The sequence below is a fragment of the Myripristis murdjan genome, chromosome 15 (genome assembly GCF_902150065.1).
Source record: "Myripristis murdjan chromosome 15, fMyrMur1.1, whole genome shotgun sequence".
In the NCBI taxonomy this organism is placed as follows: Eukaryota; Metazoa; Chordata; class Actinopteri; order Holocentriformes; family Holocentridae; genus Myripristis; species Myripristis murdjan.
Genome location: NC_043994.1, coordinates 15,158,913 through 15,273,885, shown reverse-complemented (window position 1 = coordinate 15,273,885; position 114,973 = coordinate 15,158,913). Strand labels below are relative to the sequence as shown.

At 42.5% G+C, this 114,973-nt stretch overlaps 2 protein-coding genes across 7 annotated transcripts; one reads left to right on the top strand and one right to left on the bottom strand.

Moving 5' to 3' along the window:
* The first annotated feature begins 4,337 nt into the window (after positions 1-4,337).
* On the top strand, positions 4,338-73,643 carry LOC115372437 (transcription factor COE3). Of its 6 annotated transcripts, none has more exons than XM_030070331.1 (16): positions 4,338-4,468; positions 4,757-4,913; positions 5,211-5,274; positions 5,667-5,722; positions 7,638-7,711; positions 9,459-9,527; positions 44,776-44,857; positions 46,999-47,140; positions 51,901-52,031; positions 52,292-52,418; positions 63,498-63,586; positions 68,666-68,731; positions 68,981-69,152; positions 69,623-69,808; positions 70,254-70,343; positions 71,726-73,643. In XM_030070331.1, the coding sequence occupies exons 1-16, from the start codon at positions 4,338-4,340 to the stop codon at positions 71,755-71,757; spliced, it is 1,668 nt and encodes a 555-aa protein (XP_029926191.1). In that variant the 3' UTR covers positions 71,758-73,643. The 6 variants fall into 6 exon arrangements, with proteins under 6 accessions (XP_029926191.1, XP_029926190.1, XP_029926188.1 ...); XM_030070330.1 differs by having other exon boundaries at positions 51,898-52,031; XM_030070328.1 differs by having other exon boundaries at positions 51,898-52,031; positions 70,254-70,421.
* Positions 73,644-81,264: 7,621 nt separating this feature from the next.
* Positions 81,265-102,451, bottom strand: LOC115372617 (methylated-DNA--protein-cysteine methyltransferase). Its single transcript, XM_030070660.1, has 5 exons — positions 102,351-102,451; positions 100,095-100,243; positions 89,851-90,011; positions 85,290-85,429; positions 81,265-82,433 (listed from the first exon to the last, which is right to left on the bottom strand). The coding sequence occupies exons 2-5, from the start codon at positions 100,229-100,231 to the stop codon at positions 82,305-82,307; spliced, it is 567 nt and encodes a 188-aa protein (XP_029926520.1). The 5' UTR covers positions 100,232-100,243; positions 102,351-102,451; the 3' UTR covers positions 81,265-82,304.
* Positions 102,452-114,973: the final 12,522 nt, after the last annotated feature.

Genomic DNA, 114,973 nt, shown 5'->3' with positions numbered 1-114,973 from the left:
CTCTCCTCCATTTATTTTTATTCTTATTGTTACATTTTTTACATTTTTTTTTCTTTTCTTAAGACTTGTGTGTAAGTCTTTGGTCTGCAAATATAAACCGATATTCTCTCCTCACAAACAGTGTGATTTGAAGTAATTTGGCCTGCATTTGGGCTTTCTTGCGCGGGTGGGGTGGGGGTGTTAAATAAACCTATGTTGAGATTTAGCTATCTTGTCACTGAAGACAACAGCTGTCTCCTATCGACACAATGATCTCAACTGTAACCAATGAGGGGCGCTGTCCGTCTATCAGCAATAACGATTTGACACCAATAGCCTACATGATTGATCTTACTCGTGCATCTCTCGAGTGATTGCTGTTTTAGTCCTACTATTTAGAAAAACAGCCTGTAAACTGTGTACAAATATGATATTTAAATATGTAATATCGAATTTCTGACGTTCATTCATAGGGCCCATTATGAATCGCTTTGGGAAATTAAGTTTGTAGGCAGGCGTTCAGTGTAGATTACAGGCTACTGTCTAATCAAAACATTTTAATAAATATAGTGCACATAAATAAAACAAATTTCAAGCAAGCACAACGTTTTATTCAACCCTGTGTTTGAAGAAAAACTTGGTGTAGAATCTGAAACAACGCCACAAGTGCTGGCAATATTAAAACTAAAATGATATACTTAATATTAAATTATATTTTCTGTAAATCAAGGAGTAGTGTCTCCTGCAGATGTCCAGAAAAGAAATGATCTTGCACGTAGTTATCCCTCATGGGTTGGAGGACTTGTTGGAGAAAAAAAAAAAAAAAAAAAAAGTTCAATCACCTAATCAAATTATCACAGGTGTAAACAATGGAATAAATAATATGAGTTGATTCGCTGTAAACAAGCATAAAGAGGCTACGAGTGCCTGTTTGTGGCATATGGAATTTGGGGGAAAAAAGAAGTTCATTTAACTGCAGGCGTATATGCATTTGATAAATATTTAATCGAAAATAGATCACTCTAAAACAATTCCTTTCCGCCGAGAGCGAACTTGCATGATGGGTGCTAATAAGATTTTTTCCCCCGACTTTTTTGCCAATCAGTCCATTTTAAAACAATGCAGGTGAGCATAATGAAAGTGTTGTCCCAATAAAGTGCATGGACGGACAGCTGGGCAGCGGCCGGCTGATTGACTTTGCCTTGACATCTGGGAGGCCCGCTGGCCCCTGGCACGCGTATAGGCTGATGTCGCCATTTACATGCAAATTTAAGGAGATCATGAGGGCCTCGCCCCGTAAATTCGCACAAAAAAGAAGACGTCACCCTCAATACGGAGGAGGCTCGTCCCGTCGAGACGGGAGGTCTTGGAAGTCACCGTGTACATTTTTATTGAGAGCCACACGTCCTGAGGAGTTCGGTTTTAGGCCCAAATCTTGGGGGTCCAGTCTTTGTGGCTGCTGAATAGAAGAATAAGATAGCAGGCCTCAGTGTCCTCAACTGGTCATTAAAACCGGCATAAAGGCTGCTTTGAACGCACGGCCAAGATGCAGAGAGCACGCATAGTTTACGATTGTTTCACTTCTTGTCAACCACCACTTACCTTCTGCGTGTTGAGAAACACAGGTCTGGTTTAAGTGAGAATTGGCAAAATGTGACTAATATCCTAATTCCACGCCCGTGCAAAGTTTTCATGCATGCATTCCCTAAAACAAACAGGGGATCAACATTTCCTTTATTTTGAACGTGTGATACTAACATTTCACCTAATGATGGAGAGCGCATTTTCCACGGTGTAAGCCCACCACGCAGATGATCCCACAGAATGAGCCGAGACGGATTCAGGCTCCGCGCCTCAGTGTGTGGAGCAGCTGACTCCCTCTCTCCACGTCCAGATGGCTCCTGCACACAGATTTGCATTCATTTTCCTCTAATATCTTCTGAAATAGCGGGGCAGCTGCATTTGTTGTCAAATACGGTTTAAAACTCCCTTTCAGGACAGCATCGTTACCTACGTGACGGGTGTGGAGATCCATTTTCCCTCTCCAGTCAACAGTATCAGATCTAAGAGGATTTGTCTCAAAGTCTCCTAATTTGATAATCAGATTTAAATCGCCTTGGTGCGTGTAATCAGGGGTTAAGTTCTAATAAACGACTTGAAACTGTGTGCAAAAACCGTAGTGAGTTCTGTGCAAAAAAGATATTTGCAATCTCGATAAAACAGATAAAAAATTACAACATGTACGTCTCGGTTTGTTTCACCCAAGAGCGAAAAAAAGATAAAATATCAACAAAGAGACATCCTTGTGAGTCTTTCTTGATATTTCCCACAAATTGGAACGTACCCTTAAATGTTAAAAAAATAACATTTTCTCACCCTCATTTTGTGACTAGGCAATTTGGCAATAGATTTTGTAGAGGTGAAAGCAACAGCTTATAATTCACTTATCTTTGGCAGCAGCTATTAACCCTCAGCACCAGCTAGATAGATTGCTCAGGATATAGCACACATCTCTCTTCCTCGCACCCTCCCCTCTCTCCCTCCATCCTCTCCTCCTTTTCACCACTAATGAACCGAATTGGTTGCTTGCCCCTCTCGGACAGATTCGGACATGTAGGCTGTTGGCTCTTTAAAAATTATTAAGATGTTTCTGATTATTACTGATTTTACAGGACGTGCATGAAATAAGGAAGGGCACAAATCCATAGATTTCCTGAAGTTTTTTTTTTTTTTTTTTAATGTCACGAGACACTGTGGCTCTGATTTTTAGCCCATAAAAAAGAGGTCAAAAGATCAGATTTTTTTTTTTCTTTTAAAGAAATGACATCTCGAACTGATTGATATGGTTGGACATTAATAACATGGAGGTTAAGAATATATGTCTGATTTTAAAATTTTGGTGAAATTATCGTAAAAATCTAATTATAGATATGATGAGAAATTCCCTGCCTGGCCACACACGTCACAGAAAAAGGAAATCAACTTATGCTGAAAATTTCTAACGAAAAGTCAATTTAAATTAATTGATTTATAATCCTGCCACATCTAAACTCAGTTTTTATTGAAATATAGTTTTGATAAAAAAATAAAACATCACATCTTAGCGTTGAAAAAAATAGAATAATAAAAATATGTCAATTTTATGAAAAAAACAAACATGATCAACTATTGCTGAAATATTATTTATGGCCTATGTATGTTAGAGATGCTTTCGTTACAACAGTGAACAAACTGTTTCAACATATCAGTGTTGTGCCATATTAAAGTATTAAAGATATTTGAAGTAATATATATATATATATATATATATATATATATATATATATATATATATATATATATATATATATATAAACCAACATAATTAAACCAATTACAAAATTTGCATTCATTAGGCCACTAAAATAATTAGCTTTGACAATTTCAGAATTTTGAGTTATTGTTTTTCCCCCTTTTTTTTTTTTCCTGATTATGTGTGATGGTTACATCCCGTTGAATTTTCCATATCATTAAAAAAATCAAACTCACCACATATAGGGCCTAAGCAAGAGGAAAAGTGGAGCGAGTGAGTGTTCTCAGGTTGCTGCACTATGGGGCTGTACCCGTATAGTGGAGCGCCACTGCTTGACAGGAAGCGTCAGAGCTCCATATATGGTCAAAACCACGCCCCTTCAGCGTCATATTCTGACAGCGCCTCTCCCGTGGGTTTAGAGTTTTGGCTCCCGGGAAAGATTTCAGTCCTCGGGGAAAGAGGGCTTAGTTTTGCATGTTCCCATCCATCCTGCACGACGCGAAAGGGCCCCTTATCCACCTCTCCTGTGTACTAGGAACACCTCCACTGGTGATCAGCCTTTGCCTGTGTTTGTCTTGTGGAGAAGCAGCAGCACCTTTTCAGGAGTGGGTTTTTTATTCAACAAGAAGTCCTGAAGGTTTTGGATGCGGTGCTTCAGGGATGTGGGCACTTTGAGAGCAGCATCACCCACAAACACAAACAACTGCCATCGATTTTTCTGTGAATAGCCAAAAAAAAAAAAAAGGAAAAAAAAAAAAAAAAAAAAAAAAAAGGAAAAAAAAAAAAGAAAAACAAAGAGGAACAATAGCACCACAAAAAAAATCTTGTCTATTGAACAATTCACTTTTCCAGTCTGTGGATACCACTCTAACTAAGTACAGCACTTTGAGAATTGTTCACATCGGACGGACTGAAGAGGGAGGCAAGACCTGTGGACCGGGTTTTCCCTCGCAAGTCTGAATCGGCTCTCGCTACTTATCCTGTGAAAAAAACCCTGAAGGATAACACGCTTGGACGTTTATTTCCCTAATTTCGCAGGAGGCTCTTTTCACGCAAATTGTCCTAAATGTTTGGGATTCAGGAAACTATACCGCGGGGTGGGACGACGATGAAGGAGGAACCGCTGGGTGGACTGAACTCGGTCCGCTCCTGGATGCACACAGCTGGGGTGGTGGATGCAAACACAGCCGCCCAAAGGTACGCATGCCAAAAGCATCTGATTTTTCTCACGCATTCCCTCCTCATCATATCGACCCCTCAATCCCCTCAATACTCTGTATCAATTACGGTCTCCCAATAAATGCCCCCCCTTCGGCTTTCCATTCTTTCATTACATCAGATTACCCATTATTGTGACAAATCAAGAAATCTCCCCCGTACTCAAGCGTGCTTCTGCATCTCCAATGTTTTCATCAGCTTCTCCATCATCTAGTATCCCCGGTGTCCGGTACTTAACCGAGATGGTCTCTTGTTTTCTCCCCGCAGCGGTGTCGGCTTGGCACGGGCACATTATGAAAAGCAGCCTCCTTCCAACCTCAGAAAATCCAATTTTTTCCATTTCGTCCTGGCGCTGTATGACAGACAGGGTCAGCCCGTGGAGATCGAAAGGACAGCTTTTGTGGACTTTGTGGAGAAAGAAAAAGTAAGCCGTGTATTTAGGAATACATGCACCGCTGTTCATAATCTTCACATGTATTGAAATTATGTTCTTTGAAATGGCAGTGGGTTACTGAGGGGGAGTCACGTGTAATATTGATTTTTTTTTTGTAAATCTCAATTCGTTGATGACATTGTGGTTGTTATGAACTTAGACTGATTCTTTTATCTTTTACACATAAACTATGATTTTTTTCTCTCTCTCTCCAGCACACAGATACATGAAAGTAATGGACAGTTTTTTTTATGGATGTTGATTTTCACTAACTCTTGTCTCCTGCAGGAACCAAACAGTGAAAAAACTAACAATGGGATTCATTACAAACTACAGTTATTGTACAGCAATGGTGAGTAATTATCATAACTCTGCAAACATAAACACATACTCATATAACACATTAGTTTACCTGCATGCTTAAAATAAAATACAGCAACAACAACAATAATAATAACAACAACAACAACAGCATCAACAATAATAATAATAATACTAATAATAAAATAGTCATTACATACTAACAATATTAACAGTCAATAAATAATTAGATTGGTCTCAAAAGATTGTCAACTCTCAATACGTTTTCTGACATACTGCTACACTTAACAATATAAACTCTTTGGACTTTTGTCCTTCTCTTATTATTATATGTTATTATTTTTTTTTCTTTTTCCTTATATCAAGAACAGTTTCTAAAAATTCACATCCTAACAAGTCTTGTTGTTTTTTTTTTCTCCCCAGGCGTCAGAACAGAACAGGATCTTTACATACGGTTAATCGATTCGATGACGAAGCAGGTAAGCTGCTGTTACACTTGTTTTCATGCAGCCCAGTCCAGCCCTGCTCACATCTCCAGTCCACTTGTGCACATCTTAACACGCCGTGCAAATTGTCACCCCTTGAAATACCACACGCTTTCCAAACGTGCTTACCAAATTCACTCGTGCTACAAATAAAATCAAATTACTGCTGTAACAGGAAGAGACAGCTTCCATTTTGACTGTTTACGTTTGACTATATCATATTGCAAGACCCTAAAAGTCCTTTTTTTTTTTTTTTTTTTTTTACCCTGCAGAGGGTTAGCCCAATTCTTTAGGCTTAGTTTGTCCACATTAAATTTTAAACCGTGGTCTTGACTCTCCTGCATAGTATCAGAGGCACCACTCTAAATTGCATTTTTATTATTTGCACAACCTGGATATTTAGAATTATAAATATTAATATTTTTTCAAAGGTTCGTTTCACTCCCCTCCAAACAGGCACAATTTTGAGAGTGACTTAACCTGCAGCCTGACGCTCACAGCTCACACTTGTGTTAGGACGCCTTGTGCACATTTTAACCCAGCGCACAGATCAACAGACCCAATTACAATTGGTTAAATAAAATACGGCAGCCTTGTTTTGGCTTTTCACGTGTGTTTTGGGTATGAAACGGAGGGTTAAGGCTGAGCCATCTGAATAGAGCCGTGCAGCCTGGGCCACTGGTCACAGAGAACATTCCTGTGCGAATGATCCGAGTCAATGACGCAGAACAAGCAATTTATGGATTTCTGTTTCTACAGCTGCAAATAGCGACATAAATCAAACCAATATAGATAATCGCCTGGTGCCCCGCAAAAAAAGATACATCAGGTCAAGCAGGACAGCTTTTCACAGCGAGAACACGATGCGACCTGGTTCATATATGTCACTTTTTTAAAAGTCACACTCTCTATGGACTTGCATGCAAAAATTTATGGATGACAACAAAAGGGAAAAATAAAAGAAAGAAAAAAAGTGCGATGTATATATATATGAACACACACACACACACATTTTTTTTTTTATTATTATTTTTGTTTTCGAAATGTTCTATTTATAATGAAGTGTTTTGCTTGTTTTTACACTTGGTGCCGGTTCAGTACGAGGGAGTAAAGTGTCTATCCTTAGAATAGGAAGAAGGAGGGAGGGATCGAGGGAGGGAGAGAAGAGCGGCAGAACTGATAGCTCCACGCCATCTGTTTCAGCCAATGCTCAAAAATTACTCAACCGTACCGCCAGACACCGCTTTTTATCCACAGAAAGATCATTGTTAGCGGCTCAAAATAAACAACAGATTGCCCATTAACACTTTCCCCCAAATATCCCCAGATTATAAGCATATTGATGACACTTCTATTGGATCTCTCCTCATGAAAATCTCTCCCTCTCTTTCTCTCTCTCTCTCTCTCTCTCTCTCTCTCTTTCTCTCTCCCCCTCTGCTTATATGTGAGAGAGAACTACTGGATATTATTTACCTATGAGAAAATAATAATTATTATTGTTATTATTGCTGTGATAATTATTGTTACTATTAATATCATTATTATTATTGGTGGTAGTAGTGGCAATAGTAGCAGAAGTAGTCGTGGTAGTTGATATTGTTGCATTGTTAGTGATAGTGATGCTGGTAATATTATTCATACTACAATGGGATGATTGCAGTTATTATTTTTGCTGTATTTATTGCATAGCCTTTTGTACTTAATGAACACATCGTATTGAACTACTATCATGAGTGTTCATGCCTCAGTGTATTCTATTTAACACAAATGTGGAGAAATAGCAGGCATGTTAGTGTAACTGCCTGTGGTTCTTTCATTTTCAATTTCTAAGAATGATACGTGAGTAAGGGATGACTGTGTTTCCTCATGTGGATTAAACACTTTATTTCCATCTGATTGTCTCTCAAAGGCGATAGTTTATGAAGGCCAAGACAAGAATCCTGAAATGTGCAGAGTTCTTCTTACTCATGAAATTATGTGCAGGTAAGCATTATTTTTGTCTGCATCCATTTTGCACATACAGGCAAAAAGTCATTCTCTTCCCTCAATGAGTTTTGGCACTCATGATATGCTGCAGCACAGTGCAAACTTAGTGGACTCTCCTGTAGTAAAAGTCCTCCAGTAACCACAGAAAAGGGGCTGCTATTATTTCAAACTCTGATATCATATAAAACAACTTTGATATGAATGATCATGCCATGGACATCACAGTGAAAATGCTCAAATATCATGACAGCACACTTTTTTTTTTAATTTTAGGAAAGACCAATTGGCTGTATCATAAACAATCAATGACATAAGAACACATGTGCCATTTAATTTTTTTTTTCTTCACAAAACCCCATGCCACCATGTAGGCCCGCAAGACACAATGTGTTATCTATTAAGTTATGCATAGATATGTCATGATATCTATCAGCTTTTTTTTCCCTTTCTGCACTGAGTCAGTTCTCGGTTGATCCCACCTGTCATCAGTGATCAGCCAGCCTTTTAGCGTCATTTAACCACATAAATCTCAACCTCTCATATTCCGCTGCTATTCAACGGTGTCATTGATACTAAAAGGAAAAACGTCTTTTGTTGTTATTGTTGAGCTCAGCATGAGCTTTGTGAACATTGAATTCGGATACTGTCGGTTAACCTCTCCTTTGTTGCACCGGTGCATTGTTCAAGTTACTGGTTGGGAGCAAGTGCAGCATGAGAGCTGAGAATGATTTGTCTTTTTCCATGCATAAACTCATCACTCACGCTCAATTTATACATGCATCCATCACTTATTTGTGACACGTTGAATATGCCCGAGCTCTAGAGGTAATATTTTTTTTTGTCACAGGGGAAGTGCATTTTGCTGTAGAATAAAGAACTACTTGAACTACTGCCTATTATCAGATGAGAGGACATACATTATAGCAGCACTTCATAATAATAATAATTGCCTGACAATTTTCTTTTATTCAGTCTTATCAAACACTATTCTTAGAATTATCTTATTACTCTAATATTTGCAGCACTTATTTATAAAACTCATCTCTGTTATTACTACTACAAAGTCATGCAAATCAGACATATTTGAATAATATGTGGTTGACTAACAATCTTTTTTTTTTTTTTTTTACAAAGTCTTTATTTTTTTTTTCTTTATTTGCTGTATGGCATTAATGAATCATGTTCACCTACGTTTATGTTTTCATTTCAAATGGAGACTGGGATGATGTGTTTGTTTATTTTTGCAGTTTTGATTCAAGTCCCAATCAAAGAAGTGGAGGCAGCTAGCTATAGGCTTAGGGAGGAGTTGGTTGAAACATGTGGTGGGAGATAGATTAGTGCTTTTGAGGCCATAATTGATAAATGCCCCGCAGAAATATTGGTTGAGGGTGGCACCTTGCATCTCCCTCAGAAATAGCAGCTTGGCAATTAGAGGTAAACAAAAGCTGAAGCTGTGAAAAGTGACTCCCCTGCCTCCTGGCCCAATCCCCACTCCCCTCCCCTCCAACACTAAGCCAAACAACACAACATGTTGTTTTCACCATTTTTATCAGCAATCAGCATCAATGGAACGGATAGATTGGGAGGAAATCTCATGGCATTTTTCTTTTTTCTTTTTGCAATATCAAAAACAGCTACATGGTGGTAAATAAATATATGTGCATTTGTGTGTTAATTACTATTTTTTACTGTATTTAAAAAAAAAAAAAATGTTGTGTCTGACATGCACTGTCTATGTTCCCAGCCGATGCTGTGACAAGAAAAGCTGTGGAAACAGGAACGAGACTCCATCAGACCCTGTGATCATTGACAGGTAGGCCTACTTTGCTTGCAGCTTTTTTTTATTCTGTGTTTTGTGAGAGCAAGTGAATGAGTGAGCAAGTGAATGAGTGAGTGCGTGAACATGTGAGCATTCAAATAAGTGATTGGATGAGCAAGCAAATGTGTGAGCCAATGAACAATTGAGTTCCCTCCTGGTGTGCTAGACTGCCCAGTTGGGCTGACTTGCACCTTATAGCCCACAGTGTGGGAACTGTGGGTGATTCTGTGTGAGCGGCTGAGGGGCGTCTTTCCCAGGTACCTGTGCTCTGAGGGGCGGTCACCACCTGGATAGGGTTTGTTCAATCACAGGTGGTTCAATCACCAGAGGATCATGCTGGGAATACTGCTAATTAGCTTAGGCAACTTCACGTTTATTTGGCTGGCTTCCCTTCTTTGTTTACGGCGGTGATGCTTACACTGTCAATAGTTGTTTTTCATTGACTGTTTCCTTCTCTCAAGTTAGCTGTGAGCTAGATGTTGTTAAAGTTTCGTTTCAGAGGGGATAAACATTTTACGCCGGCTGTTTTGTTCTGAACCTTCGGGGAGGTTAGAGATGCCAGATTGATAGTATTTTCATCATATTCTAAAAACAGGGAGAATAAAATGCCCTTCTTTTAGGCGCTGACATTTGTCACATACTGTGTAACTATACATTCTGGTCTCCTCAATCACCTCTCGCTGAATATGTTTAGGCAGTTGGATGAGGAGGGGGTGGATATGGGGGTGAGGCAGGGGGTGTATTTTCAGCGTCGATCTCAATGTAACTCTCACCACGTAGTGGGGAGAGACAGCAATGCTAATGTTTGACTAGCCGGAATCACTGTTTGCTTAGTGGAGAATGCCTGGTATCTGACAGAGGGGACAACTCTCTTATTAGTAATCAAATAGGGCTGAGCAGTTGTTGCCGCCACTCCACTCCAGCGGCTTCTCATGCATCAGGAAGTAGGAGCTGGCTGCCCTGGGAGCCTGGATGGATTACCAGAGCTACTGCTGTCTGAACTCAACGCACATAGACACACACGTAGTTGCACACGGACACACACACAGACGAAGACACAAACACACAGACAGACAGACTGACAGACACCCACATGCGTGCACATACGCACACGTACGCTGCTTATGTACGTGTTTATGCTGTTGGTCATGCTCTGGAGGACTGTTTGTATTTCTTTTGACAGTCACCGTGAATCATAAAGGGGAAAAAGTACTGAGGCGTTTAAGACAATATAAGGATATATCTTCTTCTTCTTTTTTTTTTTTTTTTTTTTGCTCTATCTGTTACTAAGTGGATTACTTCATTTTTTTAGTCAGGTGCATTTGTTCGGGACAGGATGATAGCGAGCACATTAACATATAACTTGAGATGTGTACTTTGTCTAATTTCCGCTGCTCTCATGTTTGCTTTGTGTTGCTCTGCTGCCTTTTACTGCTTAGAGTTTCGCACACCATTGTTCTTCAATCTGCGGGACAAAACATGTAACATAAGTACAATAAGCAAAATGAATGCATAGAGAATTAAAGTCAAGAAGAGGGGTGGGAAAAAAAAGAGCAGGGGAAAAAAAGAAGCGGATGGATATTGTAAGCTCAACTGGCTCAGGGAGGGCTCAGATTTTCATTGTGACAAGTCTGAATAGGAGTGGAGTATCCCTTTCCTTGCACAATGAGCGGCTCTGTTGAAACACAAAAGCATATGTTCCTCATTAGACCCTCCCATTGTCTCCATGTCGTAACTATGAGCCCGTCAGCTCACCCTAACAGACCCACACAGGTTCCCAGTGACTGAAGGAGGCTTGCAGAGAGAGCCGGTTGTGAAAGGTTGCAGGGTTTAGCAAGAGTTACTGATATGACCAGCACACACTGTAAGCTTACTACGTACAACTATTTACTGCAATTACTTGACTATTCTCGCTGTGCATATGGGTAAGCTTTTAGTTAAAGCCTCCATGTTTTACAGCCGTTTCTGTTACATCTGTCATTTTCTCATGCACATCATTAGAGGCACCTGTGCTGCGGTTGCTGCTGGCAGAAACTGATTATTTCCAATTGAGTAGAACATAGTTGAGTGACATAAACCTAGAGGAGAGGTTTGATTGTTGAATCAGGCATGTCTCATCTGTCTACAATTACAGTATGAAAACCAGCTAGTACTGCCACATTTCCTAGAGAAACAGTAGCATGGCCGAACCTTAAGAAACAGATTTGGAGTGAATCATTGATGGCGTTCATTCGCTGTAACATTTTCCCAGATGGTATGAGGGGAAAGCGCACACAGCTAGCTGGCATCTAGCAAGACATTAACTGGCGTTCCCATGGATCTGGCATATCCAACGGAGTTTGGGAAACTTATCATTCCAAATGTGTCCTATTTTCCTGCGGTCAAGCCAGACATCTGTTTACCCTATTTTCTCTCAGAGTTTTGATACAGATTTTCACTCAGATTTTTGAAGAGGAAGGATTCTCTTAAAAAAAAAAAAAAAAAAAAAAAAGTTGGTTAGATATAGGCCCAACAGCTGTCACAAAGTTTCAGCACTGCTTGGTCTTTAAATATTTCAACACTTATATTTGATGCCATTGCATTATTTATATTCATTTTTGGATGAAGAAAGGCCTCATTTTTGCAGCATTTGTGTGTGTTTATATGTGTGTCGACACAAATTTCAACATCTTTTGGGAAAGCCTGCCCATCTTTTGCTGTGTAAAAGAAAAGTCTATTGTCTTTCAATAATGTGAGCATGCATTTTTTTCTTCTTCACACATCAAATCAGGGAATGAAAATACGAGACTCTGTTGGCTCTTGCATAAAACAAGAAAGACATTGATTTCATCCAGTGACTAATTATATCACTATTGCTATGACCGCAGCACTGTGCAATTAGTTATTATTTTATCTCTTCTCTATGAAACCAGCAGGAATTTAGATGTCACATCTTTTAGCTAATGTTGCCTTAAAGTAAGAGAGTGTGTGTGTGTGTGTGTGTGTGTGTGTGTGTGTGTGTGTGTGTGTGTGTGTGTTTTTCCCCAGATTGTAATTTGAGTCCTCAGAGTTATAGTGATGAGGTGCCCAATATCTGATTAGATGGTTTCCCCATTTACAGTTTACATAGTGTGCAGCCAAACATAATTCAATTTGTGATGACTCTTCTGGTCTGGTATCTGTCTTCACTCTCTTACATATTGACTTTGTCTTCTCGTGTGTGAAAGATAAGATACATTGTTCAGGCTTACACATGGATTTGTAATAAGAAAGCATATGTTGTTGAAAGAGGAGAGAAAATGACTCATTGTGCGTGTCAGGGTTCAGAGGTCGCACCTTACACTGAGAAGCAGCAGCAATTTATGCAAGGAGACCTGCAAGAGAGAGAGTGTGTGCTATCAGTGTGCATGCTGCCCATACATGAATTTTGAATTTAATGTATGTTCATACAGCTTAACATCCTGTGTCAATTTACACGGCCATTCAGAGACGGATTGTGGACCAGAGCTAAACGTGTCAGCTCCATTTATTCCAGCAGCTACGGCACTCCCTTTCACTTCCTGTCACAAAGGTCAAAGGGCGCTGACCTTTGGAGTGCAGCCCAGCCACTGAATAATTCATGACATTGACTTGTTTTTCCCCTTATTTTTTCCCTTGTCTCTTTTTTTGGTCAGCACACATGGTTGTGCTGTGGGGGGCTTTTATTCATTTAGCTCATTTATAAAGGCCTCACTGCACCTGTTTGTGTGTTAATGCAATTAAATTTTGGCCTAATGTAAATTTTGCTTAGCTTTCCGTTATGTCCCTCATTAGTAAGCCTGTATTTTCTAAATGACTTTGCGTTATCGTTCATTTATGGAACACCTACGAGGTCATTTCCCAGAGTGCACTTGACTTGTTGTCGAGTTGTTTACCAGAAACAAAAGACGGCAGCCTTAAAATGTCTCACATGTGGTTTCCCCTGCCTTCTAAGAAACAAATCGGAAAATTTGTGTGCTCCCATCTGGTTTTTGCAAAACCGTGATTACCTCCAAAAGCTGAACAAATGCCAGTATTTATAAGGTCAGCCCTTTATGTGGAAATGTGATGTAAATGAGAATCAGCGAAAGGGGACATTAAACAAAATTAAATTCATTGTCTCCTTTAATGTCATTTACATTTTTGGCTAAGCCCTGGACTGTCAAAGAGGATTTCTAAAACCATTTTAATTGCACATCAGCATTGGAAAAGAGGGCGTGTTTTCTGCGAGTCACTGTCTTGATAACCTGCAAAACAGAAGTCTGTTTATGAAATACCTAAATGACATGTTTTCACTGCATCTGCAGCGGGGCAATTAAGATGGCACACGGCAGGTAGCGTTAATCTACCACTGTGCTCCCACCATCCGTAAGCGGGAATGTAGGAACGATGCAGCTGAAGGGTCACAATAATGTTCTGTTGTTGTAATTGAGAGCTGATTGCTGCAGGTGTCCCTTCTGGATCTTTTGCGTTTTCCTGGGCTCGCACTGCTTGTCGTTTTGAGACTTTGCAGTGAAGTCGATTAAGGCAGTTGCCTTGTATAGGAAATGCAACACACTCACACCCGTACATGTACACAGACACACACACACACACACACATACCTTGTGTTAAGTATTTCCATCTTAGTATTTTATTTATGGCTGTTTTCGGTCTAATTCATGTGACAGATGTGAGTTTTTGACACCCATTGAGAAACGGGAGAATAAACCGGCCACCCCTGCCTGGGCCGACGTGATGTTTGAGTGAAGCCTGTCTCCTCCTGAGCCAGAGTAGGAAGAGCAGGAAGTGTTGAGAGCGAAAGCTGTACTTGGCAGCTCTCCGTTGGCTTGCACTTGCCGAAAAATGAAACCCAGACCCTCTCTGCAGCCCCGGAGCCAGAACCTCCTTCCCAGTGCTCCAACATCCAGGATTGGGTAATACTGTTCACTAAGCAAAACATTACCTCAAATTATTCTCGCCCTGTTTTCTATTCCCTCCTCCCTCATGTCGGTTTTATCGCAGTTTGTAAATGTCAAGACACGTACAAAGACGCACAGTATAAATGATATTTTCCAAATTATGCTCTCATGTTTGGGTTCACATGAGTGGCGGCTGAACGTAACGTGGTGCCTGGCGCTCCCAAGGGAGACCCACCTCACTAGGGTAGGATTCCCCAGTGGCATCAGCTAATGGCAAGACTTGACAACAGCAGAGAAGCCGGGGGTGTTGTGTTTTACTAGCGCTGAGCAGGGGTGATGACTTTAACATGTGTGCAGAGAAAGAAGGAGATGTTGTGTGGTGTGTGTGTGTGTGTGTGTGTGTGCGCGCGCGCGTGAGAGTGTGTGCGAGCGTGCATGTATAAGGATATGTATGTTTTGTGTGTTTGCGCGTGTGTGCGCGCACAGTGTGCTAAAGAGAGAGGTGTGCAATGCGAAAGAGTGGCGCGGGCCAACAGAGCGACGGATTCGGCTCCAGCTTGACGGCAGTGAAAGACGAAACATGGTTCCACATGTGTTGAGAAAGAGCAGTCCATCTGTCCGTGGAGACAACCCCTCCCCCCCTTCACCCCCCCCCATCCCACCCTCCCCACACCCCTTCCCCTCTTTCCCTCTCTTCCTCTCCGTCTCTTGCTCCCCCCCACCTCCTCTCCCTCTCCTCTCCCTCTCCCCCTGCACTCTTTACTCCCCTGGTTCACTGCTGACAGAAACAAGGCCAGAGCTGGGGTGATGGGATGAATGCTGGGCCAAGAGCAACACTGGCCCTTGTATATATATGAACACACACGCACACACACACACGAATACGCACGCACATACGCACACACATACGCATGCATGCTGAAGAGACAAGAGAAAAGGTTATCAGATTTTTTTGTTTTTTTGGTATGTCTTTTTTATGTGTTGCTAAAGTTTGCTGTCTTCAGTTGCATTCACCGACTTGCCAGAGCGAGTCGGCGAATGTGGATTTTAATGTGGTTTAAACCCGGCTGTGCAACAGCGCTAGTGATTTATTTTGATATTATGAAAGAAAACAATCTATTAAGATTTATTCACTTCACACTGCTGCAATGCAACCACACAGTGAAAATCTTACATTATTGAAATTAAATCTAAACTAAATAAAACATGCTACTCTTCCTCAAATATTTAACAGCTCTCCTTTATAATTAAACTCCGTAGCTGTTTTGAAGATGTTGTTTGGTTTCTTAAAGCATTAATGACGCAAGAGCTTTTTCAAACAGCTCCCGATTCTGTGAATCACATTTAGGTCACTCAGACCAGTGTTTTTTCAGCCATTTTTTCTTTTGAAAAAGGGTCTCCTTTCTTTCTCTTGGCATGTTCTCACTCCCATTCAATCCTTATTAGGTTCCCCCTAATTGTCAAACAAACTGTTGGGTCAACCTCAGTCGTATCTGGCCGTAAAACAGCACATTAGGCCCTGGTGAGGGATATATGTGGTATTTCATCGGAGACGGAGTAATGCTGGGGTTTTATGGTTAAGTACCAGTTCACGCCCACGCCATTTGTTTCGCATTAGAGTGGAGGTTTTGTAAATCAGATCAATATGTTCGCTGAGATGTGATTCCTTGTCGGGATCTCCCGAGTCGTTCTTTCCTCAAGTATTTTTCTTCGGGGACTGGTTGTCGATGCACACTCCTCCACTCCCCCTCTCTCCTCCCATCCCTCCTTTTTTCCCTACCTCCGTCAGTCCCTCCCTCCATCTCCACCTCAATCTATTTCCATTTTCTGAATGTAGCAATTTGTAGTGTGACACGGGCAAGATTAGGATGGGAAGCAGTCTGAGGATTTCATCGGACATGGTCCTGCTCCCGCTGGTGTGAGGTCACAGGACAAAGATGGGAGAATTCAGGGATAGGGTCATCAGTTACCTCGGGGAAACGAGCTGGTCTGCTGGCTGCTCTGTTGGCCCCAGGGGTGCCTGGGATGTATCGGAGGAGAAGCCCCTGAGAAAGAGCCCTGAACCAGTGTCATTTATTAAAAGTGACAAGTTATTTCTAACTATAGCTCTGTTTTTATTGTTTTACAATGCTGTCATTTGGAACAGTGCCCCTCTGTCCGGCAATCACAAACAAGTGATGAATGTACGAACTGACCTGCTTTTTACCATATACACATCCTCAATGCACTTTGGAGACATTTGTATGCTGTTAAATTATATAATGTATTTTCCTCAGGTGCTTAAATAAAAATATGTGGCTTTAATAAAGATCAAGTATATGAAGCGTCCAATGAAAATATTCCACCATTCACCAGATTTCTCCAAGACATTTGTTTAGTAAATTAATAACAGCTTACAGTATGAATCTCAGGCTGACCTCTGCATAATCAGTACCAGAAGTTACACAGAACATGACCACACTGTGGTGTGTGTGTTTGTGTGTGTGTGTGTGTGTGTGTGTGTGTGTGTGTGTGTGACAGCACAGACTCATCATCTATTTTAGCAGATGAGTTGCTTGGGCTTCTTTTCATTTTGATGTTTCTCTGTAGACTAATACGAGTCTCATGCTAATAATGGAGTATGTATTCAGTGTTTGACCAACATTGCATTAAGGGTCAGTGAGGTACTCTGCGCCCCTTCTTTTTTTTTTTTTTTTTTACAGCCTGCCCGAACTGCGTTAATGATATATGACAGAAATTTCCTTGTGCTGGTTCAGTGGCAAGAAAGGTCCTGGCTAGTCTATATCAATCCATCTGACTTATGTTCCCATGTCTTGAATTACCGCTTGATGGAAACCTGCTGCGGGCTCCTCTTGCCAATTGAAATCAGATCTCCTCCACAGCCTGGTGTGATATTGATCCATATTCAACACCCAGGCTGCCGATCGATCAGTATTGATTTACAATAAAAAACACTCCTCTGCTTGTTCAGCACCACGTTCGATACTTTAAAAGAAAAAAAAATAGAGAAGAAAAAAAAAAACAGGATTGTGCTTTTACCATGCAGTGACCAGCAGACATAAACAAATATGTGAGGAGATATTTCGGGAGTGGAGAATGAGTTTAAGTGGCAAAACCTTGACCACCCGGCGGTGAAACGTCAAGAGCAACTACAGCCGTACTGAACGATGATCCTCTCCAGCCATGTGAGACAAACCAATAAAAATGGTTTAACAGGATGACACTTCTATAAGGACTCATTTATTGAAGGAGGCGTGTCCGTTTTTGAATTAGTGGCACATCTGCACTGCAACGGGGAGCGCTAAAACTGTCATATCAAATCTGTCAGAAAATTGAAATGGAATGCTAAAAGTGCCGGATCAACCATGTGCACTTTAGCTTGATTTCTGCATGTTAACACGATGACATGACTTCCTGTGGTTTTGATATTAATTGGCCTCTCGTTCTCTCATTATCCTGCTCTCTCTCTCTCTCTCTCTCACACACACACACACACACACCCACACACCCACAGAGGGCCTCTGCCTCCCACACGGTCACTATTAGGGCCCAGTATAGTGCAGAACACACTGGAGTAGAGCAGGGCAACCCATTCAGCTCCAGTCCAGATCCACTTTTCTCCCTGTCACATCTTAGTCCTAATCTCTCGGACTTCCTCCCCTCTGCCAAATAACTGTTCCCATCCAGCAGGTCCCAGCATTGGCCGGGGCTGCCAACATCTGAAAGTTATTATCCCCAATCTCTGACATCCAGGAGTTTACAGTTATATAATGATGGGGAAAACCACATGTCCCCAGGGGCAGAGAACATTTTTGAGATGCCTCCCCATCTGTTTTGGGGGAGCTGCCCATTTTGGGCCGAACTCAGAGTGGCAGGCAGGGAGTTTTTTTTTTAATCTTTTATTTTCTACCATTGGAACAGACCAGTCTGGGAGTCATTATATGGTGTGATAAAGCAAATCCAATTGGGTCAGGTTCCCCTCCACACAGCGCTGGTGGCACCAGCTCTCCCTGCCTCAGCGCTCGTCCCTGACTGTGTAAGTGGTGGTTGTTTGTTTGTCCTGGAGAGGCTGGGTTGAGGGACTAATGCAAGCCCGGGGGCCAGCCAGGTCGGAGGCGACGGTAAACCCGAGCTGCCTGGTGTAGCAGCAGCGCTCTCTCACTGCTGCCTCGGCCTTGTTTGGACTGCAGCTCCGGTTTGCTTTCTTAGAGGGAAGCTGAGCCCCCGTAATCATTGGGCCCTTCCCTCGGGTGGGGAGCACAGCCGAGACCAGAGGGAGTGATGACATAGGTCCGCCGAGGCCTGGCCCGGTCCACCCCTGCTGCTCTTAGCATATTTATTTTCTCTTCTCATTGTATGGTTTAAGTCACACCATATTATATTCGAGCTTTTTGCACGTGCATAGGCACTCAGATGTGATGAGGTGCATGGCGTAAATCTGTAGGCTTTGTTTTTACTAATAACGCCGAGGATTAGTGTCTTGCTGACCTCAGTGTAATCTTTATTAGTCTGTTAACCATATCCTCTAGTTATGAGGCGGCCATAATTGATCTGATAGCAGTGACACAGACATGCATTGAGCGACAACAGGGGGTTAAGCCCGGGGTAAATACGAGGGGTGAAACATTTTAAAATAAACCAGGTTGCATGGTATTATTGAATTAATATGTGACAGATTATTTATGTCTTAGGCCTGGATTTAAACTTGTCTATGCTAAAGCATTCCATTACCTTAAAGATTTAGATAATTTAAGACCCCAATGTTGCCCTCTGGTCACTCTTCAAAAAAATGTTTTATTCAACATCACTACCCTGTTCTGTTTTGTTACGTTATTGAAATGGCTTGTCGATTCGAATAGAGTCAACCTGGTGGGCCAATCTCATTGTAGCCAGTGGAGAGTGAAAGCCATCTCTGCAGCATAGGCTCACCAGAACACACACAGAGATTGGACAAGGGGGGCAGAGAGAGAGAGAGAGAGTGCCTTCTCCAGATGGAGATCCCAGATATGGGGGAAAATGTCCGGGCCCTTTTCCAGGGTTTCCATAATGGGAATCTACCCCTTGCTTGCTTATTAAGTTGTGCACACAAGGAGGAGTGAGGAGAGAGATGGAGAGCAGAGGAGATAAGGGCGGGCGGAACGAGATGGACAACCCGCATGCCGTCACCTCTCTGTTGTAAGTGTCAAGCAGACCCTGTCAGAGAAATCACAGGTCATGTGGATAGATGACTGTCAAAGAACCACATTGATATGAGGGCTCTTTTTTGCCCCTTAGAGCTGCGGAGGCGCATGATAAGATTTGTTTTTGTTTTCTGTAGGAGGGGGAGAAAGTATGACGTTGGGGTCAGGAAGGTCGGCTCTGGGGGTCACAGGGTCACAGCCTTTTTGGCACCTGAGTAACCTCACATGGCTAAGCCATTTCTCAGGCTCCCTGAAATGATGGTGGGGAGTGGAGTTGGGGATGGGGGGGTTTAGGGGGTGGGCAGGAGAGTGATCTATCAGTGGCAACAGCAGACATGCAGACAGCATGGCAGTTACTGCAGCTAAACAGAGTGAGACAGATAGGCAGAAGTCTCTCATACGTAACAACGGTAGCTCTGAGAAGACAGCGCTGAGTGTTATGGATGCTTGACATTGACCTCTCATACCGAGACAGGGTATTTATCAACACCATGGCACAATACTGTATTTGTTTGTAAATTATTTAGTTCGGCAAGTGAAATGCTGCTTTCCTCACATAACACTTGCCACTCTTGTAAGATAAGAAAAATAGCTCCTTTGGTTTCTATTTCTCTTTTTTTTTTTTTTTTGTTTCCTTTCAGCTGTTTCCACCATGCTTAGAATTTAGGTGATCATATTGTGAACACTGTCAGTTCTAACAAGCCACATACTCTCCACTTTAGAAAGAGGAGGAGAAAAAAGCTCTGAAGCCTACATTTTTCTCGAAGAGAAATATTTGTGTACAGATAGGCCTGTCATTTTGTGAAACAACATTCATGATTCTTTTATTGGTGCTCAGCCATCACCCCCTCTCTTCCTCTGTGGAAAAAAGGGCTAGTCTACAAAGTGGCTTTTTGTCGTTTGAGAGAAGTAAACTTCATCAGGTCGACGGCGAGGTGTGCTTCACATGTCACTCAGTCGAGCTCTCTCCTAATGAAATGCTGCATACAGATTTCTGCCTGCGGGCTCAGGGGGATAAGACCGTGGTAACAGAATGAAACAAACCCCTTCCCATTCCTCTCAGTCACTCACACACACACACACACACACACACACATACACACGCATGCACACACACATACACACACACACACACACATGCATGCACACATTCATGCATCCATACACACACATACACACACACACTTGCTGGAGAGCATCCATGTGAGGAGATCCAAATCTGCAATTTATTCAAATATTGATATTTCTACTTGTCAGGAGAAAGGTGCCTTGAAATTTCCTCTGAGTACTCCTGTCAAAAAAATAGCAGGAAATATGTCAGATAATTCATAAATGGAGTTCAGCGCTGCAAAGTCAGTTGGGAACAGCAAAAAATATATATGCTTGTCAATGAAGAATAGGAGCAATATTACAGAGCCTGCTGCTCATTCTTCCATCATGTCAAGCAAACAGCCTTTGCAGGCCCATAAGTGTACGCTTCATAGTCTGTGTGTGTATTTGTGTATATGCATGTATATTTGTATATGTCTCTGTGTATGTACATGTGTATGTATATTTATGCATGAGAATCTGTGTGTGCTTTGGCTATGTTGTGACTCCTACTTAGATGTGTTTGTTATCTTTCTCCATCGAGACACCCCATTTCCCATCCTGGAGCAGCCAATGGGAGTGTGTCCTTTCTTGCAGAGGTCCGTAACCGGACGCTGGCCTCCATGTGGTTTGAATTAGGGCCCCCGAAGCTGTGAAGGACGCCTCGAATGACGTGAGGCACTTGCACACCAAATTCCATTCTGCTGAATGGTGGAGAAAAGAGCTCTCCGGAATCCTCCGAGATTTTTTGGCTCAGGCTCGCCAGCGATTAAAACAGGGCGGAAACCAATAACTCAATGAATCATGGGGCAACGTCCCATGAAATCTCTCGCTACTCTGTCACACCCTCATGCAAACCCAAATCAGCTCTAACTCTTTGCTGATTAGTCCCCTTTCCAAACTGAAAGAGAAAAAAATCAAACAAAATTCTTGCTCTATTCTTCAGTTCACTGAATAGAACTTTCAACAGTCGGAGCGAAAAAAAAAAGAAAAAAGAAAAAAGGCGCTCTACTCTCGCTGTTAGTTACCTCCGTTTTGACAGACAAAGTGTAGGCTTCCTGATGATGCATCGCTTGACCACGTTGTGCCAAGGCGAGACAGAAAAGGCCCCCCATATCTCCTGTGGTCATGTGATGCCATAGTTCATAGCTGTTGACGAGATGCGGTTTGGCACAGCTTGGGACCCATCTGGGAGACGCAGATACCCAGACAGGAGAGGTATTTTACAGCAATGCATCTGCGTGCTTGAAGAGCTATTTAGCATATGCTGCTATACTAGAGAATTTGCTTTGCCGTTGCCAGCTGCAGATTAGTCTTCATTTCCCAAAAATCTGACGGAACAGCTGATCCATAGTAAGACAGCTAAGAAGGCTAGCGGTGACAAAAAAATAATGTTTTTTAGTTAATACATCCTGTTATTTGCTATTTTTCTTAAACAGCACATTTTCATGTGTGATATGTTGAGCCATTCGGTTTAAATAATACAAGCTGCCCAACATGTTTTCCCTGGTTCCCCTTACATCAACAATAACAATGCCATACAGTGCGGTAATGGTAGCGGCTTGTGCTGGCTGGTTTGTTTCTGTTAGCTCCAGCAGAAGTCAAAGTCCATGCTGCTGCTCTAACTCAAGTGGCTGATGTGTTAGGCCATCTAGGGCATGGCAGGCGGTTGACAGTCCATGCAGCCTGTCTACCCACAGGACATCTCCACACAGTGTGTCCACAGTGGGGCCAGTGCTGTCATCTGGGCCCCACTATGGACCACTGCACTGCTGACAGTGAGAGGGTAAACGTTTACCACCTCAATCCCCCATTAACTCGGTGAAGGCGCTTCGATCCTCTGTGAAAATAATGATATTGATTGGAGCTTGGCTCTACAAACGAAACGGTTGCAACTAAAAGAGGGATGGGCCCTTGCATTAGAATATGGGATTTTCGAGGATAAAAGAGTGTTTGGATCTTGTTATATTTTTCCTCTCCTCCATCTCCCTCTAGCTCTCCCCCACCTCCCTCTCTCCTCTCTTTCTGCATTTTTATGTGTGTGCATGTAGTGTGAGAGCCTGTGTCTCCTAAGATTACCCTCCGCTATCCCCACAATCAAACAACAAATGACAACATCATTGCTCAGGCCTTTCAAAATACGACACAAAAAGTGGGTTGTAGCTACATTAACTTGCAACAACCCTCTAATAGACCCTTGTGGGTTTTGTATCTCTCCCCCTCTCTCCTCTCTCCTCTCTTCTCTCTACCAGGCTGTCACATATCCTCCCCCCTCACAGAGCGAGCCTCCGAGCCTCGGTGGAGATCAGGAGCTCCCTGTCGGAGGTGCTTTGTCACGTAGCCCAGGGAGCGTGGAACTCACCCAGAGCTGTTGAACAAACACAAGCACAGGGGCTGTCAATAGCAGCTCCGCAAACTAATTGCCTGTCAAATGAACCGCCCTCGTTAAGCTGCCCACACACACACACAGACGTGCGCGCACTGTGACACACATATGCTCACACACACACACACACACACACACATACTCGCATACACACACACACACACACACACACACACCGAGGCGATTTGATTCAAAGTGTAGTGATACCTTGTTAGAAGAAAAGACACACGAGTGGCACTTCTCTGTTTGCCACCTTGTTTCTGCAATCGTTACCAGCGCGTGCAGTGCAGTCACCGTGAGATTGCCTTTTTGTTATTATTAACGGAAACACAGCATTGTACAATGTAGCTGATGTAATCCAAACACATCCCACACGCCCTACACTATATCAGCTGGCGTTATTTTTCACTTTTTAAAGCCACTCATTAGATGGTAGCAGAGCTCCATACGCCAAATGTTATTGTTTTTGTGTTTGTTTTGCTTTTTTTTCTGTAGTCATTAGGCGGTAGCAGTGTAGTGCCCAGCGCCTTGTCTGGGTGCCTGTAACAGTGCTGTCGGATTGACACAGCTGGGGAGAGCAGCTTGAGGCTGCACGCTCAGGAATACACAGGGGTGTTCAAAGCCCCTCTCTGAATCCTGATCAGAGCGCTGCCCCGGCCAACTGATGGCCTATTAAATATACATGCGCAGAGGTCAGAGCTGGAGGTCCCGGCTTCCTCCCAGCCATGTGCACTTAAGCGGAAGGGCTGGGCAACAATAAAACCTCCTCTCGCTCCAGCGAGCTCTCCCCTGACACCCTCACCTCCAGTGTGTACGTCAAGTACAGTGCTCACCTAGCGCTATATTACAACCGCCTTTGTGAAAAGGCCAAATGATGCATTTTTCACATGGTTATTATATATTTATATTCAATAACACCAAAGACCACTCTTGTGTCTGTCCGTCTCTCCTTTTTTCTACTGTCATTGATAAACAGCCTCGGCTGGTACAAGCGTTCACACAGAGTCTGAAGTGAGTCTTTTCTCTGTAGTTTAGCAGAGATTGAGACAAGGAGCAAGACGGGCGAGCCCCGTAATGGCCAGTCATGATTAACATATTCACAGTGACACACTCTCTGTGTTCGTTCGTTAAGCCTGGTCTGTCTGACTAATGAAGTGGAGCGGCAGTTTATCAATTAACCCAGCACTGAGCCATTTGTGCTGGGGATAACGCGCTCTCTGGGTGTCACAGTGATCCAGTTTGGTGCCCTTTCACCTCTCCGAGTGTCCAACAAGACAGGACTCTGTGGCAATGACAGCAAGATACACATGTCCACAATTGGCGATCCACTAAACAGGATTTGAGCCTGCTGTTCACCAGCAAAAAGCAGAGGAAAGGGTGTGGATTGATTTGGTAATAGGATCATGAAAAAAGACCTCTACAAACTAACATTGGGGGTTTTCAGCATTCTCAGAGTCAGCATAGATCATAGCAAACAACTTAGTGCTGTCTCTATTAAAACAAGCCCTCCCCTGCCATTATCTTTCCCCCCACTGCTCCTTCCTCCATTTCACATTGTTTGTGTTCATTAAGACATGGGCGACCTGCCTTATCCACACATCAGACCTGCTCTCAAGAGTAATTGCGATGGTCTCGCAGAGGATAATGTGGTTTAAACTCAGTATAGCCTGTCTATTAGGAGAGACATGATGGCAACCACAAATAATAAAGAACTATTTATTCCTCTCTCTGTGACGCTAACTAGGTAACATATCAAGCCAGCCCCGCTAAGGGTCTCTCTTACTGTCAGATATGGCACCCTTCATCCATTCCCAATGGCCCTTGCCTCGACATCTCTGGTCTTCATTTTCTACATGAGCTTGGTCATAAATGCACACACACCTCATATATATTTGATAGTTAATATTTATCCTCGCTAGGGAAGTGCACTTTACATGTGGTAACATACGATTACCTGCAATTCTTATGGCAAAGAAACAAAATCGATATGGATATATAATTCATGACGGAGGGGCTATCAGTTTTTATGGCTCTCTATCCAGGCTCATTAAAGTTTTATCGTAATTGACTGCAAGCAAGAGTTTTTAAGGCATGTTTCTCCCTCACTTTCTACCTTTAATAATTAAGTAAAGTTTAATTGGTTGTATTTTGAAGCACCTAGTAGATGATAGGAGTCTCCCAAATTCAGAACCATGAATTATAGAGAGTGATATGTTATGCATTAACCTGTCAGTTTGTTCATTTGTTAAGGCAGAAAAGTATGGTCCCAACCCCCCAAATCACATTCCAAAAAATCAAATAACTCGCTGGACCCTTCAAAAAATTCCTTTTTATGTCTTTCATTGCTCTGTTAATGTAGTGACATGACGCTGTCACTCAAAATGCTCCCATCAGCCGCCAGCACCGAATCGACTCCGCTGATTGGTGGTCAACTTGTTCTCTTGAAGGGAGATTGACAGACGGAAAATTGCACTCTCAGATTTCACCCTTCATTCGTTGCAGTTGTTCTTCCACTCGTCAACTCTCCGCCATGCCTGAGACAGACAGAGGCTTTATCCATTAGCTGCTGGCTTGGCGGGTGGGTGGGCAGATTGAGGCGGGATGGAGGAGGAGATGGGGGTAGGAAGACAATCCTACATTTGAGCACTCTGAGGGAAAATCAATCATGTCATCATAAGTGAGAAGTATGGATGAATTTCATCAGCTGGTTCCTGTCCTGTTCACGCCGCTGGCTTTCTGACTGGCCTGTCCCTCTGATTGGCTTTCTCAATGACCCTTAAATCTGAAAAGGAGGATGATTTTGAAAACACTTTAATAAGAGCGATCGGACAGCAGTTTCAGTGTTATAGTTTCCCACTTTGCCCGCCGCTACACTGCAGGAAACCTCAAGTGGTTTCTCTTGACAAAGTGGTAATGGATTTACCATATGATTTTGTGCCAAACCAGCATTAGGCAATTTTGTAAGAAAATGTTTCTCAACTATTTTTCCGTCCACAGCCGATATGATGAAGTGTTACAAAGGGCAGCGGTGCTCTGCCTCTCAAAATGTATTTTATAATTTACCTCATCATTTCGCAAGGTCACAGATGAGCACTAAAAGCATCATAGATATAGGGTGTGAAGCAGTCAAAAATGGATGAAAGTGTAGACATGGAAATCAGAGAAGAGAAATTGACAGCCGTTTACAGCCCTGTTGTTGATGTGAGTGACAGAGGGAGAGAGAGAGAGAGAGAGAGAGAGAGAGAGAGAGGGAAGGAAGGAGTGAGAGGGAGAGAGAAAGAGGGAGACAGAAAAGCGGAGAGTTAAAGTGGTGATAAATTTAATGGAAAAATCAAATACAAAACAAATTCATTCCTCTCAACTTGCTGCTTGAGTCGTTCTTTTCTTGGCCTGTGCTAAGCCTTAGAATAAACTGTCACTCCTTATCGATCGCATCTGAATTGTTACCGAGATTTCTGAAAAGTAGTCTTGACACACACCCTGCGAATAGTAATCTTGGGAGATGAGAACATGCAGACTGAACAGCTAACACCCCTGACTTAAAATAAAAGAGGCTTTTCTTTGCTTCTTTTTTTCATATCCAGGCTAATACACTTTGGAGGATTGCACATTCAGTGATAAATATGTTGCACTGAAGGATGTGCCTTGTTGGATGTTAATGTCTTTGCTGATAACATGAATGAAAGGGGCCCTTGCCATTTTGTCTTGGGGAATGTTTATACACAACAACTGAGCGTGAAATGGTTGTACACGATTTGTTTGCCATTTGTGATGGAGATGACATGATCAAAAAATCAATTCACTTCACATTTGATTTCCAGCAAGCAGTTAAATGAATGCTGTCGACAGCACCCACCGAAATCCATGTATCATGGTATGGTTCATTATATTCCGATGGTGTATTAATTATGGCTATAGATAGAGAGCTCTGCTGTGAGCTGTAGCCTAGCTGCTGTGTGCCAGGGGGAGCTAGCCCGAGGAGGAAAGCTCTGCTTGTATCCACTCATCCCTCAGCTGACAGGCCTGCTCCAGGAGAAAAGGATTTCTCCGGATTGAGTGCCATTTTCTCTTCTTTAACAAGGAAATTAGTGTGTAAAGGAGATCTGTCAGGATAAAGTGCAGCTTGACTGCTGCCGCCCTCCCCTCCTCTCCGTCTTTCTTTTCGTGCCCTTCCCTCCCTTCCCCGTCCTGTAACTCTCTCTCTCTGTCTCTCTCTCTCTCCGACTGTCTCTCTCCTTCCTCTCTCTCTCACTCTCTCTCTCTCTCTCTCTTCTTTCCCTTTCTCCCCCACTCAATGGCTCCCTCAGGGGATCTTCCTTGAGCATTAGCAGAACACATCCAATGTCCCAGCTACATGATTTCATGATATGATTTGTACCGGGGATTTACAATAATCCGCAAATAAAGTTGAAAGTGAATGACTCTCAATAAGAGACGCAGACAAGCAAAACCAAACCTTTTAAGATTTTCTTTATCTTTAATGGCATGAAAAATGAATTTGCTTTGCATTAGATCACAACAATTTAGCAATAGCCTCAGCATGTTGTTTGGTCTTTGGCTTTTATGATCATGATTAATTCCTGCACAGGAACCTCAGTGATATACATAATGCATCATTCACTCATTTAAATGTTCAGTTCCTCTGCAGTTGCAGAGTGCCTGGTAGCTCATTACACATTACCCATGTGTGTCTGGGAGTTGGAGTCTGCCAGCGACTCACTTGTAGTCAAAGATACAGTATCTGCTGCTTTAGCAGGATGTCATGAATTGACAATGCGATTAAACTCACTTGTCATCCTCACCACTCCACCTTCATTCACCTCATGTTAGTCCCTTTATTTTGCCTCAACATCAGTGAGAACTAACTTTTCACCCTGAGTAGATGGACAGGGATGAGTCCCACTGGCAAATTTTAATAAGTCTGCTTCAAAGGTGTAGGGCGAGGGGAAAAAAAAAAAATCAAAACATTCTGGGTTAATTTGAAATGTACTCTGCATCTGTGATGGGAAACATCCTCACAGGTAAGTAAGGGAGACAATTAGGGAATATCCGTAAGAGTAGGAGCTGCATACTAAAAAACGCAAATCACTATTTCCCCATCTGGCCCCTACTGTGCCGAGAACTGCAGCTGAGGTCCGATTTCACCCGTCAATCACAGCCGCCTCGCTGTGGGGTGTGTGTCCTGGTGAGAGAGCCTACCCCCAAGTCATTAGCACACACAGTCAAACTGTACTGAGAACTGCCCTGCACCGCTCTGCTCTGCTCTGCGCCACGGTTTAAATATCCCCAGCCTGTGACAGGATCAGTTTAGCGATCTGTAGGATTGATCTCCTCTTTAAAGTTTTGCCTGAGGCGACTCTAATTGGGAACGAGGCTGCCTCCCACTCCCCTCTCTCCCTTAACTGTCAGTCTTGGCTTTGTTTACTGAGGACATGCCCAAACCTATTTACTCAATAATGAGGAGACGTGGTGGGGATGCTGCTGATCACATTGAGGCCCCCAGCGGGACTTCTGCATGCTGGGAAGGGCGGGAACATCATTTTAGACTTTTTGAGCTGGAGAAACTTAGCCCACACTGGTGCTATAATGTAGAGTAGTGCTTATTTTTCCTCCTTCCTGTTTTCCTATATGCCTCTCATCACTTTATTTGCAGTGCACTTGTCTTTCTTAGGGATTTTTTTTTTTTTTTTTGCCACATGAAGTAAGCTAAAACAGAACAGCATTTAGAAGACAAAGCGGATGACTAGTGTCGTTTTACACTTTGTAAAATGCCCTCCATATGTTCAAGTGGACCATTTAGTTAAATTTAAGAGAGAATGAAACCAGACTAAAAGCCCCTCCAACCATCGTCAGGTACCTTTGCCAATGCCTTCCAGTAAAGTGGACTATTCATGACTGGAGTGCTTTGGCCTATTGGGCCACTTTAGGCTCTCTTTGACTGAATACCTCAGATTCTCACTCTCATTTAGGTTGTTTTCACTGGCACTGAATGACAAAGCCGTCGGTGTGGATGGCGAGGCTATAGAGTCCATTGATGCCCATTGGGATTATGAATGATGAAGTGGAGGAGCCGCCGCTATCAGAGGGACACAACACTGCTCTTAATAGAAAAGCATTTAGAAAGGCAGTGGGGAGGAGGTGGTGGTGCAGGGGGCTTTCTGACACTCGACTGATAAGAGGCAGCTCTTCAGAGGTGGTAGTGTGTACAATGAAACACGCTGATGGGGATACAATGACACACATGTTGCGTCTGACAGGCGGTGATTTAGATGTGGGGGGAAAAAAATCCTGGACTGCAGAACAGAGAGTTTCATGACGCGATACCCTTTAGCGCAGTTGTGTGTCTCATTGGCAGACCACAAAATGATATTTTCTTTTGAGGCTCCGTGCGCGTATTCCTACTTATTGGTTTGATCTGAGGGAAAACGCATTGTCATTACTCATATCCGGCTTTGACAGACTGAAGAGGGAGAGGGAAAAGGGGAGAAAAGGAGTTAGTAGTGTAGTGGCACGGGAGTGAAAGAGAGATATGCAGAAAAGGAGGGCTGTCAGTTTGAGGAATGAGCCTGATAAGAGGAAGGGACTCGGCAGATGGGCAGAAGAAACCGGCAGCACACTTCTCAATTAAACATGTAAATACCGAAAGCAGGCAGAGACGGAGACGAGTAAAGTTAAATAAACATTGCACCGTGCTGTGATTACATGCTCAAAATGCCACCACCTTTGCCATTTTTTAGTTCCTGCAACTCAAAGAAACCCTTTAATCCAACTAAACTTCTGCTTTGACATATTATATTTCTTTTTTGATTTGAGGCAGGTAGGATTGATTGTCTCCTGTGGTTGCAGTGATTCAAACACAGTCAGAATCTACGGGAAGTTGCAAGCCCACCAGGAAATCTTGATATGAAGCTAATTGAACTATTCATCCATTGACTTTATCCTTTGCTGTAATTCCTTTATTTTAATTTTCCTTTTTTTCTCTCCTTGTAATCGTTTGTCCATCATTTTTACATAAGCACCCCCTAAGAGTACCCTGCTGTGAGCTACAGGGCGTATCTTAAATACTTCTGTAGGCTGTTTCCCCGACATAAATAACAATGAGCTTGGCATAACCACAGTACATTCTTAGGGAAGATTCACAGTTTGACATTCAGCCCAGATGCTATCGCGGAGCCTGAGTATTTAAGACCGCAGAGAAGACAGACATCTGTCACTTGTTACCTTTGAAGTGAATAAGAGAGGGACGCGGAAAAACACAGTGGACAAAAGGCCATTCTGACCACAGACCCTCAGTGTTTACAAACGGAAAGAGAGAGTGACAGGAGAAACTCAAGATGAATGGATGACTGCTGTTGATCTCTCCTCCTCATTCCGTGTGCTAAGTTATTCCGTGGCTGCTACCCCAGTGGGGGGTGCAGGGAAACAGGAAGTTGAGAGAGGCAGGCAGAGGCAGACAGAACGCCTCAAGGACTCTGGAGGAGCAGAGCACTGCAGCCTGCATGGGAAAAAAAAAAAAAAAAAACCCTCCCTAACAACTTACTGTACACTTCTCTAACCCGAGGTACCAAACATTACAAATGTGAACATAATCCACATTTTAATGAGTAGATGATGCTATATTAAGGCAATATTTGCAATAGTGTTGATTTGTAGTGTGTAACAGTGAAATAACAGTATCTATTGCCATTGCCTACTATTTATATTCTAATTTTAAACAGTTATCATAATAATGGCGGCAGTAGTAGAGTTACAGTGTATTTTGATATAATTATTAGAACAATGGTCATATTCATTTATCTTCTGTCAGGTCTCCTCAGACCTGTATCTATTTCAGGTTGCGTGTCAAGTGAGAGCAGCTATATCTGGCTGGCAATTAAGCTGGTCCTGCCTCCCCTTGATGCTTGATTAGTCCGATTGATGGAGGAGGCCATATGTGGCGGTGTCAAAACTTGGCAGCCAGACTCCATCCTCTCAAATGAGAGGCAGGCAATAAAGAGGCAGGCTGCCCAGAGTGGGTGCACGTATGCGGGGCCTGCAGCGCCACGATTCCGGCCCCCCGATACGGTGGCCTTTTCCTCTGGGGGTCTCCGGGGCGCTGACCACTGTAGCCAAGTTCTCATCGGGGCAGAGGTGGCCACCGGCTAGGGGGTGTCACTGTACCGAACCCTCTGGGGGCACAAGCTCCAGGCGAAGGGTGGTGGGGGTGTGTGTATGTGTGGGGGGTTTAGTTGGGGGTTGGGAGGTGGAGAAAGCTGAAAGCTATGGCCCCCTTCCCAATCTCGCTCGGAGACAACAAAAAGGGAATGCTTGAGAAGGGGAAGCAGCGGGAGGAGAGCACAAAGACAAAGGCGCGGGCAAGGTCAGTCTAGCTAATGGGCCTGAGCCGTAGGCTGCCTGGGGCTAGGCACACTTCTGTTCTCTCTCACACACTGGGCCTTCAAAGACCCTCCAGTCCACCCCTCTCCTTCTCGCCTCTCTTCCGTCTCTTCCTCCATCTCTTCCACTCCTCTCTTCCTCTCTTCCACTAATGACACTTCCTCCTTTCGAAAAGGTTCTGCGCAGGTGCCTTAAAAAAAAAACACACCTTTCGATCCATTGCATCAACAAATGTGAAGTTAATGAACAAACTTTTTTTTTTTTTTTTCCCTAAACAGCGATTCTTTTTCCACAATATATCTTCTTTCCGGTAATTTTCTCAAAGTGAGGAGAAGCAGAATCCTTCAGGTTTATCTGCTGTCACCAACCATCATTAGGTCCAAGGTGGGTCCCGGCAAGTGCTTGGAAGAACTGTTGGAGAGGAGGAGGAGGAGGAGGTGCAGTGTTGTTGTCAGGTTGGCTGGCTGGCGTTGCTTGGCTCCACTCGAGGGCTCCTTTAATGTGCAGCGGAGTAGAATAAGTGAGTGGCTGTGGGCACCAGCTGAGCTCACTCTCGTCTTCGCCTGGTAGCTGAGGGGTGAGCCGCTGCCACCTGACACTGGGCACACGGCTCAGGGCTCCTCTTGGCAACGTGGCACAGCACACATGTCCCCTCATTTGGATGGAGATTCAGACACAACACACAAAAGCTTTACCCCCCTAGTCCCCCCTCCTCCTCCTCCTCCTCCTCCGCCTCCCTTCCCTTGCTCACTCACTCCCTCACTCAGTCTCTCTCTTTCTCCTCCTGTTTTTTTTCTTCTCTCCCTTCTTTTAGTTTTTGACGGCATCATAATAATCTGGGTATCTTCTTGATCATGCCCCATGTTTTTTTTTTTTTCCTTTTCTTCCTCATCTTCTCGGAGACGAGTTTGAAATTGCCTGCGTCAGGACTTTGCTAATTAAAGTCATACTTTCAAAAATGCCATAATAACTGTTAATTAGCTTGATGCTATTTTCAGCATAATTTGCTAATTAGTGGAAAACCTGTACAGCGTTTCTCTCTAATTACAGTATGGCTCCGCACGGCGCATCTGTGCCTTGACTCCAAATGATACCATTACAAAGTCCCGTATTACGCATTCTCTCAAAACAGTTAATTGCCTCCACAGATAGTGAGATACTTCAGTCAGCTGATTTTTATGGTAATAAATGGACAGGCACAGACACAAGCCTCCCTGGTTCATATTTATGAAATATGAAAAAGGAAAACAACCTCTTTATGAGATGCACAGAGTTAGTTTGGAATATAATCTGGTTGGTTCTGTGATGATTTTGTGTGCTCATGCGTTGAGTTGCCGAGACTTTTAATGAAGTTTGATTTATGCCATGTTATAACCCTGTGAGCAGGCGTTATAACATTGTACATAAAGCAAAATGATAAGCTGCAGAGAATGATGGTTTTCACTGATTACTTATACAATGGTATGTGGGTAATGCCAGGGCTCTGTTGAATTTCACTTTCAGAGGGAGTTGCCATGTAAATACAAGTGGCAACATAATGTGGCCATGCCATTACTTATTACTGAGAATGTAACTACCTTGTCGCCCGCCAGTTATTTTCATGTAGTCTAGCAAGGGGAGAGAATTATGGACATGACCACAGGTTGACCCGAATACATGTGTATACTAGACACAAATTATGACTCATTAAGTGTGGTGAGGAGCGTGATTGGCATGACCTCTGACCCCGGGACGTCAGCTGTGCCCATCCTCCGCTTTGCCCTGCGTTTTGACAGCCACCAGTCTGACAGGGCTAGCATCGGCGCTGGCTAATTAATGCACCACTTCAGAGACCCTTTCATTTATGGCTTCTGAAAGGCATTATTAAATTAATTAAACCACCAAGAGTTAGTCATTATGAAATCAGGAGGTTTACATGGATGACAGCGTTTATGAATTAAACATCCCCAAAGTTCCTCGCAGGAGATACCCCGAGCTGCGTGCGGGTACCTAGCGCGACAGATGTTTGCCCCCCCTCCCTCAAGCTAACCTGTATTGCAAGCGATTTAGGTCTCATTTGGGGGTTTGAAAACTGAAAGCAGGAGAGAAAGAGGTTCAGGATAGCTAATGAGCAGAGAAAGAGAGGGGAAAAGGAGGTCACTAGCTCTGTTCATCTGTAGACAGTACAGATGGTACTGTTTTATACAATACAGCGATGGCGTACATCAATTTGTTGATCGTTAATAGATAGCTACTCTCAGATGAATTCCAGAGAGTGGGATCAGTTGTCTGTGGGTTTTAGTTGTGTTCTCCACATTTATAGCCTCCAAACATTTAGAGAGGCTGTGTGCTGTTTTTAAATCGTCACGTGATGTGAAAACTACAAATGGTTCAAGAGATAAATCCCATAAACTTGGGCTTAGCTGGAGAGCATAGGGCAGAGATGAGTAGCTCACTCAGGAGCCTCGACGATAGACTCCTTTTCATCTGCGGACTGAGATTCACAGATTATCTCAAGAGGCTCTCTATCTCTGTCCTCTTCTCTATTTCTCTTTTTCTCTTTCTCCACCCTCCCTCTCTCGCCCCTCGATTCAGGAAGTTTGCCAGCTACTGTCTTTGTTTACAATGCCAAGGGAAAATGTCAGAGCCGTTGAGAAAAATATCCTTAGAATCTTTTTTTTCATCTTCTTAATCTAACAGTTTACTGAACTTGATAAGTGTCCTATCAACATGCTAATCAAATTACTTCGGAACCAAAATTGACAGTTTTCATTAATTATACAAGATTATTCTAATTGCAATTCAAATTTATTCATTCCGAACAGAAGGTATTCAGTAATATTTTACAAAATTTGCATATTAAATGGAGGGAGTTGTGCATTATGCATGGTAATGTATGCACAGTTTCTTATTTTTAACTTCACGGCCATATGTGGTGTCGTTGTAGGAGCAGGTGAAAAGTCTAAGTGTGTTTAATTTGCTTGACAAACATTCGGCTGGAGCTTGTCAAGGGGAGTATTGTGAATGCCAATCTTTATTCCCTCTTTATTGATTACCCCAAACTCTAAACATCTGGAGGTAAATGGCACTGAGAGAGATGAACTGAATCATGGGATTAGTACCTTCAACGACTGAATCACTATCAATTACTTCAATAGCATAATTCAAGTGTACTGCATAAAAGCTACAGTACCTTGGTTTCAGCCAGGATTAATATTGCAATTTAACGTGACAATGGAAGCATGGGAATGATATGGATGGCGTCCAACTCTTTCACATTGATGTCATAAAGCTAATTCCGTTATCTAAATACGAATGTATTTAATTCCTAATTTAGGCTTTGTTTGTAAAATGAAAAGGCTCAACGCATTAGGCACATGTTTTAAAAGGTAATGGATTCTGTGAGTAAAACAACCTTATTTATTCACTGAGACGCAAAACCCCCCAATTTGCTCTTTGTTTTTATTTCCTAGAGCGGGCAGTGAAGTGCAAACAGCTTACTGGGAAGCTGTTTACTACTGTATATGACAAAGGGTGTGTGTGTGTGTGTGTGTGTGTGCGTGTGTGTGTGCGTGTGTGTGCAGTGTGTGTTTACGGGGAAGGGGAGGCTCTTCCAGCTCCACAGGCAAGGTCTTGTGTTGTAATGTAAGCGTAATAATTATCAAACAGCATCGGGGGCTCTGGGTACGGGCTTTAACAGGGGGAGAGCATGTTTGATATGTAGAATCAGCCCATAGTGCATCCATAGAGGGTGACTAAATCGCACGGTTCATGGATCACATTAGTATTGCTCTGCATCCACCCTCGCACTAAAGGTGATTTCCATTTAGACACACATTTCCACATGAAGATAAATATGACTGGAATTGTAATTTCCCTGAAGTAAATATAATACAAATACAACATAATACAGTGTCAGGCCAAGCAGGCTAATAGATTACTAGCGTGTTTTCCATTTGTATGGTAAGTGGTGAACCTAGGTGGTGGTCTGGCGAGTAACAAATTGAATGTTTAATCCATCTCAGTGCAGATTGAGGGTATCAGAAAGATCGGCAGTCATATGAGTTCTCTTGTGACTGGTAGTATATTAGATATTTTTACTCTTTAGGGGTTTGAGGAATGTTGTTGGCTTAGAAAGAGGTGCAAAGTGGTAGATAAATGCAATTTCTTATCTTTACTGAATACATCTGTTATTTTTCAAATAGGTGTTTGGAGTTGACACACAGTGTTTCCGGGCATGTGGTATAATCTGTGATGCCTGATTATTGCCTCACGCCAAGTCTTGGTGTGTTTTGGAGGATATTCATGCAATATTTTAATAGCAGTGATAAGAGCATTTTATATTATCATATTGCATTAAACACTTTGCTCTCACCACTCACATGTGGATAAGTTACTCCACTTACTTCATGGTGTTTTTTGTTTTGTTTTTTTCCATAGAGGCCTTTCCCGCCATATATTACAGACGTCTTTATGGGGAAACCATGACAAATTTGCAAACGATATGCTTCCTTAATGTTACCAAACATTCTCTAAGTACATATTTAATTCTTTAATAAATGTTTACTCTGGCATTTTGGAGAAGTGCGATTAGCCTCAACCTCTCAGCATCTCGTATAAAGTGTGACAAATTGATATTTTTATATAGCTTAATCTGTTTACTATGATGTTTATGCGAGGAATTATTACAAACTAATTAAAGAAATCACTTTGATATAATTAGTCAGATTTCAGGAAGCTCATTAGTAGTAATTTGCATGAAAAATAAGCCCTGTAGTGGTGCTTAGGCCCAGCTATTCGATCTGTGTTTTATCTGGTTACACATCAACCCCCATTGTTTGTTGTTTGAGGCTGTCTGAAGTGGCCCACAATATTTTCAGTCATTGCCCTGAGAAGCAGTGGGGTGTCTTTCAACAAATTCCTCCCCTAAAGCAAGTCAACCTGTATGTGGAAGCAGACACACGCCTCTGTGTACATAAGGCAGGAGGAGTGAGCGGCAAAACACTGTCTATTTATCTGTCAGGTTCCTGACAAAGAACTGAGCTGACAAGTAAGGGTTTCCCTCAGCAGAGCAGGGGGGCTTTATTCACCGTACTTACATGCCCAGTCTATGCCCAGAGACTCATGTTATTTGCAAATCACACTCTTTGAAAACTCACAAACGGGGCGAGACATGCCACGCTATGGGTTTGTCAGCTGCCTTCACAACAGCTAGCTATATCGCTAACAGTGTGCGGTTCGGTAAGGAAGCAGCTTTCTCTTAGCATTTGCCTTGCTGTCACTTTTTCCAACACATGCGATCTGTGTCTTCATGCTTGGGGTCTCTCCTCCCTCAGAGGGTTGCCATCTTCCCTTTGGACTGACAAATAGTACGCCCACACTCCCACTAAAATAAAAAAAGGAAAAAAAAAAAAGATATGCCGCTGGAATTACATCATGCGCTGCTGAAGTAATTGCAGAAAACCTGTGCATATATCATGCATCTATATAATTAATTAGAATTTAAAATAAAGAGCTAAATAAAGAGTGGATTGAGTGGAATATTCTATTCTTATAATCCCCCCCACTTTAGACTGAGGGGCTCAAAATGCTGGTACAAAAACAGGGTCTGTTTATTCTCTATACCATTTTCCCACCATGGACGAAATCCTTCCCTAAACATCCGGACAGAGAAGCACTTGTGTGGCGCTGATGTCACAGACCTACCTGGCCTCCCTCTCACAAAGGCTAAGGTATCATTAGCTAGGCCCACACAATGGCCATTCAACCAAGCCGCTGCACTCCTCAGGACTAGGGAACAATGTTATTTTTTGTCTCAGAATTATAAAGACAGAGTTTTGCAGGAAACCTGACAGACAAAACCCTTTAGAGGTAAATGCTCCAGGCGGCTTTTGGGTTTAATCTTTTCCCATTAGCATTTTGCCCCCCCCCGCTCCCACACACCCCCAAACCCCTTACTCCCACACAAAGACCATATTTACAGGGTCAAAAGTAAAGGCTCTGGGTCTCAGGATGTTGCTTTTCATGTAGGCCTTTACATTACACTGACATCTTTTTTTTTGGCTAATTTATTTCTTATAGGTTACATGCTGCTATGCTCATAAAAAAAGGAGATTAAGGAATTAATTAAAACCTAAAAATGCATATTTGCGCACATTTGTAAATACACAACACAGTAAAAAAAAAACAACAAAAAAAAAACAGAATACGGAGAAAAAATAAAAAATTCAACACGCTCTTACACTTGTAACCAAGCGATGTAATCCATCAAATTTGTAAGTATATTACAAATTATTAACCTATTATACAAGGGTTTATATAACATAATAGTGATATTGTCAACAGTACAACAGCTGTGCTAAGGGTTCATATGTGCTACCTTTGTGTGTGAGTGTGTTTGTGCACATGTGTGCACGTGTGCTGATGTGTGTGTGTGTGTGTGTGTGTGTGTGTGTGTGTGTGTGTATGTGTGTATGCGCACACATTCACTTATGCTTGTGTGTGTGTGTGTGTGTGTGTGTGTGTGTGTGACTCTATGTGTGTGATTCATTCCAGGGCAGTTTTAGTCCTTATAAAATATTCATTTTGGTTGTGCAGGGCCCTGTAATTGCCATCTCTCACCCTGAATTATTTATACCTCGCACAGACTGACAAAGCTTTGCCATACGGCCCCAGATGAATCAGAAAGCAGCCATCTCTGCTGCCAACAGCACTGGGCTTTCACACAAATATGGCAGCCACGTCTCTCTGCCTGGCCTCTCTTAATTTGACATTTTCTTTTTCCCCCTGCCTTTGTCCTAGGTGCACAGAAAGGTTACCTGTTAGCTTTAAGCACCGACCCGCTCTCTGTCTTTCTGTCTCTATCCCCCCTGCCTACATGACAGCCCACAGTAGGTGTGTTTTCTTTTTTTTTTTTTTCCTTTTTTTCTTTTTTTTTGGGGAGGGGGGGTGTTAATGTGGCAGCGATGTCAGAGTGGCTGCCTCATGTTTTATGATGACTGACCAGTCCTGACAGCCACTTTAGATGTATGTATTATACATTAGTAATAATATGATGTAGAAGTACACTCGCATACATTTGTGCATGCATGGACACACAGCAAAAACACTGACTCACAGGCCTACGTAACACATATGTGCGCAAATATGTACGCATGCACACGTTATTCACACACATAGTCTCACACACACACACACACACACACACACACACACACACACACAAACAACCCCCCACCGTTCTGCTGGATCCAGCATGCCTGTCAGTAAATGGTCAAAGCCCCCCTGCTGGCCTTCCCTGTACAGCTGCGTTCCTCTGCGTCTGCCTGGGTCTGATCGCTCCAAGGTGCCACAGGAGAGAGCCGGGGAGAAACGGTGCTGTATGGCTCTCATTGTAGCCTGGCTCTGGGGCCTTCCAGGCACCCCACGTCCAACACCCTAAATACTACTATTCACCCAAGCCAGTTACTCCAACATATGCTTATCTTCCATCTCACCAGTGCAGGGAGGTGCTGACTGGTATTTCCTCAAGGCCCCAAGCTCCAATGCTAACCAGCAATCAAAGCACCATATTTCTCCCCCTGTGCAAAAATAACCTGGAGATACCTTTCTCCCATCCAGCTGGTGTGCAGAGTAAATATTCTGGAGAACTGTATTGTTGATGTACGTGATTATTTTTTTTGTAATGTCAGCAACCTCGTGACCGACATTGTTGAAGCTGTCATAGTCATTATCAATAATCATCATCCAGTTTTTTACCGCGCCGGTGATGATTCGATAATATTTATGAATTCCAGTTGGGATGTAAATGATGTTGGCTCTGTAGCGGCAACCAGTGTTTGATTCATTTTTACAATAGGGCCACAGAAGACAAAACAACGCAGAATTATTTATGTTTTGTGTCTTATTATATTGTGTTCAAAGCCATGGTAGAGAAAAGCTGTATTCGGAGTAAAACAAAGAACAGCGTGCAACAGTACACAGCCTCAGCAGTATCTTGATGTGAGGGGATGGGAGAGGCAGAGGGGGAGAGCTCGGGGCTAAACATGCAGTATGTGGCGGGCTGGAGCTAAAAGCTGCATAAAGCACACAGCCCTAGTCCACCGTTAGCAAGTGATGGATAGTTAGCAGGAGCACTGAGTCTTCGTCTAATCTGTAACAGTAAACCTGTGCCGAAGCCTGAAGGGAATCAGTGGGGGCTGGCCGGGAGTGGGTTTGACGTGAAACCATTTGTGAAGACGAGCGATTCTCTTAAGTAAGAAACTAACAGTGTCCGGAGAGAGAGACAGAGAGGGAGAGAGAGAGAGAGAGAGAGAGAGAGAGCAAGACAGGAGGTGATGAGAATGAGTGAGAAAACGACAGAGGGAGAGAGAGAGAGAGAGAGAGAGAGAGTGAGAGAGAGAGAGAAGAGGCGGAAGAGGTACCATAATGAGTTCTGTAGCCATGGAGTAAATGAAGAGGGATTGACAGAGTGGGGGATCCTCAAGTGAAATAATGTCAATGCCACTCTGCCCATTAGAGAGAAAGGGGGGATGGTTGGAGAAGAGGGTAAAGAGGGATGAATGGAGGGACACAGCTACATCTGAGGGTGCAGAGGGAGCACATTAATTATTTGTGACACCCCTGCAATACACACACCACTGACAAAAATATGAAATATGAAACAACAAAATCAACTGACAATGGCGGCTCGGGGAAAGAAAAAAAAATATATATATATATAAAATAAGTAAAATAAAAAATAAACAAGCCTTGGAAATAGCCAATAAATTCTTCAAGGCATGTAGGTGGGATATTTGATGTTGAACAATAATAATCACAGTGACATCTGCCTCCCTGCTCTCGGAGGAGATGGGTAGAGCGAGCCCGCGAGTGGAAAGGGTTAATCTCCCAAACCCAATAAGGTTGGATAGTGAGGCACTTGTTCCCTGATAAAGAAGTGATAGGATCTGTGGGTCTGGTCCCTCGGCGCTTGTACAGGGGTAGAGCAAATATTGTTAATGTGCTGTGGTTTACTTCAGCTAAGGCGAGAAAAACAGCTTTGCTTGACGAGAGAAGACAGCGGCGAACCAGAATACGACAGAAATGGCCATACAGGCTCAGCTCGGCCTCCCAGGGACTTAACTGGCAGATATATCAAGCCCACTCAGTTGCATAAATAAGTGTTCAGGAAGATTAAGATCTGTAAGTGTCTCTATTTCTCGTTTTACCTGCTCCGCCTTGTCACAACAGGGATCTGAATGCAGTTCAGTGGAGTGCCTAATAACTGGAGCAGTAGGTAGGGAAGGCAGGAGGCTTGACATTAAGACCCTGGCGTTTTGGAAATCCGATACGCTATTGACCCGTGTACTACTATCTCAGCGTAGAGATCTGGTGTCAGCAGATTGTAGTCTGGTGTTGGGAGCCGTTTCTTACAGGACTCCTGTAACAGGGGCCCATTGAGTCTGGGAGGCAGCTGGGGCCTGATGGGCTGGAGCTGGGTGGTGATCGATACTCACCGCCCTGCAACGGATGACCTCACTGTCATGGCTGCCGGCTGTGGACACTGCATGCTAGTCATTAGTGCCGGGGCACCAATCAGGAGCTTAGGGTTGTCAATACCTGACTCTCACAGATACTATAGCCATCTGTCAGTGTATTGTGTAACGGCTTTAAACAAATATGGGGCATCTTGTTGTGCAATTAGAACAAGGTGTGCTTGTGTTTTTTGAGGGTGTAATTAAATAATTAAAGAAATTAGAGGATGCAAATAATTTTAAATAATTTTCCTATTTTTCTACATATTTTGGTGATACAATTTAATTAAAAAAAAAATCAGAAAAAGAATGAACAAAGAAAAAAAAAAAGAATCAGGCCGTTCAAATAGTCACACTTTGCCGTCACTGGTGGTGACGGCGGAGCCTCCTTAATAATACAGCATTATCCTTATTTGCCCTCTTCACTCAAATCAAAGGGATGGACATTTATGCATGAGTGACATCAACCCAGCAATTAAGTTGGCCACTTAAATGAGGGAAAGCTTTCCTCACCTCGCCTGTTTGTTTTTTCTTTTTCTTTTTTTTTTTTTCTATTCCCCTTCCGTTTGATGATGGGAGAGGGTGAGCTAGAATTAGGGCGATGGGTCTTCCTTTGAGTGTCAGCCTAAAATGATCAGAGTAAAGATAAGAGGGTCTAGCAGCCCTCAAATCAGTCAAAGTGCCAAAGTCGGCCTTTTTCTCCTCAATTACCGGGTCTGTGAAGCCAGGGAGTGGAAGGCGCAGAGCCTGCTGCATTACTAAAGAGACAATCTATTTCCCCTTTGACCAGAGGGAGAGAAATCATTATGGCATGATTAGTAGCTTCGGCAGTGGGCGAGCATGGAGGTACTACAGGAGAATCGTATTAATTGCCTTAGACCTAGGCATGAGCAGGATTGTTTTAACGTTGATTTGTGGACCTGTACGACTAGCTGTCGGAGATAAAAGCTGATGTCAGGTCTTAGTTATACTGGCAGTCTTCAGACATGCAGAGAGAGAGAGGCTTGATGTCAAAATGAGCTTCCATGGCTACCCCTGTAAGTCTATCTCTATATGCCTGTCTCTTTCTTCCTCTTTGTCTTTCTTCACACTTCATAGTTTTCCTCCACGCCTGCCTCCATCCCACCATCCCTCCCTCCACCTCCCCGTCCCTCAGATGGACTATACCCCACCCCTTCCCACTCTCTCTTTCTCTCTCTCCTCCAACTGATAGCTGCCTTGGCCGATTATTTCATCCAGTGCGGTCCACTGAGAGCCTCCTCTCCCGGCTTTGGAAGAGCTTTAATTAGCCATGTTAATATCCCCTTCATTGGCCTTAATATCACTCAACACCTTCCTCCATCTCAGCGGCCACCAGGGTCCCCCTGTCCTGTCAGAACAGCTGATTATTGAGAAGGATAGCTTTAATCAAACCTAATTGCAGTTCATTCTTTCTCTCTATCCCCCTTTGCCCTCCATTGCCAACATCTAATGGCAGCGACGACTTGATATCCCATTAAAAAACAATTAAACAACCTCCTTTTGTCTCCGTGTGTGCCAAAACACCAGCACAAACTTCTGTAGATATTTAAGAAGTAAAAGAGAGAGAGTAGGGCCTTGTCTTAATTGCTCTCCTTTTCACCAAGGACCAATTTGCACTGTGCTCATGGAGAATCTTAACCAACTCAAATGTAATGGATGCTATAGCACCGCCACTGCTGTGGACTATGAAAATTAAGCTTATCTTTTTAGCAGGGAAATTGTGCTTAATTGCCTTCATAACAGTAAACATAAAGGAGCTAGTTTATGATAGTGTGGGCACTCGGTTTCTTCTGTTTATTGTTTCTTAACTTTTGGTTTCACTGTAGTAGAAACAGTATGTAAAGGCATTAAAGTATCCCAGAACAGAGAGGAAACTAACTCTGAAAATAATGTGCTTCTTTTATGAAGTCAATGCATTGCCTGGGAAATGTATTCTATCTCTTTCTCTGACATAAATTGTCTGGCAATGGGTGATGCATGTGCGCACACACACACACACACACACACACACACACACACACACACTCACACACACACACACACACACACACACACACACACACACACACACACACACACTGGCCTTACCCAATCTGTATGAGAGGCGACAGACAAATAAAAGTCGTATTTCAGGTCTGCTTTCCGCAGATGTCTGCTGCTCTACATTATGACTCTTTGGGGAAATAAAAACAGGGTCAGGGAATTAGAGTACATAATGGTCATTTTGATGATCAGCCAACAGATGCAACCCGAAAACACACTGAACACAATCAAGCGAAATGCACTAATGACAAGTCAGGTTTTTTATGGCCTCACCACACACCGACAGGCAATCAGCATTCTGGCATGGGTTAAAACGTCTTTTATTGATGTCCGAGCCAAACCTCCTTGGATGTGGAGTGAAAATATTTTCTCACCTCTCCTCCCTCTCCTGGGTCCTCAGCGGAGCACAAGGTATTGGAGTCTATCGAAGAACGCTTCTAAATGACCAGTGCATGTGTTAATGTGGCCAGGGTTAGGGGGGTCATTTCAGACTCTGATTTATGGCCTGGCCAGGATCCCACTGAGCGAACGAGGAGTCTTAAGTGTTGTGAAAGCGTCCTCGCAGGCCACACAAGCCACTGTATTTAGCTGAATAAAATGGCCATGCAATCTATGGTGCAATCTATGGTAATCCAATCAGCGGTTGTGATACTGCGAGCCAAGTTGGTATTACAATAGAAACCACACTATTGCACATATAGTAATTCTAGTGAAGGGTGATGAAAAATAAACATCACTGGCTTAGTGTTCATAATGAATTGGGGAAAGCAAAGGAACAATCAGTCATGATTCTGTGGGGAGAATTTGCAAAAAAAAGTCGAGTCAATTTCATTGTTTGTTCTGTGTGGTTGTGTCAGATTTTAGACAATAGGCTACCTCTGAGACGATTTTTCTTATTGCCATTGTTGTTAATCCTCCCCTCTTTTTACTATTTCACTGTATCTACCAGAACACACCCGGGCTACGTTTGAAATACAGCTCTCGATATGAGGCGTTATCAATAAATTCCTGAGCGAGAGAGAGAGACAGACAGAGAGAGAGAGAGAGAGAGAGAGAGAGAAAGGCAGCTCACAAACTAACCAACCCCAGATCTCACTCAGACGTGACATTTGTTCAGAGACGATTAGCCAGGTTGTAATTTGTGGCATAATTGCCTCACCCACCCACTAGTGTGTGTATGGGTGTGTGTATACGTGGGTGTGTATGCGTGCGTGTCTGTGTGTGTGTGTGGCATACGGTGGTCCCAGGAGTGTCCGCCTAATTGCCTGACAGGACTATAAGTTTTGTGGCGCGCTCTCACCTTGTTAGGTCCTTTATCCCTGATGCTCTTCAAACAAGACCTGGTCACAGGTGGGCCTCATTTGCCTCCCTATTGAACAGGAGAACTTTAATTGCACAGGGGGTGTCCTGGGATTAAAGAGGTGGGTGGAATATCAAGTGACTTCCTGTATGTTAGTGGCAGATGGGTGTTGGGAAAGACCCGTGAACTCAGGTGAGGGGATGGGGTGACAAAGAGATCGCTGCTATAGATTCGGAGGGAATAATAAATATACCGTTGCATCCTATGCTGAAATCGCACACTGATGTCACAAGTGTGAGTTGTTTGTTTCCGGGCGGCTTGGATGACCGGTTTGGCGTGACTGTGTGCGCGTAATTATTCAAATGCTCTGTTAGTTTACTGTTGAACAAGTTTTCTTTAAGGCAGCAATTCTAAAAAAAAAAAAAAAAATGTTTTATTTTGTGCTCTTTTTTCAGATTCTTCCTAAAGTTCTTCCTCAAGTGCAATCAGAACTGTCTGAAGAATGCAGGGAATCCACGGGACATGCGCAGATTTCAGGTGACTGAAATCTATTTCAGACATGCTCTCTTCCTCGCTCTCTCTCTCTCTCTCTTTCGCTCTCTTCCCCTCTCTTTCTCAGTTTTTCTCACACACACATATGAATGCAATTCTATTATTGGCATTAAAGCAGGCCAAGACACAGTGAAAAGAGAGAGACAGAGATTTTGCGTCCTCTGCTCTGTGGAACACATGTACAGAATATTTATTAGGGAATACCATCTGACACAAATAAGGATATAGGATTTAAGAGGTGCTATCAATTGTGTTCCTGACAGCTTTCTGAGCCCCAGCACAGAGGGGAGGAGGATCCGACCACATGTAACAACAGTGTTAACTCAGGGTCTGTCTGGCAGCGGAAACACATGCCTACTCACACACGAACACGCACACGTGTACACATACAGACTGAGATGTGCATACGTCTGCAAGATGATACACATACACAATGTCTCTCTCTGTTCCTCTCTCGATCCCTCTCTCTCTCTCTCTCTCTCTCTCTCTCTCATATACAGGCTCACACACTCATGCTCACACACGCATTTCTCTGTGTAGCTGGTGAAAGCCATCTCAGAAATGAAAGCTGACAAAAAGCAGCTGTTTACACTAAAAGGACATGACCAGTAGGCACTTTTTTGTGGTTTCTTAACCCTCTCACTTCTAATATGTCAAGACGTTAAGCCTCGAAATTAACAATCCCCCTGTTGAGCCATTCATCCGTCCGTCCGTCCTGCGCAGACACATTCGCCAGACGCAGTCCAGCAGGTCAAGGTGAGGGAGTGAGAGTTCAGAGTGGTTTGTCCCGTCTGGCTAACGGGCAAACTGCAGGAGAGCGTCCGTCACTGCCAACTGTGTTCAGTGATAGACACATGACCCGGCATCCTCCAGGAGGAAGCCCAGACATGAAACAGTGGAGACAGGGTGTCCCCTCCTGATGTCACCACCAGCAGACCTCCTCTGCCTCCTCAAATCTTCCCTCAGGGTGAATCTGGACTGACGCATGACAGCCACCGAGGGCTTTCACCCCTCGCTTCTTTGTGCCAAAAGGAATGCAAGACAGTCACTCCTGCTAAGTTGCGGCACCTCTGAATTTGTGAAGTTGAAATGTATATCCTGCATCTAAAAGCTGGGCGAGATTTTGCATTATTGTTAGCTCTGGCATGAAGGGGATCTTTGGCGATGATCTCTTGATTGCGATCCAGCAGTTAGCATGCCATTTTTTCCCAAATAGATTTCCCAGATGCTCCACTATAGGTGTTTCTCTGGCCAAGGTTGTGTATTCTGCATGCCTTCCACTCCACTTATTACCCCCCAAAACCAGCTGGAGGCCAGAGAGGGCCCAATCCATCATCCTCAGCTTGGCCCAGCTCTGAACCTGCTCACAAGAATGGAGCTCTTTCACTTCCCCCTTCTCTCCCCTCCGCACGCCGCACGCACCCCCCCACCCTCCCCAAACCAACCAAAAAAGCGCCCCCCTAAATTCCACTGCTACACCGAGGTCACTTACCGGCGAAGCAAACCTGAGAGGGGCTCTCTGTTTCCGGCTCAGAAACACTTTGGCCATTCACACGCGGCCCACTGTTTGGAGATGTGGTAGCCAAAAAACAACAACAAAAATAAGCATTATGAAATATGGAGTGTGGCTTGGAATCTGATCCTAGTAAAATGTTTGTTGAGTGATGGGATGGAGTACGGTTCACTTGCTAATGACTCCAGTAATATTTTAAAAGGGAGGCCCTCCATCCTCAAATAGATGGACAAGCTGATCAATAATTCTGAGCTTGGGTTATGATGACAGTTGGTAGAGTGGGTAAACGGAAATGGTATTTGAGTGATTGAAAAGTCAATTAGCTGTACACAAATGCAAGACACCAGAAGCAAAAACACAATAGCTGAGAGGCAGTAATGCGATATGTCCGAAGAGAATAACCACTTCAGAAGGTTTGACAATAGTAATCAATAGCACACCGGCATGTACCTGGGTAGAATTTCTAAAATACGCCTTCCATATCTCCTCTCATAACAAATATTCAGAGTGTAAATGTGTAAAATATTATACCAAATCCGTCTGGGTTTTTTTTTTTTTTTTGTTGTCTATGTCTTACAAATTGCTGAGTGACATGTCCCACCTGTTTTTGCAGGTTGTCGTATCGACGACCGTCAATGTGGACGGCCATGTCTTGGCTGTCTCTGACAACATGTTCGTACACAACAATTCCAAGCACGGGCGAAGGGCTCGCAGACTCGACCCTTCAGAAGGTACGCCTCCTTATCTGGAGAATGGTAGGCACATTTTTACATCTTATAATTTGCTACGCTCTTTTTTTTCTCCTTATTATTTTCCTTCAGACATCCTTTTCACTCTACGATCATAGACCGAGCTGGTCCTAGTGCCTTAAAATTATTTGTTCCTTCTTCACTTTCATTTTACTTTTTAAGTTGCTTTTTTTTTTTTTTTTGCCTCCGTCATACCTATTGTTGTATGTGGACTGGAAATAATATGCATTGCTCAGTGTGTTTATCATTGTGATATCACTAATGATGATGATAATACTCCGGTACTTATCCATGATTGAAAAATGCTATACTATTTCCAGTCTTTCAATGCTAATTGCATCTACATTTGTCCTAAAAACCTATGTGAAACATGATCAAATTGCTTAAGAATTTGGCTGTGAGGTCAATTTCCTGTCATTGGGTTCTGCAGATTTAGCTGCGTGTGTGTGAGAGAGAGCTGAACAGGCAGGGGGAGGAAAGAGTAAGGGAAAAAGAGAGGAGGAGGGAAGAGCGGGGTGAGGGTGTGTGAATGTGTGTGTGGTGGGTTTTGGGTGGGGGGTGGGGGTTCTATGAGAAAAACAGAACTTACTGTTTTTCTTCCAACTGATTCCATATGATAGACTGATTGCCTGCTCAGCTAAAAGAGAGAGAAGGACCACCAAACCATGGGAAATCCAAAAAGTAAAATGCACTAAACATAACCTTATGACCCTCGTGGCCTCCCCCCGCAGATGGGAGCACACACAGCTGAAAGATTATAGGAAAAAAGGGGAGAACTGAGTAGGGCCAATTGTGCAAATTGCTTATCTTCAGATTTCAAGAGCCAATTATGGCTGGGCAAACAGTTTATATACACCACTGACTAAAACAACCTTCTCTACACATTAATGGGCATTAATGGTTCTATCACCAAAAGCAAATGTAATGTTTAATACAACAACGACTTAAAAAAAAAAAAAAAAAAAAGACTAGACAATTAATATATCTCAGTGCACTCCAGTCCTAGTGGGGGAAAAAGCTAATCTATTTGTTTTTGTCTTTATTAATGACTCCTCTACTGGAGAACAAAATCAAATAATTAAAGTCCTGCCCCGAGCACCAAAGTCATTATGTTCACTGACGTTCTGTTTGTGTGTCTCACGTTTATGACACGATAGGTGTGGATCGCCTAGCAACCAGTTTCTTAATGAGGAGAGCAATTAAAGAGGTTGAGCCCTCGCCTCCATGTTCCCCCGGTCCCATGGGACCCCCTGTGTATTGTGTGTGTGTATATGTATGTGTGTGTGGGTGCATGTGTGTGTGTGTGCATGTGTTCTTTACAGGTTACCCCAACCAATCCTTTTCTTCTCCTCTTCACCACACTCTTCAAAGCACCAGAGTGACGCCCCGTAAAGCAAGAAAGGGAAGCTATTGTCAACCGCCCAGTTGAACATGTCTTTGTCTAATAACTTTAATACACCTTCCCTTTGCCCAGCCGCGCATACTCTGATAAGTCGGAGTCTGTTTTTTTCCCCCTCCTAACTCCGTAACAAACTAATTTAACATGCATCAGCGGTGATGGCTTGCTTTGTTTGAGTCACCTTTAACAAACACTCATAGATGTGACACAGGAGAACAGGATCCTCGGTCATAAAGTGTAATTCCAGCCCTGTCCTCCATACTGCTCTGACAGCGAGCCGGCAGACAGACAGCGTGCTTTAAATTAGCAACACATTCTTCCTTGGGAGTTCACTGGGTGAGAAGCCTCAGATATGTGGCTGGCTGAGTGACTGTGCGCCTGAAACAGAGAGGCATCCTTCCTCTCTCAGCTCCATCCTATACTCACATCGACTGCCTACACTCGCATTGATCAAGAGGTGCTGCCCCCTATTGGCGCCGGGGAAGGATAGCCTGTGGATGACAGACTGAACCCCACCATGTGGCATTTTGTTCGCTTGTGTGTACTGTCACACAACAAGCATATTATGCATTCAGACACGAATGTGCTTTGTGACCGCCTGTCACTCAAACATGTATAGATTCAGGCTCAAAGGTGCATAAACATGCTCACAAATAGCCGAGTCTTTCACATACTGCATCACCCCACACACACACACACACACACACAACTCTCTCTCTCTCTCTCTCTCTCTCACACACACACACACACACACACACACACACACACACACACACACCACACACGTTCCTTAGCTCAGTTCCGCCATTATAGAGCCCCAGACAATATAGGAGACTCAGCATAGACCCTGCAGCGCCTGCCTCATTTGCATGCCAAGTGGCTGTAATGCTGTTAGGGTTTATGCAATAAAGACAAGTGAATCCAGACTGCTGGGCCTAAGAGGAAGAAAGAGAGAGAGAGAAAAGGGAGGGGGGGGGCAGAGGAGAAAGAGAGAGAGAAGGAGAGTGAGAGAGAGAGAGAGAGAGGGAAAGAGAGAGAGAGACAGACAGACAGAGAGAGAGAAAGAGAGAGAGAGAGGGAGAGAGAGAGAGTCAAAGGGAACAGATGGCCCAGGGAGAGGTAAAAGGTATAATCCCATCAGCTGCACTATCAGCCGACCATCTGGACATCCCACAGCACAATTACAACACATTTCAGCAGGCAGAACAAAGGACGGCTTCGCGGGGCCACATCAGACCTGTTTGAGTGTCTCAATACTAGAGCTGAGACCTCCTCCGCTCAGATCTTGGATCAGTTTTGACGTCCTCCACGGCTAACCTTAACTAGAGAAGAAAAGATCGGGAGTGATCACAGATCGACTGCCTGGGGTCATTGCGTAACACAGTGGCACTTTACGACAAAAAAAAAAAAAAAAAAGAAACTGTGAATAACATTTTGTTGAGGACTATATACGTTCACATACGCACATACATACCTGTAGAAAAAAAGAAAAATAAACTCAGACAGGCGACGACATTTGAAATCAGTAAATTTCTCCCGCTGTTGTGCAAAGTTTTTAGTGACTTGGTGATGTAACACACACCGGCAGCCCAGCTCTTGCCATCCTCATCCGTCCACTCCTCATGATGCCTATCATCTGCTGAGGGGGCATTGTGCGTGTCTATCATCAGATCGCCTGCGCTGACTGTGTAATCCACTTCGCCACGGTCCCCATTCAGCACATGCTCCCCTCTCTGTCTGTGCATTGAGACATATGCAAATTTTTAGGCAGAAGGGTGGACGGCTTAGGGCCTCAGTCGCTGCCTCTCCATGGGTCCTTCTGTGTGTGGGAGGGGGGCTTTGGGATTTCCGAGGTGGTGCGTCTGTGTTTATGTGTGTGCATGTGTGCGTGTGTGTGTGTGTGTGTGTGCGTGATTGTGTATGCCTGTCGTAGGTTTCAGGCTGCAGCTGCCCCCCAACAGTCACCGTCACCATCAGGCCCTCTTCTTGCCTCCTCCTCCTTCCTGCCCCCCTTCTCTCTCATCCCCAAAGTCAATTTGTTTACAGTAATTTTGAAGGGTGAATTATTTGCCGTAATCGTCCGCACTGATGAAGGTCAGGCCCTCAGAGGGGGCCCAGCATGCCCATAGAGGGTTGGTCCTCTTTCAGACGCTCCGCTTCGCAATTAAGGAAAGCAAATGTCACTCCTCCAGGCCTCACAAATGAAAATCTGTACGAGGTGATTAGCATGAAGTCAACAGCGCCTGTTAAAGTCAGATTCCCTGTAGTACCAATGTGTGTGTGTGCACTTTATGGGCAGGGAGAGAGAGCAAACATGACCTGAACAGACCCAACAGCAAGGCAAACAAAGGGAGATGTCTTGTCTGAGGTGATCCATACAACAATGGCCGACTGTGATTTACTTACTGGATGGAAAGGATAATAGAGGTTTAGAACTGAGCTTGTAAAGAAAAGGAACTTGCTGAAAGAGCTGTGCGCATTTTGAGGAATCGGAAAAACATGCACAATTCATAGTGTATTAAAAGATATTGATGGAAATAGATTAAATTTGATATTGCTATTTTATGGCTCGCTGTCATGCTATTTCTGTTGTAAACACGGTATTGTGCTGAGCACCATATTAAGGTAATGCATCAAATGACAGTGAACGTGAGGCACCAGATCACTCAAATTAGATTATAATAACAACCCAGACTGTTGATGAATGGCAGACCTATGTTGCAGAAGTCATGCCAGATGAAAAGCATTGTAATAAACAATATGAAATGGATTGAATCGATCACAAAAAGAAAGAAAAAAAAAAAAAACAACAAAATCTGAATAATTCATGAGTGCATTTCACGTTATGAAACCTGAAACTACACTCTGAGCAATGTGCCTGCATTGTACTGTATATGCAGAACAAAGGTAATGAAATAACATGAACCAGCAAAGCTTTAGCTTGTCATTTCCACTTTAACAGCCTGTATTCTTGACTCATTTAAGATGTGTTCAACTTTGAAATTTTACTGTACATGCGGGTGCATGCTTAATCAATTCTGATAGCTACATTTGCCCTGACACATAATTTGCTCCATCAAATCATTTTCCTGGCGAGCCCAGCGTTTAGCCTTTGTGAAGTGGACCATTTGAAGGGTCTGCTTAACTACACCACTCCAGCGCGCTGATAAATGATTTTGATTCTCATGCCTTAAAGGACAAATCCATCATTTTTTTCCAGGGGTAATTTCCATGATATGTCTTGGTGAGAGACATGAGGGCTGAGCGGAGAGGTGATGCAGTGATGTGTCTGTGTGGAAAGAGACATGGGCCTGAGTGTGGAAGCCAAGGTGCTGAATTTGCTCTTCTCTTTGTCTTGGATAAGCAGCCACCCCATGCATCAAGGCTATCAGTCCCAGCGAGGGATGGACCACTGGAGGAGCCACTGTCATCATCATCGGGGACAACTTCTTTGACGGCTTGCAAGTCGTGTTCGGGACCATGCTTGTATGGAGTGAGGTACGGTATAACATCTCAAATGCTGGCATATGCTATTTGGATTCAGGATCTCATTTTTCTTACACTGTGCTCAGGCTTTGACTGAAATTCAGCCAAGGTGTCAGGGATGCAGCTCCTTTATAGTTAGAAAAATCTATTTCACTCGAAAGAGCCTAAACAAAAATTTCTAGCCAGCAGCAATAACATTACAGATCTACTCCTTCTGCAGCTTGTTGTAGAAGAAAGGCTTATTATTTCATTTTGTTTCCTCTTGAATCCAGCTGATAACGCCCCACGCCATCCGAGTCCAGACCCCACCTCGGCACATCCCCGGCGTTGTGGAAGTCACGCTGTCCTACAAGTCCAAGCAGTTCTGCAAAGGTGCCCCTGGGAGATTTGTCTATACTGGTGAGTCCAAACCTTTCTCTTCCTCCCCGTCTGTTTCTCTCTCGGCAGGCTGCGGGTTCCTGTTTTGCCCCCCTCCCTCTCTTCCCTCTCGCTGGATGGAGCCCTCAGCCCTGTGTCCAGGCGCTAATAATGAACTAACCAGGGCTCTGCTTGCTGGAATGTTAAATGTGTGAGATCTGCACGGCTTGCTAAAAGGTGTTTCGCGGAGGGGCTTCTACAAGTGCAACTCGATCCCCCCCCCCACTCACCACCACCACCACCACCACCACCACCCCGACCTGCCATTATACAGGGGCGCTGCCAAGCTCTGTTAAACTCAAGCTGTCAGGATAACTCATTCTGCCAATTCTCTTTATCTACCCTGTTGTGAGATAGATAATGCTTTCTGTTAATTTGCTGATTTTTGTAAAGCAGTGTGGTTTCATTTTTTATGAATCAGATTAGAAAAGCAATATCTAGTTAACGTGCATGTGTGAGCAGATGTACGCGTGTCTGTGTGTGTGTTTGTGTGCGTGCGGCTCACGTGAATGTATGGAAGAAGGTGAATGAAAAAGTGCAAGGGAAAGCGAGAGAGAGAGAGAGTGAGAATGTGCGCGCGTGAGAGAGAGAGAGAGTGTGTCTCACACTATAAGTAAGGGATCTGATTATCTTGGCTAACAGAGGGAAGTGGTAGTCTTATCTGTCATCATTGGTGAGGAGACAGAGGTTGCGGGGGTCACAGCCTGTCTGACCTGGAAGCCTCTGTCTGTTCCAACTCTGATGGGCAGAATGAAACGGGGGGCGCGTCAAAGCACTCTCACTTCCCCCAGCACCCCGAGGCCTCCAGCACAGCCCTGGCCTTGAGCGCAGCAGAATTGCAAAGTGGGGGCTGGACCCCCCTCCTAAAACCCCCACCACGCAGACCCCTCCATCCTGGGGCAGCTGTTTCTCATCAAGGCCCCCCCCCTAACACACACACACACACACACACACACACAAACCACCCCCCCAGCCATCCGTCCCCTTCTCCTCCAACCGTGCAGTCTGGCCCAGCTCTCCTGCATTTAACCTCCCTAGCAGGAGTGGAGCAGAGGCCAACAAGGCACCGGGATAATGAAACAAGAGTGTAGTGTGCTGCGTAAGTGTATGTGTGTGTGTGTGTGTGTGTGTGTGTGTGTGTGTGTGACAAAGTGTGTGCAAGTGCGGTGTTTGGGTGTGCAACTCTGAGTGTGTGAGCGCGTGGATGTGTGGGTGTGTACATGTGTTAGTGTGCAGCCCTGAGAAGGTGTATAAGTTAAGACATTAATGGCTTCTATAGCACCCCGGTGAAAGTGCCAGGTCCCTTAAGAACAGACCCCATTAGTCACACAGGCTAAGCGGATTGGGATGATTACCATCAGGTTTTACTGGGGAAACGTGTCCCCTTCTCTCTATCTTTGTTGATTTTTTTCCCCCCCCATTCTTCCTCTCTGTCTTCCCTGGGTTCCTACTCACTTCCAGTTAGTATAAAGATACAATTACCCCGGGAGGCAACGGTGGTACAATTGATTAGTGTGGTGAATTAAAAGAGAAAGTCACCAATAGACAGGTCCGGCTCCTCCGCTCTGCTATTCCCTGTGTGGCTCACCCTGATTGTACAAGGGTCGACGCTTGAGAGAATGAAACCGTTAGAGAGAGCAGGACGCATAACGATGGAATTAGGTACCACTGATTCCATATGTACAGTAATTGCTGGGTGATAGCGTGTTAGCTACCTCTCTCAGACATTAAAATGTGAACGGGGTGATGAAGCTTATGTTGAGTGCAAAAGGAAAAAAAAAAAAAAAGACTGGCTCATGTATTTAAGAATGAAACAGCTCATTTCTTTCCTTCTGTCTTACAGCACTTGAACAAACATTACCATGAGTTCCTCAAATAGATTAGAAATGACCTCGAGTTACAATAGCAAATTACATGGGCCAAACAGGGCATGTAGTGACATGGCGCTGTCTGAAAGGCACAGAATGTTCCGGTGTTATATAGGAGAGCAACATGTGCATATCAAAGGTGTAGTTATCAAAGCGTGCGCTTCAAGCGTGACTTGAGAGCTCGCCTTGAGAGGAGTGGCTTTTTAGACCTTTTTTCATGTTGACTCTTCTTGCACCACCACCCTAATTGTGGAGATTTAACTCGCTCAATTTAAGAAATTATCACAAATTACCAAGAGTCAACATAGAGGAGACTGCAGTCGATTCGAACAGCAGAGGGACACGTCCTTACTCGGGTTAGTACCCTGGAACAGCTCCAAAACTCACAATCCATTCTCAGAAAGAGAGCACCCTGTAGTGTATATCAAATAATCCTGTAGGCATTGACTATATTGAATGTTTAAAACACTAATGAGACACACAGACACACTATATAAAACTTCAGCGGACCGTAGTTTACAGACTGCTTCAAGGAGCCTGTATCTTTACTTTAATTGGCACATTTTTAAAGGAATGACATGGTAGCTATTTTGTGATACAGTCTATACCTTTTACCTTCCAACAAAGTGTTGTCCCCGGGAGCTTGCATGTCCTCTGTCTAATCCATGTATTGGTTATCCATTGGTCAGGACAGCTGGTAGAACCAACTGTCAGCAAGGTTGCAGAAAATCAAAAGGAGAAAGTCCTAGCAGTACCTGAGTCGATACTTTATTATACTTTACACTTTATAAAGCACAAAGACTACATGCTTGTTTGATCAGGCACTTTTTATACAAAAAGCCTCCATTTGCACCCTAATTTGTGGTATTCTAACCTTTTTACCGCATACTTACAGTACTCTATGAAAGAGTAAATCATAAATAAAAACTTTGACCATGCAATTTATCCAATTTAAGTGCCTAATTGCATCAGAGCTTTTGGTTTTCTATCTTGGCCAAGTTTCCATGAGAGCTCCCCTCCTGGGGCAACGATGCAGGCCCTTGGTAATATGGTTCTGCTAGCAGTCCTAACACACTCAGACACTATTTATCCTAATCAGTGACATCCATATAACCAGGATTGCTTAAAATGAACCCCTTCCGCGCCCCAGAAAACGCACATTTACCGGGACCCCATTTGTCATGGGTAAATTGAGGGTCAGTAAACTTCGCCTGTATCCTCTAGTGGGGATCCGGGACATGCATCATAACGTTAGGAGAGAATGATTGGCGAAGGCGAGCTGTCACACATTTGTCAGGGGGAAGGGAACATTATTTGCTAATTTCCCAAGCTGGGCACTGACAGGGTGCTTCGTCTTCAGACCTTTGGTGACCAGCATGGCTTCTCAGCTATTAGTACAAGTCAAGTGTTTTTTTCTTTTTTTTTCTTCCCTCTGTAAAGCGACAGTAACAAGAGCCATTCGTTCGACCTCACAGGATCGCAGCACACTGGGTGAAGGATTTTGGATGGAGCAGATGCCCCATACAGTGAGCTGCTCTTGCCAGGCCTTAGTTGAGGCCAGACAGCCTTGAGGGCTGATGGATCACAAACTTTCCTTGTCAAGGTGACGCTATCGACTCCACTGCACCAAAATCTGACAAAATGGGTATGAGGCAGTCATTCATCAACATAAGGACAAAGGGGTCATGTGTGCTTCACTCAATACTGGTGGAGATCAAGAAATGTCAGCCCTGTAAGGGGTGGAAAAGGAAGATGTTGAGAGTGCAAAAGTAAGGTCTCTTTTTGAATTTAAGTGTAATCAACTCTCTACTTCACCATATTAATGTAAATGTGTGTATTAATGTGTGTGTGTATCTATCTATCTATCTATCTATATAGATATATAAATATAGATAGATATATGTACACACACATATGTTGTTTCTATGTCTCATACAACCAGCATATAAAGCAGATTTCCACAGTAATATTGAACTGCCGTCCTCCCTGCCCAGCAAAGCACAGATATAAATAGCGATATCCAGTCCTCAAATCCAAAATTAAACATGCTTCCTGTTCCACTCTTAGAAAGAAGAAAAAAATGTTATGTAGTCTTTGACCACAAAAAAAAAAAAAAAAAAAAAAATGTAAACAAACACAGACATCTTTATCGGAGCACATCAGATTGGGTCCTGTGCTCTTCAGCCTGTGTATCGGACCTAGCCTTACGTCCCCTCTCCGCCCTGCCGTCAAGCAGCACTTTGAAGTCCCAGACTCTGAGGCTGATCAGATGGAGAGCTTCCTTTTCATTTCCTGTCCTGCAGGGTTGGGTTTGGTACAAGAGTGGCTGCTGGTCAGTGATGGGGTGTGACCTACAGCAAAGATATGCTATAATCAAAGGCATTCAAGGAGGTATGTAAACAGATCAGCCTTGGAGGAGGACTTAAAAACACACATCAAACACGGCTATAAAAGGCCCAAAGACCATACTGTATATTTGAAATCCGTTTTATTGGCAATATACCATACTAACATTTTACCCGAGTACTGCTGTGCAGATTTGTGATAATTCACCCTACAGGATAAGCCACTCCAACAAGCACGGCTAAAATTTACAAATGTCATTGCCACAGTCAGGTGGGTTGTAACCAGTTGGCACAACAGTTTTAGCATGTGTCAAAGCATGTTATCCTAGCCACATCCCCATACCGGCCTGTCTCATTACGACTCTGGTATTTAACACTAGCTCCACAGGAGTGGAGTAGACACACGTTGCCAAGTTAGATGGGCTTGGTTTGAAGGCCTTGTGAGCTTGTGTGGAGCGCGACAAGGTTCCACGGAGGAAGGTCCTTGTGTCCAATTAGAGGGCTGATGTGACACGTGCTCGAACTCCCCCACTGTCAGGCAGCTTGTCAGGTAGGCTTTGAGAAGCACACTGTGGCATTATTCCACTGCGTGTTATCAGCAAGTGACCTGTGAAATACAGCTCCAGGAAATTGATTGAAATAAGTACTTGCAGTTGAGCATGTATTTTACCCATTATGCCTCTCCGTGAAATGTATTGTGGGTATCTTTCAAGAGAAAAATGAAAGTATGGGTGTGTGTTTTTTTTTTTTTTTTTTTCCTGTAAGGATGGTATTCATTGATTTAATTTTAATTGGACCCACTTTTTGTCCCACAGTATTGTTAGAGGTCTGTTTTATAATGGCTCTTTAAATGGATTGTCCTCACTAAGTCACAGCATCAGTCCTGTGCCACAAGAAAGATAGACGGAGGAGGCAGGGAGGGGGGCTCTTGATAGACGAGGATCTCCCCCCTCCTCCCCCCCGTCTCTCTCTCTCTCTCTCTGCCTCCCCTTCTTGCCCCATTTTCAGTATGTTCCACACCCAACGGGCTTTAAAAGAACTCCACCCCTCATCCCCCCTCCTCCAGCCCTCCTCCACTGCCGCATTTTGATTGAAATTCATCGGCAAGTTTATTGAGAAATGAATGAGGGAGGCTGCACGGTATTGACTTTGAGAGGAAAACACAACTCATCTTGAATGAGGGGGAAAACGCGGCCGTAATTTAGCCGTCATCGATCTGTGCCCCGTCCATGTATTGATCTTCATTTTACAATATTAATTTGCGCCTGCAATCAGCTGTGAAGGGAACCCATTTGATTTCTGTTGGCCGGTAATGTGTGAAAGTCCACCGCCGTCCTTAGAGAAGTGGCACACATACTTTAGATGTCATCTAAGAGGATTGAACAGGTGTCTTCGGCCCTTTCTAATAATATGACCAATATGAAGGGAGTTTGAAATTATGGATGTGCAATCTGTAACATTGCTCCCTTTTAACCGTGTTAATTACATTTTATCTGTTGCAGGAGCAATATCTGCTGGAGACTGTAACTGTCTAGGTTTTTTCATCTGTATTGGCTCAAAGTTCATGAAATTTCAATGAACATTGATCTGTCTCCATTGATTTATCTTAACTGCAGATCTTTGAAATTTTAATTTCCTGTTCATCTTGAGACTACTGGAGATGGAATCACTCAGTGATAACTGGCTGCAGTGGATGGAGATGATATGGTCAGTGTTAAAACAGTTGAGGTTTGCTTTGCGTGGGTTTGCTGTGAAAATTCCAATTTGGCTTGGTTTGGTTTTTTACGGATGGTCTCTACATCTGCATGCATGCTTTCTATTCTCTCAACTCTGGAAATTATATAGGTCCTCTGTGGAGCAGCAGCATGATTTCTGAATATCTTGCTTTTTTTTTTTTCATATGTACTGTACACAAGTTTAACTACTGACAGTAACCCTCGGATGATCTTGGCTTTCCCTCTGTTTCCAATGAACTGGTCAAAGCGATACATCAGCCAGATGAGGTCATTATGTGTGTTGATGCTATTGTGACCTTCATCCATCTAACAGACTGCAGGTGCCTAGAAGGCTTCGGTTCGACTGTTTGACAAGTCACAAATGCAATAACACTTGAATGAACTTCTGCCTGTGCTGTTTATCTGTCTCCCCCTTTCCAACTCCCACTCCACCTCTAATTTGTGTTAAGGGGAAAGAAAAAAATAACTGCTCAATGGTGTAGGAGGAGTGGAGATAAGCTCGAAGCAGTTAAGTATAATTAGCGAAAGTAATAGCTGGCAAATGGCAACAAGGCTAGGTTTTTATCTCCTGGAAAGATAGAGTTATCGTAATAAGCTGTAATGGCTGGCAGGAATGCTGGTACCCTGTGCAAGCCTCCATTCAAGCCCATAGACTTAACAAGGAACAATTTCCCTCAAATTTACTGCTTTGCTCAAACATTTCCCTATATTTATACCCCTATACTGTAAGTCAATACGTGCGTTCAATCCACTTCCATAGACTGAGGGCACACAGTGGTGTATTGCCATGTAAGCACTTCTATCTGCCAACGTCGGCCATGTTACACTGTTCCTGTAGAGCGGTTACTCATGTCCTATTTCTAGAGAACATGGAGAAGGAGCAGCAGACCACACTCAGATGCCATGTACACGCCGTCCACTTTACATTTTAAGCAAAGTGGCGAGGGTGGGGAGGCTAAAGGAGCTCTCAGAGAAAATGTGTTAGTGGCGAAGAAGGACGACAGAGTAGATTAAGGCGTTAGATCAAAATAAGATCAGGAAGTGCACATTCTAGGCAGAGGAATTCCACTGAAGCCTTGCCATGTGTGTGTGTGTGTGCGGGCGAGAGCGTTTGTGTGTGCTTGCCTGGTTGTGTGTGTGTGTGTGTGTGTTGCGCGTGTGTGATATTCAAAATGGGAAATGATATGGTCACAGCTGCACACCGAGTCATGCATTCCATTTCTTCATATTCTGAAACATGATCATTCGCTCTCCAGAGTGAGGAAATTACTGAAATATTCATAAAATTTTCTTTCCAAACCTCCACGAAGAAAAAGCACACTCTTCGGTGGATCTCTGCCTTTGTCGAGAAATCAGTTAGCGCGTTCGTTTTATTCAAATGTGGCAATAATTTTTTTTCACCCTTTAGCTGTCAGCCGCTTCAGTTTAAACATGTTTGCTGTCACTTTGTTGCCTTATTGCTTTTGTTAAATTCTAATCATCTCTGAAATGAAACCATGAAAACATGAACAATTATATTTTCTTACACGAGCAGGAAAAAAGATATAAGTGATGTAATTGATCAAAACATCTAACCTGTCTAAAGCTGAACAGAAGATGAGAGAAAATGAAAATTCTATTAGTCCACCCCCCCAAACACCCCCCCGCTCTCTTCATCTCTCCTGCAAAGTATTCAAATGCAAGCCCTGCCTTACCTCCCCGTGTCTCTTTTTCTCTAATTATCCATGAGGTCAGTAAGCAAAATGGGGAAGAAGCCAGGAGATCAATACAAATTATCCCTGAGCAAACCAGTGCTGACAGTTTGAATTGCAGCATATGTTTACCCAAAATCAGGCAATTTATCTTAATATCAGGCGAGTAATGCAGCAGGGGTGAGAGGTCACACAATCTCTCCACCTCATAATTACCCGCCTCTAAAACAGGAAAGTGGTATTGATTGGCCGCGGGCCGGGAAGCGGGCGTGACTGGAACGTGCCAGCAACCCCCACCCGCCCCTCCTCTTTCCCCCACCTTCCTCAGTCCTTCCTCCCCTCAGCTAGACTCCCCACCCAGTGCAGGATTTATGGGATGTGTGTGGAGGGTTTCATGTTTCCTTGCGGCGACTGAGAACCCTTATAGGGGGGCACACACTCCTTCCACTCCCTCAGCCCCCCCCTCCTCACCCCTCACCATATTGTGTTGGAAGGACGGGGAGGGCCAAACTAATTTTGGCATGCATGGAGTCATGCAAGGGCATCACGGAGCTCGATGTGTCTGTTATATCGTTGGAAGAGTGTTAAAGTTTAGCGCAGAGTTTGAAGTTGGAGCAGAATGATGTTAAAGGCTTTTAAAAAAAAAAGACACGGGGTCAGTGGGATGGAGGTGGGAATGAAGGGAAAGGGGGAGCGGGGGGGGGCTACTGGAAGTGTGTGTGGTGTGGTGTAAAAAGAGACGTGCAGATGACCCTTGTAAAACCGGAGCAAAAAAAGAAAATCTCTGCTTAGAGAGAGAGGGAGAAAAAAAAAAAAAGACTCGTGGAGCTACGCAATGAGTAGAGCAGCACATCACACACTTATTGTCCAGAATGAATATAAGTGCTCAGTATATATCATCAGCAGCTCTTATAGGATTATTGACATTGTCTGTCTGTCTGTGCCAGTGTACATGCTATGACTACAAAACTGTCAACTCATCAACTGACAGCACCGTTTAGCGCTAATGCAAGTCTCCATCAGCTGTCAAAAGCATTTGCATGAAATCAATAGCAGATGGCGGTCTGTGTCACCAATTTCATTACGCCGGGGTTGTTACAAAGATCATCTCCATGATAGATGAGATGGCGACATGTCGACATGTGGAGATCATGCCTGAGACTGCAATCCAGAACCTTGAGCCGTGTTGTAAAAGTAGACTTAGTCACAATGTGCAACCATTAGCCTACCGTTTTCGCTATTCCCTTTGCCAAACGTTATTTCCCAGATGTAAGCACTTTATTATATAAAAGTAAAAATTATCTAAAAAAAAAAAAAAAATTTAAAAGTAAAAGTAAACCTAAACTGCTGATAAAATCAGTTTTAATATGCTTTTCAAAGTATTTAAGGGTACCAGATATCCTACCCTTCAGATCACATTCATCATAATTCTCGGTTCTGCATTTACAGTAGGGCATCATTATCATTGGAGAGGCACATCAAACAGCACACCTTTTCCAGCCTAGGTCCCGTCCTGTACTGTACGTCTCTCCGGCTGCGTTCCCAGCATGCCCGGCGGGTTGTGTAGGCCCCAGCTGAGGCAGAGGACAGGAGAGCGTGATGTATCACCCTGAGAGAGCCCACTGACAGCCTCTGATGATGGATGGCCTGATTATGGAGTGCTTTTTACACATACACAATTTACATCACACTGAGCAGCAGTGTCTGGCAGGGCTACCGCGCACATACACTCAGTCAGGCGGGCATGCGCACCTCACACACACACACACAGACACGTGGCATATGTGTATGCTCACGCGGGTGCACGCACACGCACGGGCCTGCCAGAGTGCATAGATAAGAAAGGAGGTGGAAATAACAAAAGAAAGAGGGCAAATTCCTCGCTACAGCCTTGTCATGTACGATCAATACCACAGATCAATCCTTTATTAAGGAGAAGATGGCATTCCCCCACGTTCCCAAGCAGACCGTTGTCGTTTGACGATGCATGATGACATGTCAAATCAGATTTCCAGGGGTGTATGTTGTCGTGGCGTGGGGTTTATTCAGGTGTGTGTGGGCCAATCGGGCTGAATACCACTGTATGTGCGAGCTAGATCCCTGCTATTGATTAGCACCCTGCATTGTCCATGCTTGAACACATAATTGCTCCACTTGATCACAGTCGAGCTAGCAATTACTGTATTCAGGAGTTTTCACAAGCGGCGCATGTGTTTGATCGCGTGTGTGAGTGTGAGAGAACATGAGCGCTGTGCGGACGCGTTTTATGTGTGTTTGTTTGGGTGAGCATGCTTGCACATGAATTTATGAGGACAAGCGGGAACAAAAGAAAAGAATTGAGGGACGTAAATGCTCCTTCCCCTCTGCTGTGACTCCCTGGCTTGTGCTTCAGTGGCCCTGCCTGCCTGCCTGCCTGCCTGCCTCCACGTTCTCTGGTGTTCAAGCAGGTTCAGCGAGCTGTGCGGTGTTAATGCTGAAATTACATGCTGAGTAATGAGTGATGGGCCAAATTACAGGCTGAACAATGAATAGAGGCAGGCAGCTCTTATTAGTCTCCATAGAAAGCCATTGATTTATGAAGCGCCTCGCTCAGCGGAGTTACTCTCCTGAAAATGATATCTACATTGAGAAGTGATGTTCTCTATTAAGTCGTTCCTTCCCCCTTTACACTGCTCTCCTCCTTGCCTCCCCTCCTTCTCTCCTCTGCCCTCCCTCCCTTGCCTGTCCTGCCTATGGGTGTACACATGATTGTTTAGAATCAGGCGGAGCTGTAAGGAAGCCTTCAATTACCCATTAGGACTGTCAGACATAAAACGCCCTGCTCTCACCAAAGTCTGGGTTATGATTCATTTACTTTGTGCTTCTGATTCATCGCCCAATATGCCTCATGCCCCAGATTACTATTTGAGGGGTGGGAGAGATTAATGGCTCCATGGGATCCGCTGCCGTATTTCATAGGCCCACTGTTGCAGTACAGTTGGTGCAGAAGGGTGAAATGACAGCAACTTACTGTAGATCAATGTGTGGACAGGCTTTCACAGATTATTAAAGCTCTGTTAGATTAAAAGACCCCTGCTATGTAGTTTGCTGTAGTCAATATTCTCAAGCAGATAAAAAGGGGGAGGGTCCCTCTGAAGGATTCTCAGACTGATGTAGGTCATCACGGCTGTTAATGGAATAACACTTGGTGACACAAGTGTCAGAGGAACCCATGTCATTTTCCACTGCTGGCCCCCGAGCTGCTTTTGTTTCATAAAACATTGTCTCACCCTTGAGATTTCTTTGAAATTAGGCATTCTGAAATGACTTTTTTGAACAGTAAACTCTAACAGATTTCTCAATTAGTTTCCTCCTGTCTCTGGCAAAATTAGTCATGAAGCATTTCTAATTTTCCCCCCCCCCGATCGTCTCCTCTTTTCAGCCCTCAATGAGCCTACCATCGACTATGGTTTCCAGAGGCTGCAGAAGGTCATCCCCAGGCACCCAGGTGATCCTGAGAGGTTACCAAAGGTCAGTAAGTACACTTGTTTCCTCTCCATAGAAACAACACTGTGCTCTATTTGTGGGGCCTTAGTGGCAAGCGTTCCATCTCCAGCGGTCAAAAAAAGAGAGCATAAACTGTTGAATTAATGCCTTAATAGTACAAATGTGACAAGCAAACAAAACCACATCACCATCAAAGCAGAATACTGTGACCCCGAAACCAGAGCAGCTTTGCTTCACATATGTGGCTTACCCGCTAACCAGTGTGGTAATGGTATTGGTTTTGTGAGAGGAGAGAGGCGTAAACTCTCTGTGTGGTAAAATAGCTCAATCAGGCGTTTTCCTCTCCAGTAGTCTGTGGAGATGGTAATCTGGTCAGAAACGACGTCTGCACCCTCATTACCCCACTCATGTTTTCCTTTCATTTTCTACAGCTCGATTTGGTTTAATCTTTTGTTTACAGAACCCTGTGCCGTAAACCCCCTAGTCTTAGTGTGGCTAATAGACAAAGACTGCATGTTATTATGCTTTGGCTTTCTTATTGTTTTCTTTTGAACCTTAGTGAAGGACTTGAAAGCCCCTTCAGTTTGAAAAAAAAAAAATAAAGAAAAAAAAAACGGTGTGGTACATAAATAGGTTGCCACATTGATGGACTTAAAAGCATGAAAACTAAACCACACAACTTATTTTTTTCCCCCTGCAGAAACCCTTGTTCTCCCCTCCGTATTAACCCTGATTCTCTTACTCTTTCCATTTCCTATTGATAAAATCTGTGTGTTCACTAATTGCCACCCTGCTAGCACCCATTTTGGTGACTGGCATACCAGATGCGTCACGTGTAATAATATGACTGATTAGTTTGTTCAAAACCCCTTGGCATGTAGTAAAGTGGTGACCACCTCAGAGTTTTAATAATACTGTAAAACCTTAAAAGACCTTATCTATTAAATCCCAGCATGCAACACAGCAATATCATTAACGTCCAACGGACAATTTAATAAAGAACAGACTGTGTGGTAGCTATAGATGTTTGACCAAGTCAATGTGAAGAAATACGACATCACCACCAGTCCCTGGTTCAGTATATGAAGTGTTTCAATTAGACTCTGCCCCCATGGAGACAGAAAACAACACTCAGACATGAAATGTTGCTCTAATTTCAACTGTAAACGTAGACCAAAAGGTAAAGTACACTTACCTTTAATATCCACATGACTTTCTGCGTCTCTGCAGGCGTCACTGGTCAATCTCCCCTCACTTGTTCGGTTTTGTAAGTCTTTGCAAAATCTACCACGTATGAACAAAGAGAGCAATAATATTAAACATGGCTCTATTACAGAGAAGCCTTACTTCTTTCCTTGAATACAAAGTGTCTTTGGCTGAGGGACAGATTTTGACACTGAACCAAAGATTAGTTTCCTGGGTGTGCGTATACTTAATATAGCAAGGTCTCCCAGTCTTTGCATGAAACAATCACAGAGTGAGATGAAACCCTGCACTTCCAATAAACAACATAAATATTTGATTTGCTCTCTAATGGACCCAAATATGGGGTTCAGGGGGCATGTAAATGATCCCACCAAGTGATTCGTCATTGTTAAGCTTGCCATCTGAGGGTCGGCTCTCGGGGTCAAAAGCACATTCCCAATAAAACAGCCTGAGGCGGGCTGAGGCTGGCATGTACATTTGGAATGAGAACAGAAACAGCATATAGAGAACAGCCATTACAGGGTGCAGGTGAGGTAGGGAGACTCTATAAAAAGAAGATAAAGCTGGAGGACGCGCGGTGTGCATTAGCAGAAAGGCAAATCGACACCGAGCCCACTCACCGCCTCTACAACCCCCCTCACCCCCCCCCCCACCCCACCCCCCCATGACTTCACCCTCCAGTTGATAATATTACTGCGCTATTGATTTCCACCAGCCTTCTCCCTGGGACCAGTAAGACACGTGGTAATTGTAAGGAGACAGAAAGCCAATATGGGAGTGCTCATGGATAGCAAGGGATGCACGCTAATATTGTTGCTACACAGAGAAAAAAGGGGGGAAGCTGCCTCTGATTGAAGTTTACCTCGTAATTCTAAGACAACATCGTAGATGACAGTCTGACCCTGTGGGAGGAGTGGAGATATAAAAATTCAATGCAAAGTCCAGGGTGAATATGAAAGTAATAAGTGTGAGCAGTCAAGTGATGAGAAAGGAGATTGGTTTGCGGGCATCGCGTTAAGTGAAGAGAGACTTTGGAATTCACCCTCCTTTTTAAGATCTTGTTATAAAACAATTTTCTATTCATAATATAAAAAAGACAATTTATAATACCATTTTGTGCCCTCTGGCAGTAATGGACAAATAGACTGGATATCACATTATATCACACTCAATTTCTCTCTTCTGTAACAAATTAGATTCATTATGAAATTAAAAGTGGAAACTCAATATTGTTTTATTATTAAGCTGATTGCTTTGGATTCTTTTCTTTCCTCCCAAAATGAGAATAAGCCCATTCTTTTCCAATTCTTTGTGTAATCCACAAGGAGAAAATATTACAAATGTGTTCATGTCAAGCAATTACCCATGTATTTAAATGAATCTCTCTTCCTGTGCTCTTTGAAGTACCTTCATCTAATGGCCCTATGCTTCTAAATGCATTCATTACCTCAGGCTAGAGCTAACAGAGTAATTGCCTTACAGTTTTATAATGGCATTAGCACTCCAAGCTACATAACCTAGGCCCTCTTTTATTAACTGTGATAATATAAATACAACATCCATGCTAATCTAATGCTTGACGAATCACATTTGGGCTGTTTTAGACCACATAACCTTATTGTTAGATATTTTTAATAACACATCATTTGTCATGGGCTCCTCTTGTTTTTCTCAGGTAAAAGGAAACACAGCCTCTGAGTCTTAGGTGATCTGTCATCTGAGCAGTCCCATTTAAACAGTTGTTGAACACGAGACCTTTATGCAAAACAAGGCAAACAATAGCAGAAATCTGTCACGCATTTGTCACAGAACAACAGAGATCATTTGAGGCCTTTAATTGTTTCAATTTAACATGGTGTGTTCTGATATGTCTCCATGACAAGAAAGCCAATTACACTTATGCTGGAGTAGTATCGAGATTTACATGGAAATGCCCTCAGAACACTATTCCGTGTTAATCGTATTCACAGCGTGAGCTGATACGCGTGAAAGCGTCTCGTCAGAAGGAAACAAACTTCTACGTTGATTGGGTGCAGCACTTCTCATCATCCTCGGATATGACTAGGTTGCCACTTAAGCATAGCCTTGCGAGTCAGCTTGGTTAGTTAAGACACCACGCGGTAAACGACAGATTAAGGATGAGAGGCAATATCGTTTTCTCTCCTCCTTTTTCCAAGCTGTCCTTATGTCGCTGCTGCAAAGTACCATATGGACAAGGAGGGAGAGGACGTTTTACAGAGAATGAAACATGGCTTGCGAACGCGACAGTCTTAATTGCTTTAATTGTTGTTTAAAATTGAGAGCCATGTAGGAGATCTTGAAATATGATAGAATAGATTATTGGTAATTATTAACTGCAGAAAAAAAGAAAGAAAACCACTTTATCTCACTCAGCAAGGGAGAGAGAAATCTGTTCTGCCTGATGAGAACACATCAAGACAGCTGGTCCTCTCATTTAGTCTACCTGCCTCACGACAACCATAATTCTTTATTTGTATGCAAACTAGATGCATGCAACGTTGAGCATACACACCAATTTCAGAGGTAAATGCCCATTCTAAGAGCCACCCATCCGGTAACTTGGGGTGGATTAAGCGATATGTTTCTATAAGAGAGCATGGCATACGCTGGAAGTGGCTTCTACAGTGATTCATCTTGATAAATCAAGGACTCTGGTAGATATGCTTCTCAGGATGAAAGGGCCCATACACAGGCTCCATACACACCCCATACGCTATGCCTTGGAAATGCAGGCCAAGTCTTGGAGGCCGCTGTTTGAAGGCGCGAAGGCTGTGTTTACATTCATTTACGGCAGCTGCCGTCTTAATCCCACACTGCTATTGCCAAGTGATGGAACACTTCAGACAAATTACTGAGGCCCGCAAAAGAAAACACAGCGAATGTGGGAAGAAAACAAGCACCATCTGAGATGTTTCTGGTGACAGATTTGCATTGCTTTTAACCAGGGTTCTGACAGCAGAGTCGACAAATCTCTGCTCTACAGCAGGTGACAACAAGCGAGCATTTTAAAAACACACGCAACAGCCATGTCTGCAACTTGCCTTTGTCAGATTAAATGCACTCTAAATGGAGGAGAGGGTTTTCATACAGCATATTGCCTTCTGTATTATAGAAAACAAAGAGAGCAGTCTGGTTCCTTGAGAGGGATTTAATTGTAAGTGCTCAATTCAAAGAGCAGATAAAGACACACAAACGGGCCAAACCCCACCTAGCTGAAAGCCTGAAACAGAGTGGGGGGAACAGGATCCAGGGCCAACTCATTTTCAGTGTTAAGAGCCAAAGCAACACAGCTAATCCGCATTGTCAAGCGGGGGCAAGCATGCAGACATGGATAAGACCACATCCTGAGCATCCGTGTCCCCAAGGCACAAGCACCCAGCTCTTGCTGGATGGGAAGTCATTTGTGAAGTCCTTTGCAACAGCCAGTCAAAGAGGTTAATTGAAAAATTCCTTAATGTCATTACAACAGAACTAGATTAACCCAGAGCTAATTCACTTTATTGTTCTGAAGAGAGGGGACTCAGCGCTGAACTCTGGAGCAAACGTGAGGCCCAGAATCAGGGGTGAGGTGTTGTTTTTAAAGGACTATGCCAGTTTAATTAAGATAGGGAACATTATTCACTGCTCTGCATGGTTGGAAGGAGCAAAGAAGTGGTGCCGTACGAACACAGCACTCGTCCCTCTTAAATCTGGGAGGCTTTTATTTAGGCTGTCGAATATGTAAACATTTCTAAAGCTCACCAAGACCTACTGTGTGATGACGATTGTGATACTGAAGTGTTTGCTACTGTACAGCCCACTGGGATTTCAATCATTATCTGTTTACATCTTAACATTTACTATTCCTGTTTTTTTTTTTTTTTTTTTTCCCATCAGGAGGTGTTACTGAAGAGAGCGGCTGATCTTGTTGAAGCCCTGTATGGCATGCCTCACAACAATCAGGTTTGTTTCCGCACACTTACACCTTCGGACGTATCAGTATGCTCAAAAATTCTGGTCCACTGCCAAATAAAAAACCATTGGAAATTTATGGATTCCAATAGTATCACCAAAGGGCATTTTCACCACTATATGTGGAAAAATGAAGGCTACATGCACTGTGAGTTAACCATATAGCCACGAACCATGCATCAAAGCAAATCATGGCAATAGAGAGCCATAAATAACAAAACCTCTGCCTTCTTTTCTCAGGAGATCATTCTGAAGAGGGCAGCTGACATAGCTGAGGCCCTGTACAGCGTTCCCCGCAACCACAACCAGATCCCCTCTCTCGCTAACACAGCCTCCCACGGCATGATGGGAGTCAACTCCTTCAGCAGCCAGCTAGCAGTCAATGTGTCTGAGTCACAAGGAAATGACCAAGGTATGTGATATGGGCTATGGCTCCATAATTCAGCTCCCAAAGTAGGGTCCAGGGACCTCCAGGGGTCCTTGAGGGGATTTTAAAGGGTCTGCAGCAAAATGGGAAATAGTTAACTTTTATTCTTCATGCACATGCTAGACTTTGGTGCAATGAGAAAAATGGATAGGAGTAACTTTTTTTTAACACGGGCCCTTTCCCCCTATTATAGAGTTACAATATACAGTTCTGTACCAACTCTTTACCAAGTGCAGAAATTTTCTCAGATAGCAAACAATGTTATCAAATCGAAGTCCACAGTACTATTTATCTCAATCTATGTGGGTTTCCTTGACATAAAAAATGTTTTGGAACCTGCAGCAGTCAATTTCCATTATCATTTCATCAGTGAACATTTCCCTGGTAAATACTGAAGGAAAAGAATGAATGAATTTTCCCTTCCCTTCGTTCCGTCCTCTACCGGTGTTCCTCAGTGGGCTACAGCCGGAACACCAGCAGTGTTTCCCCCCGGGGTTACATCTCCAGCAGCACCCCGCAGCAGTCCAGCTACAACACCGTCAGCAACAGCATGAATGGCTACGGCAATGCCAGCATGAACCTGGGAGTGCCAAGCTCCCCTGGGTTCCTCAACGGATCCTCTGCCAACTCCCCATATGGAAGTGAGTAGCTCGCTACTACCGAACAGTATAGTAGTAGTAAGCCGCCGCTGATTTAATTCCAGTGGTTCCCACATTCATTTTCACTGCTATGAATCATTTATAATGGGTTATAACATGGAACATATTGATGATGATGATATATTACACTTCATTCATGAGGACTGTTTAAGTGTTTCGGAGAACACCGGTGTAGCTCAAAACACAAGAAATACTTTTTTTATTTTTTTATGTATATTTCACCGTATGCCACCTGTATTTGTTCAACTGGACAAGATGTTGATGGTAGGGGCCTGTAATGCCATGTGAGTACTGTTCGTGTATCCCCCCTGGCAGTAATACTATCCCAGCCTTACCTTAACTGCCCTCTCCCTCTGTAGCACTACTCACAGCACGTTCTCGCTCTCCCCCTCCCTCCTTCCCTTTCCCTTCCCTATCGTCTCTGCAGTTAAACAAAAGAGCGCCTTCGCCCCTGTGGTCCGACCCCAGGCCTCCCCACCCCCCTCCTGCACCAGCGCCAACGGCAACGGACTGCAAGGTGAGCCCCCCTCACCCCCTCATCCCTTCCCTACGGACTACTGGTCAGATACCGCTGCTCAGGCCTCTGTCCGGTTTGGTGAGGGACTAATCATTACAAATATATGCATTTTGACAGGCCAATTTACACCTCTCTGCTCACACTCAAACAGACACACGCACATGCACACGGAGACGACACGATCCAAGCGCGTATTTACACACGCAGACACGCTTGCGCTCAAGTGCAGTCGCACGTCTACACAAACATATACGCAAACATACATCCTCGTTGCCCTTTCATACAAATGATCCCCTCTGATGTCGTAGGAAAACACCTTCCCAGAATTGTTTTAGTAATTATGTTTATTAGGTTTTGTGCATGTGTCATGACCAACATGATTGCTTTGAAAACAAGCTTAGCCGTAGTGTGTGCCCCAAGATTAATAACATTGGGCTTAATGAAGTGGGAAATTAAAGTTCATCTTGCTACACGTTCATACTTATTAATACATGTTGTGCAGAAATTAATGAGCAATGCCTTGCCATCATCTGCGCTGGCAAACTTAAAAGCATTTCAACCATGACTCTACAAATATACTCAGAGCAATATAATAATATATCATCCCAGCACTTCACTAGTCGCCTAATTGTTAAAACGTGTGAAAATACTGAATATATAAACTCTCAGGGTGAGGTACAGTTGCTAATGATATCCTAAGCAGATGGTCTTGGTAAAATAACGGAAGCTACCTTTGATCTCGGCTAATCTCTCTCGGATAATGACAGAGAAATAGGACTTAGGAAATGTGAAAATGTGGGACTAAAGCGCTGCACTGTGTCGGAGAATTTAGAGTAAAGAGATGTAAGAGGAGGAGATGGAGGGAGTCTGAGGCGAGTCAGAGAAGTGTCTAGTACTGTAGCGTTGTGGCATTGTGGGAAGTGACCGTGTTGTTGCTCTGCCGTCACCACAGCCACGTCTCCTGGGAGTCTGGGCCACTGTTTGCCATTACCCCAACGCCAGGAGAAATATCACACATAGCAAGACTGGCGTGCTGGGGGCTGAAATGTCAGAGCAGGAGGGAGGTTTTCAAACTCTCCCTGTTAGGAATACGTGCACCAGCAGTCTGGCGTACACGGCAAACACTCACAGGCACATACGCAAACAGGCACGTTAAAAGCCCGTATTCATGCACTCGTGCAGCGTCAGACACACACGCACACACACACACACACACACACACCACACACACACACTCACACACACACTCACACACACACACACACACACACATGCATGCATGCACAGAATTACAGCACTCTAGAATTTTTCATTTAAATATCCATACTTGTATTTACGGCCCCAAAACTAATCTGTACGTCTCTCTCTTTATTTTTTTTCAGCCATGTCCGGCCTGGTTGTCCCTCCTATGTAAATGCACTTTTGTCATCTCAAGCACCAGTCTACACACTACCACTTCACAGGACACCCCTCTAGCACACACAGCGAAAATGCTGGTGTAATGTATAGTCAACTGCTTATTCAGTTTTTAAAGATGAAGAAAAAAGAAAAAAAGAAAAGAAATGATTTTTTTTTCTTTTAAATGACTTTCACAACCCCCAGAAAAAAGGATTTCACAAGGAACAATATTTTTTTCTCTGAGGGATTTTTGTTTATTTTTTTGTTTATAATTTTTTTTTTCTCCCCATTTTATCACCTTGGAAGAGGACACAGGATGATGAAGTGTTTATTTTGTATACCTGTTGGCTTGTGCTTTGGCCCTGGATATGTCCGATCAACCATACATTCAATACTGGAAGGAACTCTGTGGACTCACCATTTGGTTGTAAACTAAAAACACTGATGTACAGTACATTTGCCGATGAACTTGTTTGCCTCAGAAATTGTTTTCTGTTTCAACTCTCTTTTAATAGATTCACAACAGTTGTGTGTCTTTATAATGTGACTTTTTGTATTTTTATGTGTGAGAAAAATACACAGGGGCCAAGAAAGTTTGAATTTCAACTGGAAAATATATGAAATATATAATGTAGAAAATTGATCATAAAGTACAACAAATACAAGTTTAAGGGTGGGGGCTGGGTGGGTAAGGTTGTATCATGTTTCATTCCTGCATTTTAACTTAAATTTTGTAATTTATTGTAGCTAGAAATCATCTTAAAAAGTAAAAAAATAATAAAAATAAAAACAAAAAACAATTCTCTTTGATTCAACAAGCACACTGACGTGTACAAAACACTCTGCTCTGTTGATGAAAATGATGTACTTCCATGTCTAGAGCTTCCTTTTAAGCAAGTGTGTTTTGCCATGTTTTTCAACTTTTTTGCTAGCACTGTATATTAATGCATTCCTAGGCTACTGTGAAGTCTGTTTCTTGTTGATGAGGAGCAGTCTCCTCCTTCTAGCTCCAATTCCCTTATGTGTTTTATATGTGGTTAAAAAAATTGTAGACTGTTGTGATATTGCCAAACTTGTGCTAAATATTTATACATCTGTCTTTTTCATGTTCTTTTAGATCAACAAAAAACATTTAAAAAACAAAATTAAAATCCATTGAGAATGTAGGAGTATAGTAGTTCATTGTCATATTTCTGTTCAAATACACACTTGCGCTCACTGAGGGAAATTTTGTAACATATCAACTATAAATAATGTATTTATCTCTGAAATTTTGTATATTGCTTTTCATTATGTATGTATTAATCGTCATGCCCTTAATATAGTGATGCAGCACAGATAATTCAGCCAAGAACTGTTGCCTTCATTTGTTTTCTTTTTGTATTTGATGAAATGCAATGTGCATATATTTCATGTGTATCCTCAAATTTGTGTTACTCTGTCAAGACTCTCTGTCCATTTTTTAAAGGGGAAGTCAAACTTCATTGTTTATTTTTATATTGATTTTAAATTATCTATACAGACCATTTTGGAGAAAACTTTGTTGGTTGTATTGTCAAATAAATTGTTTGTGACCCATATGATAGTTGTTAAGATCCAATAGAGACTAATGTGCATGAGGGACAACCTTGGAGAAAAAAAACACTCCATTTGTGGTTGTATTTTTTTCTGTTTTGTAGAATGTATAGAAGTCATTTTTACTCACCACTTATGACTCTGCCACATAGCTTAAATGTGTTTACAGGGAAGAAAATTTAAAATGTCAACATTTGGAATGGAAACAGAAATGAATAAGTGATGTTTTATTAAAATTTTCAGTAAAAACACAATAGTTCCTCAACTGTGGACTTCTTCAGCTTTAAGTACTTTTTAGCAGACAAACTGGCAAGTCTGAATCAGGATAAAAAAAAAAAAAAAAGACAGTAGAAACTTCTGAGGACAAACCTGTGATTCATCTGTAAGTAGTAGTGTTTAGACTTTACCATAGAGATAATTGTTTGAAACCTGTGGAAAGTGTAATATCCATAAAAAACAAAGTCATGAAAACTGCTCTTACTCATATTCTTTAAGCAAAGCACTCTGACATTGTGACATATTCGGTTTTTGTATCAGCATATTCTGCATCTGTGGTGCTTCAAAGGTTCATTGTAGTCTTTCATAAACGTTGCAAGCTTTTTATTCAAAGCACCCCAAATGGGGCTCATTCAAATCCCTCATTTCATTGCATTAAGCCACCTAGTTAATAAAGAATCAATACATTGAAAGAGCAAGGTTATCCTTTGTCTATAAGGGCTGGTATCGTTTTGAACCTCTTATAGTTTGAGAGCTGAAAGGGGGGCCACAGTGAAATCTATACTCATCAAGTGGGTCAAACAGAAGGATAGGAGTGCTAGAGGGAAGAATAGTGGTTCTCCTTAAAAACAACTGAACATCTTATCTGGCATCCTGAGTGGTCATGGAGAGCAGGTCACAAAATGTCAATTTCTCATCAAGGCAACATTGTCCGAGGCCACCTCTCCCTTTAATGCACAATTAAACGAAGGCAACTTGAGTAGCAATCAGCATATCACAGCTTATTATGTCAACCGGCATGCATAGATCTCATGGCGCATAAGATAGTGCGGGAGCTGCTGATAGCGTAAGGGGGCAGATACACTCTAAGAGTGATTTAATTTTCGACTGCAATCGCCTTGTGCTTCAAATCATTCCCTCGATAATCCAATGTGTCTGATAACAATAGCCACACATCTGCTTCCTGACACTGCATTATCTGTTTCAGATACACATACACAGGTTTGGATCTATCGCCTTGGTTACTGTTGTCTCTATTATTCAATGACAAAATCTTGTTGGAGCAAGGGCATACCCAAGCTTGTTTAGTGTTAAATATCCTTTAAAACAAACTGTATTTCTTGTTACTGTTCTTGTAGGATCCAACTACAAAAAAAAAAAAAAAAAAAAAAAAAGCACAGAGGATCAAAAAAAACCCCGAATCTCAAAGTAGCCTCTGGGTTGGCGCTTGGCGAGCGTGCTCAGCTCTTGCCAGTTTTGAATGACTGGCAGCCCGGTGGTTTATTGTCTCTCCAGGTTTCTCTGTAGCCGGTGACCAGCCACTGGCTCTGCCACACCACTCAATCATCGTGAGAGCCTCTTTATTGGAGAACTCTAATGGCCACCCTCCACCATGATCTTAATGTGTGCATTAAATATTTATAAATCCTGGGTCAATAATGCCCCATAACCAGGGCCTGACAGACCCCCACCATACCATGTGGCTGCCTCTCTCTGAAACACAGGCAAAGGTCACAGGGTCACACAATCAAAAGAGAGCGAGGCTCACCACATCCATATGTTGCCACTCTTATCAAGACTTTCCTCAGTACTGGTTATCTGTCAAAGGAAAGAAATATTGAAAGCAATATCGATCTTAACTAGCCTTGTGTTGCCGAGGGCCATGCTTCAAACATCTGCTCATGCATTGTTATATTTCAAAAAAACTCCTCTCAATAATATAAGCCTGCACAGTAATATTGAACATTTCTGTTCAATGCTGACTGCCTCGGCATGACTAATAACCATATTAATACCGAGAATCACTAGGGCTTGATAAAAGTTGATATACATAATAAATATCTCTTCATTAGCGCTGTGTTAATTTTGCAGCTTGGCATCTACACGGGTGACTCAGTTGCTTTACGTGACCATATCCAGCCTGCGCTCCTATGCTGTTCAGGTGAAAGATTGTGCTCCGGTGATAGTACACACAAAAGACTGGCCGGACAATGAGCCAGTCAATGGAGAGCTCCAGTTGAAAGAGCCACAATGGCCGTGCATGCTGGGAATTGGGCTGGATGATATAAAGGAATGAAACCTTCATTGAGGCCATGGAGGACAAGCATTCAGAAAAGGGGTTTTGTTTGCTCTTTATCAATCTGCCGTTTCCCATGAGGAAAAACAATTCAAACTGACCTTAAAAAGAGAATATTACCTTACGCATCCACTCCCTATGTAAGTCTTATTGAGCAGCTTATATGTTCACTTTCATGGGCGTTGATGTAACACCTTTGTGCCCACATGTGTACCATATCAAGATAGGGCAGTGCATAAAACTAAAGGGTGGATGGTAGTTTTTCTTCTCTACTCCTCGGTCGGTGCTGAGAGGCACTTTTTAAGGATTTGCGCTGGGACAGAAAGATTTGTGCAGCCGCTGAGTGATGTATTTTGTGCAGGAAAAAGCAACTGCAACTTTCATGAAGTTGGATGTTATACACGAGTAGGATGCTGCTACTGTGTGTCATAAAACTATAAAACTACACAGCTAGAGAAGATCGTAACTTTCAGATGACAATGGATCAAAACACGGAGCCTGACCTTTTTCTGTTAACAATTCCACATTTGAATCAAAACAGGAAATCTGACCTTTTTTTTTTTTTTTTTTTTTTTTTTAACAGTTCCACATTAGCACAGTCTCCTGTCTGTGAATCGGTACATCAGATAAGACACTGTTCCCCAGCTACTGTACACTGGGAGTCAGCTTTGCCATGAAAACTCCAGATCCTCGTGAAGATTTCCACTTCACTCACTGCAGTCAAGAAGGATGAGCAAAGTATCCCAGTGCTTCAAAATCCATTAAACTTGTATTTGGGTGTCATTTGATACTTCATCAATGTTTCAGTGCATTTCAAACCCACAAATGCAGGATTTACCCCTGGTAGAAATACAGTATTCACCATATTTTCCTTCTATGAACTTCACTTAGTCCAAAAAGTACACTGTAAAGAAGTGCCTGGTCAGGAAGTGTTAGGCTACAGTGATAAAATAATATCACTTGAACTGTATTTTCTGCCACAGTCTCCACCACATAGAGCTCCTTTCATAGCACCCCTCTGTAGTGCTTTGTCCAGTAGTTCTGGATATGATATCATCTATTAATAATGTATTGGCAATGGATTACATAAAAAAGGGAGCAGAAATAACATCCAATATTCATGCCCCCTGAGCTTGACTGTGTCCAATCCGTTTGGCCCATAAAACCTTAGCCCCATTTCCATATCCGCTGTGGGTCACGACAGGTCTGCCGCACAAAGGCTCACAGAACAGCTCAACTCAGGAAAAGGGCAGTAAAAATCGGGTGGATTTCTGAACCCTTATGAAACAGCCCCCTTTGGAAAAAAAAAGTGAAAAAGCCCTTTTCCGATTTCAGCGCCTGCAAAAAACCTGGTACTGTATTTCCCTCTTTAATTGTGCCACTTGAGAAATTGACGTGCCTCTGAAACATGGCATGAATCTCACAGTTATTGCAGTCCCCTTGGCGGGGAATGTTGATACAACATCTGCATGCTATAGAAAGTAATGGAAGTAGCAGAGGTGGCAGCTGCAACTCTACAGGAAGTGTGCCATTTTCAGGCAGTGCTGCTGTGAGAACCACTAACTGCCAGCCTGGTCTTGCAGGCAGCTCTGATTGCCAGGACACTATGACAAACACGCAGGGTCTGGGAGTGTTGCATCCTGGGGGATGACAGCTTCTGTTTGATTGTCAATAAGGCTCATTAGCAGAAAAAATGGAGAATGTGAAAAGAGATTAAATGGCTTGAGACAGGGTCCCCCTCATGTTTCATTACAGAGGATTTATCAGAGCCTTTATTTCATCAATCCCACATTAAAAAAAAATCCACTTATGGCTTCCCAAATACAAATAATGCCTAGGCTATACTAAAATTAATATTTATAAAAATGCTGTTAGAGCTACCTGTACTATTTTAGGTTGTGCTCCTGACATTACATTGAACCAAAAGTGATTTTATAATAACACACCCAACAAATTAGAATTAGGCCCTTTAAACATCATCCACACCTTACATAAACCTCTTCTCTCTCGCTCTAAGCCACTCTCATCTTGAAAACAGTGGCGGATGTTTCCCTCCATCTTAGGGAGGAATGGCCAACAAAGCAGCGTGTAAGGGCCTTTCCCTGAAGAGTCCTTGTCACGCCACGCCAAACCTCTGTGATTATCGTTGTTTTTGCAGAGAGTGTCCATGCCTGCCAATACCGCTGTTCCATAAATGAATTTGGCCCCTCGTCAACGAATTACCTAACACGCAGAACTGTGTATGTGTCACATCCAATTCCAACTCACCGGCTTTGGTGGTGTGTGTCGGCTGGAGGACTTAATCATCAATCGTCAATCATAATAAGCGAAGCACATTGATAGGGCCCTTTTTTTCCCTACATGGTTAAATAAAGTGTAAAGGGAGAAGTTAAAACTGACCTTGTTAAATTGGGACCACAATTTATATTCCTAATTTAGTGTACAGATTAATTAGTCTTGGCAAGTCTGTGTATCACTTTCCATGTGGCATAGTTTAGAAACTATATCCACTTGATCAAATCACTGCAGGCTTTCATAAGGAATCTCTGGAATTATATCTATCAATGTAATCTTTATCCATCGTGATGTTTTGCTCATGGTATTCTGTCTGTATTTTTAGCAGCACACTTTTGATTAAGACGTAATTAGACAATTCATGAGATGACTTTTCCAACATTTGTCGCTGATCAATAAACCCATCTCACATCATACAAAATTAATCGCTGTGACTTGTTATCAGACCTTAATGCAGTCATACACAACACAACACAACACACACACACACACACACACACACACACGCATAAGATTCTAACTGGCAAAGCATGCATTGTGCAAGGCTGAGGAATCTGGCAATGAGGCTCATATTTTCCCTCTCCCTGATCCAATCCACTCCTCTCCCCCGTCATATAGATCGGAGTCTGCGGGGGCCAGAGGCGCTGACAGAGCCCAGATGCTCCCAGTCTGTCTGGGGGACTGGGGAGACTGGTGCCATGGGGTCCTGGAGCCTCTGAAGTGCCGCCCCTTCGTCAACATGACCAAGGCTAGACCTGCACTTTCTCCAGCCTGAGACACTCTCCTTACCACGCTGACAACTGCACAACGGTCCTGGATTGATACATGAAGGGATACACACCCGCTACAGTGCTCGCTCTCACGTAACGTATAGCGGCTCATCAGCCGTTCCTAATTAGAGACCCCCAGAACAACACCAGAGTTCATAAGGTTACAATGACACGTAGACACAAGGTTACCAGCACGCTCGCATACACACAACACACGCACTCACGCTGGTACCTCTCAGGGTTTCTTTTACTCTCTCATTTAATGTTGTTCTCTCTCATCGCCACTGTCCTACACTTGCTCATTTGGAGGGGGTCTCTTTGTTCTAAAGAAACACAAAATAAAGCGCCATATGAATCCGCCGTCCTCCCTCTCTCTCAAAACACAAAGATCATTACAAGAGCATCAAAGTATGCCATGTTTGAAATGATATTTCTCTTTGTAGTCCTGGTGTAGCGTGGAGTGTGTTGGTATTAGATGCTGCTGTGGCAGCTGTCGTGGCTGGCTGCGTGGTGCCTTGGTGTCAGGGCCTCCGAGGCCAGGCTGTCCCGGCAGACAGACAGAGGGGGAGGAAACCTGATAGCACAGCCAAGCCCCAGTCTAATGTCTGTCTATCTAGCTATCTATCCCTATGTCTGTCTGACTGTTTTGGACACTGCCTATCTGCATGGCGGATACTCCTCTGGCTTCCCAGTAGCATTGCGCTGCTTGCGGCTGTACTAATACGTTCCAAAAAGTTTCACTCTCATTTTTTTTTCTTCCTCTCTTCAGCATAGAAACTCTGCTGAGGTTATCGGAAGCGCATGAATGAAAGCAGTCATTTAAGAATTACTAAAGTGGCCGCAGGATTAACCTCTGCTGTGTTACCAGAAAGCCTGCAACTTCTAGCATGGGGTGAAGGTTGTGATCATTCCAGAATTATGAGTCGAGATGTATGAAGACCAAGATGACTGCGAGAGATGGAAGCGCACAGAGTGTTTGTATTTGATGTGGGGGCAGAAAATTGCTCTATAATGAGGAAGGGTGCCAGGATATGAGATGGGAAGCGGGGAGTTGGAGACAGGATATAACTTATGAGAGGGAAACTAACAGTAGGAAATGCAGTGGTTGTTGTTGTGGCTGCACTGTATAAGCTAAAATGTATCTTACTACTATCAGCCATGATTAATACAGCCTGGCCAGGTCAGAACCCCACACTAACGGTGTGAATGCCACCAACCATATCCTTGCTCTTTCTGGGGCTCAACTCAGTGTGTGTGTCGTATGTGAGAGTGAGTGTGTGTGTGAGGGGGTTAATAAATGTTGAATCAAACGCCGCACGAGACACTCACACTCCTTAAGGGTTGCCCATTAGCGGTGTGTGGGTGCATGGGGAGTTTATCAGTGTCTGGGTGATTTATGAAGTCAGACTCAATATCATCCACTTCACCCACACACATATGGACATACACATGCACACATGTGCGCACATGGAGACGCATACGTACACACGTGCTCACGCAGGCACACACACACACGCATGCACGCGCACATGCATGTAGTCTCTCTCTCTGCCTCTGAAATGGAAGGAGATATTAGGCCAAAATTAAAGGTTTCACAGAGATTAACAGTGCGGATGATGAGATCGTCTCAGCCTCTTTTAATCTAATTCCTTTTTATCTCTGAGCCAGCATGATACGGAAGCAGTACACATGCTGAATATACAACCACAAATTCAGAGAAATAACGGAAATAAAAATAATACTACTACTAATGATAACATCAATAATTATCATCAGCACCATCATATAGAAATAATATAATATGGGAAAAAAAGGCTTGAATTATTTTCAAGACATTCCTTGGATACCTAAGCAATTACACGCCCAATTACTGGCAGTGCGTCTCAAGCTTTGATGCTGGACTTGTTTTTCAACATCAACCGCAGAACTCTACAGACATCAGTATCTTTGGTTGCTAAATTCATAGCATTCCATAAAATTTACTTAGCCATGAGCAAAAAAGGAGGGTGCTTACAGTGCACTTCAGAGTGTGCCTGCCTTAAATGGGACCCCTTGTGGCTGTGTCACAGCTCCCTTCGTTAGGGGGCTGACTGTAGCCTGTAGTCACCACAGGCATCATTAGCCCTCTGTGAAACCACAGACTGAGTCTCATTCTTCATCTGCCTGTCTGCTGCCTCAACATCTATGCTGGAATGGTGCTCCAATGGCAGAGTAAGTGAGTCCTGCAGCACGGCAGACATCCGTACAGAGCTGATAGGATAAGAAATTCAAAAATGCAGCACAGTTCAAATGTATTCAGTGAGTGGGCCAATTGAATTGGTTCGGTAAAGGTTAGAGTCGAGGTTATTTTTGGAGGGTGGATTATTAGGCTACCTGGGCTGTACAGAAGAAGAATAACTCTGGGCAAGTGTGGGTCACTGTGGAACTGCACTAGAAAGTGAGGAGAATCACGGATTTAAGAAAGAAACCAAAAATGAGTGTTACAATAGGTCAGCATGAAGGAATTAGAAAAAAGTATTACAAGGACAGACTCTATTCCACCAAATGATTTTTTTTTTTCAAAGAAAAAACACACACACCACCATGGCCGACCTGTTCCTATGGTCTTTCTGAGAAAGAATAATTCATCTCTAAGGGATCAAACCAGGTTATGATGAAAATGACATAATATGTAAGCATTTAAGATATAGATTAAATGTGCAGGAAGAAGTCAAGGTTGAAATGTTGATTTCTGTTTCCCGTTCTGTACTGCCCTCTAATGGAAAACACAACTCAGAAATAAAGCAAGGAGCTCTAACATACTGTATTGGAGTGAGGAGAGAAGACGTACAGCATAATTAATTTTGAGATCGGAGATGAACAGACAGAAAAGAATACATGAAAGCAATTTAAAAATTAAATATAATTAAAATGCTGTCAAGGTAAGATTTGACACATAGAAATATATTTATTTGAACATTTATTATATAACATAAAAATATAGTATATAATGCATATGGCATCACCACTCTAGGTGGAGCAAACAATGAGATCTAAATGAAGACAAAACAAATGCCTCACAACAAAGCTTTGTAGCGGTAAAATTCAGAGCCTTTATCACTGGATGTTGAACAAAGCATTCACTTGGCAGGAAATTAAATAACCAGCGAGAGGTACAAAGACTAATTCTGCTTAGGAAAAGCAAAAAAAAAAAAAAAAAAAAAAAAAAAAACAACAACAACAATGTGAGAGACATATTTTTAAGGGAATAATAATTCTTTAGAAAAACCATTCCAGCAATATCTGGCAAACGGAACTGAGACCCACGGGAGCATATGTTTGTAATTCCTACTGTTCTCTGTTTAAGTTATTTTTGTACATTCTAATTCTGCAACAACTCTGTATCACATTAACTATGCAGCATCTCTATTCTTAGATTTAAAAAAAGGAGTATAAACTGAATATTTACAAGTAGCTCCAGTTGTTCCACAGTGTGTGCCAAGCACGCTAAACTTTATGGCCCTGTTTTGTGCAATAAAAAAAAAAAAAAAAAAAAAAAAAAAAAAAACTGGCCTTGTGTGTGTGTGTGTGTGTGTGTGTGTGTGTGTGTGTGTGTGTACTGAATGAGGGACAGTTGGGCTCTGTCATGCTTTAGCGTTCCTCTCTCTGCCTCTCATGGGTGAGGAGCCATTGTTTGAGATGGTCGCCCTTGCCGCCCATGTACGGCCCACTCTGTCCACTGCTAGAAATGACTCTGTGGCAGGGAATTAGGAGAGGAACCTGGCATTGAGAGAAAGTAATGCAACTGTAAGGAAAAAAAACATGTGTGAAACTATTACAAATAGTATTTAAACAAATGTCTATATACATGCCAGACTATTTTTGAAATGCTGATTTATTTATCTTTCTTTTTTAACAGAGCAATTCTTTATTTAAATCTGACATCAGGGCATCAAAAATCCCCAAACGTGAGATGACAGTTCTATCATAGTTGTATGTTCAGTTTATGGTAACTACAACTCTTTTTTTGTGTGTTTTGTTTGTTTTTGTTTTTACACTTTTGATGAAAACTTACACAAAACACACTCATTCTGAATTACAACTAAATAAGGAGATTGCAAAAAGTTTATTTTCAGTCTATAAGTCCTAAAATATATATTCAAAAAATCACTGCATGCTCGTTCCAATGTAACTATGATGTCTTAGCAGATAACTCATACATGAATAAAAAGAACAATGCGGATAGGCTTTAACAATCAACATGGCCATATTCTCAAGTTGACATTCATTGTCACAGCAACGCAACTGTTTGAGGCCTTGATACTACATATTTATTATGTAGGGAAGAATCCCCAATTTACTACATAAATGTTTTTATGTCACAACAACCAACTTGTATGAAAATGTGAATCTGCACTTTTTTCTTTTCTTTTTTTTTTTTTTTTTTGCTTTTTATGTTCATGCACTGCATGAAAAAAAAAATGCCACGCCAGAAGTGTCTGGTTTGATCCTGCACAAATCCACATTCAGGGTGATAGCTCAGTCTTTGGGTATAAATGTTTTTTACTCTTTAATAGTGTAAAGCAAAGAAGCAATCAAAAATTAATGGGCAAAAACACCAGCAGGATGAATATTCAATCGAGAGGGTGTCAACATTAAGATCTGATAACCCTGTGATCATTAAAAAGAGGAAGTCGGTGGAGCGTTTACTCTTGTTGCAGACGACTGCCAGGGGGGTCCCGAGTTCTTTGTAAACTAAATGGCTGGAGAAAGATTAAACAAGCAAGCCTAAAACACTTCGATCATTGTGAATTCAGAACAAGAATAGTGGCAATGGTTTTGAGTGCAATAAAGCAATTATTTCTTCCAAAAAATTCGACATGTTGTCCACATGATCGTGCACTTGATGTGCCTGTTACACTGAAAACAGAAAAAAAAAACATCACAACTATCACTGCACGGTTACCATGCTGTTCCAGTTTAATTGAGTGTGTCCAGAATTGACTGTTATCCAGGCTTGATGGCTGCACCTCGTGCCTTTTATAAAAAGTTGGACATCCAGCATGTTTCAGTTCAAATCCATCATTAAACCCACTCCCATATCAACAGCAATAAAACTTTCCGAGCCCCAGATTAACCTTGCAGACAGAGAAATACTGCTCGAGTATTCGGATCAATACTGTTCCCCGGGTTTGGAGGGAGAGCAGGGTACCCTCAAGGCCTTCGGATCTGCCTCTTCACTTGGGGGGAAAAGAGCACTACACTAGGCTTATCAATACTCAAATCCTGGTGAAGAAGAAGTGCCACAGAGAGGCGAGGATCGATTGAGCACACTGAGCTTTTCACAGCTGAAGCCCAAGTGTAGCAGCGCTACTGACAAGTAATTGACACTGACAATCTGACTCTGGATCTGTATTAGGAGCTGAGGGCTCAGGCTCCCAGCCTCCCTGACGAATGGAAATAAATGTCTGTAAAACATGAGCCTGAGAAATATTATACATCCATCCAGAAGCAATGCCATTGGCTAGTGTAATGTAAAGTATCAACTATGGTATTAAAATATAGTCACCTATAAATTGCTGTATTACAGTTTATTTCCATTTATACTGTATTATAAATTGCTCCCTTCCTATGGGGTGGATAAATGTTTACTTAAATCACAAGCATATTGTCAGAGGAAAGACAGAGCACTAACATCTCACTGGTTCAGTTTCTGTACAAGTGCTGTGCTTTGCCTCACACAGCACACCGGTGGTGCCCACAGCACTACATGGGCAGAGCTAAACGGGCTTTGATCAAAGGGTTTGATCAAAAGAAGACACACCGCTTGCCCTCTAGCCCTCCATTTTGTACACAGTGGAATCATGGGCAAAATGATGCAGGCCAGGTTTCCTACAAAAAACACAGATTTGGAGCTAACATCTACAATAAGGCTCAAAAAATGGGGAAAAAAATGAATGGCCTGCATATTTTTTAGCTTCCACATATTTTCAATGGGAAGTGTTTATTCATCACCTTGACCTGTGCATTCAAATATTTGACCTGTGCATTCAAAAGTACAGGTCAAATATTTTATCACTGTACAGTTTCAATTTTGTATCCTGTCCTTAAAGGCTCTTATTTAGTTACTGCAGACAAAAACCTACATGTTCAAATATGAAATTGTTCATTAACTGCCGATATGTATGCACTTCCAACAAATGTGCACAGCCAATTAGAGCTTAAGTACTGACGACTGAGCGACTGACACTCTGACAGTTTACTCCAATGTTAGTAAACAATGCAAATGTAAAACTTGAAAATACACTGCAACTCATATTCAGTTGTTAAATATTTATGTGAAGACTTCACTTAAAGTATAAAAAATGAAATATATTTATTATCTGATGCCATGTTTTCTGCTGTGGGGCCACATTTGAAATTGTTTGAATTGTTTTTTTTGTTTGTTTGTTTTTGTTTTTTTTTATTGCCCATTTTACTTACTGATTAAATTCACAATATAAGTAGGATTAGGTCTACATGTAATCTGAGATAAAGTAACCATCAAAATCTCAAAAGAAAACAAAAACTATTAGCCTCGCTATCTGACAAAATAAAGTAAGTAAGAGCCTGTCAATCAATGTCAGCTAAACTCACCGGGTTCCTCCTCATGGCCCCTCCCACTGCTCGTACCGCCCTGGGGTTTCCCGCCATCTCAGCGAGGCGTTTGTACGAGACCGTCTCTCCAAACTTCACATCCCTCAGAAGTATCTGCAACACGCGGCTGGTGAATGCATCTATGCCAGAAAGCAGAGGACAGAGGGAGAGAGAGAGTAGAAAGGAGAAAACAGAGGAAGAGAAAGTGGTCTCTCATTTAATCAATCACACCAAGACAACTGATTGAGTGGCTGATGACAACGTGGCTAACCGTCAAGTGCAACGTGGACATACTCCCTTGAAATAAACGGCGGTGTTTTGAATTAAAATCAAGTTTGTGACATCACCTAATTTGGATCTATTGTCTAAATGTTTTTTTTTTATTTGTTTAAGAATGAAAATGTCCTGCAGAGGGAATATTTGTGACATCCCGTTCTGTATCGGAGGGACTTCACGAGGGTGTCTGATTCCCTCGCTTTTCTTTACAGTGCTCATTAAATAACTAAATGCATTATAAAATTCCTCAATTTGACCTTAGAAATAGCATTAACATGGTACAGTAGCTGATGTGAGAATATTATTTCTATAGCAGAAAAATCTAGGTTATGCTTTGAAAGGTCACAGCTAAAATTAAAAAAGTTCGCTCCTTCATTTAAAAGGATTAAGAGGGGCCAAAAAGACTGCAAATCTGCTCTAGATTTTTAATAATAATAATTTGAATGTTGCACACCATTTGTGGCAGTGGGATGACTTTGAGGTTAATCAGACCAATTTGTCCTTTTAATTGCTTTCTATTCAGAGTAGATTCATTATATCATCTTCACTTAAATGGTGGAATTCTTCAAATCATCCGCAGCTTAACCGACCACATTAACGGCTTTGATTTCATTAGCACTTTAGCAGTAGCATTATCTTTTTCTGGATTACCACGCACTCTCTCAGAGGCATGTTTGTATAGCTCTGATTTGTTAAGAAAAGAAAATGTATATGAAGCGAACGGCTCTAAACATTCAGTGCACTGCACTTGTATGGCAAGTGAACACTTTTGCTCAGTGAACAAGATGAGGAACAATAGTCTCGTTATCAAGAGGGGGTGAAATTCTTCTAGTATATACATGTACTCAGTCATGAAAATTCAATTAGTGATCTCCCATTCTCTCTCATTTATATGGTCTAAGAGAGCACATGACAAGTGATCTATGTGAAATCCCTCTAAATTGGCATTGTGTGAAAACATGTCACACCCCTGTCTCTCTTCTACAGAGTGAACATCCTTTGCTCCCCAGGCTCCCTCGCTACCTTATAGTCACTCTCTGCTACACAAAGCCACGCGAACAAGGCAATTTGCCTAAACTGGGGGGAATAAGTGTAAAACCTAAAGGGGATAGATTTGATTGATGCGCACCCATGTGAGTTCTTTGTCTTGAACAAGGCCCGTAGGTACTGTTTAATAATTTTTCAGGTAATAATCACGCTGTCAACGAGATGACGGGTTCTTACGCAGACAGACTTAATGTTATGAGGAGATAAGATACACCCCTGAAATTTCTTTTATGCATTATTCTCCCTCATAAAGCATGGATTTGGCCACATGATGTGTGTGGTACATATTGATATCGCTGTGTCGCTGGTGGGTAAATGACAACATGCCCAGGCTATACGTATGACAAATCCCTGTTGATGCAAACATTATTGACAAACAACGAAAGTCAATGTCACACTGGCAGACACTGTGCATTTATACCTACAAGCAGACCAAGCAACAAGCGTCACTGCTGTTTGTACCTTATACAAATCTGTTTCTCTTGCAACGCTTCAGATCTCCAGTGGTTCCAGACAAAAAACAAGTGTCTGTGGTTTTATCCATGAGCACAGAGGTTAAGGAACTTTGCCCTCATCAGCGTTAGTGACAGAGATTCCATGCGGGTCACTTGAGGTGACCAGCAATGATTTGGAGAGCAATCCCCTAGCCCCATACTTCATAAAGAGCCTAATATGGTGTGTCTGGGGTCAGGACCCTCTTTAGATAGGGGTGCAGTGATGTCAATTGTTTAAATAAAAGTTGAGAGGACCCACTTACATGTTTACGGACATCCCATAATTATGTCACAGGTCATTACCTGCTATGAGGCCAGGTGATGGGGCCATTCCAGAATAAAAACGAACGCTTCTAGTGATTATTAAGATATTGACATGTATGATTGATTTGGTCATAATGTTGTACAGAGGATCTATGTGGAAAGAAAGAACGAAATAAAATAAGAAAACAATAAACTGTATTCAACTGGCCTTGCTAATGATATAGTACAATTTGGGGAGATGACTTCCAGCTGACAGTCACCTCATACATGGTTGTGAGAATAAAAAGACAATAGTGGAAATACAGCTACCTCATTATCCTTTGTGTCTAATGGGAGGGAAGACTTTGACTCCCAGTCAAAGTGTCTCTTGAGTCTTGAGGGATCCATACTTTTGAAGGCTGACGGGGTGCTGATGATTCTCTGATTATTCGATATTCTGAAAACGTTCATTTCCCTAATTCCTCTCCACATCACAGGGGCGAGTCCTGGTGAGTGTCTCATCTCACCCTGCGCTGTGCACAGAGGGAGGTTCAGGCTCCTGCAGGAACACAGTCATTTGGGCTTTGAAGAGCGCCCTTCCCCCCCTTTGCCTGGCCCCCTCCCCACACATTCCCTGTGCCGCTTACCGAGACTAAGATCCTCTCGTCTGTTACATATGGATGTATAATTAATGAGATAAGAATATGCATCGTTTTAAGAACCCATGATGGTGTCTATGTTTTTTGGAGGAAGTGAACATGAGTGCATGCACACACACATACAAGCAGCCCAGCACATGCACACACTCGCCGTGTCTCTACCTCTTACGACCAAACTTGCATGTGATGTTGTGCATGACAGTCCGGGTATAGAAAAGTGTGCCTCACATCTCCTTTCATGTCACCTCTACTGCTCGGCTATATCGTGACAGCTAATATGAAAAGTGGCTTGTTTTGTCAGAAATGTGTAAATAAACATGGCAACACTTCAAGTGAAGGTCACAACTCAATATTACATGACAAGTGCTGTGAGAGCGCTGTCGCACGCAGGTTCTCCCACAAGATAACTGAGCAAACAAAAGTTGGTTGTCATAGATTGTAATGACCTGATTAAACTTGTATTTTTCCCATGCAGGAACTAGCTGCATGACTAGACTGACTAGGAATTTGTACAGCAGTAAGGGAAAACCTAATCCTTAATATCTGTGAATCAACAAAAAAAGAAAAAAAAATCTGTTTTCTTCCCTCAAAAGACGAATACTCTTGATGCACACATTTAACATTTTTATACTGGCATGGCCTATGGTTTTGACTACTGAGAGCAATCCAACCCTAAACCCTGTATTTACTGAGCCCCAAAACAACAGGCGAGGGAGAGGGGTGGAACACAGCACAATCACCTATTCAGATCAGGTACTAATGAAGAATTCCATCTATCCTGAAATTTAATTAAAACCCCAAAGACTTCAGATGAGATGCGATTTGAAAGAGCCTGGGGCTGGTACACAAGCACTTGGTGGCGAAGGGAATCACACTGAAAGTTGATATCGTAATTGGTCCTGATGTATTTCTGCATTGCCTTTGCGGGAGCGTGGGACTCATAGCTGTATACAGGGTCTCAATGGAGTACCTGCTCATTGAAAATGCCATCACTCAAGCACTGCAGATCTGCATGAAATTAGAGAGCAACTAAGACCTGATTGCAGGGGAAGAGAAGCACAATTGTTAAATGCATATATTAGTCATTTTTTTTCTGCGTAGGTGTGCTTTCCCCTCTAAATGAGTTCTGAAATTTTTAAAGTTAAAATGCAATAAGCGTTTCAATGTGATAAAGAAATAAGCTGCAAGTGTTTTGAAAGTGGCGTAAACTCAAGAAGTTTATGAATTGAAAAATGAGTTGTAGGCTTATGTTATTGCTTGATTCATTGACTCAAACTGCCTGAGTAGCTACTAATTTATTCCTTAAATTTCCCTGAATGCCCTCAATCATAGACCCTGGTGTCACAACTAGCAGCTGAAAGGACACTAATTGTCCGTGTTTGAGGCTCTTTCATTTTACCTGCCGTAAGTGACTGGTCAAGCCAACAATAAGCTCATTCAAACTTTACTACCATTCACATGTTCTCATTAAAAAAAAAAAGCTTCCTGTCTGAAAATGTCAAGAGTGGAATTCGATCAGTTTCAAAGAATGTGCCAAGAATCATGGAAAAGCTTGCCAAGACTAACACGCGTGGTAAGAGCTGCCACAGATTACTGAACCAAGTTACAGCTCTGTGTTCTGTTCTCTCTCTTTCGCTCGCTCACTCACCCACTCACTCGCTTTCCCCTGCTCTCGCTGTCCCAGCCTCTCTTTCCCTCTCTCTGTCTCTCTCTCTCTCTCCCTCAGCCATAAAATACTTCATTATAACACAGTGAGCCAGTGAGTGTAAGTGATGTAACTGACAATTAAGAGTGAAAGCCTGATCCCAGTCATGGCTCTGCAAATATTTATCCATGACAGACCTCCTTGCAGGGCGGGGTGGTGAAAGGCAGGGAGCGGGAGACTCCCAATGGTCTGCGGCTCACTGAAGTACGCCTGGAGCCATTCAACGCAGCGCTGCAACTCAGGGCTCATTTCTGCTGGGCTATCGTTGACCACACAGCTCAAGGGGGCCTCGTCACTCCTGTGAGGGATATAACGTGGGTTGGGGAGGTGGGGTGTGGATCAGAGAAGTAATCATAATAAAGAATTCTTGGTTGAACAGTGCTAAAATATGTCACAGGAGTGTAATAACATGCCATGAGTGACACAGATGCAAGATGACATAATTTGCTGAGTGAAACAAGAGGTGTTAATCAAGAAATGTTTAAAATCAGAAGTTACACGTTTAGGCATGGCTCATGTCACTGTGCTGTGACAAGTTTCAGAGCTGTGCAAGATGAGAGGTTCAAGAGAGCGTAAGAACAGTAATCCTGACATTTGTTGCAGTATATCTATATTTATATGAGGTATATTATGATAAAGCATGAAATAAAACACTGCCAGGGCTTAGCAAATGGTGTTAACATATTACTTTAAACAACGTTGAGGATCCAGAACCAAAAAAAAAAAAAAAAAACTGAAGAAAAAAAAAACTGTTTTCAAAAAGTCTTGCAGCTGTTAGAGAAAAGTTAAGAGCAAAGCGTAAAAACAGTTTCAACTCAGCTTGGGTCTAGTTTATAGTTCATGACGAGAATAAATGGATTTTTTGGCCAGAGTGCTGCCAGCCAGCAAAGAACTGCACTTGGACGTACATCTTAGCATGAGTAGATGCTTGGAGGAATTTGCCGATGGTTGAGTTGGCATCACTTAACAGCTGAATTTGTCTCCGCTGCTGACCACCCCCCAGGTCAATGCAAGCAGACTGACCCATATTTGACACTTAAAGACCCTACTGGGAAGGTCCTCTCTTAGCATGTGCATTACTGTAAAGTGGACCTCAAGCTGTGTTGTGGATCTAAAGCAGGCCGCCAATTCCATTAACTGGTGTACAGGACTTATAAATAAATAATATGACCATTTAAGTGCCCTTTTTTCAAAATTGGCTTATCCTGTACGGTATTAATAATAGACATTTACTTTGTTAAACACACAGACCGTCCTGCTCCTCCTTTCCTTAATACATTCAGTCAACATGGCCCTAAGTGTTTTTACACTTCTGCAGGTCACAGTTTGAGCAACATTTTATATTGGACATGTGCAGCTGAGGTTTACTGGAGTGTTATGACTGAACAGGTCAGTTTTCAGGGAACCACTCTGCCTGCTAGTTTGTGGCTGTGTGATGGAAATCTCCTGGGTGCCGTTTAACAGTGGGTGTAAATACAGTAAAAGGTGTAAATACTCTCATTTCTAAATAAACCACACAGCAGTTTATAGTTGAGTGGTGAAAACTCGGAAACCCACCAGCGGTCCTGTGCTGAGACCCGCTCAAACAATGGCCATGGCTCATGGCAATCTCTGTCGGCATGGGTGAGTGCCCAGCCAGCCCCTACTTGTCATTGTCTCTCCTTTCTATCCCTCCCTCGCTCTCTCCTCGTCCTCCTCCCCCAGCTCTCCCTCCTCATTTCCCCCTCTCTATTTCTCTATCCTCCCACTCCAGCTCTTTTGGCTCCCCACAACCTACACCCTCCCCACCCCCTAAACCCCCCATTCCCCCACCAACCATCCCCCCACCTCTCTTTCTCTCAGCAAGGATCTTCAGGCCACTGTTCCCTCACTACACCCCCCCCCCTACGCCGCCTCCCTCCTCCACCACCACCACCACCACCATCTCTTCCCCTCCACACCCCCCTCTTTCTCTCTGAGAGGATGTTCCAGCCGCTGCACACTGACAGCTCGGGGATATTGTGTGTGGAAATGTTCCTGTTGGACCCGCAGGCCCTTACAATCTACCGGACAAAGGGTATAGCACCTTTGCTTAAGGCTTGGCACCTTTGACCTCCAACTCACACTTCAGACTTGTCACTGTGGCTAATTTTCCTCCCCTCAGTCCCCTGTTATGGACGCTCCCACTTTAAAGGTGTTTGAGTGATATGGCACTGACAGTAGTAAAAGTTAATGCAATGCAGTACATGTTAGAGCCAGTAAACAACACCAACAAAAAAAAAAAAAAAAAAAAAAAAAGGAACATCAGCGTTGAAGTCTGTCACCGCTGGCTGTGAGGGGGGATTATTTTTAAAGAGCAGTTGGGCAGTGGAGATGTACTGTAGCTCCTATATTGGCAACATTTCCAGTGTTGTTGCAGTGAAGCACAAATCAACCTGCATCATATGATCTTTATGGAGATCAGATTGGCCGATTAGAAATTGTGCCCTTGAAATGAGATATTAGAGATGTCTAATAAATGTCAGTCCAATTACAATGAAACTCTCAGAGGGGAAGCAATCTTCATATTGTCTGGAGATAACTGCCATGCTCTGTGATTTATCCCAGTGTATAAAACCTACATCAACATTATTCATCATAAACACTATTTTAATAATTGTGTTTGATATCTGTTAAAGCTTTATTTATAATTCAGATTTAGATATTGCAAAATATCTTTTTTTTTTCTTATCTTTTCACTGGTTAGAATAATACTATTTGCAACAGCCTGCAGGCATTCAGTATTTTTATCACAGGTAAGGAAATAAGAAACTAATTCTGAACTAGCAAGGATTTGCTGCAGTAAAAAGAATATTTCCCTTGATAGAAGATTGTGATTTGAGAAAATTTCTAATATTGTGCTCCTGTCACAATCAATTTCCAATTACCATAAATCATTGCTGTGTAAAGTGGGAGTCATTTGGAGTTCTACCTATTTTCTGACTCTAATATAAAGAATGAATTGAGCATTTATATAACTGTTTGAGGGTTATTTCATTCATCCTGGATGAAACAATCAAAAGAGACAAAAGGAATATCAAGTGAGGAATACTGTATCTTGAAAAAAAGAAAAAGAAGAAAAAAAAGAAACAAAGCTGACATTAATTTTATCAATTTCCATTGGCATATTCCGTGTCTCTAGTTGCACAGCTCCTCAGTATGACTTTTTCCTATCAACTGCAGACATAAGAATGAAACAGGTTAACCACACCATCTAATTGAAAGGAATCATAGCAATCTGGCGAAGGGTGTAATGGTGTAGTGCACAAAAAGGGGAAAAACTCAGAACTCATGCCTCCATCCTGTGAAGCGTGATGGCGCTCATCCTGACTCGATCGGCTGTCACTTTTGACACTGCCTGCCAGAGTTCTCCTTCACCGATCATGGGTAACATGGCGGGTCAGAGGATGAAATAGAAAAGGCCAAGACCAGTCCAATATTTTCCTCAGCCTTATAGCCGCAGATACTTAACTCAGAGACGTCAAAGACTCAAGAGAGCATGAAAAAAGCCTAAAATGACTGTCTAAAAAGGGAAAAAAATACAGCATGTCTCTATGAATGTCAAGATCCTGATGGTCTCTGAGCCAAAGGCTGTGATACAATTGTAAGCCACTTGCTCAATGCAGCTCGTTCAACCATTTGAAGATCATTCAGATGCCTATCTAGCTACTGCAGCACTAAAGTCAAGAGCTTTTGGAGTGGTAAGCTGTGAGGAATGTTTCCTATTTCATTCTACAGTGCTCGTTCTGTGCTCTGGTATTTCAGAATAAAAACAACCGAGGCCAGATTAACTACCCTCTAGATATCCAACAACTCTTATTAGCGAGTGTCCACCAAAGAGGCCACAACACTCAATCCAATACATAAAGGTGGTGGTAAAATACTGCAGAGTAGGCAACAAAGCACACAACAATTAGGTCTTCTCCCAAATGGCTAGCCACAGGAGTCAGTGAAGGCATGTATTACCAGAGCCTTAACTCTTACTCCATTATGTAGTGTATCCACACCCCGACGCAGCAATGTTTATCTACAACAGACTACTGAGCAGTTTCAAATAGCGTTTTTAGCCTCTATTCTCAAGTGCCACAGTAAGAGATTCCAATTACCCGAATGGTAAGGAGCCAGTGAGGGAGGCATAAAGTACATTAGGGATCCCCTGTAACTGCAGGGACCTTTTAGAGCCTCAACTGAAGAGGGCCGAGAGACTGGGGGGACAGTGACCCTGCATGGATAGCCTCTGTCAAAATTTGACCACGTCAAGCACAAAGGCATTATGGGAATCCAGTGTCACCAAGTCCTAATTACTGTCTGTGTTCAGAGCAAATTACTGCCTTGTTCCTCTGATTAGCGAGGAGGCTAATCTTCACCTGTGTACGCCAGCACTGCTGAGGGCCCTTGAGTGTTAGCGCTTCGTCTTCTGTAATTTATTTTTAAATCAGTGCCCGCTCCCAGGAGTTTTGAGTGTTTTGTTGTGAACCGCTTACCATGATCCCCACCACCGCCCCCTCACCCCTAAATCCTTGACTAAATCCTTGTTTGGTGCCGCAGGAAGATAAGCAAGAACAACACTTGGGCATAATTGACTCGTACTCCTCTCCAAGATGTCAGAGCGGAATCATCTTTCTGCATATTGCCTTAGTATGTTACACACAGTACACTTCTGCATGTTGCAGATATAGAATCCAATCAAGTTCTAAAACAAACTAGCACAACCCTCCCTCCTGCTGAAAACTTCCCGGCTGACGACAAGAAAAAATGCAGTGGCTGCTTTTAGCTGCATCCATACCGTGAGCATCACTTCTCGCTCGACACCCATCATCACCCTGGAGGTTCCGTTTTAGAAATTACAACATTTGCAAATTTTCATGTGAGGAACGAGTGAATGTCAGTGTCTCGTCTGTGTGAGGCGGTTTACAGGTAGTGTGTTGCACAGGTGTTGGTTTACACAGGAAATGGCACATGCAGCCTGATTGGGACGGTCCCAGGAGATGGAGGCATAAACATAGAGCACAGATGGGTCCAAGGGCCAGTGGGAGCAGCACCTTAATGAATACGCAGCTGAGTACTACACTTCACAACATGCAAAACATAATTCTAAGGCTGCAGTAAAAAATAGAACAAAAATCATCTGAATATCATTGCACAATGAATAATTCATACCATTTCTAAAGGGACTGTGTCAAAAAGTCTCCTACTTTATTGATGATAGCAGTCAATAGTAGGGCTGAACGATGTAGCAAACAAAGTAATAAAAATAATAATTATTATAATAAAAATATAACAATCATGTATTAATAATATAATAATCATAACCCCCGCCCCCAAAATGCTTTATTTATAACAATGTTTTGTCACATATTTGACCTTCATCACAAAATTGCAGTTCCTGTGATTTGGATGTTGCACTTGGCCATATTATGATTCTGATAACATTTCAATTTATTGTTCAGCCATAATCAATATCTGAGCAGATCACCATTTGTATGACATAACACTTTAGTTACAACTCGTGATGGTTGCATATCAAGACCCACAATAAGTTGCCCTCCACTACACCAGACTCATCCTGAGTTATATTCAGTTTTTCATAGCACTTAGTATACTCACATAAATTTCAATATCACCACATAAGCTTGGTTTTCACACAACATTTTAATTTGTAGACATTTAACAGTACACTGTTATCAAAACACAGAGTGCACATTATTTTAGTTATGATGAATTCTCTTATTTTTAGTTGTCCTTTCCTTAAGTTACTGATATCTATTTGTTTGTCTTTGATTTACCCTCTGACATCCAGAGCTGCTAAAGGGCGAGGCCGGGTTTCAGCCACATTTAAACCTGAAACAGCATCAGGGAACAGGTGGTGGCGATTTGGAAGGAACATTCCTCTCTGCATCCACAGGGATGTACTTGTTGCTTTATTGATTTGAATTACTTTTTAAATTTGGGAAATCATTATGTTTTCTACATTAGAGTATAGTTTTAGGCAACCTTTGTTGTTAGATAGTAAGGATGGGTCTCAGCTAGATCAAAGGTAATTTGTTTTGTTTACTGCATTGGTCTACCTCCAATCATGCGTATTTTAGTTCCTATTCTAGCCTCTATATAAGCTGCCTCAGTCTTCCTTTTGTCAGATCAGTTGGTTTTGTTCAGACTTATGTTGAGCTGTCAATTTCTCACTTTACTGGTTTTGTTAATGCTTGCAGCTTGTTAATGCATTTGTGTTAATAAAACCCTTTTTTTTTTTTTTTTTTTTCGTGTGTGACTTCATGTGTTCTGGGTTCAGTCCCTGACACAGGGAGTGAGCCTAGTTAAGATACAATAAGATACAATCAAGTAGTTAAGATACAATCAGTTGTAAGCAGTTTATTAAGGACACAGCTGTACATACATATACAAATAATCAAAACAATAATAATATGAAACATATTTAAATTAATTCAAATTATGTATTCAACTCAATATTAAAGAGTGTCAGAGACATAGAGAGAGATGCGGAGGGAGAGAGAGAGAGACAGAGAGAGAGAGAGAGAGAGAGCAGAGGGAGAGAGAGAGAGAGACAGAAAGAGAGAGAGCAGAGGGAGAGAGAGAGGGATGAGGGAATAAAAGAGAGAGAAATAAGTTGTTGATGTGGTTCCCGGTGTGTGAGCACATCACGTAAACAAGCCCCAAACAGGAAACACATTTACCGTACTGCTATTCAGTGTGAACCAGGACATTGATTCACAACACTACGTGAGTGTGAGAAAACGATAAATGCATCACCTCAGATATTTCACACTACTGTTGGTAGTGTGTAAAAGCTGTTGTGACAGCTTGGGTATTAGGGCTAGATAGATGGAAAATGGCTGGCTGGTTATGAATGCCAATGTGACTGGGGTGACGGGTTCGACACAAAAACACTCCACCTCAGAACAATTAGGCTGTTCTCAGGCCCCATCCAGTGTTGTCAGTGATAATGGAAAGCTGTGAGGATAACTGGTGATAAATAGACTTTAACACCCTCCTCCTTAAGAGCAATGCAGTCCTGCAGTCCTCTCATATGCTTAACTAATCATGACCATGGCCAGCAAATTCATACAAAAGACTAATTACTGTTGTACTTCACTTCAGTCTCAAAGGCCTCTTATATAAGGATTTGGGGGTTCTCCTGCCTCTTTTCTCCTCTTGATGGGTATTTTTTTTACAAGTAGGCCTCATGCTAGACAAAAGCGTTTAAAAATCGGTGATTGCTTTCATCCGCTTTAATTACATTCAGAAATGGCATTTCTGCCACATAATACACCCCTATTGTTTCAGAATTATCTGGCTTGGGGAGTAAAATCTACAATATTTGACGATGCTCCCGAGCTAAATCGCCTCTTGAAATTGAAATATGCTGCCGAAATACAAAATAAAAAGCCAGCCTTTGCTGCTGATATACTGGAAGCTCCTTGGCTTTCTGCAGAATGCTATTATTATGCATATCCAGGTAGAAAGTTAATTAACCCAAAGCTTAAGCTAATTATGGTAGCAGAATGCTATCAACCAAACGCTTTCAGTCAGACAGCTGTCCAGAATTTCATTTGCTAATCATTTGTCTTTTGCCGGAGCATATGGTACATTTCCCCGCTATCACAGGAACAACAAACAGATGAAAATCATTAACTAAAAACAATGTGCAATGTGAAAAATCAGACACAGATTTATAAGGCTTTGTGTCAGAGAAAAAAAGGCGGATTTATGGCCTGGGAAATATAATGATAATTTTTGGTTTTAGTCACGTAGGATTTTAGGCAGATCACATGACCCATGTGTGCTGGGAATTCAAATGCACAAATATATTGTTTATATCTATATGCAAATGAGACAGAATGTTTACTGTTTATCCGTGTAATATTAATTACAATTTTCTATAGGAGCATACACAAAGAGTTTATTCTTAACAATTACTAGCTCCTGGCATATTTTGAGCCTGTTTTTATCTCTACAATATTTTTATGCTGCTAAGAGATGAAATCCCTTACCTCTGAATTAAATCAATTATTTTCTGAAAAATGCTTCATGCATTGTTTTTTTATTTTTATTTATTTTTTTTTTTTCTTCATAAAAACACATACTGGCTGTTAAAGAGTGATTGATATCAGCATTGCCTTGCGACATTATCAGGCAATAAAGGCTACTCAGGTTCTAATGCAACATGTCATACACAGGCTCCTGTAGTACATTTCTATTGAGGACCTCACAAGCTAAATTGCTTTTTTCCAGCTCCCCCACATCTCAGCTAGCTTGACAGACAAATTGATCAAAGCATTGTAAAATAATATGCTCACAAAATGTCTCGGGGCAGGAGTCCAGCCCTTTTTTCATTTTTCACCCTAATAAAAAAGTGCTCTATGATTTCCTCTGTATTATGTGTCTGTACTCTGTGTGAAAGAGGCAAGAAGCATCATATTTCAGATAATAGTAATCTCCTGTAAACAAAATGCGTATCATTTTTCTGTGTACGCTATGGCCATGCTAAACTAAAGGGGGAAGCTGGTTAACAGAGAGGCTGGTGCGTAGGGCCCCAACAGGGGTTGTTGAGATGTAATGAATTTGTTCATCTGATGGTGCCTTCAGGGCTGTCGTTAGACTGGCAGAGGAGGTTGATTTCAGGAAATGTTCCTAAGATCAGTTAGGAAGCAAAAGGGGCTTGAGACGTTTCTATTAGAAAGAGCTGACGGTCATGGTGTGTAAGCAATGCTTCAAGGGCATTTATGTAGCTATAATGGCATTTATCAATAACTATCTATCAATGCCATGAATGCTTGTGTTGCTGCTCCTGCCGCTCAGCACCAACCAACAGCAAATTCTGAGCATACAGAAAGCAAACACAGTCATCTAAGCTCTTCAAAGCTCTGACTCACTTCTAGATATCTGGGTCTCCCTTTATGTTATGCATAGACGTTATCTATTTCCTTTATCCAAAATATGCTCTAAGAGATCATTTATCACACCGACTTCCTAAGCCTATATCACACCACATCCAAAGCTGGAAAGAGCCTTGTTTAGTATGTCATAAATAAATCAATGGAAATGGCTGATCTGAACTATTACCGCTACAGGCAGGCTTTTGTAAGATCTACATGTAAAGCCGGTTGCAAAGATAAGCCTATATTTTGTCACTTTATCTCGCCTCCCTTAATGCCTGTTTACACTGTGTTACTCCATATATCTGAGCTGGCTATAGTTTTCCTGTCCTACAACAATAACATTTTCTTCAGCTGGTCATGATAAAATCTAAACATTTTGCTTAATGATTTCTAGCTCACACCTTTGAGAACATACAGGCAGCAATGTAATCGAAACTACACTTATGACCGACATAGCAAATGATATTAAACTGAGAAATGATCTACTGATGCGAATCATTAAATTCATTTGCATATTCCTACTGAACCCGAACACACAAATTAAACCCTGTTCAGAAGGAGACGGAGAAAGGTGCTTGTGCATGGTTACAGGACATCTTCCATAATCAAAATTCCATATTATTAATTTTCTCACTTCAACTCATTAACAACAAGTGGAATGTTTTTACTGCTTGATGAATTTTAGGAAATAGCAGACAGTCAAGAAGGAAACACATGTTGAGGTATAATATACAAGGTCATTAATGGGTTTCCATAAATTAGAATTTGCCATACATTTTCAAAAGGATAACTTCCTATCCGGGTGCATTTGAAAATGGTTTAATTTCCCAAACCATTCAAGTTTATCAAATGCGAATCTGCGATACATGGATATTTAATTTCAATCTAATCAAAACTAATCTGAGATGTAGGATGTGGACCTGTAAAAATAAGGAATAAGTACTTATTAATGCTGATTTTAATCAGTTCCAATCGGTTCAGTAAGACTGTCAACATTCTAACAATTTTGAGGGATGGGGAGGGCATGCAATCGCATATTAAATTTCGGAGGGTTGGTTGACACTCAAAACTACTGTGTACAACTTGGAGGAAAACATAAATAAACAGGAGAGAACAGACCATGCTCCCCATGGCCTTTGCTGACCCCACAGACTAGGGCTCTAATCAACTCCCCTGTGGATAATAAACAAGTTATTTTTCTGAAATTTCAAATATACTGCAGGAAGAATCACAACCACATGCCATCAGAAATCTAATTTCAAGCCCAACTGTATTCTAGTGCCCCTCATATTTCTAGTGCCTGCTCATATTTGCCCAACTTTCTCCAGGATATTTCTTGTGGGATCTACAAAAATGCCCTGCTTCCAATGAGGAATGGTGGCACTCCATCACGGGAGTGGATTCTGTCTGCCTGTAAATTTCACACCTTTGTTTATCACGTCACCAACCCGGCTGTTGTACAGTACCTTTCAGCAGGTGCGACATCCATTAGGATCTGGATGGTGTGCACACCATTCTCACATCCACTGACTTGGATCTTCCCCAGGGGGCTCAGCAATGAGATGGTCTTCTGAGTGCACTGGCTCTCCCTCGGCTTCTTCATCTCAATGCCCTGCTAAGGGAGCACAAATTACACTGCATTCATTGACATATTCATGTGGTAACTTTCAGAATTTCCCACACTATTTGCATTGAATGATCTATTGAAAACCTTGCGGGCCACCAACAGATGATGAGTTACATATTTGAACACCTAGCCTCCAAACAATGTCATGATTTGACTTGATCCCTACATTACTATCCAATATTTCTTTTGTGCATGGAAAAGAATACGCCTATCTAACCAATAAATCGCCCATTTTTTCCCCTTTTCTGTTCTATATATCACATAAATGAGAAAAACAATGCAGTCTGTTCCCTTGTCTGGTGGGGGATTCCCAAGATAGCTCGACATTATTTTCAATCCGTCATTTTTGGTTGATGGCCGGGATGTTTTTCTAGCATTAAATTTGTTCCTTAGGGTGCAACTCCGATGGGATTCTGGTTTCCAGCCCTTAACAACAGCAAAAACGTGCAGCTTTTCTGACGACTGAGATGGATACTGGCAATAACCAGACAGCAGTTTCTTTTTTATTTTTACTTTGAGGGAAGGAGAGATGATTGACTATGTTATATGTGAGTTTTTGAGAGATGGGGGTTATAATAAATAAAGGTCACATTGATTGTGAGGGTTTCTACCAAGGAATCATTCCTTCCTAGAACCCTGACCTGAAAACTGGCAGTAAGCTGCCCATACAATAGCCCTATTTTTAGATTTTCATTAAACCTCATAATCTATAATCATATTTTTGCACATATTAATTATGAGTGAATATAAACAGATCCTTGGTGGGTAGCACTTTATGATGGAAAACCCACTGCAATAATCAAACTCTAAAAAGAAAGGCCTGTTTCACTCCAATGTTTATCAGGAAAACAAAAAATTATTTGTAAAGTTTCAGAGTGAACTTCAACTTGGCTGTTACATGCTCACTGCTTGTGTACCAGTCACTCCAGCGGTTCATTTGCGAGTGAGAGAAAAATGTCTGAAATTTCAAACAAGGCAGCAAACTCAGCAAGGAAAAAAAACAAAAAAACAAAAAAAAAAACAAGAAAGTGTTACTAACGGGTGGTGAATCCAGAATTAATTATGGACTATTTCATGAAGAAAAGCAAATGTGTTATAAATTAGAAATGCATTTACAGTATTGCATTTGGACCATGACCACACACACACACACACACACACACATCTGTCTATAGTAAGCCTTGATGTTGTGCAATCACCAATGTGTCTGCTTCAACTTCTTGTTTCTACTCTTGCAGCTCCCACTGTATTCAGAGGGGGGTTGCCTGAATTGGCAATAAAGGCGAGAATTTCTGAGCCAAACAATGGTACAGTGCGCTTTGGATAAGCGCTGAACACAGTGGCTGCCATTTACCAAGGTGGTAATAGACTTAGATGGAATAATGGACTTTGGCAATAATGGCCTTGGCTAATAGTCTGCACTGATTAAAAATAATGTTATCTAGTTCTTCTGTTGTTTACTGCGGAACAGAGAAGTCTCCGTCAAGTCTGGGTGACTATTCTCGATAAACACGAGTCCTAACAATGTTCAGCCAGCGCCACAAGTAAAGTAAAGGTGAGAGGAGAAAAATATTACGCTTGTTGTTGCTGCTGTTGTTGTTTGAATCATTAGACTTATTCCCAGTGGCAGGGTCCTCACCTGACAAGTCAGTGCGCGAGCCCGCGTGACTGACTGCAGACCATACAGTCACGCGCAGGTGTGAAAATGCAACATGTGTCGTTTTCACTGTTCGATAATTGGATTTTGAATGGAGCTAGCGCGAGCTGAACCGCTCCTCTTTTAACTGTGCACGGTGAATAAACTCAGTCACAACTCTGCCAAACTCCTCATGGAGAGCTAACTAAGTTCTTGCCTGCCACGTAGAGTGAAAACGTCCGCATGTTGAGCTGTGGTTGACGCACAGTCTGCACGGGAATATTAATAAAGTGGTAGGGCTTACACCTGCGCAACTTCTGGCCTAAATCACACAACCATTACTGTAAACATCAATTAGCAGCTCCGAGTAGATTAGCTTGTTGGTAAAACTGGCCGCTTCAAAATATACGTCTGTTTTGTAATTGCAGATTATGTCAGGCATTTAAAGAAATGTGATACCTTTAAGGAAGCCTACAGCTTACAGTGAAAGTTATTTAATCTGTACGACTATTTGAATTGCTGTCCTCTCTTCCTTGTTGAAAACAATGTGAAGGGAGAGCTTTTTCCTGTTTCTGTCGACAACGTGGTTGAGGCGGCCAATCACAAGAGGCAAAAGTCTGATCTTGCTCCGCAATTGGTCAGAAGAAAGTCTCCGCTCCTCCCCTGCCAGGGACAGGGAAGGTTATGCCTCATGTCTCAAGCTGGGCTTTGGGGTCCCTCGGGGGGTTCTCAGTCAAATGAGGAGTAATAGTGGTTATTTAGATACTTGATTCGCTTTAAGTTTTTACAGCATGAAAAAAGTAAAATAATTGCTCTCTTGATCTTTGTTTTCAACTCATCCACGTTTATCTTTACACCTAAAGCAAAGACAGCTACCCGTCTCTGCACTAAACACAGGGGTCTCCACTGACAGCTTCTCAAATGAGGTCTTTGGCTGTTAGGGGTCCCGAGCATTAAAAGCTTTACAAACCTTTGCGGAACAAAGTGTCTCATGTGCCAAAAACCAATAAAGTTGGTGTAGTATTATGAACTGTGCGGAAATCAAGTTATTACAGTTGTATTAGTGTATGTAGCACAAAAGGAGAGGAAATTGGCTTATGTTGCCTGGTGTGGTCAAAGCTTTACTTGAAATATATATACTTCAGTCATCCTGACCAAATGTGTGGCATCAGTCATTTATTATTTTAGAAGTTCATGTTGTCCTCTGGAGCTTATTTTTACTTCTGCACAGCCTTCAGTTCTTTGCATGCCTCCGTTTGGAATGTGTAGGCCGGCATGGGCCTGTGGCCCACACCCCATCTCAGTGGTGAGGGTGGGAGCGGGGGAGAAAACGCCACCCCTGCAGAGACCATTTTGAAATCTGTGAGGATTTCCGTGCCATCTGGACCCGCTGCCAGTCTGCCCCAGATAGTAAGGGTTGGCAACGGTACCCGACGGTGCAATATGGCTCTCTCTTTAATGAACTACTAACTGTCCCCCGTTTTAATTGATGTGACATTTGAGCCATTTATCTCTGACATTTCAATGAAGGATGATTCTCAGCCTTGCCATTTACTTTTTTGTGCTATTTTCTAAGAGTCATTTGCATTTTGCTGCTCTAAACCTGCTTTTTGTCTCTCATTAGCTAATTAGAGAGGAACATGCACAATTAATAAAAATGAACATAACCTAGTTTGATTTAGGCTTGATGAGGGATAATCAGAAAATCACTGTTTTCTTAATATTCATCAAAAATGATGTGAAGGGCTACCTGTGGTAAAAGGTGACTTAGGTACAGCCTTGTAACCTTTACCCACATACCAACATGCAGCCTACAGTGTGGGACAACTTATGTTCACAGCATGGGGAGAATCAAGCTCAATTAATCAGCATATGATTGCAGTAAGCAGCCCCCTCTGCTGGATCTTCTGGGCCATACTGTTTGAAATTATTTTAATGCTGCATTTTCAGTGGCCACACAATTATCATATGTTATGCTCTTGTAGTAACGCTGAATCTTTCTTTGTTTGCTTTATTAGATTAGCCAAGAAAAAAATTGCTCAAATTTAGAATATCAAACATTCAAGGACAGTTTTTGAATTTCTTTTTAATTTTTTTTATTTTTGCAGTCTACTAATTTCTGACACCATTGCCACTTTAATTCTGTTTTCAGATGTCACATACTTTATGTTTTCAGTGTACAGGGATATATATATATATTTATTTAGATGAGTGCAAATATTTGATAAAAACAGGAAATTCTTAGGCCATGGTGGGGTGAAACAAGCAGCCTGAAGTGCGTGTGAATGACATGCCTAGCCAGTATACCAAAGGTTCCAGACTCAATTGTTTTCCATAATGACACATATTTTCAATCTTTTTAAGATATCCTTTAAAAACACAGTTCCACTGATGACGACTGTTCCTTTGATTGTGAGCGGCATCATTGCCAAGGTGTGGTGCCCTGTCTGTGTTGGCAGCAAGGCTGATATCTTTTGTTTGAGACTCAAAGAGCTCCTTTTCCTGTTCAGTTTCCCTCACTATTTTTGTTTGTGTGAGGTGTTGATAGACTTATACAGTGCACAGCTTCCTTTTAGTGTATAGCACCAGATGTTTGTGAGAATAACAACCCTATTTTTTTCATAATAACAGAAATTGTTTATGAGCAATTTTGTCCATCCGCAAATGTATGATTGTCATAGTTCAGTCATATACTGCCTGTCTGTCTTGCTCCCTTTTCCTGTGTTCGCAATCTGACTCTCATGTTGGCGTGGGAGGAGTTGAAGTCATTTATGATATCAGATATTCTCTAGGAGAGCAGGAAAGTCCTGACAGACTCAACAACCACCATCCTCTCACACAGTGGTGTGTGTGAGTGTGCATTTTAATCAGGAGAAATGGCTCTGCGGGCCTCACATTGCACATCGAGGAGGTCTGGGTGTTCTCATTGTGTGTACCCGGTGTACAGTAGATGTTATGTCTGTTCCTCTAAATCAGAAATTGAAGCAGTCATGAAAAAAAACATTCTAAAAGCAACCTGTTATTTTGTTCTTTGTACTTTGGCACTTTGTTATTCCACTCCTCTCAACAGAATTAGCCTGATCACCGTACAAGAAGTGCCTGGCCACAAAGACGTGACAAAATTTTTCTGTACCCTCCAGTGCCCACTTATTTAGTGTGCCTGTGTGCCTCTGTCCCTCCATCTCTGATATGATGTGGCTTCTCTATTTTACTGTTGACATAGTGCTATGAATGTCTGAGCACTTTGCAAATGAAGAGGCTTGAACTCCTGACAGGCAGTGTCGCCGGCGCCATGACACACTGGCCCGCACATGCTGTGCGGCATAATGATGACATTAGGATCCAGTGATAATATCAGGACGCACTTCAGATAAATGACTGATAAACCAGGGGTTGTGCCTCTCGTATTACACGCTTGACAGAGCAGCTAATCAGTGTCCAAGTGACTGCTATTACATAAATCATGAGCTCGACTTTGATGCATATTCCATCGGTGTTCCCTATTCATCACGTCATCTGGGGGAGACTCTCTGGATGACTGGCTGCCGGGCCAACACACATTTTAAGAGCACATTATGTTTTCATTAGAATTTGATATGATCCATTCCAGTGTTGATTTGATTTTACATGCTCGGGTCATTTGATAGGAAACTACCAAGGAGAGGGAGTGTATTGTTGCATTGTGTAAGCTGTTTGGTTTGTCATTTCTTTCTCATTGGCCACATTTACAGTAAAGCTGGCTGTTGATTAACAGTACTGTTTCTTGATGTATTCATTTTTTTGGAGTTTGTCCAAAATATGTCCATGCTTATAATTGTTTTTTTGTGTGTGAGTGTGTGTGTGTGTGTGTGTGTGTGTGTAAATTTACAGAATTGTGTTTAAATAATGTTCTCACTAATAAGAACGTGAGCAGGACATTATTGCTTTATTTAGCAATAAAATCAAAAGCATTAAAAAAAAAATGAAGTTGGAAGGAGGACGCATGGTGTTGAAGTGAGTCACCATGTATGTTTTATTCTCCAGTATTGGGGTCAGAGGATGTGAAGGTGGGGGTGTTAATTTAATCCCCATTCTTACCCAGAGCATGGCCACACTCTCTAAGGAGCTTTATCTCTGACAACTGTGTCAAATTAGAGAGACCACGAGCCCCTCATAAAGAATATGTCTGTCAGACTACATTGTTCCTGGCCTCTGAAATATACGGCCGAGAGAGACAAAAATAGAAGATAACACCATAGTCCCACAGTTGGACTTGAACATGATGAAATAATTTTCAAGCCATGTGATCTTGTCAGTGAGACAAACCGCTAATAAAACTGACATTTGTGTATAATTCAGTGCCTTTTGTGTACAGCTATTCATAAGTTTCAATAAGAATTAGTGTTGCTGCATTCAGACAGCAGCGCTGCAGTATGACACCTATTCTTTAATTCAAAATATTTGTGCTGTATTTTATTCATTGGCCAAACATATGATAAAATGCTTCAGCAGAATTATTTAGAAAACCTTATTGGACATTAATGCATTGTAATTGAATCTGGCCGTATATAATTGATGGGAGCGTAACATTCCATTAGTTATGGTACATAACTCCAGGTCAGTCCAGTCTGATAAGTGCCCATCATTTATCTCCGTGGTATCATCGCTGTCCCACAGTCAAACATGTAAAACAACTCTTAATGTTCTCCCTAGTCCCCTATGGGTGTTTCTCCCTGTTATCATCATTGCTTCTATTCTAGGGGGACTTCCTCTGGAGACAACATTTTCATAGACCTTTGACCTAAACCATATTTTCCATTTGAATGGTCTGACTAGTGAATATTTACAAGCATGTTTAATGTATAATAGATCTCATCTTTGAGTATCAGGAGCCATTTTCTGCTCAGTCAGGCTCTGGCTTTGGCCTTGGCCTCTAGCTTGAGGTAATATTGACCCCTCTTAAAAACAAAATGACCTGTGCCTCATTTAGGCCAAGTAGTATGCATACGTATGTTACAAGTCCTGAGGGCATACATGTTTATAACAAGTAAAGCTGGCAGTCTCGAATGTAAACATCTTAGCACTGTAATATTATTGTATCAGTAAAGTCCCAGAAGGTGGTAGATTTAATAATGTGGGTGGATTATATAAGAGAGAGAAATAAAGTAGTAATTTGAAATTGTTTGGGGACCTTTTGTGTCAATGGTTATGGAGGCTAAGGGACAATTCCATTCCCTGAGGCCACTGTTAAAAAGGCAATGACTTCTCTTGTACATGCGCAGCATTTTGGAATCTACATGCATTACTAGCACCAAAGGCTTTTATCATGTGATTAGTAATACATAATACATTTGATTCTATTATCATCCAAGGAAAATGAATGAAGGTAGTGAAAGGAGGAACACGTTTATGATGAATAACATCTCAGTGCAGTACTTGAATATACGTTTAATAGCGAAACAAATCTGGGTTTGCAACCCGGGTGCTTATACAACCACAGGGTTTTTAATCGCTTTCTTGCCGATGAAAGTCCCAGTAATTGCTATATTTCCCTTTTTGTTTCAAGGACCTTTGACGATCCCTTGGCTTGCATCAGAGGGCAAAGTCATTAGTGGAGAAATGAGCTCAAGTGAAGAGAAAGAGATTGCGGGGCTCCCAGCATGATTGGAAACTTTGCCTCACATTGCATCCTAATTTGAATTCAATTTTCAACGTATATGTGATAGATAAGGACAATTGTAAAACATACAATTATAATAAAATCTTAATTTTGTTTATTTATCTTTTCCTAGCATTTGATAATTATTTAAAAAATAGAAACAAGGGCTGTCCTCTGTTAATAATATTAATTTAAATTATGCTGACAAATTTAACATCTTCTGTCATGTCAAATATTAAACACTGAATAAAACTGCCATCCAGACCATATGCTAAAGATAGATTAGTTATATTCTGCGGAAGCTAAAATGGCAATATGTTCTGTGTTATAATGCTGCAATCATCATTGCACTAAATTGTTGTGAGGGAGGGGGAAGGGTGCAGGGACATATGAAATATGAAATCCTGTCAATCATGCTGCAGTATACAACACTTTGTTGCGGTTGGGTGACAGTGGTTCTTTCATGTAAATCACAGACATTAGAAATAAAAGACAGGCCTGTTGACTTGTTTCATGCTGGGAATCGGTGGCCCAGCATGTGTTGCTCTGTCTGTGCTTCACTCTCCTGTGGAACCGCTGTCCCCTGGGTCCTAGCACTGCTCCCTGGGGTGCACTGCATATAATTACCCACAATCCACCCTGAAACAGCTCTCATTTACAGTAATCAACAGTCTGCACTTCAAAGGATCCATGTGGCATCAGACACCAAGAGCCAGCGTGTGTTATTACAAATTATTATTACTGCCTCTTAGTTACCTATATATGCTAAAGCTGTGGACTATGTTAACTGTTGAGACTAGGAGAGCCCTGCATGTATTTTATTTATTTTATTTTTTGTTCCATTAAAAACTGACAAGGGCAGCGTTAAAACAGTCTGTGCTGCTAATTAAGTCAAAAGCAGCCTTGGTTCAATATGAGGTCTGAAACGTAGTAGCAAAAGCAGTACATTTCTAATATTATACAGCAGGAGGGTGTGGAAAAAAAAGGCTCGGGGGGAGTGAGCTTTGTCAAGGGCTTTGAAATTTATATGACTAACAAATTCAAAATGCAAGTAAGAAATGCAAGATCATTTGATCATTTGGCAGTCATGATGGTGGTCTGTGATAATGGTCATTATCATAAACCGTAGCCATCATTAGGCTTGATTTCAGATAATGGTCAGTGTGGAAACCATTTTATACAGAGAAAAGCCTTTCCCCATTAAAGACATATTAAGTGAATTAACTCACATCATGAGTAGGGAACCACTATGTGGTATTGCCTGGAACATAATGTGCTTATAATGTGAAGCGATTTCTCCTGACTGGAGACAATTCAGCCAGTTTGGAATCATAATAATTTGTCTTAACCCCGCACCTCCCTCTGTTTAACTTTTTACAGACAGAAAAAAATGTACACATATATACATAGAAAATTTTGTATACATATATGTATACATGCAAAGAAAAAAAATCTTCACACACACGCACACACACACACACACACACACACACACACACACACACACACACACACACATTTATTTATGTATGTAAACAGACAGACTCACATACACATGGAGAGAGAGATATAACACAATGTACAGTTGTACAGTTATACACCTCTCTAATGCAGTAATTCAAAGATTCTTTTCCCATTTACCTCTCGGCAAAATGGTCGCTCTGCATCCAGAGAGACCACCTTCAGACATGACATCCTCTGCTCTCTAGTGGGTAGAGCAGCGTCCTCCACAGAAGCTGCCTCTGACCCTCTGGCACTGCTGGGCCTCATCATTGCCGGTCCATTAGGGATGCTGGAGCAGGTCTCCAAACGGGCACGGCTGCACCACATTACTCCTACCCCTCACTGCTGGCAGGTCCCCTAGTGGCCAGGTCATGTCATGGCATGGGTGCCCTGTGAGTGAGCTTGTACCAGGTCTGCCCTTGACACGCCCCCCCTCCCCTCCCAACCCACCCTTCCCCCTCCTCCTCCTCGGAGAAGGGAGAGCAGACCGTCCGGATGGGGCACTGGGGGTGCCAGCTGGTGCCAGCTGCGAGGGGAGATATCCAAGGTGGCGGACACCTGTCCTAACTCGCGCCCCCCAGCTCCCACAATGCATCTGGTGCGGCCCCGCAGACCCATCGTGGGGAAATGAGGCGCTAACCTTGAGGAGAAATGCTCCCAGCGTCGCATTAAGAGAGGCCCTAATTGCTGAGTGCTAGCACTGCCAAATGACATTAGGAAGTGCTGTCGTTTACTTTAACATAATGGCTCAGCGTGTTTTTTGGCTAAACTTCCTTTGCTTCTCTGAGATGTTTCACCACAGTGGCCATTTTGGCCCTGTCATGACCAATCAGCGGAAGACTTGAGGATGATAGCGATTCTTGAGGACAATAATTCTAAAGACATTTGAGAGTTGGGCATTCAAATGTAAAGTTGAGCCCTATGGTGGGAAAAAAAAAAAAAACACTGCAAAGGGCCACATGACTGCTCCATAGCATGAGCGCACCATACCATGTAAATGGCTGCTATTTGTGAAATAGCAAGTGCCTTACTGTACAGGCTGGTTGAGTGATTATATTATTTATTCCCTTTCTTAACAGAGCACATGCTTGTATGGCTTTGTCGTTTCAAAGAAATACTAACACAGTCCACTCAGTGTGATTAAATTAAACAAGCATGCTCATTACATTATGCATACTGTAATAAGAATAGCCCTGACCGGTCTGTAGCGGTACAGCAGGCTCCACCGAGAATGATCACATGTTTCACTGCTGTACTAGATTTTTGGGGCGCCCATTAGCAGAACAAAAATCACCTTTGATTTAATGAAAGGTCCTCATTTGCTTACCGGCTCCCCTCACTTACGGGCACATGGTTAAATTAAGCCCACCCACCCCCCAACCCTCCACCCCCCATCTTCTCCTCCATTCGAAGGAGACACCGTCCCCTATCCTGCAGTATAATGCTGTGATGATTCTATGATCTGGTGTTTCAAGTCTGCGGGAGTGTCAGAAATCCACTGCAAGGTGCTTCTAATTGCAGATACACCTCAGCACTTGAAAGTAATGAATGTGAGCATGGTGAAACCTCTAAGGATCAAACGCTAGTAATACATCATCAGTTCTGAAAAGGGTAATTCGTTTCCCTTCGCCAAGCAAAATATTAGAAGTTCAGATAGGGGGGTTTTATTATTAATTTATTCTTCCCTCAATACATGATTTTGTAATTGAAGTGCTATGAATATAGTAACCCATATATCTTAGCGAGCCAATATGCATCCGTTGACTAGACGTGGGATTTGAGTGTGTAAATATTGTCTGTAGCGAGTAGCAACAAGGATGATTCTTCCTCAAACAGACTTTGGTGATATGTTTGATTGGATTTTGAGCCATGTATTTCCCAAGACCATAACAAATCATACTTTATTGTGTCTCATCTTAGATCTATAGTGTTATTTACTGTACCTCTAGTGAGCTTAACTCCATGATTTTGTTTGAAGTTTTGTTCAGATAAATGCTCATATCACTGGCAGGTCTTTTATAATTGTGTCTTCATTTGAGCAAACTTTGTCAAATTCGGCAAGCTTTTTGTAGCAAATTCTGCTCACACACACTACGGAAATACCCATGCATACAATCTAAATGTTATTTCTAAATGCTGCTTCACCTGATCCCTCCAAAGAGTATCACCTCCAGCCACCATGAGGTAATCGTGCCACAGGGACTCAGTCAAAACAAGTCCGGCAGCTCACTAGAAGACGGCCTCTTACTGCTGGTCGACCCTTGCGGCCACCAAGCTGTTGACCCCAGCAACTCAGGGGTAAGAAGTTCAAAGCCCAGCTGTCCGTGCGTGATCTCTTCGTCTAGGCCACGGTCGTGCGCTGCGGGGCCACTTCCCCCACTGCCTGAAACTGATGTTCTCTCAAACAAAATCAGGATATGCTATGCTTCTTAAATGGTGCTCTAAACTGCTGAAACGCAGTTGAGCGCAGAGTGTGTTTGTGTGTTCGCGGGATGTAATTTACAGCCTTGCGTTGAATGCGAGCTACCAGCCTTGTGCTGGGACTAGTGTTGTGGCTGCACATGGCATCTGCTCAGATGGCCACTGAGGAACGAGCATAACAATGTGCCATTCACGGGCCAGATGATGTCCAACTGCGAAGAAGAGCTTGGACAGGAAGGGTAGAAGAAGGGCAAAAAAGACGGGACAGCTTGATGGACTTTACAAGACTCCAGTAAAATACGAAGAGTTAACCTAGCAAGACAAAGGAGAAAGATAATGAATTTTCAGGGCTGATATTAGATGAATCAGGGCAATACGATAATTCATTTCACATCATATTTATCAAGTGCTTATTGTTGTACAGCTAGTCACTATATTACTCACATAATCAATCCCTTGTTATTTCAGAGGAGAGACAAATCAGAACTGCAGTCCACAGTTAAAGCCAGGTCTCAGCGACCTGTCATCTGTGTTGTACAGTTAGGAGGTGGCTAACCCCTGGGGGAGGAGAGAAAGTGCTGGGGGGTCTGAGGTGTAAAAACCCAGGAATTTCAGGGGCTGATAAATGAGGCTCTTCCTAACTGCATATGGTATGTGTTTTAAACTGACTCCCCCTCGGCCCTCCTCGTAGCCAGCCATCCTTCATGAAGAGTTGAGGGGCCCTCTGCTGTACATGGGGGCCCTGTTTTGTTGCCAAGACAGGCCCCCTGCATAGGCTACATATGGGGCTGTATGATGTCTGGCTTGGCCGGCTTTCATGGATTGTTATGGCGGTGTTATGAAGGCTTCACATTGGGTCATTGCTAATTTACACTGGCCTTATAGGCTGTTGGTGGTACAAAGAAAACGGTTTGTCACTCAGGATGTACACCTGCTACCTGAGAATAACAGAAACAATATTCAAATATTAAAAGGGCTAGATTTGTCTGAATAGCTGACATAGATTACATCTCACGGTTTCTGAATGTGATGTTGGAGAAAGGAAATAAATGAGCTGTTTTATCACCACAAAGCCTTAAATCTGTTCAAAAAGTGTAGGAGTCCAAATACCCTGACTATGTGGCTTCACTATGCTGGGGGCAGAAACAGTGCAGTCCACACACACACACATCACACTGTGCTGTACCACAATATCAACAGCAGTGCTTGTAAATTTTGAGTAGTGACAACACCGTGACCTTTTTGGTGCAATGAGCACTTAGTACTGGTCATTCCTGCACGTTATAGCCAACTATTGGCCACGGTGGTTGCTCACCGTCCTATTCAGTAGTCTTTTAACCAGCCAGCCGGACACATATGCCCCCCGGTTATTCCACCGGACCTTTACCTCCTCTCTTATAATAGCACCCCAGTCTCTCACTCTTTCCAATGTATTCTACTCATTGTTTACTGTACATGCGGGTCCAGAGTAATAATAAATAAGGAGCGTGTGTGCCGTGCCAACATGATTGATTACGACAGGGAGGCAAGGTCAGGATGGAGGAACAGGCTAGGGCTGTCCGACTCATTGAGTTAACACTGTATCCGTATTGTATGAATGTCACCAGCGATCCTGTGATTTATTACTACAGCCACTGCTCAATTCTCCTTTTCTACCTCCCCCCTTTTTTTTTGGTACCTGACCGAGATACAGGATATGAACAGAAGTGCAGACAAAATTCAGTATGTCAGTGAGCAGGGTACATCTGTATTGGGGTATTTTACTTTTGAATATTTAAGCATCCTGTTTGAATGACCAAAATATGATGTCTGAAAAATATGAGAAAAATATGTTTAGGAATAATTTATAAAACAGGAGATTTTTTCCCCTCCATTTTTCCATTTTTTTTTTTTTTTTTAAATATATATTTCCACATATATCCTTCAGGAATTATATATTGGTAATTCAAACAGGGTATTCCCTCAGCAGAATACATCTACTTTTAGTATAAAACAAACAAACAAACAAACAAAAAAACAATCAAAACAGGAGATACACACACACCAAAATACAATGAAGTGCACACACTCACTGTGTATGACAACAACAAAAATCTGAAAGGACTGACTGAATTGTTTATTTGCTTGAATATCACACTGAAAAAAAGTCATTGTCACTTTCAGCAATATATACTGAACTATTCTTTCTTTTCAGAGGATCTAACCTTTCGTCTTGGACTGAATACACAATGCCCCTCTGGACCTCTGGACTGCTCACTCTTTAGTGCATGTCAAGAAGACACCAGTCTGGACTATTTCCTCTGGGAGGTGGGTAAGCAAGCGCCACGCTCTGTCAGTTAGCGTAAAATGTTTCAGACTGAAGATGGATGGAGACGACATGTCACTATGGCTCAACCGGGCTTTCACTGCTGCCATGGCCATGTCCTGGTCACATCAACCCAAGCGACCGAATCGCTAGGACCTGTCCTTCCTTTTGAGTTAGCATATACACTACATGACAGAGCTAGTGGCCTTCGCTCACTCAGGGCAGGAAAAAAAACATAAAGGTTCGTTTGGTTGGACCTCCAGATGAAACAAAATATTTTCAGTGATTCATTTTGTTTTCACATACTTTTCCCTGTTTTGACATAGGGAGAATTACTGTGAATGCAAACAATAACGGTTATGCAAATTTCATAGTTACACTTGATTTATTTATTTATTTATTTATTTTGCACTGCTGATTCCCATTCACAGAATATTATTTTTTAAAGAAAAAAAAAAATAGCCGTGAAGTAGGAAGACTTGAAGGGTCTGATGAGAGAAGACCTTGACATGGAAAGTCTTGGAGTGCTGACCTCTGCGTTTGACCTCCCCCAATATGTTTCCACAGGCAATTCCATAATTCTCCAGCCAACATTTAAACGCTTCCTGTTTGACAGGAAGTTCCACATCACTCTGTGGGACCAGGGGTAGTTCTCAACTGTGCGAAACGGCAGCGCGAGAAGCCCGGCTTAATTTATATCATGTCTCATCACCTCTTTGTGGAAGACTGCACCCACATATGTACACAATCAGGCAGAGACAAACATTTGAACGCAGTGCTTTTTGAGCATGCATGTGCAAACACACTCACACTCACACCCATGCACACACACATACACGCTTGCTCTCTCTCTCTGGACTGATAACCCCCATTTGAGTCAGAGGTACAGTATGTAGTGGTCATACACACTTGCTGAAGTAAAAGTCTCTGTATGACAAGATATTTTTCTCACACTTTTACACACTCTCTCTTTCTCTCTCCCTCACCCTCTCTCTTTCTCTTACTCACTCACTCACTATTTCACAGTGTTGTTATTGGAATGTGTGTGTGTGCTGGTGCGGACTGTGAAACTGATGAATGACCAGCCATGGCAGATTCATAGTCCGGATCCTGGTGCAGCTGGAGAGGAAACTAATGGCAAGCTGGGACTATGGAGGTCTCAGAGCTAATACCTGTCTCTTCCATCAGGAGACCTGGGGGCATTTTTTTACACCC

Excerpts from the sequence above, each read along its gene's own strand:
- LOC115372437 (XM_030070328.1), top strand. The coding sequence starts at position 4,338 with ATGTTTGGGATTCAGGAAACTATACCGCGGGGTGGGACGACGATGAAG. Across the intron at positions 44,858-46,998 it reads GGGACATGCGCAGATTTCAG|GTTGTCGTATCGACGACCGT; the intron begins GTGACTGAAATC and ends CTGTTTTTGCAG. Across the intron at positions 69,809-70,253 it reads TGCCAACTCCCCATATGGAA|TTAAACAAAAGAGCGCCTTC; the intron begins GTGAGTAGCTCG and ends TCGTCTCTGCAG.
- LOC115372617 (XM_030070660.1), bottom strand. The coding sequence starts at position 100,231 with ATGAAGAAGCCGAGGGAGAGCCAGTGCACTCAGAAGACCATCTCATTG. Across the intron at positions 90,012-100,094 it reads GATGTCGCACCTGCTGAAAG|GAGTGACGAGGCCCCCTTGA; the intron begins GTACTGTACAAC and ends TATCCCTCACAG. Across the intron at positions 85,430-89,850 it reads CCACCCCGCCCTGCAAGGAG|ATGCATTCACCAGCCGCGTG; the intron begins GTCTGTCATGGA and ends TTTCTGGCATAG.